The sequence below is a fragment of the Cygnus atratus genome, chromosome 1 (genome assembly GCF_013377495.2).
Source record: "Cygnus atratus isolate AKBS03 ecotype Queensland, Australia chromosome 1, CAtr_DNAZoo_HiC_assembly, whole genome shotgun sequence".
Classification (NCBI taxonomy): Eukaryota; Metazoa; Chordata; class Aves; order Anseriformes; family Anatidae; genus Cygnus; species Cygnus atratus.
This window is the reverse complement of record NC_066362.1, coordinates 40,224,146-40,337,820: the sequence shown is the minus strand read 5'-3', so window position 1 is coordinate 40,337,820 and position 113,675 is coordinate 40,224,146. Positions and strand designations below refer to the sequence as shown.

Genomic DNA, 113,675 nt, shown 5'->3' with positions numbered 1-113,675 from the left:
GACATGTTGTAGAATATGGTGAACATTTTGACTTGACTGAAGGACTATTACATTACCAGAGAGACCACTCTTTTTCTTACCAATCAGAAAAATTATTTTTGTAGCTTTTTCTTCTCCATGGAATAACAATAATATAATAAAAACACTAAAACAAAAAAATCAACAAAACCACCCTGTGTTTAAGAAGTCTGAAGCATAAACTATATACAGGGCTTTTCATGACATATGCATTATGGGGTATGACTGTAAAGTTTTGATTATGAGATGCCATCCTTGCTAGTCTTTGGTTTGTGGTGGTTGGTTGTTTTTTTGTGGAGGGGAGTGCGTGTCCTATAACGTGACCGTGGATGTGGGATTTGGGCAGACAGTGGCAGTTCAGGGGGAAGTCCTGGCACTGTGATGATACAGTTTGCCTGGTGTTTTGGCAGCTACTGCCACCCCATGGTTTTCCATAATGGATGAATGCTGCAGAGCTGTAGTTGGTTGCATTTCTCCAGAAACCTCTTGTAGGTCAGAGAGACAACGATGCATATTCATTTTGCTTTGCTCTCTCCTTCTGCACGTCCCCTTTTCTCCAGAATCCTCTCTGCAAAGAAAAGCAAGTATGGCATGAGCAGTGCTACTTTGGCTCAGGGCGGGTGAGTCCTTTCCACTGGATTTACAGCTATGTAATTGAATATTAATTTTGGCTCCCCGGAGTTTTCACTAACTGATTATATTTGCCTTGGCAGGAAATATTCCAGCTTTTTTTTTTTTTTTTTTTTTTTTTTTCAAGGAACTTCAAAATGTACATCTGGAGCAAGCTTCTGAAACTCATCTCAGAAAGTTGCTGCTGCTTTGGGAGTCTGCATTTACATCATGGATGCCACAGACCGACAGATCTGGGTTAAAGGAAGCTGGTTGAAGCGTGGTGTTGTCCTCTGAGCATTGCTTCCAGGATGGCTCTGACAAGGAAGGGGGTGTTTCCATACCATTATTCCCCTCGTTACCCTGCTTCATGCCAGGGAATACCCTTGGTATGGAGGAAAAATGTTGGTTTTGTTGCTGTTTTTTGAGGAAGGAGCAAGAGGAATCATGTCTCCTCTTGCATATCTTCTGGGGCTGGACACTTCTTTCCCTTTCTAACTCAGCTGAAACCAGACATCAGTAAAATAGGCTGTAGAAAATAACTCAGATGGCTTAGAGTCAGAGATTTCGGCATGGGCGTTTACAGTACCTTGTACGGTATTGGGATCTCTCACCTTTAATCCAGTCTACGGTGGCCAGAGCCTATTGAGGGTGGAGAGCACCCGCTGTCTGTGCTTTCAGGCTGCCCTGCAAGCTGGATCCCCCCTCCTGGAGCCCCCTGCCCACCATCTGCCCATTGTGCCTGAGTACCCTGGTGGCTGCGAGGTGCCAGGACCCTCTGCGGTCATCTCCTCCCTGCCCTCACCTGTAGCTGGGCACCGCTTTTCCTCACGAAAATAAAATAAAATCAGTAAAACAAAATACCGCTCGCAGCCCCCATCCCTTCCCGGCTGATCCCCTCAAGCGAACCACAGTGTGCGGGGGGAGGGGGGGGCTGCCTATTTTTTGGGGCGGCAGGGATTTGTTTGCGCTGCCGCCTCCCCCCGCCCCGGGGAGGAGCCTGGGCACCGCGTGGGGGCTGCGGGAGGGTTGCGGGGGGGCTCCCAGGGCTCGCAGCTCCCGCAGCTCCTGGGGAGGCGCCGCTCGCTGCCCGTGTCCCCGCTGGCCGCCCGCGATGCTCTGCCGGCCGTGCCGGGGCGGCGGCGCCCCGGGGAAGGGACGGAGGCGGGGGCTCGGGGGGGGCCGCTGGTATTCTCCTCGGAGTTGAGCCCGGAGGGAAGGCAGGAGGAAAACAACAAGTAGTTGGCGCCGCGGGAGGAGGAGGGGAGCCGCTTTCTGCCCCCTGGCTCAGGTACCGGAGGCGGCAGGGGCTGGGGGGGGGGGGGGGGTCGGGAAGGATGCCCTGCGTTCCCCGGCTTGTCCCCGAGATGCGTGGTTTCCCTGGGAAAGTGGCAGCCCCGGCTCCACACGAACGGCTTTTCCAAGGGTGTGCCTGCTGCCCGAGCTGCTTCATCCCACAAAGCAATCCCTCCCTCCCTCCCGAAATAGATGGGGAGGGGGGAACAAGCCTCCCACCCCTCTTTATCTCCGTAGGAAGCTGCTCGGCTACCACAAGGCAGGTGCCCGCTCTCTGTTCCCCCAGCCCCGCGTGGAGCCGGGGGTGGTGGTGGTGGTGGTGGTGGTGGGCTGGGCGGCTGATCCTGCTGGGGGGGAGCGCTGCCAGCTCGCAGCCCGCTTTAGGGGGGACCGGGGGGGGACCGCCCGGAGCCGTGCCTGGGGCGGCGGGAGCTGGGCTGGGCGGGGAGCGGCGCGGTGCTGCCGGGGGGGCTTCTCCCTCATGCCTCTCCTTCACCTCTCTCCCTCATCTCTCTCCTCCGTCCGCGCTGAAGGCGCAGAAGCTCTCCCCCCCCCCGGACCCGCCCGTTCTGCCCCCTCCCCAGTCATGTCCCACCCGGAGCGATGGGGAAGCTCGAGGACAACGAGAGGGTGATCCTCAACGTGGGGGGCACGCGGCACGAGACCTACCGCAGCACCCTGAAGACCCTGCCGGGGACCCGCCTGGCCCTGCTCGCCTGCGAGTCCCGCGGCGAGTCCCCCGGCGCCGAGGAGCCGTCGCCGCCGCCCCCCAACCCGCCGCCCCTGGCCGGGGGCTGCCCGGAGCCCGGCAGCGGCTGCGGCCCCCGGGTCGGGGGCGGCGGCGGGGCCAGCGAGTTCTTCTTCGACCGCCACCCGGGGGTCTTCGCCTATGTGCTCAACTACTACCGCACCGGCAAGCTGCACTGCCCCGCCGACGTCTGCGGGCCGCTCTTCGAGGAGGAGCTGGCCTTCTGGGGCATCGACGAGACCGACGTGGAGCCCTGCTGCTGGATGACCTACCGCCAGCACCGCGACGCCGAGGAGGCGCTCGACATCTTCGAGGCGCCCGACCTGCTGACGGGCGAGCCGCCCCCCGACGGCGACGACGACGACCTGGCGGCCAAGAGGCTGGGCATCGAGGACGTGGGGGCTGCCGCCGGGGCCGCCGACGGCAAGGGGGGCCGCTGGAAGCGGCTGCAGCCCCGCGTCTGGGCTCTCTTCGAGGACCCCTACTCCTCGCGGGCCGCCAGGGTAAGCGCCCTCGGACGGCGCTGCCGACCCCGGGGGGCCCAGGGGAGACTGTGCCCCTGCCTCTGTCCATGCCTCGGGGTGCTGGGGTGGATGGTGGGGGGGTGCAGGGTGTCGCGGGGAAACGTGGCCCGCTTGGGGTGGGTGTGTGGAGGTGAGGCTCGGGTGGGTCACCACCATGGGGTGATGCCGGTGGTCCCCCGCCACCACCATGGGGTGATGCTGGTGGCCCCCTTTGCCTCTGCGGACGACGAGGTGCTCCTTTCCGAGGGACCCCAGGGTGGTGTGTGGGGTGTGTGAGAGCCATCAGCCCACCCCAGTGCTCAGGGTGGCCTTGGGTTTGGGGTGAGGTGGTGGCAGCTGTGCAAGGCCACCTTGGCCCTTCAGCATCCCTCCGTCAGTGCTGGGGGAGGGTCCGAGTTACATGGAGCGTGTGTGACGGAGGGTCACCCTGACTGCCTGTGCTGATTTCTCAGGGTCACCCTCACCGATCTGAGGCTGGCGGGTTGGGGAACAGAGGTTCTTAGTAAGTTTTCATCATTTAGATAGGGATTTTAGCTTTTGACGCTACTTTCTGCTCTGGAGCACAATCTGGATTTTAGTTCTGCCTGGTAGCTGCTGCTATCAGTGGTGACGGGGGTTTGCTTTCTTAACCGTGGCTTTGGAGCAAACAAACAGTTGTAACTCCTTTGGGAGAAATACACAGCTGTGCCTTGAACGTAGCTGTGACAAAAGCAACTAGCAACAAATCCTCCCTGCGACACGTGAAAAGAACTTGTAATGGGAAACACGCTCAAATTAAGAATAGCAGTAAGTGTTTTGCAGGGTATTCACTGGGATTCCCTGTGAAGCATTCAGACCTGAGCCTCATCCTGCAAAAAGTGCAGTCACAGCCGGTGCCATCCCCCGATCAGCCATACCGATTTCATGGCAAGCCCATAGATGCGAGCATAAGTGTGTGGCTCACCGACTTCTTGAGTTGCACCTCATGGCCTGATGCAGCTTCTGTGAAACTTGGCAACCCCTGTGAACTTAGTGGGATAAACAAAACAGAAAGCAATGTCCCCGTAGTTATTACTGTCGTTTGCAGAGTGCCAGCACTGTTAATGTTTTCAAAGTGTCCAAAAATTTGTTTTCCTTTGGCAGCTGGCTCCAGCTGATAGTTGAAGTATGTTTTTAATATGGGATTAGTTCTGTAGACGCTTCTGGGAGTTTTTTCTGGTTTTGCTCATTAATACACGCACGCGTTGCTCACATCCTCGCTGCCGGAACTCCACAGCTCCTTTTGCTGTCAGTTACCTGACAAAACAGCAGCGTGCAGCGATCTCGCTGCAGCCTGTCTGTCACCACTGCTTCTGTCAAAGTTGCTGACGGCAGCGAGCCCGCAGCTGTTACACTACGGAGCCTTCCCCGTGGACTTTGCTGGGGCACTGATGAGCCTGAAGTAAACGTTACGTGGAAGGTAGCAGGAGAAATATGAGGGTAGGGTGCTGGTTGCCATTACACCCCAAAATCAGAGCCGTCACTTGTATTTCCAGCACGCTTCGGTCCACTCTGACAGAACCTGCAGGCAAGGTTTGCCCAATTTCCCATCTGTGCTAGACCATCAGTGGGTTGGGTAAAGACATCTCAAATTTGGAAAAAGAGCACTAATTAAGTTAATGTCATAGTGTAAGACTAGCAATACTGATCTCCTAAAAATTGTTTTTAAACGTTGTATTCTGGTTTCTACCATAGGCAGCGTCAGAGCTGTAGCAACAGCGTCTAAATTGGTGTTTTAATTTTCTTCTTCAGTGCTGCTACTCTGTACAGTGATCTTTCCAGTAGGAAGACAACTTGCAGAATCCTGGCAAGTTTTAAAGCATAATGCACCTTTGCACTTAAAGGACTGGCATACACCTGGTGCTCACACCCCAACACGTAGCAGTTGAGGTGATGGGAAGCTCAGCATGGAACTGAGATGTTATTGTCAGTTCAACATTTTCCCACACCTGAGAGAGAGAGAGAGAGAGAGAGACGTTATTTTCTGAGCATTCTGGCAAATGCCAGCATATTGTTGTGTGTCAGCTGAAATGATGACTAACTCTAAAAATATTTGGGTGAAATCCTGGCCTTACTGAAAGCAAGAAAAACTCCGTGCACATCAATCTTGTCTCATAGTGTTAGCTACTGACTCATGCACTGCTGGGATTATGGTGAGACTGCTTAGTGGTAAACTTTCTTAGTAACTGTGGTAATTATTTATTTATTTTTTAAAAGCATTGCTGCCTGATTTAACTTCCACGATATCCATTCTGGGAAATATGATGTTGATTAAAAACTGGATATTTGTTATTAATGAAATGGTACTTAATTTTTCTGATTTTCTTTATCCTAAACTGTGATCTCTAAAAATAGAAATTTATAGAAATTCAAATATAAGTTGCCATGGTAACCTATTGGGGGATAGTGCACGCACAAGATTATTCTAGCAAGACCATCCAATGGTGTTATATAAATAGAGAAACTAGTTTGTTGACAAAAAGGTTTGCTTCATTGGAGATTAAAAAAAGAATCAACTTTAATGTGTGCAGTTTGTTAATCAGTTAGTGACATCTACTAGCTATGTTTTTTGTGAATATAAAATGTATTACACATATATATACAATTGCTGTGAAACCTGCAACTCTTTACTTTGTATCTCAAGTTCAGGAGTTATTTTTGAATATTATTTCTGTTTTCATTTTAGCGTTTTGGGTTTCATAGTCTGTGAATTGTAATTAAAGGGTATAGTGGCACTCCTTTCACTCCAGGCTTAATAGAGCTATCATTCACAAACTTCTGTTTGACAGAACGCTGTTATGTAGGTGCAGAGATGCTGGTGTAAGATACTGTCACAGAAGAAAATGCATTGGGCAAAGAAATCTTCCCATGTGTTGGTTTAAGCAGATCTGAAGCAGATCCTTATCCGATTCGTACCTCAGTCGTGTGAACTGAGTGTGACTAGTTAACACCTGTAGACTGTTTTTGTATCCTTTAGCATCCCTTGCTTCGTAAGTACAAAGTATTCATTATGCTTTAGTGCAAAGGAATGTCTAAATAGTTTGTAAGAAAGTACAAGAGGCATAATTAAGCACCGAGTTTGAAAGAGTGTCTGCAGATGCCCAGAGGGACCTAGAATGTCAGTGCCAGTCTCAGATATCATATTTCAAATTAATTAAGCTTTTAAGGCCTTTTACTGTTGAATAATAGTTGAAATATGGCGCTGCTTAAAGAAATAATTATCATTTGTCATTGATTTTTCCTAAGGATTATGGATTATTCATGTACTTAGCGCAGGAACTCTCAGATGCCCCGGGGAATCTCAATGCTCACAGCTGTCTGTCCGTCCCTCTGAGAAGCCTGTCCGTCTGTGTGTGGAATTGGGACGGGGAAGCCAGGGTGGGTAGGGTGGTGGTGGCCTCTGGCACACGGGCAGGTGCTTCCTGCTTGTCCTGTGTCATGTTTGGTGGCTGAAGGGACCTGACATAACCCCTGCGCTGCACCTTTCTTACCTGTCAAAAAGATCATCATTATTTGGTTTACAAGGGAAGGATAAAAGCTAATTAGCATTCATATTTGTAAAGTTTTCTTGAGTATTCACAGAAATGCAAATAAAACCACGGAGAGCCTTGCAGTTTGGGAGTTATGCTCACACCTTGCAGGTGTTCTTAAAAACACCGATCCTACAGCACTTCGTCGTGGTGCAGGGAGCTGGACAGGAGCAGTAAACAGCATTGCTGGCTGGAAATGCGAAGTTCCTGTGTGCTGCTCTACGTGGTGGAGTCACATCAGCAGAGGCTCATTGTAATATCTCCGCTAGCCTCGAGCATTTGGTGATGAGGTTAGCTGTAGGAAGGGCCAGCTGAGATAAGTCAGGTGGGAGAGTGGAGAGAATATGATTTTATGGATCCCCTCAACAGCCTAAAGCCCCAGAAATCATATTGGAAAGCATTCTTAGTAACGGTAACATATATTTATTTGGTGGCTTGTGCACGTTTTTTCCAGTAAACTAGACACCTGTCATGTACCAGGGTGGCTGAATTGTGTGGGTTGTATTAGGACTTTGGCTATTCATAATGCAAAACAGCTTTTATTTCTGGTGGAAGCAATGCTGCTGGGACAGTCTGACGGAGACACTGTAAATGGAGTGGGGAGAATATGCTTAGCTCAGAATGTACACTTGTAGGTTAATAGTGAAGAGCGGAGTTCATTTGCTTTCTTAAAAATAGAAAAGCCATTTAATTTGTAAGTGCAAGCCTTTACTCTCTATCTTTTATGCAAGAAGGAAAGCAAGTATGCTTTAGATCTTACTCTAGTAATTCTTTAATTATGAAGACTTTTTCTGTCTGAAAATGATTATAGAAGTGTACAGAGAAAATAGTAAAGAACGGCAGAGAAACTGAAAGAGGGATTTCCTCTTGCCATCTTGATAATCAAAGTGTTGAATTTATTTCTAAGGGGGAAAGGAGAGTCCATTATCTTAAATTGGCTAAAACCAGTGGTTCTGCTTAAAGCATTCAGCCTATGGGAACTGTGGTTGCTTTTAAAGCCACAGCAAGATTTGTACCTAGTGACAAACATCATGAGGCATCACTGTTATGGGTATTTGTATGCTCCATAGTGTGCACAGGATGACTAAATCACATTATAAGTCATTTTTATTAATTTATTTCTGGAATGCTGGCTGTTGAAAGACTTAATTGTAAATTGTTGCTTAATGAGTTACCTGTTCAACATGGGCAAGTCTGATCTACATTAAATTTAGTTGGTATCTGATGGCACTGATGTATCGGTGAGGTAAAATCAGAAAGATTTCTGCCTCCCTAACTTCTGCCTTTTTCCTCTACAGCTGTTCTGCCTGCTGCTGCTACTGTTTCCATGGAAACAAGCCAGCTCTTGGCTTCCTTTTTCCATTGAAAACAGCCTTCTCTCTGTCACTTATTAATCTCGGAGAAGCATTTTGTCATGGCTCTGACATGAACGCCACAGAGATGATCTGCCCTATCATTTCAGAAATAGATGCTGTCACAAATGTGCCCATGCACATAGCCAGATTCGTTTTCTGACCGAAATAATTTGGTTAATGGACTTATTCAGAATTTACTTTGGTGTAACTGGAAGTGGAAATTAGCCTAACACACATAGCCCAAGATAATAACAGTGTGAGAATTATTCTTGGTTGAGAAATCTAGCAGACAGCATTCTTTTATGTAGTTCAGACATAACGCTCTGCTCTCTGTCATGTTTTGTTTACAGCAGCGAAATGCTAAAATGATTTACTTTGGGGGTGAGAATGTGTTTTCAAACCTACTAAGATGGTGGAGGAGGAGTAGCTCACCTTCTGGTGAATATAAGGTATCACACGGAATAATGCCATCATGCGATGCAGTCAGGGTAAGAAAAAAGTGGATTAAAAATGATATCTTCAGGGACCCTATATTCATAAAGTGTCTGGTACTTAGCCCATGATAGATGTATCAATGCTCTTTGAAGAAGCCAGCATTTTTTGCCTGTTTTTGTGAATTTGTGTTAAATAATAGTGAAAGGAATTCAGAACTCGGACTAATCTCAAATCCTTGATTAGTTTCCCCCATTGCAGAAACTTAAAGATGTTTTAAAGAAACTCTGTGTAGAACTTACTTTCCCTTTTTGTCTTCGGCAGTCATTGGCAGAAAGTGTCTGTCCCCTTCTATGAAGTTACCTTGCAATCAGAGAAGAAGCATCAGAGAAGAGGAAAGGCATCTCTATACAATTTTAAAATATTTTTATATTCTAATTGCAAGTGGTGTTTCGGCGTTGTTCAACTCCACAGAGACTCCTGCTCTTGGCTGATCTTGGGGAAACGTGGTTTCCTTCAGCCAGAACAGGAAAGAAAGGGTTTATACTTTCCGTATTTAGCACCTGATGGGATGTTCCCTTTTAATTCTCTTTGCTGAATTCTTCTTCAGACATTTCCGCTGGCAGTGTGATTTACATAAACTTACTGATCCCATGTAGGAGCTTGTGGAGATTTCTGCTGTTTACTTTTAACCATGAGTAAAGTATGTAGGCCAATAAAATACAGATAGGGTAATATATGGAATATCAAGCTGTTGGTTATAATTCTGCTAAGGATATTTCTTATAGTAATACTTTCTTATGTGTGCAGTTGCTTCTAAAGAGCCTTCCTCCTGATGCAAGGGCTGAAGCATGAGGATATTTCTTGCACCAGATATACTTTGAAGCGGTGAACGCAATATACACCTATGGAAATGTGTACAGACATACTAATATAAACTTAGCATTGGCAATTATCAAATTTAGCATTATCTACATGCTAAAAGGGATTTAAGTTGTTAGTGCTGACCTGGTATATTTACGTACACGTGTATATGTTTCTATAACACGAGAATGGTAATCTCGTCAAAAAGAGATCCAGAAACAGTTGTAGAGAAAGAACATGAAATCACTTTTTTTTTAGTTCTACAAATGTGTTTAATTAACATCATTGTTAGTACTTTATGATGACTAAAGCACTTTTGAAAGAAAAACTCCACTGCCATCTGTTAATCAGTAATGTTAAAAATAGAATGCCATCTAATCACATAAAGCACATTTTCTTGTGATTTGTGATTTGCTTTACAGAATTTTTGAAGTAGTGACATGAAGCTTAAAAACTGAATTATCCAATTATATATTAGAACTGTGTTTTTTTTTTCCCCGTCTGAAGATTTTGAGATGTTTCTGTGGTTTTGGTCTTTATACCAGTAGGTTAATTATTGCAGGGGTGTAATATTGCGTGTCTTATTACAGACAGCCTTTTGTAGTTTCTTAGCATTTCTAGGTGAACCTTAGGTATCAGGTCTTTGATATGCTCCTGAGAAAACACTGTAAATAGAGGAGAACAGTCTTTTATCCTGGTGCTGAATAATATGGTAAAGTTTACTAATATGTGTTGAATAAATAACACGCTATCATTTAGTCTTATTTCTGAGATAAGTACAGTTTCTTAAATATTTACATTGTCATTAGTATATAGCATACAAATCTTTTTCTTTCAGTTTCTCTACACTCTGAACAAGGTGGAGTATCTTGAAGGTTGTGTTTTTGGTTTTGATAATTTGTAGAGTATACTGCTGTATAGCAATAATCTTCTTCTTAAATGTTTAATCCTTATCCTAAGAGAAATAATTCTTCTTTAGGAATGACTTCACCACACTAAAATGCTTTCTTTCATAAAAGCTTAGGACTACTCTAATGCTAGGGGTCTAGCAGTATGTGGGATTTTGAAGTAACAGAAATCATACACTGAGACTCAGTTTTAATGGCTGAGAAAATTCTCTTTCAGGAAATTGCTTTAGAGAACATGAAGTTCAGTATAGTGACACAAATTGTGACACAGAATGGTGCTGTGAAATGCTACTCACATGTGGTTGCAAAAATAAGGAGCATGAGATGAGATCCTGATGGTTTTGCCTGGGGGGCACCATTGCTGCCCGTCCCGGTGCTGGTTTGGAGTGGTCAGCCTCCCAACAGGCACCCTGCTGCTCAGTGGGTCTTAACCAGGGGGAAGAGTAATGTCTCTAATCATATTTCTGTTGGCTTGCTTAATTTCTCACAACATAAATGCTCACAAAATATATTACGCTTTTACATGCTGTCTATTTTGAGATCAAGGGTAATCAAGTATGTAGTAATTAGTATTTAATATAAAGACTGTGCAACCACAGAAAGATATATTTTTTAAAGTAGTGGTAAAAATTCTTAAGGAATAATGTAAAGGTTGTTTTTAAAGTACACAAACACATAATTATAAAATTTCTTTAGTTCTTAGGCAATACCATAGGAGACATCTTCGTTAGTCCTTATTCTTGAACATGTATTCAAAAATTCTAGGTAATTTTAAAGTGAGGTGTCTGTTTTTATGTTATTCATTGGCACCTAGTAATCTTTTACCCATGTGAATGGCAATTATTCATAATAATTGGATTCAGGATTATATTAATTTTTACAGAATTACGTTGGTTAAGAGGTGGAAAAAGCTATACTAGATTTTTTTTTTCCAATATCATCCCAAGCATTCTGCATCTTTTTTTTTTTTTTTTTAACAGGAACTTTGCAGCATTCTAAATTTAATCCAGTTATGGTTTGGAGAAGAACCTCAATTCTCTTTTTGGTTTCTAATCACACTGGGGAAAGGAATTTTCTTTCCATTGAGATTCTAGGTCTAGTATCTACCTTCACTTTTCCATTTGAATTTTAGGAAATGATTCATCTCCAAGCACATATGGGTTTCATCTTGAACATCCTTGCATTGGTCTGGGAAAATATTTAAACACATTAGATGCTCATTTGATTTCTTGTGTGCTTAAGTTTAATCTTGTGTCAAAATATTCTGTTGGACTGGGAACTGAGTTTGGGCCACTTGCGGTATGCCAAGCCTCTTTTCCCTTACACTGAAAAATGAAGTCCTTTTATGTAATAATTATTTTGTGATTCATATTTTCATAGTATAAAAATAAAGTGTATATACAGTGGCTGTTATAAATGACATCAAAAGTTTTTTTTTTTTTTTTGGTAGAAGTCAAGTCGGGTAGGATTTCAGCCCAAGTATTGAACATAAGCTCTAATGTATAACTCATTGCCTGCTTGTTATCTGGTAATACTTGATGTTAAATTTATTTTAAAACCTTAGATGTCTCCATCCCTTGGTCAGTAAATCTCATTACTGGATATATGCTAGGCTAGGATAAACTTTTGACAGTAGGCTTGAGTTCTTTTCCAGCTTGCCCAGGTGGTATTATACCTGTGTAGCTTGGAGAAAGAAATGGTCGTGTTTGTCAATTGTCTCCAAAAAAGGCACATAAAGCTCATGTTTCAGTGACCCTTGAAAGGTCACCAAAATTGGTTTGATGCATTGCAGCTACAGGGTCTCCTTGGTTAGTCATTGCATGTTCTAAATTGGTGTCTCAGTAGCAGGACAAATGAGCTGGGGAAATTAAAAAGAAGAGAATATTTGATAAAAAGAAGAAATTACATCTTGGTTGAAAATGAACCATTATAGACTGAAACAAGGAATGTAGTTTCATTATTTTACTTCATCACAATACAGCCAGCCAAACCTTAAAACGGAGAAAGGCATTTTGTATTACGTCTATTTTTTATGAATGGCGTTCATAGTTTTAAGGATGAAAGATGTCAGTTGCCTTTTAACTGCAGGTTTATCTACCAGATTGATGCCGTTTATTGCAGTTGCCTCTTCCTTAATCTTAAAATGAGAAGGGAGCTTTGATCTTTTCAGAATGACTTCTGTAATGACTAGGTTTATTCAATTTTGGAAACATCTGTTGTAGCAGGTACAGTTTTGATGCAGGTCTTCACCTTTATCCAGCTTCTGAGACAACTGCAAGTATCTCCCCAAACCATCTTTGGAGGCCGTTGGTTCTTACTTATCTGCTTCCTCAATCTTGAGCCTCACCTCGCTGCGTTCAATACCTTGCACTACCACCGAGCCAATGACTGACTATTCTAATACTTTTTAATCCGTGCTTTTCCAGTGTTTTTGTAGTACAATTAACCATTCTGTTTGAGCTTGAGTTGCAATGATAGTTATATATGCTTCTCTACTCTCAATGCTACCTTTAGTAGCTGTGCTAGCAGCATTTGTTTGAGAGAGTGATGGCATTCATCTTGTATTGAAATGAAAAGCCAGCAAGATTTCAGTAATTTTGTATTCTCAACAATTTAAAGACATTTAAATTCAGTATTTGGTAGCAGAAATGTACCCATTAGTCTTTAGAGAAGTGTAGATTTAGTTCATGTTGGGTTTGTATTTCATTACAGGAACCTATCTTGCACTGGAGTTATGACAGATTCATGAGATGAAGGCAATCCTCTTTGAAACAGTGTCTGGTTTTGTTAAAATATCAATACCTAACTTTCTAAAACAGAGTGAGGAAAATTATTGAACTCCTGTCTTCTAGTGCTACTGTTTGTGTACTCCTTGAAAATATAGATCAGGAGGTATGTATTAGTAATTATAATGAACAAACATTGCAAATCTTGTTTGTTTACTGGCAAAGCTTTTTAAAAATGATGAGGTAATTGTTATGGTTTGTAATTATATGGTGACCATAACCCTTTCTTCATAAACCTAAACCTTCTTTCTGGGTGGGAATGTCTTGGCAATAGCGGGGCCTAAGGGAAAATGCTATATGCTGTAAAAATTTGTGCTATAAATTTTTTCTTGCGATTCCGCTGCTCAGACAAGCACTGTGCCAGTGTGACAACTACATGCCCTGCAAGACCAAGTGTGAAGAGTAAGTCTGACACAGAACAATGTTTATGGTCCTCGTGCTTTCAAATTTCAGGTGGAGTTTTTATCCATATATACATAAATAGGGATGCAAATCATAGAATTACAGAAAGATTTGGGTTGGAAGGGACCTTAGAGATCATCTAACTCCAACACCCCTGCAATGGGCAAGGACACCTCCTACCAGGCCAGGTTGTCCAAAGCCCCATCCAGCCTGGCCTTGAACACCTCCAGGGATGGGGCATCTACAGCTTCTCTGGGCAGCCTGTGCCAGGGTCTCACCGCCCTCTGAGTGAAGAATTTCCTCCTAACATCTAATCTAAATCTACACTCCTTGATTTTAAACCCATTACTCCTTGTCTTATTATTACACCCCCTGACAAAGAGTCCCTCCCCAGCTTTCCTGTAGGACCCCACTGGGTACTGGAAAGCTGCTACAAGGTCTCCCTGGAGCCTCCTCTTCTCCAGGCTGAACAACCTTAACTCCTTCAGCCAGTCTTTGCAGGAGAGGTGCTCCAGCCCTTTGACAATGTTTGTAGCTCTCCTCTGGACTTGCTCCAACAGGTCCACGCCCTTCTTAAATAGGGTGCCCCAGAGCTGAAATCAGGGCTCCAGGTGGGGTCTGACAAGAGGAGAGCAGAGGGGGACAATCCCTTCCCTCGCCCTGCTGGCCACGCTGCTTTTGGTGCAGCCCAGGACACGGTTGGCTTTCTGGGCTGCAAGCTCATCTTGCCAGCTCATGTTGAGCTTCTCATCAACCAGCACCCCCAGGTCCTTCTCCTCAGGGCTGCTCTCAATCCATTCTCCATCCAACCTGTATTTGTGCTTGGGATTGCCCCAGCCCAGGTGCAGGACCTTGCACTTGGCCTTGTTGAACCTCATGAGGTTTGCACAGCCCCACCTCTCAGGCCTGCCCAGGTCCCTTCTGGATTCTATCCCTTCCTCCGTGTTGACTGCACCACACAGCTTGGTGGCATCGGCAATTTTGGTATATATTTACACACACGTGCATTTCTAAACATGTATATAACAGTGTTCCTAACTTGATTATGATAGACAAGAAGATTTTCTCTGTGCATATATATATTTTTCCCCATCTGTTTGTCCTTGAGGACTTTAATGAAGAAGGACGTATCCCAGGTCTCATGACTTAATTCTTTTAATTGCATAATGCAGATTCCACCTGTTAGTTCAAATACTAATTGCAGCATGTCTGAACACCTTGCAGAAGACATCTTTTCTTAAGAAAGCATTTACATTTCCACTTGTTGCAGCATCAGGAAGTGTAACTCTGCTGCAGTACCTGGAGTGGGCTTGGCTAATGTAGGAAAATCCTTCTGAATTTGGGAGCTCTGCCTTTTGTTCAATAAATCATAAATCAAGTTGGAAATTGTTTTAGTGTTTCATACAGTCACTCCTGAATTATTGAATGTGTGACATTAAAAAAATCTTAATTATTCTGAAGCAAACCAATATTCTGTGGTGTTCATTGTTATGTAAAACATCTACAAACTATAAACAAGAAGACTATTCTTTCCACAGATTTGTTTCCAACATCCTTCAACAGTTAAGAGAATTATATTACTTTTATAGAGTTAAACTGAATGGCTCAAAAGCCTATAACAAGTTCTGGTAAATTATACAGTCTTGCATTAGAACCCTACTGATTCTTATATTGTAAAATTCTGTTTATTCTTTATTATTATAAGACATTTTAGGAAAATAATGTCTCCCAGGGATGTAGCTTTCCCTTTTGCAGCTGTTGGTAAAAGGGAAATGCTAAATAACATCAGATTTGGCAATCATCTTCATGGGATGAGATTGATAAACACATAACATGATATTTCATCTTTGAAATAATCCAACCTGTTTTATTATTCATTTATCTTTACCTTTTTTTTTTTTAGTTTAGTTATTTTTTGTAGAAAGAAGTTCAGCTCAAATCAGATTCACGCATCTCTGCTTCTTGTAAGGCAGAATGGGAATGCCAAATAAAGAGAAGCACAAAAATGCAAACCTAATATTCATGTGGAAGATGCAAAAAAATCTTAGTAGAATGCATACTGTGAGTGTTATAAGGATTGTGTTATGACAAATTTGTTTGGTCAGACTCGGTGGGAGAAGGGGAGTAAAGAGGGCTTGGGGACTAATGCACTGGCAGGGAATTCTGGAGATCCAGTTTATGTCTGCTAGGCTGTAACATCTTCCATGGTTCACCACACCACCGTGATTCACCCAGTCTGCAAATTGGGAAGATACAGATGTCCTCCTGCCATAGAAGATCACAAGATAACTTTAAAAAAAAATGCAGTACTAAAATAATACAGTAACATAAAGTATTTTAGTTGGTGACTGTCAAATGTAGTTCAAAGGAGAGCTTAGGAACTTTTTAAAGAAAGTTGGGGATAGTTTGCTGTTTTCTGTCCCCAAAGGTTTAAGCATATATAATCATCTCATGATCTTCTTCTATTTTTATTTTTGTTTTTGTGACCTCTCTCCCATTCATTTTACAACATGGGTATATTCTGGGAATAAACTGGGACTGTGTCATTGGAATATATACAGTAATTAGTAGGAGAGGAAATCCCCTAAATATACTGATAATTTGGTTCGCACAACAGAGACAGAAGAGCATATTCAAATAAGAAGGCACATATCCCACACCTGAACAATCTAGAAAGAAGAAAATTTGGAATTCAGTAAGCAAACTTTATCCATTTTTTGAGCTGACTGAGGCAGGGTCTACATGGGAAGAAACTCTTCAGTCACGTTAATGAAGATTTCTTTGTAGCATATGAATGCAAGGAGATCAAATTAAGGTGGGGCTTGGCTCAGATACACAGATTGTCAAAGTTTTTTTCCTGGAACTGTTAGAACTTATGAAATAAAAGGTTCCTGGAATTTAATACACCTGAAAACAATGTAATTTTTCAATCTTTCTCACCAATTTCTGAATGTTTACAAAGACATTTGGCATTCAGCCTGTGCAGTTAAATTCAGGCACAACAGAGTAGGGAGTCTTAAAATGAGAAATATTGGCCAATCTATACAGTTGGCTCTGCTACCAATTCGATCTGCAGTATATTAGAACAACTGTTCAATATTTTCAATGATCTCGTGTTGATTCTTGGTTGTGTTCTGCTTTTGAAGCGTAGCTACCAGATATGGGGAGGAATGGTTGAGATTGCAGGCTGTGCTCCTAGGGAATATGTTTTATTAGACTCTTCCTAATTAAAAAAAAAAAGAAAAAAAAAAGCAAGATCCCATAAGAGTGCCCAGTGTGAGCAATACTGATGGTACCATTTAATTTTGTACTTCAGGAGTGTTTGCATTGTTTAGTGAAAGCTAGTTCCTATCTTTAATGCTTTTAATATGTTAATTAGTTGTGTTCAACTGTTCGGATGTTCAGTATTGGCTAAGCACACTGCGCTGTTGTGACTGAGTTACTATAAATATTGGTAAATGATTTTCCCAAAGGAGTAGGTCATACCTGCTCCTTAATTCAGAAGTAACACCCATCTTTCTGTCCTGCTTCATGTACAAGACTGATTTATACAAGAACTCTAGCTGTGAGTTCTTCTTATGAGGGAATTCTTCCTGTATAGGTAAATGTATTTTCATGAAGAAGATGTCATTTAATAGTTTATTGAGAATCGAAGTCAAGCATTTTGTTAACTTGATAGCAAGGTGGAAGCCAAGGTGTAAGCCAAGGACAGCAAAAAAGTTGCCACAGAAATGGTTGAAGTGTTTTGAAGATCTATCTTTGCCTGTGGTCACTGATGTTGTTGGTTTGATTTCTCCCTTATCCCCAGAAAAACCCTCTTCCATGTCAACAGAGGTGTTTATATTACTTTTACATATTATGAAAGCCATATCAAATTACTACAGGAAATTCATTAATAGATTAGCTGCTGTGTTTCTGTGCTGGAAATGACATCTAACTTTATTTGACCAAGATCTGGGGATATGTTTGAAGCACATGGCATCGCTGGCTGAATTCAGTCCAGAAGACGGCAGCGTGCAAGTATTAAGTGTGCTCTCATTGCGGAAAGGCAAGCAATTTCTTCACCCTGTTAATAGCTGTGGGACAAGATGCAGGATAAATGAGTGGGCACTGTTCCTTTTTCCACCTGAAAAGGTCACTGCCTATAGTCTTGACAGGAGAAAGCGGCATTTTTGGACTTTCTTCTGAGGCCTTTGAAGTTTGAAAAATTCCCCTCTGGAGTGTTGTTAATAGCTGCATAAAACAGGTCTGGATTTCAGCACGGTTCCTTACGCAGAATAATATCTGATCTTGAAACAATATCCAAGATTTTATATAGAATTGAATGCACATTTCAAAGCAATAAATCAACTGTAAAGTATTTAGCAACAGAAAATATATAGAGTTACAGCTTTATGAGTCTGCCACATATGCTTTCTCTTCTGTGCATGCGTTGTGCTGATTTTGTGCAAGGTTCTGAATTTGCCTAAGTGAATCAGGAGTACAGCACAGATTTGGTTTCATATTCACAGTATAACTTTGAAAAACAAATCTTTCATTACAGGAGTTTAACATGAAAAAATAGTTCTATGTGTTCCTAGTGGCAATGGCAAATTGTTGGCATGGGTCACTAGTTTGGCTCTAAAAAAGCTATGAGCTTGTAGCCATGCTAACAAGCTGCAGTGCTTTTCAAAGCAAATTTGGCACTAGAGGTTAAGGAGGTCTTCCCTCACTGCCACGATATTTATTAGAGTAAAAACCCTTTTTTTTTTTTTTTTTTCTTAAGATTGGAGTGCACTGGACTGTTCTTTCAGTTCCAGGATATTTGTATTTAAAAGAATGACACTGGGCTTCTCACATTAGCCTGGCAATCTCTAAATCAGGAAAGGATCTCCTAGAATATGCAGGGAATCTTGGATAAACTGCGCATTGGCAAACTGATAAGCTAAGTATGCTAGAGGATTTGAGTGCTCCTATAAATACCTATAAATAGGAAACCAATCAAAAAAAAAAAAAAGCACATTAAGGTTTTGAGGAGACAGAATCTTAAAGGAAAAATCTAATCAGGAGGTGCTGAAGAAAAACGATATGTTTGAAATGGCAATTAACAAAAAAGGCTAGGAGAGAGAGAAAAAAAAAAGACCTGATGGGGGTCGGGAGATTTTTTTTTTTTTTTTTGAGGACCACAAAGTGGGCTAGGCTCAGAAAATTAGGGACTGGCATTGCCTTGAAATGGAGGTTGTGTTGGTTATAGTTGCTTCCAGATTTGTTTTATTCTGCAGCCTAGGGAAGGAAAAATACATGTTAACAGTTTTGTAGGGTGAAAATATTTGCATTTATTACAGTCCTTGGGAATTCTTCAGCTGATTAGAATAAAGTATTGGTGGAGGGAAAGGGAAAAAAGAAGGCCAGGGAGAAGCCTCTGTGCCTATCCATGCTAAGCTGTGCATCACATCTTAGGTGTAGTAATACACTTGGTTCTTGAACTTCTGAAAACAATATTTAAAACTTTCAGTTTACTACGAATCTGTCTGAGCTGTATCTGAATGGCAAAAATTCAGTGTACCTCTGTAAGATTTGGAAAATGGTTCTGCCTGTGCACTTATTCTTTATTTTTCTAGTGAGAATCAGTAGTTCACAGTCTTGACACTGCTCATGCATAAACTCTATCAAAACTGGTGCTTATTCTGTAGTATTCGTAGCGGTTTAGATAAGAGATAATAAATAACTGGAAATATGTAACATATGGCATTGAGATGTAACTGTGTTAAACAAAACGCTTTCAGTTGTTAAACATATTTATGTACTAATATTATAAATATTACTATGTGTACTAATATTGTAAATATTATTATATGGTGATTTTTTAAGAAAACAGCACTTTTTTAAGTTCATAGAAAAAAAGAAAAATAGGTCATGATAAAGAGACAGAAGAGGCTAATAAGATAAATTTTTAATATTTGAAATTCACTAAGTAGCAGAAAGATTTTTTTTCCTTCATAGAAACTAATGGGCTAGAAATAATAGACTTGAATAAAATTATCCTAAGTCAGGCTATACTACATCATTCTGAATTGGCCTATTCAAGTCAAGGCTTTTTCTACATCTCAAAACCTTTTTTTTCGGGCTGTTGAAAGAACACTAGTACTGCAATTGTAAGAAAGAATACTAGCAAGTCTTCGTGTAACCTCAAATTCCAGGTGATTCTTCTACTTTTTTAAACAAAGAGCATTTCTGAAGTTATTGGAGACTAAGAAAGATGTGTGATCTGTGGTCCATCATGGGGTACTCTTCTGTAAAAGTTGCATTTATATGGTATGAGCTAGCAGCGGCTTTTATTCTTTTGGGAGAGAATCACCAAAGATAGTGTCAAGAATGGCTACTGTCTTGCTCTGAAGAGAAAATGTGAAACCAACTTTAAATGATGGGACAGAACTGTAAATGAGGATGGCAATTTTTTTTTCCTGCATTTTCCAGCACAGGGATCTCCCCCTCTTATTAACAAGGAAAATTATGAGTGAATTAGAAGGTTAATAAGCATGTTTCCTAAACCCCTAATTATTCTTTGATCTTGTCTCATGCTTTTCATTGATCAAAGGTGAAAGAAGAACTGTAGAAGAAACTGTTCAGCAAACATCTCTTTTTATTATTTATTTATTTATTTAATATTTTTATTTTTCTTTATGGAATGAAAAAGTACTAAATTTTCTCTCAGTCACTGTCTTGAATACAGAAATGTGATGGCCCTTGGAGTTCCAGGGTTAAGCTAACACAAAATCTTTTTGTGTGTGTGTGTGTGTGTGTGTGTATGTGTTTAGTGCCTTAAAAGCTATCTGAAGTTTGTTGGAGAGTATTTTTCCTTAGATTTTTTTTTTCATGGTAAATTTATATTATGGCAATATATTTTTTGTAGGTGGTGGTGATAGGTGGTGTTTTTGATTTGTAATGTACTTTTATGCTCACAGCAATGAAGAATGGATGATTTGCTTCGTCATTGATCAAAGATTGGATCTAAGATTGATGGTTAGACCAGATGACCTTGGAGGTCTTTTCCAACCCTAATGATTCAATGATTCTAAGGTGCCTCTCTGTATCTGATACTGGTTAGACAAGTCATGCATGTGTGTAATCCAGAACTGGAAATCTTTTGCTTGGCTGTAGAGTCTTACCTTATTTTCAAGGGGAGTTTCATCATATGCTGTTTCTGCTATGGGTTAATACCATAAAAAAATAGAATCATTGTCCTTGACTGTGTCATCAATTTTCTGTCTTTAAAGATAACACTGTTAATGCTATTAGCTAATGTTGGATTGATATGAGGAGAGACAACAATGAGCAGAAGACTGAATGACTTGCAATAACATAAAATGCTATGCTGTTTGACCTGTAGGATACATTTTTATTACTGGGTCTAGGAGACTTATTATGCACCTATTCAATTAAGATGAAGGCTCAGAAAAGGAGAGAAAGAGCAGTAAAAATTGAAAATGAAGCCTGAATATTTGCAGTACTGCTTTTCATGAATTATAAATGATGTAAATTAAAGTGTCAGACAGTATTGAAAAACTGCTTTGTCTGTGACTGTAATCAGACCATTTTATGAAAATTGGAATTATTTTGGAACAAACATGAAGAACTGGACCAAACCAACATATGAAAATCAGTATGTGTGAATGATGATTTTGTAACACCTTTTTTATCAGAGGTTTGATTTGGAATGCTTTATTGATAATGGTTTGGAAAGAATAACTCTTCCTAGATATGCACAACCAGAGATAATTCTAGTTCTGCATTAAACTTAGGTTTTTCTTCACCTTCTTTTATTCAAGTATGCAAATGTTACATCATCCTCATTTCATAAATTAGTTAATGTTTGGAACAAATTAATTTTCTTTTGGCCATGTCCTATTTTTTTCTAATTCACTTATTAGATATCTGATCTTGCTAACAAAATATGTGGGGTGAGTCCAAATGTTTATCTTCCCCTTTTAAAGGAGAATAAAATAAAATAAAATATATAAAAAACCAAACTCTGTAGGCTCACAGTTCAGTGCTGTGAAATATAATGAATAATGTTCTCTTTTCAAAAATAGTTAGACTTGCAAACTTAAAACAACAAGGAAAACTACCTTTTTTTTTTTTTTAATCTTATCTGCAGACCCATTTTATTTCTATTACAGAATCCTGTACATAATTTCTGTCTGTAAAGTTCTCAAGTGTTGTGGTATGTATTTTTTCAGCTGGGTGTTTAGAAGGTGCAATTCAGAACACCTAAAATTAGGTGTCTAAGTTCTCTGTCTTCTTTATAGTTAGAGTTACAGGCCTAGATGATCAAAAATAGCCAAGAGAGATGCATACATTCAGAGAGCATAAAAACCCTTTTGAGTGTTTTCAATACAATTCTGCTATATATATAACCAAAGCAGGCATTTATGCTCAGTGTATTTTATTGGGATATGCTCGTTTGCACACAAGTTGTACTGTTGAGAAATAGGCATGTGAAAAGTGGAAAAATAGCAAAATTGTTGTCTTTGTACTCTAAATATAGAATTGGCACTGGCATAACTAAATTGTTTGCTAAAGCTGATTTACCTAAATCAATATAGTAAGCTTGTATGGCCATGGTTCAATCAGGTTAAGAGTGTTTGTACTCATTTAGCTTAGTTTGGGTCCAAACCAATTTTCCCACACTTTCTGTAATGCACCAGAGGGTTGCTCTGATGTAAATAAGACAACTTCCAAAGCAGTTTAACTAAATTAGTGCAATTTCTATGTATACTACTTCATTTATTAGGATATTTATACCCTCATCAGATATTTTAGGAAATCACTAGATTTCAATATGTTGTACCTATCTTGAAATTAAAGTATTTGAGTAAAATCAGATTGAACTGACTCAGCTATTCAAAGACTTACTTCAGAGCCACTCACTGCCTGCCCTTGTGTAGTACTTTTCTGTTCCTGTTCTTTGCCTTGGTCTCTCTCAGCTCTAAATTCCATGTAAGCACAGGCTTATTTCTATATGTGCATACATATTTGACTTGTGCACATTTTGGATTGTGCATCAGGAGCCCTGGTATCATCTAGGAGCTTCCCCGGTGAATGGAGAGAGTATGATGGGTTCTCAATGCAATTTGCTGTGAAGTTTGTGGTGTCAGAGACAAGTGTAGTTTTAGAGAGCTTGGATTTTTATATATATATATATATATATACTTCCTAAACATATATATATATATACATATGTATATATGTATATGTATGTATATATATGTATATGTATGTATGTATGTATATGTATGTACATATGGATATATATGTATGTATATATGTATATATATACATATGTATATATATGTATATACGTATATATATATATGTTTAGGAAGTCAGTAAAATCATCTTGATTCCATTCTAGCATGTCTTATTAGTGTTAATGGGAAGGGACAGTGACAGCTGCTAACATAGCTTATTGCAATTTATGACATCACATAACCACCAAGAGGTGTGGTCTTTACATTTGTGCTGAATTTTCTCCTTGTTTGTAATGCTCCCCAAGTGTACAACAGGGCTGTTGCCTGCTCTTTCGACATGCTGTGACTTCATGAGCGCTGCTGGGGCATGAGGCCCACCTCTAAAGCTGTTATTTCTATGGTAGTGATTTCTATTGTGTTTCTCCCCTTCCCTCCTGAAAAAAGAATAATAAAAGAAAAATCTACCCTTCCAAGCAAGGTAGCAGATGCTCAGATGGCTGCACCACACAGGAGGACTGACGTGCGTTTGGGCTGTGTTCAGAATCAGCAGAGAAATTCTTGTGGTAAGTTGTGCCTTGTGTTTTTGTGGTGGGTCACGTGCAGGAGGATCGATCAAAGGATGAGAACTGTTTGTCCTCTGCCATGCGAGGCAATGAGAACAATAGCGAAGTGGAGAGCTGCCTGGATGGACCCTTGGAGGTCCATGCAGGTGCAGCCTTGTTTTTCTTCCAGGCCTTTTTGGGGGATAGGATAAGAGATGCATCAGAGCATCATTAACTTTCAAAGCTGTTTTTCTACAGAAAACAATGGACAGAAATCAAAATCAAAACAGAAGCCAACCCTAACTCAGGCACGCTTTCATTTTAAAAGGTATGTAAATAGTAAATACTCTATGTTCAAAGGGAAAGCAAAGCAAGGGCTCAGCAGGAAACCTCATGCTAGACTGCAGTAGGCACACACCTGCTCAGCAGTGGTGTTCAAGTGGAAGGCACTGTGTGCCTGTGCAGCAGCGTGGTAGCACTGTTTGGTTTCTTTTTACCTTATGAAGCAGTGCAAACTCCTATTTTGCTATTTTAATTTTTGATAGAAGAAGATATTTGTATTGAATTCTTGTAACTTCGAAAGTTGTTGGGAAGGGTATTATTTTTCATAGTGTGTGTTTTAGAGAAACAGATTCAGAGGTTATACCTTGTTTAATGTGGCAATGCTGTAAAGACCTTCCTGTTTTCATCACTGCATGCTAAGCTACCTTCTCAACACTGCTGTAGGCATCACTGGGATTTGCATCTATCCAAGCTGAATTTTGGTTGTGGATGACATACGTGCACTAGTTTGAATGGAGAGTTTACTGCAGTGTGGTGTGCAGTGATGGCAAAGAGGCCAGAAAACAAATACAGACTTTCTGTCAAAGACCATGAACTCTCCTCCAAATATTACCAGAAATAAAGCATTAGGAAAAGCGGAAAAGCTGTTCTGAAGGGTAGCTGACCATTTTTATTTTGTTTTTTCCAGATTTTCTTTGGAGCTGGAATCCGACTCCATTTGCTTGTCTGAAATTAATGGCTTTACTCATTTCAGAGGAAACTGTCTAGTCGTGATCAGAGGGGGATTGATTGTTTGACTGAGTGTCACTGGAAATGTCATAAACATGAAAACGACTTGCTTTAAATTTCAAGCAACAGGTCTTGCCAGTGGGAATCCAACCCAGTCATGCAGTAGGTGGCTGCTGGATATCACTCCAACGTGTTGTGTTTCGTACTTGTAGTTTCCAGCAAATGGGAAAGGTTGTGAGAAACAAGTTTCTCTGCTGTAGTGGCTGGTGGATACTCTTATAGGGTGTGTTGCCTTGTGCTGATAGATTTCTTTAATTAAGTCTGTTCCAGAATGTAGTAGGATTTATAACATTTTCAAATATTCATAACCACTGTAGGATCTGACTTAGCAGAGAAATTAATGTTTCATGGTTTTGACCTCAGAGGATGTACAGACTTCACAGGTTGACTATTGCAGAGCTTAAGTTTGATTCTGGATCCAAAATAAAATTTTGGCTAGTCTGCAGCCAAGCACGGAAAACAATTTGAGCTCCATTAACTTGGAAAACCCATGGCTTAAAGAACAAAACTAAAACTAAATCTTCAAAGACACATATTACAGATGCTGTTTTCATTAATTAGAATTGTGAGATGTTTGGCAACGTTATGAATACAACATTTCTGAGCTTACTTGATTTCTTTGTTGTGGTTTTTAGGGTTTTGTGGATTTTCTGTGAAACATGGTTTTATTCTTGGGCACAAAAGCTGTATGTCCAACTGCAGTTGAACAGCTGTGTAAATATTCCTCAAGTCAAATCCTCAAGTGTTGCTAAACTGCTCTGAACTGATGACTGATAACTACATGTCTGGGAAAGGAGTAAAAACAGGAGGAAAGGTAGGGCTAGGATTTACCAAGATTGAATCTACTGGCTTCAAAGGTGTACATTTTTTTGTCATAACCCCTTTTCCTGTAAGTGGAAGTTTCTGTTTTCGTTTATTAAAATGCTTATGGAACAACGATAGAAAGATGTGTACTAATGGGAGACAGCCCAGACCACCAAAGTAATCAAAGATTTAGAAATCATGGCACACAGGAAAGGATAAGGGACCTAATGTTTGTGCTACGGATTAGGATGCTGTAGAAAGACACAGGGGAGTTCCAATAGGCTGCTGCAAAGAAAAAAAGTGAGCTTTTCCGGTGTCTGTACCAAAGAGACCAAAATGTAATAGGATTAAATTGGAGATGGAGAGAGTTAGTATAGATTTACACTTCAGTTCAGTGCTTTGGTATGACTAGAACAGATTCTGATGAGACTGAGTTGAAACCATAAGCAAGAAACATCGAGCCTTAATTTGCTCGTCTCCTTACATTTTTCCAAATTCTGTCAGATTGCAAACAGTCTTTAGGATTTAAGTTCAAATTGTACTTGTGTAGCTGAAGAGTTATAAATTAACAAACAATTGCCTTGGATGAAATCATCCATACTTCATTCTCATTCATGCTTATTTTATGTTTTGTTCTTAATTGCAGTTCTACTTTTAAACTTTTTATAAGTGGAGAAATGATTAATATTTAGGAGATGATATAGTCACAGAAATTTAGAAAATGTGTGTTTACCCATAGATTGTGATCATACCCTTGTAGAACAAGAGATTGGCCTCAGATTATAGTTTAAAATTTGGTGTACTCCTTATATTTATTTATTTATTTATTTTCAGACATTTTTACTTTCTTACTCCACATTGTCATTGTGTGTAGCTGTTAAAAGCACCAACTAACAAAACGAGTCCCCTATGACAGAAGCGTTGGGAGCTAAGAGAAGTGTGCAGTGAGGCAATGTAGACTGAAGTTATTTTGCATTTGTATTACAATTGCTTTGTAGCAATAGTGGGATGGGCACAATTCAGATGATAAAGAGAGCAGTGGTCCACCAAGAAGAGCTGACTGGGTAGCTGGAACATTTTTAGTGTGCAGCCTTGATTTACAGTCATGAATTTCTGCTCCGCAGTCTCTAGTCGGAGTCAGGAAGTAAGCTTTACTTTTCTTACAAGTAGACTCTGAAAGGTGATCAAGGGGGTGTCAGATCCTACTGTCCAAATTCAGGGTCATCACTTACAATTTCTGTGACACAAATCAAGATTTACAAGCCTCTCCTACATAACAGAAGATGCCAGCCAATTTCTACCTCAATATCTACACTCCAAATAAATTTACACTTGCTTATAAATAATCCAGTGATAACCCAATGACGTAGTTAAAGAAGTGCAGGGAAAATTTATAGTGTGTGCTTGAGCCAGAAATACTTCATTGTTATTAAGGGGCCTATCTTTTTCTCACAGGAAATGGTAGCAAAATTTTTGCCTGAAACAAGATCTGAAAGCAGGTTTAGAAAGACTTGAAAATAATAACAAAAAACATCTGGAATACCATCCAAAACATTGAATTCGACCAGATTTTATCTTCCATATATTTTTATTCATTCAACAGTCTCTTCTTCCAGCTTTGTCAAGCCTTTGATGTTTTGCCTCTTCTTGTTTGTGCTTATGCAGATAAGTGCCTGTTTAATGTGCTTACATGCGTTCCTGAATCAGAGCTGTAATTTTATTTCCTGTAGTGTGTTTCATACGTGGAAGTGCATTCAAATCTATGAAAAGTAGCTGAAATGCTTGACAGTATTTATTTCTGACCAAGTCCTTGGTCAGTAACGAATTTGTCCAAACTGAAGCTTAAAGGAGACAAACTATTTTTATTTATTTATTTATTTATTTTGATAAAGTAGGTATGGAGAAAGAGTAATAGTAGGAAGGGGCAGTATTTTTAAAATGATGAAATATTTGTATCAGTTTTTAATTCTGGAACATCATTTTCAGTAGCAATCTCATTATAAGTTAGAAAGAAGGATAAAAAAGATTTAAATATTTCAATGTTGAACAGAAAATAATATATATTTTTTTTCCCCTGAAAAACAGAAATATGTCTATTATGGACTCATCCATGTTAACTTCTAGTATTTCTTTGTGTTCCTCAAACTGAGAAGTCCATTATTTTTATTGCTCAAGTGACTGCCCATGGTTAGGCAACATTAAATGGCAAACGGTGGCAGAGCACCCTGGGCATCAAACGCCTGAGGCAAAACTGACAGATAGCTCCAGTCTGAATTGTGTGCCGGTATGTCAAGGCCATGTGCACTTTGCCAGCAGTTTTCTGGTGAAAGTTCACTAATTTTGGAGAAATTGTTGCCCTGTCAGAGTGAAAATGGAGTTTGCAGCTTAGCGTTTCAGCAGAAGTAAGAGGCATGCAAGGTGTTAAAAACAAACACAAAAAATAACTTTGGTACATTTGATGGTCATGATAAGTTTACTAAATCTCAGACTCAAGTATAGATAAGTTAAAAAAATGTTTTTAGAGATTTGATATGTAAACTTGAATATCTTTCAGCAAAAGCATGTGTAATTGGAGGCGGTGAGTCTTTATGAACTGTTATTGGCTTTTTAGCAAAGTTCATTGTGCAGAAATATGTCTGTTCTGCTCATTTTAAAGTTTGGTCATTAGGCTTACTGATTCATAAGAAGGTGATGTGGGTAATAGGCTGTTATTAATGTGCATAACTACTGAGGTGAGCTTTGTTCTGCTGCATTAATAAGTGAATTGTAACAGAGATGGCCCAATTACCAGCAGAAATGGAATAGAATTTCTTTATAGACAAGGTAAAAATAAATATTTTCAATTTTGATTACTTTTATATTTTATTAAAACAAACAAAAAAAGCAAGTGGAGAAGAGTAATTGAAGTTTCAATGTGGGAAATCACCATGGTTAACTTCTCCATAACAGCAATAGTGCTGAGCTAATGGAGTATGACTGCGTGCTGGCTAGGGAAGGGCTTCTCTCTGAAAGGAAGAAAAAAGTAGCATCCTTTGATACACCCCTGGAAAAAAAAAAGCAAAAAGCTTTTTAAAATGTATTTCTGGAAGGGAAATCAGTTGCTTTTGCTCACGTATTTAGAATGCCTACTTAAAATCTCTTCTTATACACTTCTGTAATTTGTGTATGCATGGAAATATTGTTGTTCAGGTGTTTCTGAGCTGTTGTACAAGTGCTTAGGCTTGTCACCGGCACTGTGAATGGAGGCCATGTATCTGCATTGGAATAGGTTGCCCAGGGAGGTGGTGGTGTCACCGTCCCTGGGGGTGTTCAAGGAAAGGTTGGACATGGTGCTTAGGGACGTGGTTTAATGGGTGACATTGGTGGCAGGGGGATGGTTGGACCAGATGATCTTGAAGGTCTCTTCCAACCTTAATGATTCTACGGTTCTATGATTCTATGTTGAGTCCCACCTTTCTGCAGTATCAGCTTGTGGACTTGCAAGAGTATTTCTCCTCTTGTATAGAATATAGCAGAGCTGCTTACCTGCAGAGAGGGGCTTTATTTTCCAGTGCAAGGGAGAGTTGGGCACTGTCTTACATGCTCTCTCTCTGCATGTAATACAAAGCCTTTTACGCAGCACCTGGTTTTGACTTAGCTCAGTTGATGAAGCTAATGAGTTCCATGCCTGTTTTCAAGATTTAAATGACTTTGAAAACTCAAAGCAGTTGAAATGCTATTTCAATGAAATGGAAATTTCTCATCAAGATTGAAAAGTTAGAAACTTGTTAGAAATTTGTACCAGAACTGTTCTTTGAAAGATTAGTTACTGATCACTAGTTGCAGAAATACACACACACATATATATATACACTTTTTTTTTTTTTTTGAGTGAGGGGAAAAAGTTTTGTAAATCTTGTTATCTTGTTGGTTGCCTTATATATAGTAAAGGATTGTTACTGCTGCTGTATGAGTTCCCTGCAGATGTATGAGATTTTGTGTAATTAGGACACAAAGGGTGTGTTGTGTGAAGGAATACCCACCAAACAATCCTTAATTGTCTTGAAATTTTATTCTAGTATTAACAGAAAAAGAATTTGCAGTCTTGTGAGCACTATGCTCAGTGCTGTTTCCCATTCAGTCACCGTTGCACAAGTTGAAATACGAGTTAACTCGGTTCAGCAATCTGTTTGATGTTGTAATGAAGACTGAAAGAGTCTGAGGTGAAGGCCTTTTAGACAGGAGCACCAGCAGACACATATGCCCACAGCACAGGCTGGTTTTGTTAATATTTCTGCTCACAGGACTGTCAAGGTTAACCATGTCTAGCAGATGTTTTACCAGGAGTGCTATGTTACTGATGCTGCTGGAAGATTTTCATCTGAGAGATGCAGCAGTGTGTTTTTCCAGCACTCACAATGTCAGAGAACAATTTCCTTTTACAGCGATGTTGCTGAAGGGAGAAATACGTGCTAAGTTAATGAAAACACATATCTTGAATATTTGAGGTTAAAAAGTTCTTTGAATGATTGAAGCAGCAACTAAAACAGTCAAAACAGAGAAAAAAAAATAACAAAAACAAAACCAGACCCAACCCGCACCTGGGAACTCCAGACACTGCCTAGTAACTGGATGTTCTCCTTTCTCAAATTGGTCCAGAGCTTGAATAGTGGTCTGCCCAGGGACTTAGGGTGCTCCTGAACTGCTTTTCCAGAATATGCGGTGTGAGGGGCTTCTCATGGCAACACAAACCTTAAGGTTGTGCTCTCTATGTCAAGAAGACCTTTTTTTTCAGTGAAATATGGTGAAGAAAGAGGCATGAAAGGTAATTAAAAAATGCATGTATGTGTCTGGAAGGGCAAGAAGGAGCACCTCTACTGTCTCTTCTGTCCCTTGGGAGAAAGAAGCAGTAGTGAACAGGTTTGTTAGGACTGATATACCAACTCTAATTCACAACACTTCTAGTACAGTGAACTAGCTCTGTTTTTGGAAGAGTCTGATTTTGCATCATTGAATAACTGCTGTGGCTACAACCAGCAGCTTTTAGACAATAGACTTTCTGCAGCAGAGCTGGTGTCTTGCTTTCTGTGTAATTTCAACATTTAGCCAACAAGGCCATTATTGTTTGTGACCTTACGGCATTACAACGTTTTTAAAAATACCAAGTAGTAGTCTAATGGGCAAAGGGGAGAAGTGCCCAGGATAATCATGGGAAATGATGGGAAGTGATTTGGAGAAGCCTGCGAAGGTAAAGGTGCCTCCAGCTTCTCTAACTATTTGTGATAGAAAACAGAACTTTAAACTGTATTTTTATGTCCATCTCTCCTACAAACAAAATTTGCTCATCATAAAACACTGGAGACTGAAACAAGCTTTTCATTTTTCTTAATTTACTATTATATCTGGGACAGATAGAGTAAGGTGACAAAAACATGAGAGACTTACAATGTATTTTTTGAATTCAAAATGTGTTTATATATGTTTGGCTTTCTATCAATAAAATGTGTCTATTGATAACAGTTTTCTTACCCGGCTTTTCAGCGACTTCAAAACAAATTGGCTACTAATAATGGGAACAGAATTTGGCAAATGACTACCCCAGCTAGGCAGTAACATTTTTTAAATCTGTCTCTTTTATTTTTGCTGTAATATAATAAAGCTAGTAATCTGAATATATTTGCTATTCAATGGAGAGTGATAACTACTATAATTATTAATGCAATGCCAGTCATTTAAACATGTGGTATTCAGTATGAATAATAGTCTTTCTTTTAAAACAATTTTCACTCCTACGGTAATAATTTCATTACTTACTTCATGTCTTGTTATTATTACATGGAGTATACCTAAATGCACTTTAAAAAAGATATTGCTGACACTTTCAATTTGGTTTTAGGTCTAATTAAACTTCTACCATAACAGATCAGGCATTTGGGGCTTTCCAATTTTTTATTTTTATTTTTTTAATAGCAGGTGAAATGCCACTGGAACAGATAGAAATAGGAAAGCAAGTTGTTGTGGCATGATTTGATCGATAATGCTGAGCTTTCCCTCCTTGTGGAAATACTGAAGGCAGAGGTCCAAGGGTCTCAGGGCACAACTGGACGTCAGAACTGTGACATTGGAATGTGTTGCTGCTCAGATGGGATGCCGCAGATCTTCATGAGGCGAAGTAGGAACATCTGGCATGTTGAAGCGTATGGGAGTATTGGAATCTGCAAGAGAGTAGGAGAAACTCTAACTTGTAATATTAATCATCGTCTTCAAGCCTGTTAAGTTTCCATTAGCAAGCAAGTAGTGAGATTAGATCCAAACACAGGAGTACCAAATGCATCCTGCTGATGGAAAGGCGGATGGTCTGATCCTCCTGATAAGCATTTTAAAAATAGTCTCAGGCCCAAGAAACATGCCAAAGGGGATACCATCCCAGGGAAATTGCAGGAGGGGTCACTGATTCGCATTTTATTTGCTTGTGTTCTGAATGCAGCATGACTTCCTGATTTGTGGTAGTCATATTTTTTAGCTCTGGATCAGAACTATATACTGGAGAGAAATTTGCTTTTTTTAACACTAAAATGTTTGTGGAGAACATTTGAGGAGTGAAATTATGCATCTGGCTGCATCACAGCTTTGGAGTTAACAGAGTAGCAACTGATTGTCTTTATCGTACAAGCAATGAATAAAACTGGTATCATGTGAGACTTCCTTTATTCCAAATGAAGAACTAAATGGTACTTTGGCTCCCTGTTGCTGAAGTTCTCCATGGCTCATAGCTGCCATTTTCAAAGGAGAAAATCTATGTGCCAATTTGAATTGCATACCAATGTTTCAATGCCTAACTCATTAAAACTGCTTTGCAAATCCCTGCTGACAGATGTCAATAGTCAGATATATCACTCATTGTGCAAACTGCTGTAAAACTGGGTTTAAAGCATGCTGGTATAGTTCAGGCAAACAACCCTGGTTTATACCACAATAAAAGCTAACTTTTTTTTTCTTTAATGGATGCACGAGAAAACTATTACTGATATTTCTTGGTTTATTTCAGGATACATATATATATATATTTTAATCAATAACACTGTCCTTTATTAAGTAGGAAAAAAGTCTCAGTTTTGTATGTAAAATTTCCATGGCTTTGCTTTTGATAAGTATTCACTTCCTTAGCTTTCTGCTGTCAGATCAGAAGCTACATTAAAAAAGTAGTTGATTCCTTCAGCTATTCAATGAAAAATTAACTTGGGAGAACAGCTTAATTCTGTGAGGGAAAAGGAAAATATGATTTTATACCAAAATAGGGTGCATAAGAGGCAATTTCTTGACAGTTTGGCATGAGGTACTGATGGGCATATCTGCAAAGCTTTGGAAATGAATTTAATATGGGATGGAAGCCAAAATGCAATATTGTTTTTGGGCCTGCGAACAATTCTAGATTTACTATCAACTTACTGCTAAAAATCATTGTCACAGCTGATGGAAGTATTTCCTAGACCTTATTAAGATACTGATTTCATGCTCTTTCTTTTTAGCTTGATATTTCATTGTATAATCTGGTGATACAATATATCTTTTGTTGCCATACTATTAATTTATTTTTCTCCTAATTTTTACTTAGAAGTGCAAGCCACATTTCTCCCATGTGACACAGCCCTATTTACAATTCTGGCCCAGTTGAAAACATGAAGGTACTTCTAAGTTAGAGTCAAGCCAAAAGGCTTGCCTCTTTATTAGCTCCGTTATTTAGGCTAGAAAAGAGCTGAACACATACAGAACACATACAGAAGATAATAACATGGTATATTAGATCATTAGTGCTTCCAAGAAGTTGTGGAAGATTCAGAGAATGACTGAGGTAGGAAAGGGCCCCTGGAGATCATCTAGTTCAACTGCCTGCTCAGAGTAGGTCACCCAGAGCAGGTTGCTCAGGGTTTTGAATATCTCCAAGGATGGAAGGTCCTCAGCCTCTCTGGGCAGACTGTGCCAACATTTGACCATCCTCACAGTAAATTATGTTTTTCTTATGTTTAAAGTTCATTTCTTGCGCCTGTTCCTCTTGCTTGTCTCTGGGCTCATCTGAGAAGAGTCTGGCTCTGCCTTCTCTGAGAAGAGTCAGGTTAGGAGGTTCTTTCATTTCCACTGATGCACAGCTGAGCTGGGTCAGGCCTAAACTTGAATCACCATGATGTACCTGCACCACTTTGCATGGAGAGGCTCAAAGCCTCTCCATACAGATCTTATAGATTTTTCTAAGGCCATATGAGAAAACAGTATTCTTAGTATTCTATTCGATGTCATTTATTAGTGTTACATTTTGATGTGGTTTTGGTGTTTAAAGTAAATGATCACTCATTTGATTAAAAGAAAGCTTTGATTTTACTGGAAGAAGAGTAATTCTGCTTAAAATTTGTTTCTGAGAAAACAACACCTTCTTATTGCACATTCTTTTCTGCTGCCTATTAGAAGTCTTTAAAGCAGTGAATAAAATGAATATTAATTTTAAAAAAATATTTTTTAAATTAATTTTTAAAACAATGTACTTTTACAGTGTCACTTCTGCTGGCAGAAAAATTGATAAAAGAGAATGACCCCTTAGTAATGAAGGTCTAAATGATTGTACTGTCATTCACATGAAAATTTACTGGAAATTTAAAATTTTCAAGGCAAGCATCTGTTTTTAATTTTCAGGCAGTGCGGAAGCTTTTGTTTGGGAGAATGGAGTATCTTGCTTTTCAGTAAGGCAAAAATACAGCATGGAAAACATCCAGATACTTGCTTCACAACATGAGGAAGAATCCTATTAACTTAGCCTTCCGTGACAAAGGGCAAGATAGTTTTTCTCAGTTAAAATTTGTGTAGTCTTCCTGGGTTTGTAATTGCATAGTCCCTGAGAAGTGCATGTGAAATCTCTTGTTTAACAGCATCAAACATTTCAGTAAACTTCCATGAACAACGGACACAGCACACTAGCAATAGAAACCTGACTTGGATTAACAAGAAGTATCTGTATTTCTTCAGTGTTGAGACATTTCTTTAGTGTATAGAAAATTTAAGCAAGGTTCTGGCGGGTAGTATACTCAGAGACTGCACGTGGTTGTTGCCAAAGCTCATGTCATGGAATCAAAGAATGGTTTGGTTTGGAAGGGACATTAAAGACCATCTAATTCCACCCCCCCATGGTTACGGACACCTCCCACCAGACCAGGTTGCCCAAAGCTCCATCCAGCCCGGCCTTAAACACTTACAGAGATGGGGCATCCACGGCTTCTCTGGGCAGCCTGTTCCAGTGCCTCACCACCCTTCGAGTAAAGAATTTCTTCCTTATATCCATTCTAAATCTACCCTCTTCTAGTTTAAAACTGTTACTCCTTGTCCTATCACTACACTGCCTGATAAAGAGTCCCCCTCCTGCTTTCTTATAGGCCCTGATGTCTCTTGTTTGGTGTAGTCTGTCACCTTCAGAAAATAGTGTTGTCTGGCTAGCTCTTTCTGTATATCATTATTAGCTCATAATCACCACTCTTCATGATCATTCCTGAACTACTAAAATGTGCTTGCAAGCATGCTTCTTAAGTATCACAGTATTGTCCCTCAATTTAGAATGCACTTCTGTTCTAAGTCATGTTTTTCAGAATTTAACTACACTATTTTTTTTTTCTGCTCTGAAATATGATAGAAAAGGGGTGTTAGCAACAACATTTGACTGTAACTAATTAATTTTAGTGGAAAGCTCTTGAGAGTCAGGGAAATTGTCTTTGGCTTGGGTACCAAACATGCGTGCTTCCCATGGGCTGCTGCGTTGCCTTGCCCCAGCCTTCCCAGCATGGTCTCTTGTGGAAGGCTCTGTACTGTGGTGGAAGGATAAAAGGTTGCCATCAGGCCTTTTCTCCTCTGGATGCTATGGGTAAGAGCAACAGCTTTAGTCTCATCCTTGCTAAATGTCAAATTTGAATCCAGTTTTGTGGAAAATAAACAGATCTGTCATTAAGACAGGTAAACACAAGGTTTGCCGATTTGGCCAATTTATGTTCTCTGTTAAAAAAAAAATATTTACTCAGGAGATGGCTCTTCTATACCTCCAACAGCATTATGAATAAAATTCCCGTATTTATGTTTTTATTTTTAAATAAGTAAAAAGCATGGTTTGATTTTTATTTAAAGAGGAAAAAGGAAGACTAGATAGATCAGTTTCCAGTATCATTATTTGCTCATTTGAAGCCTGCAGGTTTGTGTAGGGGCATCAGTCTTCGTATAAATAATTTTTTGCTGCTGTAATGAGACATACATGCCTTGAAATGATTACTACTTGAGATGAATACATATACTCAGACTGTCTAAGATTGACTTTGGCAGTTGTTGGCCTACAAGAAGTCTGCAGACTTTGCCTATGGAGGATAATTACAGTTCTCTTGGGAAGTAAAAATCCCCTCTTTTCAGCAGCCACAGAATATGTGCTTAGACATCATGGAGCATTGCCTTGGATTATAAGCAGCCTGATTGCTGAGCCTGAAAATCTGCCTGCCATTTGATTATACATCTCTATCAGGACTTCATATTCCAGCAAATAAAGGCAGAAGGACCAGAAAGAAATTGAAAGGTATCCTGGGACTTCCAAATATACTCGCCTGTGGCTGGTCAGGACTGTATTTGCATGTGGGTATGTGTATGAAGGGAGAACAAAAATCTTCCCTTTACAAAGAAATGTGAAAAAACTAGGCACTCCTTGAGCATCTACCCATCCAGGAGTAGTTGGGGATATTCCGTGAAGAGGACAACCATGGGCATGAGTGCTCAGGAAGTGTGGGTGCAAGGCAAAAATATATCTCACAGCCTTCTTTCATTTGACCAGTGTTTTTATGCACTTCAGCTTTTTTTGTGGGCTCTACTGGCAAATCAAATGTTCATGTAGAACAATTTAGGCTTTCCAGGAACTAGGAAAACTCATGCCATCTAACAACAAAGAGGAAAAACTCATTTCATGTAGAGCTTGGTAAATTCATGGATGAAACTGGGTGACAAGGGTTTTAGAAATTGAAACAACAGTCCATGGTGTGTCCAGCTTGCTAGTATCCTCAAGGTATGACTGGTGTTGACAGCATCCATTTGTACCATTTTATATTAATCCCAGCCATCAGGTCTTTTGCTGTTTGCGTACTGGGATTATTCCTGACCTTCCATTGTACATCCTCTCTTCTCAGGAGTTTTTCGTTTTTATTTGTAGCAATACAAGAGAGGCTGCAAGTAGGTAGCCAGGAAAAACCGGTGGGATCTGCTGATGCTATGAGAAGTACCAGAGCATCTTCAGTCCCTGGGGTGGTTTGTCATGCTGACATGCTTAGATCTGGTACCAGGTTTGTGGCTGCAGCAGGATTTCCCACCCAGGTTTGAAAAGCAGGGTCTGGTTGGGTCATTAGTTATCATTTTAATTCCATTGCAGAATGGGGTCTGGTCCACTTTCTCTGAGATTTAGGTCTTTTGTATGACAGAAATGTAAGATGTATTGTGGTTTTGTTTGTTTGTTTGTTTAATGGGTTTGTTTAATGGGTGTAGTAAAGTGCTTGTTGCTTGCAATGTGGGGGCACTTCTTTAAAAAAAAAGAAAAAGCTATTCCCTAGTTGCCTTCAGTTACTAGGGATTAGGGTTCATGACGCTGGCAACATGTTCTGTTCCTGTGAATGAGGGCTGAATGAGTAAGCCTGGCATTTCCAGCTTCTGAGTGTTTGAATTTTATGACCTAATTAACATTTTTAATGTAATTCCTTATGAGTGGAGTGTGTAGTACAGAATATTGCTTTATGCAAATTGGTTTTTGAAAAATACTGAAGAGAAAATGAAAATATTCTTTTCAGAATGACAAAAACAAAACAAAAACAACAACAAAAAAAACCAACAAAAAACACAACAACCTTCTCATGTAGGAAATATCTACAAACCTGATATAAAAGGTACTTTTTCCTATCACCGGGAAAGATTTGTATTTTTCCTCTTGCAGTTTTACTTTTTTATTCAACAGGCAGTAATAATTTTGAAAGACAAAGCATTTACAGGTACTACATTTAAATACAACAAAACAGAAAAGCAACAGGTGCCTGCTTTCAGTAGTTGTTCCATTAGAGTTCCAGTGGGTCATGAAATTTACCCCCCCCGCAAGTATTTTTAGTTTTGAGGTGGATGAATCTCTCTCAAAAAAGGTAAATCTCTATAAACTAAATCGATTTAATGTTCAGTCCTTTTTAAACATTTGCAAATTTGCTTTGTGCCAAGATAGTGCACAAATATTTCACCTTATCACGCAATAGGTCTCCTTCAAACAACAGATTTCTGTGTTTATTAAGAAATTTTGAACTTCTGTTGTCACTGAATAGCCTGCAGCTGTTATGAAACATTGACTAATGATTGCTCTTTCATGTACATCAGCGAAAGAATTGCTTACCTGAATGGTATTATCAATTATTTGTGAGCTATGGGAGTGTTTAGCATTAAAAACTGCTTCAAAATCTTCTGAATGGAGCATCGGTCCAGGCTTTGTCATAGGAAATAAAACTGCTGTGTTTGCTTGGACTATTATCTAATTGTTCGGAACGTTATCTAATTATCTAGCACACTGTCTAATTTTTAGCTATAAAACTCCTGGATACCAACATTTCTGAAACTGTCAGATATATAGGAGGCAGCATCGCGTAGCTCTGGGGCTGAAAAAGAAGCGCACTGTGATCTGACCTGAATTCACATGGGCTGTAGATGTGAATACCTTGAGAAGGGTCTAGAGGCTGGTCCTTCCCTGGGGCAGAGATTGGTCTGGACAGTGCTAGGATGACCAGTTTATTAAAAATATGTACCATGGTATTTTTATATGGGTAGATACAGATGGTAAATTGAGAATTACAGTTTTCTCCTATATATTACTTGTACAATTTAAATTCTCATCAGAGGTGAGATGAAGATATTTAATTCTGCAAGTTTTGCGATCTAAAGAGTTGCTAAACTACTTCTCAGCTAAAATTTCTAAATGACTTTTTTTTCTTTAAAATATTTATTCTCTTTTAAAGAGATGCTTTCTTTAGTTGCATTTTTCTCTGCTGTCTGACACAAATTCTACCTTTTTAGTACTGTTCCTGGCTGAATGGAAAAAAAAAAGAAAATTCTCCAACCTTCTTTGCCTGTTTTCCATGTGATATAATGCCTTTTGTGAGAGGCACTAGCAAGGAACTTAGGTGCATAAAGCTGTGAAATACATGAAAATCCTAAAAGCATCATATAAAAAATTGAATGTCTAAATGTATAAAGCTCACACAGCATATCATCCTACTACATATTTAACAGTTTTTCCTGAGCAGTAGGCAGCTAGTGTTGGAAAGATCATGAATATTTTATTCTGTGAGATGAAAAATAACCATGTAGCAAACGTGCAAGACCTGCATTTTTTATTTTGTTTATTCCTTTTGGGGAGCTTTGTTTTCAAATGTGTGAATCAGCCTTTCATCTCCCACAAACCTAAAATTATTCCCATTGATTTTGTAGTCCTTACTGCTGAGGGCAGACCTCATCTGCTGGAGGTTCCCTTAGTGAAAAACTGAGCTAAGCAGCAGATCATGACAGTTTCTTTAGTCTTGGGGCAGTTTATGGAAAAAAAAAAAGGAAAGAAAAAAAAGAAAAAAAAAGAAAAAAGAAGAAAAAAAGGAAGTTCTGAAATGATAATGCTGGATATCAGAATTAAGATACAGTTTGAGCCCTTTTTGGTGCTGTGAATGATAATGTTCTGTAGCCTTCTAAATTGAGGATAGAAGCAGAAACCTGGGATGCTGGCAAATGGTTGTGTTTGGTTGTTGTTTATTTTTTATTTATTTATTTATTTATTTATTTTTTGACAGAGCAACTAGCTGAAGAGAAACTGGCCATCCTCCGTGGAGATGCTCAGCCTAGTTCTCACAGTCATGTTGTTGTAGTTCTGCTATACTAAAGATGGAAGGTAAATATAAGTTACAGGTAGAAATAATACCTTTTCTTGGATTAAAAGGCATAAATGGAGGAAATAAACAAGGCTTTGGCTGTGTAAGCCTTTGTTCACCGAAGAAACAAAGAAAGCAGAGCTTATAGATTTAGAAGACAGTCCCTTTGAATTTAAATTAATTATGTAGATCATCTAGGCAATTGAGAGAAAAGGGTTCCTGCCTGTGGAGCAGAGAGAGCTGTTGTGATGGATCATATTTTTTGATCAGGAGGTGGCAAGACTTAGGCTGGTGAGATTTGCTGTCATCCAGATTTTCCTTCGAGGCTACAGGTATGTTAGGGGAACGCATGACCTTTTCTGTCTGGGCAATTATTTTGTCACCACACTGGAATTTCTTTTACTACCTGTTGACAGGCATCTGTTCAAATTATCCTAATGCAATTTTAAAATACTGTTTTATGACTTTCATTTTTTTTTTCCTGGGGACTCTTGAGAGCTTCTTTTACCCTCTGCCCTTGTTCTTGTTCTTTTTCTTTTTCTAAAGGATGTTTTCTTTCTTTCCTATCATAAATCTGCTTAGTTTACATGTTACTGTTATTTTTTATGTTAATCAGAGAGTTCTCTTTTCTGTGGCAAGACTGAACATGCCAGTACAAGTTCCCCAGATGTCATGTCACATGCATGGTATCTAGAACAGAAGTAAAGGAGTGATGTGCTTGTATTGTAGTTGGAGGTGGTGGACAGGAAAGCCTTCAGCAGCTGCCAAGTTATTTATTACAGATGCTGAAACCAGGCAATCATTCTGCAGCTGTAGTTCAGAGGTGGCCAGGAGATCTTCTGAAGAAGAGCCAGCAGCTGAATAATTGTCCTTTTTTTTTTTTTTTTTTTTTTTAATGGAAATATCAGTAACTGGTAATCAAATTCCAAAAGGGACCCTCGAAACAGAGCATAGATGCACTAAGACAGCAAGAACACCTGAGCAGCTCGTGGCTAGGGGAAGGGGGCAGAAATCCATGGAAAATAGACAGTTCAGATCTTCAGCTGAAGATCTGCCATAAATCTTTGTTTTATATCTATAAATCCTAAAATGGACGATAATATTCTAAGTATGTTTACCCTGTAAATCAGAAGAAGGGATAAGCCAAAATCCATACAAAACATGTATGGCATCCATAGCTCCTCTTTTGAAACTGAGGATTGAAAAACACTGTTGTGTACCTGAAAAGAAAATCAGGATAGTTTGTGAATTGTTTAATGAAATGTGCACATCTGCGCATACAGCAGTTGGAGGAGGGAACAGAAGGTTTTGTCACAACCTGATGAAGGGATAATGTGTTGTTGAACCTCACGAGAAGCAGAAAAAGCACTGGGCATGCTGCTTTTCTTCCAATTCACACGGCCTAAAGAGAAGACTGTATAAATGGGTCTGGGCTTGTCTCCCATTTAGGGACTTTTGCTTGGCAGATCTATCAACAAAAATGAAGATAGAACTTCTAAACAGTAAAAAATACTATATATTCCCATTTGCACTGTTTTTTTGTTTTGTTTTTGTGCATACCTTTCTTGAAAGGGTGGACAGGTGGATGTGAGGATTAACTGCTGGAGTGTTGGAATTCCCTGAATCCTTCAGGTTTTCAAGTCCTGATCACGTTTCTTTTTGCATGTGAGCTTGAAAATACTGCAAGTCTTTGAAGCCTTTAGGCTTTCTCTCTCCATTTATTTATACCAGTAGAGTACCGCTCCTTCAATACATTCATGCCCCCTAATCAGCACTGACTCTGAAGGTAAAACAGATGGAATTTGTTTGCTTATGAATTATGCAAAATTATAGTTTATTAAGTTTCTGCATTTTAATGGGCAAATGAGCTAATGGCTATGTGGGTGGGCTGGGTACTCTGCAGTGTGTATCTGCGTAGATGGACTCCAATTGCTTCAATTCACTAACTGTGCTTTCAAGTACACCTGTTCTCCATTGTGATTTTCAGCTGGAAAATCTGCCATCTGGATTCAGATCACTCTTTGAACAAAGAAAGAAAGGCTATAAATTTAGGTCAAAATGTTTTTTTTTTTTTTTTTTTTTTTTCCTTCAGCTAAAAAGAATGCACTTTTTCATTGAACTTGGTAACAGAAACAACTATTTGTTGAGAAATATAAAGATTATTAGTAAAGATTTTCATATTGCATGCTAATGAGTGATGAAAGCTGAAAATGAGGGGACCATGTGAAGTGTATTGGCACCACTTTCAATTTTGCAGACTGCATTTAATCAGAAACTGATTTGGCTTAAAATGAATGTTTGTTGAAATTCCTTCTTTTTTCTGTGTTCTGAGAGATAAAGCTCCACTGACTCTTTTTTGATTTAAGGGGAATGAACTGGAAAATATAAGCAGCAGTAGATGACAGGTATGCTATTTGGTCATTGCCTAACTTTATTTACATTATTCACAGACAGGAGATGGGATGCTCATCTTACTTTATTTTATAGCTGGACAAAGTTTGATGGAACATTTAAAAAAAATCAAGTTCCCATATTGGTTTTGAAAGACACTATGGCAACCCAATTTCATAATAGTAGCCCCAAAACACACACACAAAATATATTACAAGATATCTGGTAGTATAAAAAAATGAAATAATTAAGGTAGGAAAATTAATATTTTATATTACTTTGAGTATTCTTGTAAGCACGGAGAGTTCATGGCTATATAGTTGACATTAAAATGAATCAATATCTAAAGAAAAATAGGAATTGTAACTATTATCAAATTAATGTTTAGTGGTTAATTAAGTTTATAGCTTCTCTTTTTATTGGCATGGGAGAGTCAGAATCTAAAAAGATGAACTGTAGGATGCCTTTACGTACCCCGGTGCCAGTGCATTGACTTATGCATGATTGCACAGCTCTAACCAATGCTGAAATGTGGCCATTAAATGAAAGCCTGAATGACAAACAATCACCTCCTCTGCTAAGGTCAAAGAGAGATTCCCCTTTACTGTAGATGTCAAAGATGTTGCTACAGCTGCTGGTGGGTTATCACCAGGATGGAGGTTATGATGACCAAAAGATGAAGAAAGAATTATTTATCCATTTGTCATTTGGGTCTTTCAAAATGCTTTAGGAAGGTATGTTAGCATTGAGATGAAAAGCTTTGCTTTGAAATGAAATGTACTTACACATTTATTTTCCTCAGGGACTGGTAAGCTGTAGGAGAGGACAACGAACAAGCAGCTTGGGAAAGACTGGTACCACCGAGTCACTCTAGTATCTTCCAAAATAGTCAAGGATATCTTTTTGCTACCTCTCCAGTCAGTACTTTGTGGTGATTATTGCTTCCCCTTGCTATTTTTATGCCACGGAGAGTGATTTTAGGTGTTGATGTCGGTGGTTTGAAAACACTCTTTCCCCTCCAGAAGGGAAACGCCAGGCTGCCAATACCGCACGATGCACACACGACGAGCGCTGCTGACAGCTGCTCACTCACATTTGTCATCGTTATGTAAATTGTCATCTGTCAGAGATGGGCACTGTCTGACCAAGAAGCAAGGGGGTTTGCTGAGCACATGGACCACTGGGAAGAGCTGTGGGGTCGGGGCTGAAGGGGGGATCTGCTGCTGGACTCAGCGCCTTCCTGCTGAGTTGTTAGGGTGGTTGGCTTTGGACTGGTCACTGTGCCTTCACTGGGTGATGTGCAGTCCCTGTTTCTGGTAACTGCAATCACAAATAAATATTCAGCAGTAAAGAACTAAGCTAATGATGTAAATTTATTTCAGTATTGCCACTGACTGGGGTAGCTTTTGTATCATGCACACGGTGAACTGCAGTGCTGTGTCTGGGAGAAAGGTCAGGCTACTTAGCTATTGCCTTCCTGAGAAAACAGCTCTAAAACTAAAACAGCTGACAGGCTTGGAAAGAAGTAGTGGAAGACTACCGTAGGCAGAATAAAGGGAAAGAATAATTACTAATCTGAAATGGGACAATAGAACAGTTTTCATCTCTACAATATAGAATACTTTGGAAAAGCCTTTCTGAAGACTGTATTTTGGTCCAGTTAGTTCGAGATGATGTTTGAGAAAGTTCTAGCTGAATATATTTAAAAACTAGTGTTAATAGCAAATTGCCCTACAACCTCCTTGCTGTTCAGGTACTTCTTTTGCAAGTTTATCTCCTTGTTTTTATGTTATAGGTAAGACAGCACTAGTTTTAGTCCAGCAGAGTAATATTCCACGTTGGCCAGTATACGCTAGTATTTTAGTGATCTCTAGCTGCGACAGCTCCTACATCACAAGGGATTTTTTGTTCACAGGCCTTATGTTGTTGTAATGCTCAAAATTTTCAGTCAGAGTTCTTGATAGACTGATTAAAAATAATTAAAAATCCTACTATTTTAATCAAAAGAGATGAGAGCACTTCTGTGATTCTGTTAGAGGTAATATATATACTTGTATAAATATTTACTTCTAAATGAAGGTAATACTACAAGCAACCACAAAACATGCAATAAAAACTGAAAACTTTTTGAAGGTAGTTAAGCTGGCCTTTAAAGTGGACCTTCCTCCTCAGAACTGTGTTTCTTGGCTGCTGTGAGGTTGTGGATTCTATGGCTGGGATCTCCTGCACCGGTGGGCAGGATGGCAAGGGGCAGTGGCACAGAGAAAAAAGAAAAATCAGGAGGCAGGAAGAGGTGGGCGACTGAGCTGCATGGTGACTTCTGAAACATGATGCAGAGGGTGCTTGTTTGTTGGTCCGTGGAGGCTGCAGCTCCACCAGTCCTTGCGTGCTGCACGTCAGAGCCATGCAGCACGATGGTGCTTGCCTGACCCTGCTGCAGTGCCCTGCCCGAACAGGGCAGGAGACGACCGGGGACTGAGCCCCGTGTGCTCCGGGGGTTCACTTCTCCATGATGTCAGTGACACAATATGATGCAGACTGCTCTTGGTCACAGACCATTTACAATGTAATGAGTGCATTTAGCCAAAGTTTAAATAGAAAATAACCATCCATACAAAAGTATTTGTTGTGTATGAATTTTTCCCCTGGAGTAATAAATTAGCTAGTAAGAGATTTCATGTGATTTTCTGATGTTTATTAGCTATTGTGCCACACCATACTTTAGGAAAAAAAAAAACTCTCTGCAATTTTATGTAGCTGTAGAAAAACTTTAAATGAACAGTTTGTAGCCAGATATCCCAAATGACAGGTCCAGGAAACAGTAATCTTAGTTTTTGAAGTGTTTTTTAACTTTACTTCATCAACCGCTCAACTCACTGGAACAAAATATATATTTTTTTGTTTTTATTGCAGCTTGCCTTTGGTCTCAGTTACCATGTTCTGCATTAAGGAGTTTGGAAGTTGGAGGACAGGAGTGCACTGAGCACGCTTGCCCTTATGGTGCCCCCACTCAAGCCATTCCCTCTTCTGCATATTTCCATTTTGCATATTTCCAGTGGCTGTAGTCCTCTTACATTGGCAGAAAATGGGGGGGGGGGGGGGAATAAAAAAACAACTCCTGTTTTTTTTTTTCTTTTTTCTTGGCTGGCACTTTGTCTGCTTCATGGAAAACCATCTACAAGCACGATGATTCAGACCGTATAAGATCTTCATAAAGTATCCATAGACTTTCTGTCCCATTCTATCCCCTTTTCACTTGCTTTTTGCAAGGGATTTAGGACAAAAAGGTGGAAGAAACAGCTGAAATAGACGTGTGAACAACTTGTGAACTGCTCATGCAGTTATCTGTCCTTTTGTGCCAAATGTGCAAGTACCTTCACTCCAAGTGATTTTGTCACATGCATAGTTAGAAAGAAATGATATTTCTGCTACTCTTCCAGTATTTAAAAGAGGGCAAGAATATATATATATTTACAACACTCACAGCAGAACAGCTTCTTCTTTTGTGACGATTTCACGTGTTCTGTATTTATTCTTTTCCTTCTTAATTTTCACCTGCAAACTGATTCATAGGATTTGTTAAATCTTTCTGTAATGTCACATTTGGTTTGATTCTAAGAAATGTTTAATCTTGCACTCATGGCTGAGATAAAATAAGTAAGGGGAAAAATGAAAAACTGCTTTGAGGAAATGAACCTTATTGCAACTTTGAGAAAATGGCAATGTAATAAAAGCTGAGACATTTTATTCAAATCCCTTTTCTTCAGCTCTTCATAGCATATTGAAAATAATGTGATGATTTATATTTTACTTAATGGACAGTTGGTGGAGATAATTTGTACTTAATTCTGAGAGAGAAAAGGGAGTATTATTTTTAGATAGGAAAAGTAACAAATGCTATATTCAGTGTCCTTTAAGGTCAGGGTTCCCACCTGTGGAAAGCGCATAGCTAGTGGTATGAAAACATTTTTAAAGAAGATTGTAAAAGCTACCTGAGCAGCCAAATGATACTTGACGTTATGTTTGAAAACCTGTGATAGAAGCCATGTAGGCTGAACTCAAATCCAGTGAAGAGAGAAGGGTCTTTCCACCCTGACTTCTGAATCTATACAGACAGTCTAACTAAGCTTTTGACTGTGAATTTTTCTGGTATATGTGGCAAATAATATAGGTAAAATAAGGATATTATGTTTTTTCTTGTGGCAAACTTTTATTTATTTATTTATTTATTTATTTATTTATTTTGTCGACAGCAGCAGGAAAAAAGGCTAAACAATTACTACAAAATACCATATAACTAAAATATCAACTAGGAGGAACGGTTTCCTAATAAATCTGCCCTCTGCTTCAGCTTTATGCTCCTCTTGCAAAAATATTTTCATAGATGTTTTTCAAAGAGAACTTTCGCAGTCTGGGTGCTAAGCTGGAAAGGATGTCTGACAGCAAACCTGCCTGTCAGCTCTTGATATTCCTTATTATTATCACTCAGGTTAGTGAAAGGGTGAACTCCTATTATCACCTTGATCGGTATAATTAAATTCACTGGAGCTCAACAAGTTGTTCTAAAAAAGTCTGTGCATAGCAGTAGATAACTTATTTTTAATTCTCTGTGCTGGAGATGCGCTGAGATTTCTGAGATTGTTCTGAGATAACTATTAATACCACCATGCACAAAGAAGGTCTGTAATGCTTCAAAGGGCCATGCAAAGCCTCTGGGGATGCTCAGGCTTACTGCTGTGTGAGACTGCAGAAGAAAGTCATGAGACTTGCACACTTTAGAAGTCAGGACATGGAAAAGTTCAAATACTGCATGCAACTTCACCTCCCCTCTTCTGCTTGTGCAGTACAGTGTATGCAGTTGCTCAATCAGTTTCATGTTTTCAGACTATTTTCATTTAGCAATTAAGAGATTTGATGATAAAAGTATGAATTAAGTTCTTAAATAGTGTTTATTGCTATTGAGCTTTTGAGCTAAATAGAAATGCAGGCATTTTGCTCTATTGCTGCTGCTTTGCCTTAACAATCCATTTCTTTTTTGACCATGACCTTGTCTATTAAATATCTCTTTCCTATCTAAACAAGACTCTGTTCTCAAATGCCTATATGGTACATAATTCACCAGTGTTTTGGTCTGTGGTTAGCATCTTTATGTGCTGCTGGAGTTGAAAGAAAGATTACACGTGAACAGTACTGTCTGCCAATATTTGAATATATTAAATGTATTAGGTTTCCATACAGAGAAAAAATAAGTAATTCTTTATACATATAGGGCTGTACTGTGTGTGTTGAATCTTAGCTCCACGTGTCATGGAGCTCCAGTGCAACAAAATGACTCTGGGGTGTTACAGACACATATGGATTTAAACCCTCCTAGGAGAATAGGAGATGGTAAAAAACAAACAAACAAACAAACAAAACTATTAATGTAAAGGTAAAAAAGTATTAATATAAAGGTTTTTTATGATCAGATTAAATAGTCTAAACAAATTTATGGTGTCTGAGTAGCTTTTAGGCATAAGTGGTAGGTGATATCTGATAGATTTGATGTGTACTAACTGCCTCCAGCATTAGCATTGCTGACTAGTTAGTAAAGATATACAGTAATGTCAAATCTGTGAATAGAAGCTATACTAAAATACTTGTATTTATGTTTGTGAACTGTTCTTTTCCCCTGCATACTGAACCAATTTACTTCCAATTCCTTTACTGCTGAATTGTCATGTTTTGATGAAACTACTGCACTTTAAGGCTGATTTTTTTTGATTGCATAGTTCAGTCTTTTTTCTTCCCTGTCTCCCAAAACAGAGGAGTTCTAAAGCTAGTGGCAAACTGGAATGTTAGCAGGGAATGACAGATAAGGCAGGACTTCTGTAGACAATATTTATGAAAAAGTATTTTAGAGGAAAAAGGAAATGGCTCATAATTACAGCAAAGAAATAAGTCAGACATGGTCTTTATTTCCAGCCCTGGCAGAAACTTTAGGAAGCTGTTTAATCTTTTTACATGTCTTTGTTTCCGTGTCTGTAAAGTGACACAGTAAAGGTATATGGGAAGCCTAAGCTAATGCAGTGCTGCAAATTATGTGGAGTCCTGTGGATGTGTTAGATGGGAATAGCTGCAATTTATTTCAGTATGAAAATTTACCTTATTTAAATTAACTTGATTACCACACTAATTATTTTTAATCTAGAGCATAAAGCACACTATTGAATAGCTCATGTATCACAGTAATAACTTACAGAAAACTTTGGAAGAGCTAGAAATAAATTTCATTTTTGGGTCACACAAGAAAGTCCAAATTGATAGTTGGTTTATTCCAATTGAGATAATTTTCAATTTCTACTATGTATATGCAGCAAGAAAACCCCTTGAACAAACAAGAAAATGGGAAAAACCCTGAGTTAACTAACTTGCACAGGATTTTGGATGGTCTGCCCTGTCGCTTTATGCCCATCCTGATTATTTGATTTTGGAATTGCTGTTAGAGTTCCCCAGAGGTCCTGTCATCTGGGGGAGCAGAGAACAGAAATTCTTTGGAGGCATCCTGGTTGAAAAAAGTGTTTGTTTTTGACATTCGAATTAGTTTTAATTTCACATCAGTGTGTGAAGTATTTTTCTACTGCCAAACAGCTTCATGTTTTAAAATATCCCTCCCATTAAGACTGAACATACTACTGTTTTTGATTTACTCTGAATTAGAGCGTTTATTGTCCTGTGGTGAAATACTTAAGAGCCAGTCTGTGCAAATGAAACAAACAGCTAAAAATAAGTGAATAATAAATTAATGAGATGCATATTACTTGCTAAAGTGTCTCTAAGGGTTTATTGCCTTAGTGAAAAGAAAATGAAATATTCTGTATATATTCCTGGTGATGATGTGGAAAGTCAGCCAGTCAGAAGGTACTGTCTTCGCCATGACTAACCTCACAGGGAGCAAATACAAAAGGAGAAAAATCTAAAGCCAGAACTGTTCATCTAGAAAAAAACACTGAAAGTACTACAATAAACTTTATTCTAAATGATAAGATTTTATTGAGCTAGGCAAGTATTATCTAATATTAGGCAAAAATATTTGAATGTTTTATCCCTAACGTGGTTTATCATAGCAAGTGAAAAATAGGAAGCAGGTAAAAGGAAGAAGTCATTCAGGATCCAGAAGGAAGCTCTTTTGATATATATATATATTTTTCATGTCTGCAAGCATCCAAAGTACTTGATTGCAAGGTAATAAATAAAAAAGAGAAATTGGCAACCTTTTGAAAATGCAGGCCTTCTGAATGCAAAATCCAGGTGTTGAATTCAAAAAGAGGTAGTAACCTGTATAAGTGGTAATACCTTTTGATAATCTGCCTTTGTATGAAAATGGAAGCCTCTACCATCCCTGACATGAATTTTAAATGAGTCTTAGGTTATATGATCCTATTCTGTACATTGTGAGGAATCTGTACAGTGAATTAGCCCAGCCACTAATCTGCTGATAAGCACGACGAACTGTGCCAACCTTTTTCTTTTTATATTAGATGTGGTTTTCAATGTCACACACAGGATTTTGAGCCAGTAACATCAGTTCTTCACAGGGCATTCCTACACGTGTATGGTTTACTGTGTTGTCGGTACAGTGTAAGTGATAGACTAAAAATGATGGTTTGTGTACTCTCTAGCTCAAGAAATGTACAACATTTCATCATCTCTGTTTCTCCAGCTCAGTGTAGACATTTGTTTTGGTTATGTAAAGAAGTTACTACTAACTGGGCTAAATGTTTTACTCTGTTCTTTTTCTTACATATTTAAAGCTAACTGTGCACAAAAGAGAAATGAGTTAAAAAATTGCATTTGATGAATTTTAACTGTGTAAACCCTAGCTTTAAAAATATTTCTGTCCTGTTTAGCACTGACTTGAAAATCATGGGTATTTAATTTGGAGCAGAATCCAAACAAACGAATTTCAAGTGGGCTTTTCAAAACGAATTTGAAAAGCTGTAGTTCCTTAAAGAAAAATAGTACTATTTGCAGATGAACGTCTTTATCTGACTATGACAGTTTCTATCAGCTAGGAATATATGGTTTCTTATACTGACCTTCTTTTGAAAGCAATGACTTAAGGGGAAAAATATGAAAGTTGAAAGGCTTTGCAAAAGCCCTGTCTTTAAAAATCTGGACTGTAGGTGAAACCACAGTGATTTTATACTGTGCAGCATCAAACTGTAGAAGACTCTCCAGACAGGAAGATTTTAAACATCACGTGCCCCGTCTGCTATGAATATGCACTGAAAGTTTGCTGAATAGATAATCTGAACTCACAGGCAGTTGCCTATAGCCACATTTTTGGATGGATCTAGAGAAATTCAGAAGAAATCCATCAAGAGAAGATTATCAACCTTCTTAGAAAGTGTTCCCATCCCCCCCCATTTAAACATAAAAGTTAAAAGAGGCAGATATCTGTGTAACAGCTGTTGGACCTGGATTTTTTTTATTTTATTTTTTTTTCCTAATGAATAGGGGTAGAATTATTCTTAGCAATTTATGTCAGGCTTGTAAAACATCTTTTGGCTACTCATCCAGACTATAATAATAGATTCACACTGAGCCTGAAAGACAGCTGGACTTTAAATTATCTTTCTTCCTTTTTGTTCCTAATGGATTGAACAACACCTTCTCCCTAACTCAATAAACAAAGTAATTGCCTGTGTAGTAGAACCCAGTGATTTGGCCATATTCCTATTAACTTCATGGGAAAAACATGATTTGTTCTAGTTTTTAAAATTCCAGCAACCTGGCCTCTAGCAGGAATTACCATCTGCCCTGGCTTCTCTGGGGTGAAGAGAGATTCATCTTGGCAAATAAAGTGAAATACATACTCAGTTTTTTAGGGTAACAATGCATCTGTCAATGATTGGAGCTTGCAAACAGGACTTCATGAAACCTTTCAGTGTGAACTTGCCTGAGAAAGCCTTCTGCTTACATTGGATAAGGGGGTCCCAGTGAGGTCCCATAAAGGACCTGATTTTGTTCTGCCTTACCAATAGGCCAAGAATGAACAGGCTTGGTATTAGGGTCTATTTCTGTTATTTTTCACTGCCAGAGCAGGTATGTCTTGATTTGTTGTTGTTGTTGTTTTTGTTTAATTATTATTATTATTCATTTATTTTAGTTTTTTAATTGAAAATAAGGTTTTCATCATCTCCCCCTGCAAAACAACAACAGAAACCTATTGATTTCAGTTTCAGCTAGCTCTTTATGTATACGCCAACACAGTATTAAGCATAGGAAGTCTTTTCAGGAGTTCATAATCAGGTAGATGAAAGTCTGAAGTACTTTACTGATTTTAATCTACTTGCCCCAAAACAAGTAAGCTGACTTTTGTCCTTAAGACCTGTTAGTAGTTCACATTTACCCTCATCACAGCTTCCAACAACAATCCCTGAAATTTTAAATGTGTTTATTTGGCAGAGCTAGGTATGTTCATTGGAATATTATATACATAAACCTCTTGTAAATCTCTTTGTGATAGTAGTAGTTTGTTCTAATTGTGATGATTGGATGCCAGAACGTTTTCTGCAAAGCTCTGGTGTTCCTTTGTTACCTGCAATTCATCAATCTAGATATTCACAAAACCTCTGATAGGACTTTCTAGCTCCACCTTACACTTAGTGAAGAAAATGTAAGGGTAACAATCATCTCTTCCCCAGAAGATGATTTGCCTGTATTGATAAACAGCTCTCTAAGAAGCCCTGTGACTCAACACAGTATTTCTGGCTGTGAAGCAATTGTTTTTTATCCCTTCCCCTACTGGAGACATACCTTTCCATTGTCCCATCGAGAACAGGCCCAGCCAGAGGATGTTAGTGTAGTCAAATGTTTCTATAGTATAAACAGAAAGACCCGCTCCTTGTTTCTTTGAGATGCATTTTTTTAGTAAGTTGTGTTTGTCCCAGTCACCCGTGTTACAACTTTTCTAGAGGAAAGAACTCAATGTTTTCCTAAAGCCTATCCCTGAGTGACTGCATAATGCACAAAATATGTATGGACAGTGAGCAGTTTCTAACCCTAGTTAGTCACAGGTTATTATGCTTGTATAATTCCCAGGCAATATATGCATAGATTAGAATCATAATTAAGAAAAGACAAAATTTTTGTGGTAGACTTTCAACTTCTAATTTCTTGCTTTACATGGCTTGTGGTTGGGGACCATGTTTCCTATAGTGCTGTAAATTGTCTGACATTCTGCATTCAGGTCACTGCTATATATAACTGCATGTAACAACATTTGTACTTAGCCTGGCGAAATGCTGATCCCAGCCAACAATGTGTGGGAAAGAGGGGACAGTACAGATTTAGAATAACTAGAGGTAGAAACAGTCAATTAGTATATGATTCTTTTTGTCTAATCTAATCTATTTATTATATTATATGTCTACATCTAGCTAGTGTCTGCACTCTCACTGTAATCAGTGAGGAGTTACCACAGCATAAGATGGATTGCTCTCCTGAGATATCCATCTCTCTCCATAGAAAAGTAATTCTGTTCTTGGTTCCTCATCTAGCATATTGCTTTCCTGAAGGCATCTGTGGTTAAGAATGGTTAAGAATGATGCTTGGCAAAAGTATTTTTGTTTGTCTCAACTTACAGATTTCTTTTTGCTATACTGTGTGCAACTTTTTGCTGTATTGTGTGCAACCAGATCTATATTCAAACAGCCAAGGGGATATATTATCCCTACCTGGATTTATACTATGAAAAAATATAAAACCTAGTATATTTCCTTTCCTACTTTTGTTGTGAATTGATCTTGGTTGTTACGGCACTTCAGGCTCTTCTACCCAAATCCATCCCGTCCCCCAGCATGCCCCTACCTGCGGGCACAGGTTAGAAGGTCAGTCATTGGCTTTGCTGAGCTTGCTATCTTTGCTTTGATTTCCATCTTCTCCAGCCTTCTCAGAAGGATTTTGCAGATCTCCCAGAGTCTCCAGGAGCCTGTAAACCACAAGCTCAATACTAATACCTCTGGGTTGGTGGGAGATGCAAACGCTTTTGGGGAGGTTCTTCCACCATAGGCAGGCTGGACCAGGGTTACCTCTCCTTTTCCATTGCCTGTACAGAAAATTGAGAAACCTTTGTTCCTTAACTAGGTACTTAAATGAAGATGTTCAGTGGCACTGAAGTGAAGCTAAGCTGCCTGCAGCTACCTGCCTCTGTGGTATACAGACACTTCCATTGTCATCTGCACTATTATTCCCCATCGATATGTTTTTCCAGTTGCTTCTCAGCTGCCTGTTCTCCACACTAGGCAATGCTTAGTTGTCTGCTAGTCAGCTCAGCCTCTGCTAACCTCCTCTTCAGGCATTTCTGTTCATGTAACTGTCTCTTCTCCTCTTAGTAACCCCTTTGTTCACATAACATATAATATTACAAACATTTCACAGCTCATGTATACTCCTAAGGTAACTACTGCTATTGCATTTCTGCTGTTTGGTATTGCAAAAAATTACCACAATCCTCAATTTTCTTCCCATTTGCTTTTAGTGTCCTTTCTTATTGCAAGCCTTTCAGCAGGTTTATTTATTTATTTATTTTTCTTGATAGCTATGAGAGCAAAAACTCTTTCAAAATACATGTACATTAGGAACGTGGAAGAGCTGAAATTACTGCTCCAGAGGAAAAAGTTTCAGCATGCTGGGAGTGTGATAATTACAGCTGTGGGCAATATTTAAATCATTCTTCCTGGGGAGCTGGGTGGCTGCCTCAGGTTGTATGAAGGCTGAACAGTTTTTGCCTGAAGAGATCTGGGATCTGCCAGATCCTCCCAGGACTCCCAGCTTTGCATGCCTCACTTTTCTTGCTGGGGAAAACTTCTGGAGGAGGGGAGAGAGGGAACTGTTCCAGGGGGACCTGGGTCTTGACCACAGCACAGTGTCAGGGCGAGTCAAAACAAATTTCTGGACCCATGAGCTCAGAAAAACTCCCAGGTCCAAGTTCAGCCACAGCTTGGATATACAGAAGACTTGTAATCAGATGGAAAATTCTTCTTTAATACGCCATTGTTATCAAACAATTATTTTTTAATTCTGATAAAATTTTAATTAGGATTTACTTTTATGAAACTTCTCTTAGAGCTGATATTTAGCTGAACTGCAGTTGGCTGAGAAAGGGGACAACTGAGTGCTCTCTTGAAGTCCCTTAAGCAAATGTTAATTGTCTGCAGTTGATAAGGACAATAAGTGCTGGAGGGGAGATGCTGCCTGCAACTCTTGTGGTTACAAACCTAAGATTGACTAGAACATAAGGAAGGTAACCCTTGGCTAAAGTTAGACTCAAAGTGAGATGTTGCCTGTGAAAATCTGAGCTTAAAGCAAAAACACATGATGGCTGGGGGTTTCTGCTAGCTAGAAAATATTCCTAATAAGAAAACAAGGACTGGCAGGATAGTGCTACATTTAGCAGGGATTCTGCTCCAAGGCTCAGGCTTGGGCTAAACATGGAAGCTGTGACTTTCACTGTCTTCTGTAGGTTTTATTTAATTTAACTGCAGATGTTATGTGTGAATAACCAGTTTAATGCTTCTGAGGCTGTCTGCCATTCCTGTGTTTAGTTCACCCTCAGATAATCCTACAGAATGTGTGAGTTCCAGGACACAGATCTCTTGCATCTCAATATCTAAACATTGCCACTGAATTGAGAGTACCTGTTAAAAATGTATGAATCCAGGCTTTATAATTTGCAATTCAGCTGCTTTTGTTCCTAAGAAAGCACTTTAAAGTTGGAGATATTTTTCTAGGAATTATATCGCTAAGGATTTATTAGAATCTGTGCTCTTCTTTTCAGGCTCATCCAGTCTCAGGCCTTTTGACTAATAGGTGTTTTGGAGTGAAGTGCCAATGCAAAACCAAATACTAGTCAGCCTGAAGAAAATGTGGAAGTTGATGCGATAAATATATACAACCAATTTGGGAAAATACTTTAATGATAGTTTGACTCCCAGGCCATGCGCACCTGCTTAGGTTGTGTTGATGTTCCTAGTCAGAAGAGCATTAACAAGATGGGATTTCCACAGGTCCAACTATTCTTTGGCCAGGGAAAAAAAGCATGAAGAAAATGCACAGGATGTGACTGGTTGATTTAGTGAGACTTTTCCCACCCTCTAGACAAAATCCTGCAGGAATTCGCAAAGAATTTCCTTCCCTTGCCCCAGGCTAGAACATACAGTCAGGAAAAGACAGGGCTACGAGCACTTCCATGTGTTAACAAATATTTTCTGTTTCTTTTGAAACAGACATGCAGTATACCCACCGAGAAAGTAACTGGGTCTTTGAGCTCCCATGTGTACTTCCCTTCTTCAGTAAGACATGAGAAAAAAATAAATAGTCTTCAGTTACTTATTTGTAAACTAAATTAATAAATGCATGTGGAAACCATACCTTGCTTACTTCCTGATTTTGAGTATTTCACTCTGAATTGTAATGTGCAATATCTGCACATAATCTTCTCTGCATGGGTCACGTTAAATGAACAAAGAAGCTTCAGTAAATTAATTCTTAAAACTGCTGTGGTTATGAAATTCATATATATATATATATATATATATTCTTTTTTTTTTTCTGTAAAGTTGCATGAAACATAAAAGCTTCCAGACAAAGGCTGGTAACATCATGGGCTTTGGAGAAGTTCAGGGTCAGCACTGAACTTTCTGATATGGGCCCCAAGACAAGTGAGAACTTGAAGAAAATTCATATGATGGAAGAAAAGGTGATAACCTTAGAGTGAAAGTTGCACGTAGACATCTCTTAGCAACACAGTCCATGAAAGTAAGGAAGCTGATGTTAATATCAACACCACAAATGCCTATCACTCAGATGTCACGGCTATACAGAGTGGTCTCAAGGGTGAACTAAAAGACAAAATAGTTCCTGTCTTTATTACTTGGTGGCAGGAGAGTTGTGGAATTACCTCCTTGTTGTGCTTGTCTGATCCTGTCTGGAACACAGCAAGCCCCAGAAGGTCCATCTGCTAGAAAATGAAAGGAAATGCTAATGTGTTCATTTTCTTTATCATTTGTATAATCCTTGGTTGCTTCTAGCTGTTGTCTGGTGGTTGTATTTGTATCGCATTTTCCTTTGAGAAGACAGAGAACAGCCCCTGCCACTGATAAAGTCAAACCACCCTGGACCTCGATCGTGCTTTGCCCTTTCCAGCGTTTCTGTGCGTATGAGTCTATCTGTGAGCTTTTACACTGGGGCCACTTTGGTTTCTTCCCTCATGTCTGCTTCTTTTTGTTCTTGTCTTTGTGTACCTTTCACTCCCAGAAGAGGATGTCTCCAGCAAAACTTCCTACTTCTCCCAGCTTTTTCTCCATAGAGCTGATTATGTCAAACTGTTTACTTGTCCTATGACCATTGTCTCATCATCCATCTGGGCTCCAATGGCAGGAGAAAATCTTCATCTTGGGCTACGGTGCAATGCCTATTAAGAATGCCTATTTCTCTGCACTGTCTGTGATGGAAACCTGGATTTAGGCGTGTATCGCACAGGCATCTACATTTGGTTATTAGTGTCTGCATAATGTTACATGTGATGTCTTTTTTGTTGTTTGTTTTTTGTTTTTTGATTTCCATATAAAATAACCCAGAGATCTGGAGAAACTGGGGAATCAGCCACAAGGAGAGCGTAGTTTATCCAGATTCACTATTCTAATACTATGTGGTGAGGTCTAAGGATGAAAAGGAAGTAAGTGGTTGACAGGACCTGTTGCTGAACTGTTGTGCTCGAGCACTGCGCCAAGTCTTGCTTTATCTGACCACAGAGAAAGCTGTCTTTAAGGAGCTGGGAGGAAGGCAAATGTCTGTAGTGCCAGCTACAGTGCAGACAGACTGTAGGCATGTGCTTTCAGAATAAGCATGGAGAACCCAAATTCTTATTTTGAGAATCAGCGTGTTAGCTGATTGAAACTGAGGCACATTGTCCTTATGCTTGTGTATGCGTATATGTACACTCTATATAATTCTTATATTCATATTTAAAACACATGAATTATAATGTATATACACTTACATATGTATATATATATATATATATAATTTTAATATATATATCTTAGAGAAAGGGTGAGTTCCTGTGTAAATGTTTTATTTTTACATAATCCATGCACTCTACTTCAATTCCGCATGAGTAATAAATATTATGTACCTTTTAAGCATACAGCTACAGGGCTTAACAGATTAGCTGCTGTAATGTAAAATGACTCTACAGTCCCTGAAGATCATACTCTGTCAAAATTGCAACTAATTAAGGCTCATTGGCTATCCAAGTTGATACAATTGGAAATAACTATACACACTATATTTTATAATGAAGTAATCAAATAGAATTTGCAATAATCTTACTCAAAAATTTCATTCTTGCTTTCATCAAACAGATAGTTATATTCATCCTCAAAAAAATGTGAACCAATTAAGCCATTACTGATTTCATAAATTCAAATTATGCTCAAAACTCTCTGGGGCAGAGGATTGTCACTTAGTGTTTGCAAAGTTCTGCTCTAATTGCAATTGAAGGTTCTGGTACTACCACAGTTGAATTAATAGCAGAAGATAGGAATCTTGTAATGTCATATATTTGGGAGGTACATTAAATAATTTATGCAGGGCTCTACTTTGCTTCTTCTGAATCTGACAAATGTTATCAGCACTTTCTTAAAAATTGGACATGTTTTTCTTTTTTATTTCCATATGCGCTTCACTAACTTGCCTTGTTAATGTGCATTTTCCTTTATGATAGAAGGGATTGTAAAGCTGTAAAATTCATAAATTGGCTCATTTTTGAATGCATGCCACTTTCACATAGGCTTACTGTTTTTCTCTATATTATATACTTCATAATTCTCTAGGAAATAAAAAACAACAAAAACAAAAAAACCTTTTAAATCCAAGGGCAATGTTAAAAAAAAAAAAAAAAGTTAAAGACTAGAAATCATTTAGGTTACAATCTAGCTTTACATATCTTTATATTTGAATTAGTCATGGTAATTATGGCGAGAAAGAACTTGATGTTTAGGTGGTTGAATAGTCAGTTCTGAACTTTTTCAAATTTACTTGATAGCAATTCATAGCTGTATTTAAAGGAACTGACAACTGCAGTATTTACGAGTATCTACAAGCTCTTATTGTCTGCTTAGCAGCAGTCAAATAACAAAATGAACAGATGTCTCTCCTAAGCTTCTTAAAAAGAGCTCAAGAAGAGGGGGAAATGACTTATTAAGCATAACTAACGCTGCAGAAACTACTTTTCTCTTTGACATAGATTCATATTTGCATGGTGAGGTGATGTGGTTCCTGTTATGAATAAAGCAAACCTGTTCCTGATTACATCCTGACTGCGGTACATTTATAGCGCTAGTCTTTGCTCTAATCTGTGGTGTATGCACTTTGAGAGCTGCATGTATCTCTTTCATTTTCAGGCTTCCAGGTAACCTTTTCAGGTTGTTTGGGGATACAAAGAAGGGTGGCAAAACCAACTCCAGGCCAATTGTTGTGGAGCTGCAGAACATCAGGAAACCTGCAGAAATTAATTGCTGCTGGCCTCAGCAAAAAGCACATTTTTAAGGGTCTCAGTCTCAGGGAAGTTTTTCCCACTCTCAGCCTCTGCGGTCCAGGAGGCAAGGTGACTTTGGGGGACCAAGTCTCCTGGCACGTACCCCCGTCATTTTCATCAGCTGAGTGACTTTCCTACTTGCTGATGCAGGTCTGTGATTAAAAGGCATTAGCTCAGGACGTATAGTTTGTTCTAGAGGTTTGTCTAACGCAATTTGTATAATGCATAATCATCTCTGCTTCGCTTATCTAATAGGGGTGGAAAATAACTCAGGTTATGAAACTTGCAAGAGAGACTTGTGGTCACAACATTTTAGAAGTAAAAAAAATCTTGATGATTGTTTATGTTTTTGTTCTCCTTTATGCAAATTGGCTGATGATAAATGAATGCAGTGATTTTTTTCTGTAAGCAAACTGAAAACATATAAGACACAAAATCCTCTACCCTGCATAACTCTAGCTGATCAGGAAACCTGACTGAATGTTTATGTCTTTGGTTTCTTTTCTGCAGATTAGCATGGAGAACGGCAGTAATTGTTACTGCTGAAATAAATCTGTCACTACTTAATCATACTGCGTCAAATATACTGTTGAAGTGATTTTAGAAGTTCTTTGGATGTGGGTGCTTATGTAGAAATTCCCACCTCTATTTTTCAGCACGTTTCACATCCAAAGGACTCTGTCTCTGCGCTCCCTCTCTGAATAATGCTGTGACAGTGTCTTCCTCTGTTTGTTGAGTTTTTTCTGCATTTATTTATTTATTTATCTATCTGATGCATCATGCCCTCCTCCCTAGCTGAACAAGTCTTTAAATTTTGTACAGGGAATTGGGAAATTCTCTAGCTTACACGTGACCAAGTTCACAGAACCACAGAATCGTCTAGGTTGGAAGAGACCTCCAAGATCACCGAGTCCAACCTCTGACCTAACACTAACTAGTCCTTCACTAAACCATATCACTAAGCTCAACATCTAAACGTCTTTTAAAGACCTCCAGGGATGGTGACTCAACCACTTCCCTGGACAGCCCACTCCAATGCCTAACAACCCTTTCAGTAAAGAAGTTCTTCCTAATATCTAACCTAAACCTCCCCTGGTGCAACTTTAGCCCATTTCCCCTTGTCCTGTCACCAGGCATGTGGGAGAATAGGCCAACCCCCACCTCGCTACAGCCTCCTTTAAGGTACCTATCGGGAGTGATAAGGTCGCCCCTGAGCCTCCTCTTCTCCAGGCTAAACAACCCCAGCTCCCTCAGCCGCTCCTCGTAAGACTTGTTCTCCAGACCCCTCACCAGCTTCGTTGCCCTTCTCTTGACTCTCTCGAGCACCTCCATGTCCTTCTTGTAGCGAGGGGCCCAAAACTGAACACAGTACTCGAGGTGCGGCCTCACCAGAGCCGAGTACAGGGGGACAATCACCTCCCTAGACCTGCTAGCCACGCTGCTTCTTATACAAGCCAGGATGCTGTTGGCCTTCTTGGCTACCTGAGCACTGCTGGCTCATATTCAGCTGACTATCAACCAATACTCCCAGGTCCTTCTCTGCCAGGCAGCTTTCCAACCACTCATCTCCCAGCCTGTAGCTCTGCTCGGGGTTGTTGTGCCCCAGGTGCAGGACCCGGCACTTGGCCTTGTTGAACCTCGTACAGTTGGCCTCAGCCCATCGGTCCAGCCTATCCAGATCCTCCTGCAGAGCCTTCCTACCCTCGAGCAGATCGACACATGCACCTAACTTGGTGTCGTCTGCAAACTTACTGAGGGTGCACTTGATCCCCTCATCCAGATCACTGATAAAGATATTAAAGAGAAGTTACACTCTGTGCTGTGGTATTTACCTTCGGCACTCTGTCATTGGCACCTGGACTATAGCTTCTCATCTGTCTACCTACCTCACTTCATAAAGAGGCACTACTGCTCCTTTCCTTTGATTCAGACACACACTTAATACATGCAGCTTCTTTCACCAGATTTGCTGTTATGTGTTGATTAGGGACTCCTTTTATGACAGTTTTTGATGCTGCCAAGTAAACAACAGCAACAGTTTGCTGGTGTATTTGGCACAATGCAGGGAGATCATCAATAGGAATCCCAAATGCATCCTGTTTAAAAATGCTGTGTGGTATCAAGTACTGAACATTTCTATTCATCTAGATTAATGCCTAGGTCAAAATGTGGTCAATGCCATGTCATTTTCTGAGTCTGTATATAACCTATCATCCTTTCCCTTGACAGTAATAAGAAGATCAGTAAAAACAAAGCTGTTTAATACAGTCATCATCTATGCCATTCAGTGATACTTATAGATGTGTTTCATACAGACCTAGCTTATCTGAGTGTGGTAAGATCTAATACATCTTCTGAAATATTCTCTGCATCTGGTTGCCATAATGGCATCCCTTCCCTTTTCAACTCATATTCTTTCAGTGGATAGGTAGTCTTGCTTCATAGTGTTTTTGTTAATTTTTCCAAAAGCTTACCAGGCCATAGTTGAAGCTCATTGAAGCTCTTCTGTTCGCTCATTGAAGCACTTCCAAAGTCATCTGGGAACCTTGTAAGAAGTTATGCTTTTTCAAATTTTCAGTAAGTACAGAAATATCATGAGAGACAAGATTGTGTCATTAAGGGTTCTGGAGGGGAGGTGAAAGAAGGTACTAAGTAGTAAGAAGAGAGTAGTCTTGTGAGGAGAAGAGGACAGTATCTTTGTGATTTGCATAAATGGGTAGATTACCCATCTAACTATTTTGAAATAATATCTTGGTTATACAGAAGTAAAACAATCACACTGCAAAACTTGGACACTATTGAGACAGAAGGTTATATCAGAAAACATCTACAGAAAGTGACAAGAAAAGATATCAATCATTTTTTGAGTTTGCAATGTGTTTTTGAAATCAAAATACTGATAATATTTGCAGTAAATTTTAAACATTTTATCTGCTTATGTGTGTGTTAATGTAAATTAGAAGCAAAGTATTTTTAAACAGCTTCCTCCAATTTTTCAACCACTGAGAAAAATCCCGCATTTCTTTTAAGAGGACTACCTAATTTGTTTCAAATGACATGAGATAAGGTGAGCGAAAGAAGCTATGGATGTGTTTTCCACCAACGTTTTGGTGATTCCATTGAAGAAATCAGGCAGTGACACATGGAAAGAGAGCACTGTATACAAATAAATCATTCTTGACATATCCCTTGGGCAGTTGGCTTTCTCATGCTATGCAGTGCACTAAGATGTACTATTATTATTTCCCATGTGATTATATGTGTGCATATGCTGTCACTTTCCATTGCTGGAATAAGCTACTTGAGCTGGATTGTTCCTGTGTTTAAATATTGCCTCTTTATTCATCAATGAGAAGTTGTTTTCATGCAAATTAAGGGCTTGCTGAATTTGATCAGCAAGAAAAAATATAGTCCTTTCCTCTGTCCAGCTAAGAGATAACAACAGTGGTTGATACCTTAGATGCTTGAAGTGGCATGAAGTGAACAAGGTGCAACTTTATCTGTCTACTTCCAATTTGAAAGCCTCCAATTTGAATGTGTTGAGTGTTGGCAGCTAGCACAGAAGCCCAAAGGAGCTATGTGTGTTCATTATCTCCCCACATCTAGACCTAAAGAAAGACATATGAAGCAGTGGGAAAGATAATTGTCTTTTATAAATCACCATGTGATGCCCTGTGTGGCTTTCAAAGCAATTTTGTTGTGACTTTGTGTCCCTTTATTTTATCCCTTTAGAGGACTAAGACCTCTGTGACTCCTGATCACAATCACATTTGGTTTGTCCTGGAGGGAAGAAGAGTCTTGTTATGTTTGTTTGTTCATGTGCCCTCCTCCCTCCTATTCCTTTTGACAGTTATTATTTCTCACTGTCTGTAGCTGCTTGTTGGAGGGGTAAACACTGTGTTTAGCATTTCTGCCAGTATAAGGAATGTAACGTGCTCAGTATTTTGCACAAGAAGTGCTAATCATTTTGTGGCAGATTGATTATTCCAGTAAATATCACTGAAATATGACTGTTCAGTTTTTTGTTGTTTGCTGGGTGTGCACGTGTGTCTCTGTGGAAAGTCACAGGGTTCGTATGGGGTAGGTTCCTAATTCAGCAATTGCTGTTTGACCTTACGCTTGCTGTGTTTGCCACCCCTTAGCACTAAAGGGTGGCATGAGAGAAGACAGGAGATTTCATTACCCAAATTCAGGCATTTCCTTAGCTAACTGCAGTCAAGGTTCTGTAAGAGAAAGACGATAGTGTAGGGGCAACATTGGCCTGTGGTATTCCTGCTTTGCCACCAGCGAGTATTTCCCTTCCTGCTTCACCATTGCTCCCTTTGCTGTTTTGCCACAAAGCTTTGTGCAGCTGTGCTGTGAATTGGATTCAGAAGTGGATGACATAAAAAGCATATGAGCTGGGAAAATTTAAGTCAGAACAGTGATGCTTCTTGTGAAACCACAGCCAAATTCAGCGGACAGTCTTTTGAGGAGCCTTATGTAGTAAGTGGAGAGAGTGTGATTCCTAGACAATGCTGCCTTCACTACGGAGGGAACTGGCTGGAAGTTGGCTAGTGTGAAATTTTTTATTTTACTATTATTATTCTTTATAAAGCCTTCTTATGCTCACAGAATATGTAGTGTCATGTATTTTGTACAAACCAAGTTGTTATCAGGAGCTTCCCAGGCCTGAAACTTCCGAGAATTTCCACTTTCCCTGGCTTTTTCCAGCCATGAGTACCAGTCACTGTGCTTTGGCTGCAGCTCCTTCAGCACCTGCTTGCAGCTGGTGGTTTGGGCAGGGGAGCAGTGAGAAGCCACAGCCCGAGGGGGCTGCCTTCAAAGCACACCTGGTGCTTGGCTCTCGTACTTCAATCACATTCACTTCAGAGCATCTCTGACTGGTAGGAGCTGCACAGGCAGAGTTAGCTCTCAGGCTGTCAGATGTGCACACTGGATCCATCCCACATAAAGCTCAGGAGGTTATTTCAGCCTTCTATTATTAAAGCATTTAAAAATAAACTGTGGCTTTGAGCTGCTTTCCAAGGTTAGGGGATTGTGAATATGCCCTTCCTGGCTTGGAGCACAGTGGAGAGTCCACAGATTCAGCTCTTCCAAGGTTGTCAGAGGCAGGTGAAGAAAACTGCTCTTTCATATCTCTTTTCTTCCCCATAATCGATTTTCAGACTTTGATGTGTTTTGACATCAGTTGCTAGGAAGGAAAACAGCTTCCAACTCTATGCATTGCAGAGGGTGTGCAGGATCTCCCTCGTATGTGAAATTATGGGTCCATCCTATTCAGTGTTCTTCAATGACTTCAAATCAGCCAGCAACATTTCTTTTGCTTTGCTTTCCCTCCTTTCAAACATGGTATCTGTCCTAATACAGTAGAGTCAGAGAGACAAAATTGTTTCATGTAGAAAGGGAAACTTGTTTAGGATTTCAAATATTGTTATACCAGAAAGCATATAACAACTTTTCTTAGAACTGTGAAATAATGCACGTATATGTGCCTATATGCATATAGTAATATGAAACCATTTATTATATTATGGTATACATGCTGTCACTTAAAATACATGTAGAATTTTCTGCAGAGAGGATATGGGGAAAGAACAGAGACATACCAGTACTTCTAAATGTTTACAGTGGTATGCCTTATTCCCATTTTAACCCTTGTGGTTCTGTGTGTATCAGTGCACTAACATACAATGCATTCATATTTTTAGAAGAAATTATTCAACTTGAAATATAATTCCGCCAAAATCTTCTAAACACAAAGATGCTTTTTATTTTATTTTTAGCCCCAAGCATGCGTCTTAAGGGATGGTTGCAGAAATGTATGTTTTGTATAACTCCTTACTTCACAGTTTTATAAATTTATTATTTTATATTTCAGAATGAGTTTCATAATGAGTCAACCAATGCATGAAATTATAAAAAACCAACCATTTCAATACCAAACAGAAAATGCTCAGTCAAAGCAAGTATCTAAACTTCTTCCTTTATTCTTTGTTTATATGGCAAATGGAGCAATAGATAAGCAATATATCCATAAAAGAGTCAAGTAGGATTGAAATCATGTAAACACCATCTGTTGTCATTTGAAGCTCTCTCTAAATGGTATCTTGTATGTAACCTTCATAGTCAATGGCAGAAACATTTCCCTGTCTCGTCTTAAAACATGATTTTGTGTAGTCTGCTCCTGGCCAGCTCTGGCAGCGATCAGCTCAAAAGGATTTCATAGAGTCATAGAATGGTTTGGGTTGGAAAGGACCTTAAAGAGCATCTAATTGTCCTTGGATTATGTATGCAAAGCGTTTGATGAATACTATTTACTGAAAAAACTTTCTTCAACTGTGAGACACCAAATGGAAATGTATTTGATCATTGTGGTTCTTGAATCATGTGACGATATGTTTTTCACCTATGTCACTTAGGAGATAAAATGGTTATAAAATAGTTCAGCTAATCAGAAACAAAGTACACACACATTTGAAATGGGGGCAGTGCAACAAAACAGCAGGATCTTTTTGCTGTTCATTATAATTTTTCTTTCATTTATGTTGTACTTCCAAATTCTGCAGTTTCAGCCCCTTACTGAAGTGTAAGCTTCCAGAAAGGTGGCCTCCCTGCTTGCACGGTCTCCTCTGCAAGGGATTACAGTTGTTGTCATGATATCACACCTGTGTCACGTCTATTCTGTGAAGCACCTACTGTGGAGTATAAACCTTCCTGCAGAATTATTTTATTCACCTGTAGTAATGTACTCTGAATGCCATACGGTAGCATGTCATGGGCATTCATGCAGGCATTTCAGGGGCTGAAGCGTGCCCCATACCCTGTGTACTTGCTTCATGAGACATGCTTTTCACTCTCCTTGCCTCCAGACTGCTCATCACTTGCACTTTCTACATGAGAGTCATTCACGAATGGCTTGTACTGTCTTCTAAACCCTGCTGCTCCATGACAGTGCCCCCTTTTGTTACAGTTTTCCTGGCTCCCCTGGCCATTGCAGCATCCTGACTTACCAATCTTGACTGCTTCACTGAGAAGATCTGCACTGAGAGTGTGGTTCTGGAGAGAATTGCATAGAAAGCATAGAGTTGCTGAATGTCAGGGAAACAGTTGCTTAGTTGCTTTCCTTTTTTTTTTTTTTTTTTTTTTCCCATATTTTAAGAAGAAGGTGCCTTAAGGTGAGGAGAAGTAAATGGTCTGACAACAAATGAATTTGCTGTCTGCCTTGTAGAGGACTGAGAATGTTTAGATAAGACTTTCTCTTGATCATCTTCTTAACTTTGAACAATACAGAGACTCTTCAGCCATCTTATTGAGTGGTGGCAGATGAAACAAGGGGAGGAATGCTGTTTTAGCATTATGTGATGAGTGGAAGAGCCTTCATGGAATCTTTCCTTTCCATTGGCTATTTGCTGGTTTCATTGGTCAGTCAAAAATGCCACCTTCAACCCCACAAGCCCCTGAGAAGGGTGTGAGTACAATAATAATGTGAGTTGCAAATGAAATAGTGCTTCATGGGGAATTTTAGAGTTGAACGTGCCTGACATTCTTAGTTCATTTGGGATGATCAAAAAGCCTTCTTGGAGTATAGTGTCTCAGAGGGCAAGAACATGTTTTGCATACTTTCTGTTCTGCAGATAGAAAGGCGGTCAGTTTCTACTGTCTGTTGATTACTGTTACATATTTGTAAGCACATGAGGACGCTATGCAAGAGAGGTAAAGAAAAACCTCCCTGGAAAGAGAAAGAAAATTCACAGAATTGTGATGTGATTATTGGAATATTGCTTCACAGGTAAAATGAAAATGAGTACCACTGAATGTAAGATATTTTCAATATTTGAAAGCAAATTAAAAAATTAAACCAAACAGTGTTGCACCACTGCAAAAATCTGTCCCCAAAATAAAGTCCCTTCTAGGTCACTACAGCAAGCATTTTTATGTGCAAAAGAAAAAACACGGAATAGCAGAATTCTAGCTGTTATCTTCTGTCTGATTTTTCAAATATCAATTTTAAGCACAACATTAAAGACATGGAGAATTAATATTAATTTGCCATGAGAAAAGCAATAAATGAAAGTCATAGCAGTTTAACTCACACATAAACCTGCCTGTCAAGACTCAGGTTGTTTTTTAACATTATTATGTGAAGCTCAGGGATGAAGGATAAGGAGAGTAAAGCAACTAAATACTTCAGGAATTTTGAGAGCTCCTGAGGTGGCAGTTTGTAAGTCAGGCATTGTTTTCCCTTGGGAGGCTTACCGACTGAATTAAATCAGAAAACAAAGTGCTTTCTTCCATGGTGTACTCTTACTTTTGAAACAATAGAGAGGGGATTTCATCAGGAACTGAATTTTGCTTTGATTTTCCTCTTTCAAGGCAAGCAGTATTTATTGTGTTTTTCATTTTGCTTTGCTTTGCTTTGGCTTGTATTGATAAGTCCATGGGAAGATGCAGTCTGTGCATGTGTAGAGCAAGGATGTAAAACTGAATGGGAAAGTGTCTCATGTCCCTTTAAATTGTATGAATAATACATTTAAATCTTAGAGAAGGAAATTGTATAATGTCTTCAAAGACCGTCAAAAATATATGATTTCTGCATGTATTTTATTATTTAAATCATATTGTGTTGATTTCTAATTGCTAATAATTTCTTAGCCTTGAAGATTTAAGAGCTATCTGGAATGCCATCTTTTCTTCTCTTGAACTTTCTTTATTATTGTTTTCTTTTATTTATTCCAGGAAAACAAAAACAAAACACAAAACAGTAAGAGAATATAGAGTCTGAAGTTGTATGTGAAAGACAGCAAGTCAAAATACTCTTTGATACACTGCAAACCTAGAGGTATAAATAGGAGTAGTTACCAAAAAATCTGTAGGTCAGCAATTTGAAAAAATTTTTTACTCCATAGGGACAGTATTTCACATAACGCCTACACTCAGTGGTTATTAATCTGTTCATGTTAGTTTATACTGGTCTGCTATTTCTTTCACAGGAAGAGTTTACCAAGCAACACAGTAATCATCCATCTGTTGTGTGTGTATTAAAAAGGTTGCAATCTTCCACCCATGATTTTTTTTCTGCTATTATTCGATCCATTTAAATACCTACTTAACTGAAACAAGAAATGCAAAATACGTCACAGTAAAATATATGTAGCTTAAAAAAATGTAACAGTGGTAGAACATCAAAGAAATATGATGTTCATTGTGAATATTATTGACTTGTTTATCAAATATTATGAAATGGAGTAGTAATGTACTGCTTTAGTTGCCCTCTGTTTATCACAGTTATATGTATGTAGTTTGTGAAACTCGTTCATAAAAACATTCAAGAGTGTTCTTGTGTTTTTTATACGACTCGAGTATTGTGTTTTAGTTTTTTTTTTTTTTTTCCTCCTCCTGAATGAGTATTTCTATGAAAACCCAGGTAACACTTTTGTTTAGATACAGTACTTGTAATAGCAACTATTTAGCACTGTATATTTCCAAGGCATTGATATGATAGAGAATGATTGATATGATTTTTTCTTCTTTCACATAAAATAAATTGCAGGGTCTAGAGTTCATTTCCTTATATTGGAATGCAGTTGTGTTTTACCTGCAAGCACACAGGAAGATTAGACTTTCATGGAATCATAGAACGGCTTGGGTTGGAAGGGACCTTAAAGACCACCCAGTCCCGACACCCTGCCATAGGCAGGAATGCCACCCACTGGATCAGTTTGCACAGGACCTCATCCAGCCTGGCCTTGAACACCTCCAGGGAGGGAGCATCCACAACATCTCTGGGCAACCTGTTCCAGTGCCTCACCACCCTCTGAGTGAAGAATTTCCTCCTAACCTCTAATCTAAATCTCCCTGCTTTCAGTTTAAAACTATTCCCCCTTGTCCTGTCATTGTCTGCCTGAGCAAAAAGTTGCTTTCTATCTTTTTTATAAGCCCCCTTTAAGTACTGATAAGCTGCAATGACATCACTCCTGAGCCTTTTCTTCTTCAGGTTGAACATCCACCACTCTCTCAGCCTTTCTTCACAGGAGAGGTGCTCCAGTCTTTGGATAATCTTCATGGCCCTTCTTGGGACCTGCTCTAACAGGTTTACATTCTTCTTGTGCTGGGGACCCCAGTCCTAGACACTATTGGTAGCTCAAGTAGTCAGCCAAAGTGGAAAGCAGCAAGATTAAACTCATTTGGGGTAAATTAGAAAATGTGACAGCAGTATCAGCAATTTAGTGACATTCTTTGTATAAATGATGTTAACAGCTAGTGAGGATACTACACCTAGCTGTGGAGCTACAGCATAGGAAGGGGCTAAAAATACTACTCTGACTCATTGAGTCTCAGTTTCTTGATTCTTAAAACATGTAAAAATGAAGAGGTGTTAATATTTGTCAAAAATGCATTGCGCCCCAGGAAAAAAGTTTGTTATGGTGCTGTCACATTCACACTCAGCAGCTGTTGTCCCTGTGAAAATCCCAGTCTGAGCCCTGAAGTCTTCTGAAAGGATCCACAAATGAATGTGTACATTAGGACACCTTCCAAGTTGGAGGAAGGGATTATTCCCTGAAAAAACAGTCTTGTTGTAAGTCTTTGGGGAGACCTTCAAAACTCACGTTCTCTGAATCACGATGTCTAGCTTGAACAGCAGCAAGCAAATCCACTTTTGCTTCCACTAAATAAAAATGTGCCAGTGTAAAAGAAAATATCACTTGTCCCTGTGGTAATAAGTGCTCTTTAAATCAAACTATGGAAAAGATGTTTTTCCTCTCAAACTTTTCTGTGCACTGTTTCTTTAGAACATAATATTTCTTAGTTTGTATTCAAAATAAGAAGCTTTGTTTATTAACAATACTTTGTCACTCACATAGAAGTTCATTTATAGGCTTTTTTTTTTTTTTTTTCCTCTGGTTGTTTTTTTTTTTTCTACCCCAGGTTGTATATCCGTGTTTTAAATAGAAAGGAGTAAATGGCCAGTCATTCAACCAATAGAGTGTATTTGAAGGTCAAATTAAGACTGCACATTTGTTTCATGACCTGATAAAATTGCAGTGTTATTCTTTTGATAGAAATATATTCTGATCTGGCTTTTAAAATACACTGGAAAAAAATCTTTTAAAACCTGCCCTTATATTACAGTTCCCTTTACTGCCTCACTTAGCAGAAATCTGTCTTTGGGCATAATTTTACAGATACAAATAGCCTGCAATGCAACAAGCAGAAATTCTGTTCTATTGCGTTTTGGGGTCTGAGACAGACATTTTGATTTGAAAGTAAAAAAAACAACAAACAAACCAACAAAAAAAAACATTAAAGGATATTCAGGAGTACCTAAAGAATTTAATGCAGTCTAGCCCTAATAAAATGTTTTTCTGGGGGGGAAATAATTCTGTCAATTTGATATTTTAAGGTGAAATTTTTAGAATTCCATAAATATTGAAGAATTTTGAATTTTCTCTGCAAAGTAGAATCTCATATTCAATATATCAGACTTTCCTGATATGGTCTGAGTTTTACATCTGCACCTCTTTCTCTCTCCTCAAAGTTAGTGTAACTCAAGTCTAACAGCTCTAACGAGACTTGCTGTCATTATCAAACTCATTGTCAGAAGACTCTACTCTCTCTGTGTAGGAAGTTTCTACAAGTCGTCCCATGGTATTAGTATTCCAAGTGCATTAGCTATGAAGATAAGAGTCATCTGCTGAAAGGTTGGTCTCCGCATGGTAGTTCAGACACTGGGCTCCTTTCATGATCAGCGGAGGCAAGTGCACACTTTTGTATCCTGTGGTTCAGTTCTACAGGAGGTATCTTTACGGTTCAGATAAGTTGTACCTTAAAATTGCCTGACTCGCTCCACTGACTGTAAAAAGAGGCTAGAAGGCAGGAATTTTGTGAGGAGGTGCTATAAATGTGAGAGAACATCTACTGTCTGGAGTCTCAATCAGCTTAAACTTAACAGAGCCCTTGAAATCTACGGTGAAATTCTCCAAATGGTGATGTTGTGGGTAAGGAGGATATGCAGATCTCCTGACGCTCAGAAAATTATAAGGACACAGCAGGGAGCTGGTAATTCAGGGCACGTCCATACTAGGAGGCTTCTTTAGACACTAGTGTTGGTGTTTGGGGGGACTGTAAGTCATATGCAGTGTCTAAGACTTCTGGATCTGACCTCATGAACCTGTGGACCCAAGAACATTTTCCTTTATTAGCTAAGGAGAAATAGAAAATGTAGGTATCAATTCAGGAAAACGAGAGCAAGTGCTAGACTTTCAGCCTAGGCTTATTTTCCACTAACTTGAATGAGATTTATTAGTCCTACAATAACACGAACTTACAAGATGTAAGAAAACATCCTTTAGTAAGACCTCTTTGAGATAACTTCCAGCCTGGTCAAGGATTCTCTAACACTTTCCATTCAAATAAATTGTGTGCATGACATTTACATTAAAGGGTACATTTTCATAGTATTATATGTGGTTTCAACTGCTGTATCTCAGCACTTAAGAAACATACATCAAAGAGCTTTAAGTCCTACCAATCTTACCAGCTCTGTTTCTCCCTTTTAACATAATTAACTTAATCTTTCAAGGCAAGTTTACACAAATATCCAATTGGTTACAGGGATTTTAAAAATCATATTTCAAATTCTTCCAACAGGCTAGTAACTGAGGTGAAATCTAACTTGGGATATTTTCTACCTGTGCTGACAGTTCTTTATTACTAAATTCAACGTGCATATATGCTGGTTGATTTCTGATCAAATCCTTTTCTTCTGGAATGCTCCAACTGAATTATCTAGATAGTTTCTTTTGCAGTGAAGTATTATGAGGGAATAATTCCCTGTGTTATGTGCAATTATTTGCAATAATAGTGATTTGATCAGTAATATTTCCAGGATTCCAGACACTGGCAACATAAATTGCAATAAAAAGCTATTATAGTTCAGTTTGTTGTAATTTTCCTCACATTTAACTGCTCTCAGTGCATTATTAGTTGAACTGTGAAATTTAAAGGCAGCTTGAGAAACTAACAGCTACCTAGTATGGAGCATGAAGCCTGCTCGTAGTGACTGCTGTCATCTTGACCAATATGCTATTATGCTAAAGAAGGGGTATATAAGCTGTTTACTGATGAAGAGAGAATCTTTAATTGGGACTTCCATCAAGGCCAACTAGATATTAAGAAGAAGGTCATTGTGCATAAAATTGGTTCACTGATAAATGGCATGATCATCTGCAGAATGAAATCATGTCTTCGCATGACTAATTGTCACAAGAGTGACTGCAGTAGGGTCTACAAGATCGTGATTTATACCGGCGCGGTGAGATGGTGGTGTGTCAGGTGCTGCTCTTGACACACTGCTTTGAATCTGGACAAACTTCTGAAATTGCTGAACCAGCTTGGGTTTCTGTTCCCTCTATTTTCCCTGTTGCAGAGCTATTTCTGCATGCTGTCTGGAGAGCATAGAGCTATCTGTGTGTTTAATGACACTTGTTCCTGCATCCCTGTAGGAGAAGCATCCAAGGGAAATGTGCCAGAGGAGGTGGGAGGGATTGTGACTAGGATTGTTTGCTGACCCTTGGCTCACAGAACCACCACAAACGAGCCTTTCCAGCTGGCACCAAGGGGACATCTAGGATGAAGGACAGATGTAGAACTGTTATGTTTGGTGGAATTAGTCCAGGCTCAGAGTAACTCAAGTGGCCCACTGTTGACGATGGCACGGCTGTTGTTGCTATGAGAAACCAACCACATATGAGTAAGAGGGAATTAGTGCAGATTAAATATTTATGTCATGTTTGTTTACCTTTTCATTTGGAAAGCAAACAAATTAATTGCTTATGGCATGGTCAGGTTAAAGATAAGATTTTTTTTTTTGATTTTTTTTGGTTCCTAGTTAAAATATGTCTCTCTTCAGATGTACTCTTAAAGCATCCTAAGCAGAGGAACTAGCACACTGTAGAAGTTGCAGAGGAACCAGCAGCAAGGACATATTTTCAGCTACGTGTATTTATCAGAGAGGGATCCTATCTGCTAAACAGTAGCATTTTTCTCCATCCTGTGCTGCTGAGAGTACAAGAGCAATTCCTAAAGCTGTTGCACTGAGAGAAGGAAACATTTGTTTCATTTCATGTTTTCCAGTTATTGTAATGGTAAGCTGTGGTGATTGTGCTAAGCTCCTTCCTCACAAATTTTCAGTATCGACTCATCACTTGTGCACACACATGTGCACTGGAAGAAGCCTCTGATCTGATATATGTATGGCTAGTTGTCTGAGTCAAAGCTACATGTCACCACGTGTTTTTTTTTTTTTTTTTCTCGTTTTTTTTTTTTTCCTGTGGGAGATGGTAGAAATTCATGGAAAACTTGTTTTTGACTGTGGCATGTGTGACTACCAAGAAGCCTGTGAATGGCTGTTATGTTAAATGGGTACTAATGAGCAAAGCAAAACTCAGCCCAACCAGGCTGCCTACTTGAGGAATCAGGATGCTCCTCCCAGGGGAAACACCATAAATAACTCTCTGACTGAAGATCATCTCTTAGAAAATAAATTACATTTACTTGTGTTGCATTTCTGCACTGCAGTGCTAAGAGAAGTTCAGTGTGACTTGAGGGCTGGAGCTCATGGATTGCTTGTAACACCCGAGCTAGCCCATTTAACGGTGGACTGCACTTGTATGTGAGCTTTCCTCTTCCTCCTTTCTAACGTGGGAATTCCTCCTGTCTCCTCTGTGAGCTCCTTACCATACATCAAATAAGCAGCTCTCAGGTCTAACCTGAGGTTTAAAGTAAGTTCATGCTAAAGACCAAAATAAAGCTTCTGATCAGATGAATGCAATTAATTCAAAACATTTCTTCTGGCATTTCATCATTGCATCTGAGATAAGAATAATACCAAGATAGTGAATAAGGCAATGTTTACTTTTTTCTCTTGTACTCAGCTATATTATTTGGCATAATTAGTAGTACTATTCTTAGAAATTAGGAATCCATTTATAAGACTAGTTTGGAAATAGAAACAATGGCTTACTGTTTCCTGTAAGTCATTCTAGCTGATAATCTTGAAAATGGCAGTATCATGGCTGTCTTAGGACTGCCTTATAGAGAACTGGGTAAGTTTATTTTAGTGACCTTCTCCATTACCCCAGCCTATCCACACACGCCTAGTTTGCAGTGACAACTGAGTACTTTCAGTTTGGCTGGTGTGGCATATGAAGAATTTCCAATAACTCGATGTGTATATACCAGCCAGACTTAGTTTAATGAACATGTTTATCATGCCAATAGCATCAAGAGAAATTTAGCATGGTTGTGGGAAAAGTAGAGCTTTCTCTCTTATATTCTCACTGCTTTGAACTCTAGTTGAAGCTTACTTCTGAGGTAAGCCTGTAAGAGAATTTTAACTGATGATTCAAGACCACCACCTCACTGCATATTTGCATATCTTAACAAGCCTGCACTGAATTCTTTTGTTGGGCACTTCCAAATTGCATTCACTTCTCCAGATTTACTTTAAATAAAAGAAAGATCTTAAGGTCCCTAGCATAAGCTGAATCTTGGACCATGTAACAATGGATTTCAGAGTTTATTTTACTGTCTGTCTATAAATTTGTTACACCTACTAGCTGTTGAGCAGTACGGCAGAAGCTGTGCACATTGAGTGAGCTTACATACATGCACGAGGCACAGAGTCAGCATCACATTACCAAAATCGATGTGTTTATTCCTGGGTCAGCAAAATTCTTAAACATGTGCCCTATTCAAACCTCTGTGTCCTCACATTGACTTCAAGAGAACCGCACAGTCACTGTCTTTGCTAGTCTGACATTGCCAGGCATTGTCTAGGTTACTTTTTTTTGGCTTATTTTCCCATTTCTCCAGTCCTTTGATACTGGGTGTGTTTTTCATCTCAGTTCTAACAGCATGAAACTCCACAGAGTCGTACTAAATTATTCTGATATTATACCACTGCAGCTGCATTCATAATCAGGTCTTGTATGGTGATGATCAGCCACTGGAGGAATTCAAGCCTGAATCAGCTTATATTTTTTGCAGAATGTCATTGATACCAGCTAGCAGTGCAGGCAGTCTAGATCTGAATGAAGTGAGGAAAAGAAGCCTTTGCTTGTGCAGGCCTTTGCTGATCTATCACATAGTTGGGTGTATGTCTACCACTCCAAGTCTTACCTAATGGCCCACTGCCTCCCTAGTATGCTCTATAAACACACATCTGACTGATGGATGTTCTTCTTTTGCTCTTGAATGTTGCTTGCCTTAATGCCTTCTATTATCTTTCATGGGCCCAAATGTTCATTTGGGCTGCCTCTGATCTCCATGTGTATCCATTTATATATGTAAATTTTATATTACCATATCTTGCATGAGACAAATTTATGCATTACCATTTCTGCAGCCAAAAACCACCCAATTTTAATACCGAGCTCCCTTTTCACATAATTTTATCTCATTTTGCTTTTATAAGGGAAGTTTTTCACCCACCCTGTATACTTTCCTTGGAAAGTGCAAGAATCTCATGTTCCAGACCAGTTACGGCAATGTCACATCGTGGCCTTTCAGCCTCTTGCAATGTGGATATCTCAATAACACAGAACTTCAGAAAACAAATGTAGTAATATTTTCACATATTACTGTTATGACTAGATGGTCTTTGAGGTCTTTTCCAACATGAATGACTCTGTGATTCTGTGATTATCAGATAAATAAAACAAAATAAAGAAAGCACTTTAGCTTATGTAGTACAGGTAGTGGCTTTTTAGTTTGCTGTTCTGGTTATCTGATATGGTCGTGGATTTATGGCAGTAAGCAATGTTGTAATATAACAGCAGTCTGTCCTTCTGGGGTGGGCACAGGTCTATTAATAAACATATCAAAACCTTCTCAGACCAGCTTTCTTCACCCCGTTTCTAACATCAGAGCACTTGGATCATTAGCCATCAGTAGATAAAAAGGGATTTAATAACAGTCTTTTATGTCTTTTTTCTGGTCATAAACAGCATAATTTTTCATACATTTGAAATAAACTGATAATGAATATGAAGCTGTGAAACAGATTTTTTACAGTGTTGCTCGTCACTTCATATCTAAAGCATTATATCAGTTGATAGCCTGCTAATGGTCATAATGTTTAATGAAATCCCTACAAGCAACATGCAGAATACAACTTTTTTATCTTTTAAACATTGGCCTCTACCCGGTAAGCAAAACTCCATCTCAGCTGGCCTGAAAAAATATTTCAGCTGGGGATAAAAACCCATAACCCATTTTTTTACAGAAGTATTTTCAAAAGCTTTATAGGATATAAGTAGTGTTTAAGAGAAGCAATAACTGGCTGTACAGAACAACTTCTTGTTGCCCATATTTTCAGAAGCTAGCTTTTAGAATATATTCCCAAACTATAATATGTATCTATAGCCCAGGATGCCTGTTGACATTCAGCTGAACTGAAAAAAAGTAATACATAAATAATGATTGTTTATTTTAGAAAACCTTTCATCCTGGTACTGCAGTTATCTGTACCTAAAGGTTTATCTATTTCCTACTCATTTACCTTATGAATAACCTACTGTGAACTTACAAACAAGAAAGGCCCCAGGGTAAGGATTCTTACATAATGGCAGCTGTTCCAAGAGCCTGCTTAATCTTCATACTAATTTAACCCCATATGACATAGAGAATTTTCTGATTCCTATGTAATTTATAAGGTCAGACCAAGAAAATAAAGTTGGAACTGTTAGTGTAGGTAATTTTAAGAACTGCACTAAGACATTATATACTTTAAGAGACAGTAGATGAAACATTAACAAAGTGGAAAAAAAATCCAGAAAGCTGACAGCAAGACATAAATTCTGGAAGCACTATCATAAAGTTTACTATAAATGCTACACAGAAATTGAGATAAAAGCTCAAGAGAGTCAGATGAAACAGTGTATACAAACTGAGATTTCTACTGTTTTTATTTTCCATAAAGCTAAAGTGCTTTGTCAGATTCCCACATTCATATGTTTCCTACAGGGAGCCTGGGCAAACAGCCCTCACCAGACTATTCCTATGTTCTGCTCATCTCTCCCTGTATCAAGTGTCCTCAGATTTCTCTGCAGGAGAGGCTCACTATTTCACAGGTCTGAGCCTTTAAAGCTCTATATATTTGGCTCTGGTTGAGCTCCAACTACTCTTTATGTTATAATTTTATTTTATTTTATTTTATTTTCTGATAGTATTGGTGCCAGCTTTGCAAAATGGAAATAAATCTTTGCTTTGTCTCGTTCTGTGTCTGATTTCTTCTGGGGAGAAGCTCTTTTATTCAATGAGTGCATGGCCAGGCCATTTGTCTGAAGGCCAGGTTTTGTTCTGGGTTGGCAGTGTAGTATTTTTGTAAGCTTCCCCCCTGCTATCACTGCAGCTGCACCTGGCAAGAGGAAGCAACCCACAATCTAAAAAGCTCATCAGAACAATAATGTCTGCTTCTCTCTTGACAGGTTAATTAATTGCATGCCATTATATTTTGTGTGTTTTTTTGGATGGTTTTGATGCTTTTCTTTCTAGTGTGTTTCCCAGTAGAGTTTGAAAAGGCATATGCATTGTCTGCCTGTCTGTTACTTCAGATGGTGCTTGATGCAGAAGGAAGAAATGGAGAGGAAAAGCAAGAGGCAGAGTATGTTTGGGGTGCTGCAGCTGGAAAATCTTGCCCACTAGGAACTGGCATAAAATCATGATTACGGATGACTGGAAAACAAGAATTTTGTTTCATGAAACTGCGGTTTTGAAGCCTGTTGTAATTCTGCATAGAAAAATTGGAAGGCAAAGGAAGGTGGACTCCACATCAGTCCAAGGCTGGAGTTTGGGGTGTGCTTTGATTCAGTAGAGGCTTGGATGGGGTCTTTCACCTCCCCTTTAAGCACTGCAACCCCTAGGTACTGACTATTTTGCTGGGAAACAGCTTTTGTGGAAGGGAGGAAGGGGAGCTCAGAAATTGAATTCTGCCCTGTAGAAACTGGAATTCCAAATGAAACCCTTGTCAACAATTTTTCTCTGAATAGCTGGAGCTTTTCATATCTTGGATCACATTATTTTAGGAATTAAAGTAGCAGCATGTGCATACTAAGAGAGTTGACCAGACATTTTGATTTTTCAAACTGGAACATTTCCAGAAGTTGTATAACACCTCTATGTCTTCCCACCTAAAAATATATTAACACTTATGGGCTGAAGAAGCTTGGCAGTTTTCAGTGTGCTTGGAAGATGCACTGCCACAGGAAGTTTTAAAAGGCAGAAGTGCCATGTTCATGTATTAAGACTATCACTATTAAGACAAATAGAGTGACATATCAGTGCCCACATACAGCATAAAAGAATTATTAGAAATGAGCTATTCGTATGCAAGTGTGCAGGTTTGAAGAGCTTACGTCTGTGGCCTGAGGGCTTTGTCTCCACACAACAGTTTGCCATTGAATGATCCTGCATGCCATGCTCTATGCAGTCCTTCCTAATACTTTCATCATGTGCAGATGTGTAGGAAATGCTGACCGCTATTACCAGTTGCTGTTTTTGTGTACTGCTGCATGCGGTACCAGTGCAGAAAGCATGCTCTGGCATCCAGGGTTCAGCTTCATATGAATGAAACAGAAGCATGTGGGCGTATGTGTATCTAGAGAAAACACAAACCAAAGCAGAATCCTACCTTATAACTGGATGTCATTTGCTATATAGGAATTTTTCATTGTACTTACCTATGACTGGTAAATGGGGTTGTTTGCTTCCCAGATCTTCAGGTTCCTGAGAGATATGGGAGCCTGAGATATGTGGGAGAGAGGTTAATTCTATCCAAAGTTCAATGATTGTCATCTCCATTGTATATGAGGAAGCTAGAAGCAGCCTTTTATGACACTGGGGCACCCAGAACAATGCTGTGCCTGGGAAATGCCTGCCCTTGCCATAGTAAGAAGGAACTGAGCTCAGGATCAGGAAGCACTGGAGTCACCTGGGGCCCAGAATCCCAGCCCACACAGAACAGTTGGTATCACAGATCATTCTGAAGGACTTGAACTGAGAATACAAAAAAATATTCTGAACAGGTCGGTTTCTTTGCTGTTAATTTTTATTTAGCAAGTAAAGCCTTTTTTCATTGTTTTCCTCTGGAGAATAGGGGGAGTGGGTTTCCAGTCACTAGTTACTACAGCTGCTATGAAATAAGGCCATCACAGTTTCTTGCAATGCTAAAAATCCCTTCTGTAGGAAGATTCTTCCACTTGTTGAGTGGACGTGCTGCTCTGGACTTTGGCTCCTCCTGTGAGTCCTGTAGCACACTCAACTGACAGCAGCCACTCCTTGTCTTTCCCTAGGGACCAAACTCCTAGTTGCACTGAGGCGTGCACCAAAGATTCCTGTAACAAATCTGGAAGTCAAACACAATGTAGTAAAAGCAGTCTGTATTTGAATATGAACTTGCAAAAGTAAATATGACATAGCATACATTATTGACATAACGCATATGGTAAACATGGCATACACGGAAAACCCTGCTCATGAGTGGTATTTCTGAGCTGTTCAGGTGTTGAGGCCGGGGAAGTACCTAACCAGCTGACATAATATTTACATTGTAGCATATCCTTTAGTAAAGGAAGGAGCAGTCTTTTATTCCTAAAAGGGAGAGGAAGGACAACATCTCCCTGCTGTGTGCTGCAAACCGTAAAGAATTCCTAGGTGCATTTAAGTCAGCTTCTGTTTTCCCCTAGTCTTCCAGGGCTGTCGCACAATGTGTCTCTGCTTGGCAAGTTCATCCTGCACACTGCAAGTGGTAACTCTATATTGGACTATTTTAGTGACATCATGTTTTATAGGTGCTTCAGTCACACCCCCCCCCCCCAAAAAAAAAAGCAAACAAACAAACAACATACAAACAAATAAACCCACCAAAAAGATATATAAATAAAGGGTGATGTTTTAATGCTCTTATCATATTTAACATATTAGGATACAGAAAGTCTTAATATTTAAGAATCCTCTGTGAATAATAATGCTTTTGTTAGAAATTAAGCTGCAAAGAATGAGGTTGCCACTAGCATCCTGCCAATGTTTTGATTTTGTTTTCAGTTTCCCCAAGAGTTAACAGGGCAAATCTCATTAGACACCAGGGAAATAGTCTCTCATTCAAATCCTGAGGAAGCAAATCATCTGGAAAATTCGTAATGAAGTGGCTTATCTTTATTTTCTACATCTTGAACAGCAGAATGGTAAGAGAAGAGTGAGTAGGTGAACTGATGAGAAAGAGCTGAAGAAATAAGATGAACATGAAGGCTGAACCTGCCAGTAGACTTCTCTGCTTGTATGCTGCTAAATAAAGCTGTTTTTCTTGGCATGTATCATTTTGCCAAGATGTTGCATGACTGCTAGGGATATGTAAACAAAGAGAATTTATTACCCTTCAAATCAGAGCTGCAGAGCCCTACACAGCATTCCCCAAAGCCCAGTTTGCTTCTCCATAAACAGCACCAGTGACCAGCCTCTGCTGGTGTCTCATATGCATATTTTAACAGCAACAACACTTGTAAATCCATGTACAAGCAACCTGTTCCTTATTTAAGAATATACAGACATATGTAACTGCTCCTGAAAGGAATGTTCCAGCAGTAAGTATCCCACGTAGACCTTAAACTGCAAAGCGTGCCTCTGTGCAGCACTGTGTGCCACTCCTTCTGCAGATTACATTTGCAAACAGCTCCTAATGAGCACAGTCTGCCTGGTAGTGGCAGCAGTGGCACTTCTTCTCCCAGACTTCCCACTATGTGCATGATCAGTGAAAGACCTCAAGTCATGTCAAGGAACCCGTTCACTGAGTGACTGCGTGGCTCTGGTCTTTGCCACAGAAACTCTCTCTAGAGAAATACATTCCCTCAGTGCAGAGTTTACATTACGTGCTACAAGCATTGCTGTTCATTGCTGTGAGGATCATTTTAAAGATACCAGCACAAACTGTAAGCAGTGCAGAGGTATTATCCTTCAGGTAGCCTTAAATGCTAGTTACACGGAGTAAGAACTACCCCAGCTGACTCAATGGCATATTGACTCTGACACATGAATGATAAGTATTCACATTGCTGGCTGCTTTGCTGCAGATGAATTTTAGTCATCTAAGGCATCCAAATGTTTATACTAAGTTTATATTTCTCCCCACACCCCTTTGTGTGAAGAATTTAATTAAAAAAAGATCCTGGAATGGATGCACTACTACTGTTTTTTCTACAAGTAAGCTATTAATGTAAGTTAGAAAAAAAAAAGTGGGGTTTAGAATCACAAGAAAATCACTCTTGGATAAAGAAATCTTCAGCAGGATGATGGCCTGTGCACATCACTGGTATTTGTCGTTGCGCTAATTAGTCCAACCCTGAGCATAAGGATTAGTGTCAGCCCTAGGGCAAACTGGTGATAAAGCTCTAAGAGAATGTTTAAGGTAAATAATGTTGGCAATGCAGATGCCTTTTAATAACAGGAATACATTTGAAATGGTGCTGCATGCAGCTTCAGTGCTAATGCTTGCAAAGGAAATGGCTTAGAAGATAATCTATGTATCAAATAAACGTGTAAATTGGATTTGGACATATTCATGTGGTCAGAGTGCTATAGGAGCCTCTTGGGTCATTCAGTCCAATTCTCCGTTATTGCAGACCCAATGTCATGAAATCTGTCTTACAGACTTCTATAATCTTCTTCATACACTTAAGCATGCTTGTCCCAGGATCAAGAGGAAAGACTTGAACTATTGTTCATCTGAGTTCAAGTGTCTCCTCTGAACAGGGCTTTGAATGTCACAGTTGTCTGAGTATCCTAATAACTGTTGTACTGGTGGCTTGGCTCTTTCTTGTTCCCTTCCTCAGTTCAGTTGAACTGTCACTTCTGCATCCTTGGAGATAGGGGTAAATGGAATTTTAATGTATTGAAAACTACAAATAAACCAACTATAGTTTTTAACTTATCTTTAGGAAAACCTTCAACAAGATTCTGGGTGACTTGTTGACCAACATATTTTTTATGCACCATAAAGTCTAAAGTTAAATCTGAAAAAGAATGTGTATGTATGAACTAACATTGTCTGGGATGATGGGCTGAGTTCTTGAGAGTCTGGATAAGCCTAGCTGACTACTGTTACAGTGAATAATTTACTATCTCTAAATTTAGCTTGGGTCTATATGATTGTGTTGTGAGCTTGGAACATATTCACATGCATCATGCACAGGAGCTTTAACAGCCTTGCCCTTCCCCCTCTCACAAAAATGCCCTTCTGACCTCAAACTGTTCTCCAAGTGCATCACTCTTTTATCTGTACCAGTGTTAGGGCACAGTTCATTAATTTAGGCATCTCAAAGATTTTTTTCAAAACCTTGAAAGACTTTTTAGAGGCTTCTGTGAGATTGAAGAGGAAGTCCAAAGACACTGGCCTAGTCTGGCCTAGTAAAACGTTAAAGCTGAGATACAGTTTTTAATTTATAGACTATCCAGTAACTTGACTATAGAAAGGCATAAATCTTCATCTGTAAAGGTACTGTTTTAATTTTATTAGATGGTAGATTTGTTTAATTAAGGTCAGCATTTATCCTGTGCTCCCTTCCGCTTTCCTGGCATCTCGCTGATGTGGGGGAGGAAGCCTGCAGGCTCAAAATGAGGCCACGTTTGTAGGAAGAAATGATACCTTTCATTAGACCAGTAATACTGCTGGAAAAAGCAGTTGAGTTTGCAGGCATGTGTCCCCTGCAGATTCAAATACAGAAGTCACAGAAACCGTATAGGGAGACTACACTGCCACAAAAAAACAACCAGGGACAAAGAGGGCAGCAAGTGGAGTAAGGGCTGAGGCTGGAGGGAGACCCAGGAAGAGGAGAGACACATCAGCTCTTGAGTGAGGGTGGCGTTATGAAAATGCAGTGGTTAGAGATACAGGGAATGGATATAGAAATAAAGGTAAGAACAAGTTACTCAGAAAGGAGGAAAGTCTGGGATATAACTGTAAACCTGAGCAGTAGAGCTGGGGTTGAGACAAGAAGTGAAGGACAGGGTAATGGCACACTGAAATGTAGAAGGCGGAAAGGAGCAAGCTATGGACAAGTGGGGGGAAAAACAAAAACAAAAAAACTAACAAAAAAACCCAACCAACCAAACAAAAAAACACCACCATCTGTGCTCTCTGGAGGTTTTTCATGTCAGAAACAGGGAACTTGATCTGCCTGAGTATCAACACTGTGCACTCTACCATGATTCAGTCCAACCAACTCCTGCTAGTGCAAATGGCAGAGTGGTTTTGTCTACTGGGTTGCAACTGTGACAGTTCCCTTAAGAGGCCATACAGTAAATCATCTGGGCTCATCATTTGCTTTTATCAAACCAAGGTTATACCATGAAATCTGCTACACTGGAAGCTCATTTTTAACACTGCCATACCAATCAGTTAAGATTTAGGCAATGCCATAGTCTAGGCATAAGTGGTTTACTCGCTGTGCTTATGCTTTTGTGTAACTAGTTGGACTCATGAAATAAGGGTGGTGTCCTAAACCATGCATGGGGAGCTGAGTAAAGGTTGCTCATGTAACCCTGCTTTTGGCATTTCCTTACTTTAAGGTGTTTCACTTTGCAATTTTTGTAACGTTCTTCTAATGAAACCTTGCTGTATGTATTTAATTAAATATAGATTGCATTAATCTCTATTAAAAGAAAACTCTTTAGTCCCTTGATGTTTTGACATGGGACTCTTAAGGATCTCACTTTTCTGACTCCAGACTGGTCTTTGGCAGAGTAGAGAGTTGGATTTTAACCTCCATGTCCATTCAGTCTATTATTCTCTTTTACCTGTCAACAAGGGTACCAGTTAATATCAACTGAATTGCGTTTACTGTGGTGGAGGTATGAAGAATTAAACCAATTAGTATAAGGAACAGCTTCCAGTCAAATGAGACCTAGTAATCAGGTGTTTGAAGTCTCTGTGTAAACTTTTGAACATCTTGGCAACGATTCCATCCCTTCAATTTTTAGGAGGTTGTTTGGTAATTTCTATTTCAATGCTTGAAGTAGAAGTCAAAAGACACATGCCTGGTAAACTTGTAAATAGTCCTAATATATTTTGATTGGAGTGGGGTTGTCAAAAAAGGGCTAAATGGCTTGGTTATATGGCTTCTGTGGTAAAAGCTAAGACAGTCTTAGCTAGTAAGTAGCTGTAATAGAAAAATATTAATGGATGTCAAGCCTTAAAATCTTAAAGTTTTCTAAATTTGTTTAAGTGTAATTTTAAACTAGACTGTCAAAATTGTTTTGAGTGAGAGAAGAAGTAGACATAAGTGAGCCTGTGTGCTTAAATGAGACAGAGATGATGAGGCTCAAAATATTTCTGTAATTTTAATGGACATGAGATTTATGTTGTAGGCAAACTACAGCATAATAGAATTTTCATCAATTTGTCTTAAGAATTTCTCTCTTTTCTCCATTTGTCTTCATGGGTGTGAAAGTCTATTAATAATAAATAATATAATATTGAGGAATTTTTCTAGTTTTGACCCATTGAGCCAAATAAAACCTTTTCATAATAAATCACACAGGAAAGAAAGATACTGTTTGTGTAGTATTTCAAGTTGCCAGGTCCCAGAGCCTAATCTATGCTGTAATGGTGCAGACTGTGGGTAGTCTAGGGAAGGAAAACAAAGCATGCAGAGAGGCTAATTCGACTCAGCACGTAAATTTGGGATTGGCTGAAACAGGTTGTTCAAAATCTGCCTTCCTCAGCCGTCAGCGAATTTAAGATTCTTTCTGTAAGATGCTCTCTTAACTATAAGAAGCCTCTGATACCAGATACAGAATATGGACAGAGAATTCTTTTTGTCGCTTTTGCCTTGACCCCAGGAAAAACATCTATTGCATTTTTGTAGCTGCTGGAATATTCTTCCCGTTTTAGTGCACAGATTTATAACAAAGTTTAATGAATGAGTGGCAGTAGTTTGCTTATCAGTCCATGTAACCACGTAGACCGACCTTTTCAATAAAAGCAAGGTCAAAGTGAGCCTTGATGGTGCTTTTTTTTTTTTTTTTTTTTTTTTTTTTAATATGATTGCTAGATTATAAATACTAAGTGTAGTTTAAAAGTAAGCACAGATGGCTGTAAGACCTGGTGTATTGCTGGGGTAGTCATAGCTCAGAAAAAAAAGTAAGTGAAACAAGCCTGATAAATTCAAGTGGATGGGGAAAGGAAGATTCTGGAGGCAGCATAATTGCTTTTTGATGAGTTCTGCTGAATCTTCAGGAGCAAAAAACAGGTGGTGGGTTGTTTGCTGTTTGTTGGTGTGAAATGTTTGACTTAGCTGCTCAACGTAACAACAAAATCAGATCATTTTTGATTTACATAGTGCAAAACTGCTCTGGTCTTTTAAGAAACTGGTAATTCTCTGGATCATAAGCTGACTAGGAATGTCCTGTCCCGGGACTCCCACCACACAAAGCGTGGCCCAACCACTGAAATGTACTGTCATATCTCCTTTTCAGTTGCTCAGCAGAGGCAAAATATTCTGTGCTGAGCGGGAGAACATGTGTATATATCAGGGTAGGTTCATAAATCAGTTTTGAATCCTTTGGATTATATATGTCACTTAAAATGCAATTTAAATGAAGAATAATTTGTAACTCTGGTTTTCTTTGTGATCTGCTTTAAAATGTAGATGTGTCTAAGGTTTGTTGAGTCAGATATGTATCTGAGTGTCAAACTGCTGATTTACCTGACAGCTGAGTTAGAGTGACTTAATTGTGGGACTGGGTTTCTGAATAGGAAAAGAGGCATTCATAACCTTTCTATTTGTGCTCCAGCTGGTAATAAAAGAGCTGCTTTGTAAGACTATAACAAATGGGGAAAGAAAGAGCAAGAAAGAGCACGTTTGTGTTTCCACTACTACATACAGATGGTAGCCAGTCTGAACTGTAAATATTCCTGTACTATAAATCTACTCATAGCATATTACTGTCTATCTTACTCTCTGTTCTTAAACAGTATATTAATAAAAGTGCACTGATGTATAGAATTTTTCATTTAAATATGTCCGTATGTCGAATTGTAGCAGCAGAGCGTTAACTGTTAAATTGAATGCCAAACAATGTTAGCAGTAGAGTACAAATGAGGAAGAACTGCAGCAGGGATTTGAAAACAGGAGACTCAGCTTTCCCAGAATGAAAACTATAATATTGGCAAGGACTCTACCAACTGTGGCTTGATGTTGGTTGAGAAATTATTCTCAATGAGGAGTTTCCCAATGAGGTTTGGACTGTTAAATCTTTATGTATATATTCAAAACTATTTTAGTGCTGATATTCCACCCTATCACCCCAAAGGAGGATGAGTTGCAGATTTTTAGAGACATTAAATTAGTCTTTTCTTAGTGCCTGACACTTCATGCATTGAGTTTTTGTTTTTCCCTTGAAGATTTATTTAACATGCCGATGCCTGTATCCATTCTGTAATCTTTGGAGAGTGATAATGTGAGAGATTATGATTTATGAGTGATAATACAAAATGATAATATATTTGCCTTGAGTTTATATTTTAAATGCTAGTAGCTTGATAAGTAGCTGCAGATGGTATTTGGTTTCTTACTCAGTATACCCAGATGTAATGCACTGAACATGCATCACACCATAAAAAAATCTGTGACTTTTTTTTTTTTTTTTTAAATTTTGAATGGAATAGTAATTTTCCTATGGAAGCTTGTAGTAAAGGAAGAATAACAACTTTGAGGAACAGAGTTGTGAAGAGATTGATGATCTCTTTCATGAGATGTTGGAATAGCTGCTATCTTTGATTGGTGTTAGTGTGAACTGAACTTCAATATTTAAATTTCACTCCACAGAACATTAAACCAAACAAGGAGGTAAGGTCATCACAAGAGCTCATTCTGAAATCACATTATGATTTTAGCAGTATCCTGATACCAAAATGAATTTAAACAGAAGAAAAAAAGCTATTGTGTTAAAGACAGAAATGAGAACAATCTGTGCAATCTAAATCCAGAGACAACTCTCTTTAAAGCTGGAAGTGATATCTAATTCTGTGATTTCTTTCCAGCATTAATTACTTCTCATTAGAGTGAAGCATGTCATATCCTTTACAAATACAGTTTCTTTTTCTGCTTCTCTATTATCCATAGTTGAGTCATAGCTTCCTTGAGCATCCAAATTACTCGAAATTACTGGAATTTTTATGGGATTTTTTTCAAGGCTGGTTTTATATGACTGAGCAGCTATAAAACTGGATTAAAAAGTCAGCAGTGCAAATTATTTGTAACTGATTGGAAATAATTTGTGGCTTTGTTCACTGTTTGACTGGGTCCTGCTCCTATAGCACTAGGAGGATTCCAAAAAGGAATTGGAGGTTTGAGTTCCTGGAAGAATAAAAGAGGCTGATTGAGAATATTACATGACAAATATATGGAAGATTTACAGGAACAAAGACTTTTCTGTCCTGGACCTTGAGAGAAAAAAAAAAAGTCAATATCTGATTATAAAGTTTATGATGGGAATAAATAACTTTGATATAACCACTTATAAATGTCTTATTCTAAGTTTATTTTAATCAAGACATAGCATTGATCAATTAGCGTTGGAGTACATATCAAAAAAAATGTAAAATACAGTTTCATATATATATATCTGACCGATATATCTGACTGACTTGTTGCAGTTAGTGACGTTGGATGCATTTAATGTGTAGATTACCTTCTGTGGTCAGACAGTTAGTGGGAGGAAGAAGCCAGACAAGCTATTTTTTCCAAATAACTTGCATTATTTTCTGAAATATAAAAAGATGAGGTTTAAAGTAACAGATGTTAACAGACATCACTGGAAATAATTATTGTATCTCCCAAGTATGGGAATTTATTTGTGATTTTTCAAAATTAATATGATATTAAGAAAAAAAATATATACTGCTTTCCTTTTAGGTATCTTCTTACCCAATGGAAAAGTTGCTTTGTTTTGAGGGTTCTGTTTAATATGAAAGCTCTGGTAGGAAAGTGAAGAACTCCTAACTGTGGAAACTCCCCCATTCTTGTTTTGCTCAGGAAAAGTTAAGACTCATTTAGTGAACTCTTATCATTTGTAATGAAAGCATAATTTGGGTTTCAATAGCAAGCAAGTATTCAAAACTGGCTTCTTTAAGAAATAAAATGCAAACTCTTGTCCTTGCCTGTCTCCCTGTGGTTGTATTTTTAGCTTAATTGTGAAAGGGAGGATTATGGGGTTTTATTTATTTGTTTGTTTGTTTGTTTTTTAGCAAAATGTATATATCGTCTCATAATATGATATTTAACAAGAAGATACTTATCACTTTTTTTTTTTACTTATTTATTTTTATTTTCTTTAAGACAGTTCTGTACCTGCATTAGAGAATATTAAATGTTGTATTTCCAAGGGCTTATTAAATATTCAGTAGTTTTCTTTTTCTGTAGTCAAGTGTGTCAAGGGCAACCCTCGTAAGTCCTGGAATGAAACAAATAAACTAACCAAACCTTAAAAGCTGTTATTGAATACTCATGCTAGAACATACACATTGCACAGTGATGGGAGTTGAAGGAAGAGGTGTTGAGATCCAGCCCCAGTAAAGTTTGGATCCAGATAGCATAGACTCTTTCTGGGAAAATACTGAAATGTTGTGAAAGATTTTATTCAAAACCTACAAAACAGGAAGTAAGGGCAACTGTGACTTCCAGCAATTACCTATGCATTAACCTCATCACTGACTGTGACCCATCCATTGTGGAATACTTAAACAATGTGTAGAAACAGCTTGTTTTATGGGTTGAAGGGGATGGACAAAGTGTATCTTGAATATGGGGTAGTGAATATGTGTCAGATTTTATGAATATGAATAACATACCTGAGTACAAGGACCAATTTCTACATCTGCCGATGGTTTATTTAGGCATTGTCTAAGCTGATAAACCTTAGAATGACTGATACCAGGTGCTGACTCCATCACAGGGTGGTACTGAGATGTGCAACAGTCCTATACCTGGGTTTGCATTGGAAAGGAAACTTAGGCAGGTGACCTGGGCCACAACATCCTCTGACCGGGTACCTTTTCCTATCATGAAATCCAGACATAGCCTACAGGACTGTTGTCAGACCATTTGCAGCCAAGGTTTTAAGGTGACTCTACTTTCTTTGAAGAACTTTAGGAGTTATGTGCAAGATTAAACATGTAACTGAATGCACAAAAGTTCTCATAATCCACAGACTGCATTCCTAGAAATGGTTGTCATTTATGAAATTGTTTTAAACTCTGAGCAGCTCAATTCCCCATGGGACACTCAAGACAAAACAGGAATTGTAGTTATCTACCTTCAACATGTTATCCACAGGTATCTGCCACTTGCTTTGGATTTATATGCTTCATCAAAAAACAAACTGTAGATGATTAATCCAGCTACTGTGAACAGTAGTAGGACTCAGTAGCAGAGCTTGACTTGTGATCCTATCAATTAGATAAGCTGGGATCCAGAATCTGCACCAGGCTTGTCTGAAATGTGATGCAAACACACATTAACAAAATTGGGTGCACATTGCCTTCAAAACTTGAGCAGAGGGAATCAGCAACCTACTGAGAGCTTTAACTGCTTAATGAAGAATGTTCTGCTTGTTTTGTATTACATACTGAACATTTTCATTTTGCTTTTAACTGCTCTCTTCTGGCCTACATACATTGAACATTTTGTTAATTCAAATAATTTAGAAAAAGACTGTTTTTGGTGGCCGTGAAGTGTCTTTACCACCATTATCTCATCTACAAAGTTGTTGTTCCTCAGGGGAAAAAAAAGTTGTGTGGTACCCTGTAATTGTTTTGGACATTAGGAGGACTTAGGAACAGAACCTGTTTGGTCCCATCCACCAGAGAAACTGGAAGTTTGAAGGTGTACCAGCTTTGTCTGGAATGTCACGCTTATCCACATGAACAAAAATGGATGTGTTTTTAGTCTCGGTGCCTTCAAAATGAGAGAACACGGAACTAGGAAGACGCAGAAGAATAACTGAAAGTGGGAATACTGCATGACTTTTCATTTCTGTCATTAAAACTGTTTGCAGAAAACATGACAGACTCTTTTCAACATTTTGCCTAATGTTACATAATACAATATGAAGAAAATATCTTTAATCAATGTAAAGTAAATGCCCAAGATCTTTTCTTTCACTGAGTAAAGGTTCCTCCTTACATTGGTCACCATTTTCATTTTCGCTGAGCCCTTTTGACTATTGCAATAATAGTGTAGAAGTGTCTTCTTGTGTATGTGGTTTTATTGTGCTAGGTGCTCTGCAAGATCTGCCCAAAATGTCCTGATCCAAGGCATTTATATTTCAAAACAAACCACAGAAAGAGATACAATATATAGCAAAAAGAAATTAGCGTCTTTGCTCAAAATCAGATGTATATGCTCTTGAGTATATGGCTAAATGTGTACGTGGTTAAATTGTTTTACATTGCTATGAATGGAAGGTGTGAGATTATCAAGAAATCTGCCACTAGATTAAGACATGTAATAGTTTGTTCTTGCCTTTGTTATAACTTCAGAAAGATGGTTGCCTCTAGGAAAACAGGATAGACTACTCAGCTGATCCTGAAAATGACTGAAAGTATTTTTCTTTTAGGGCTAATAAAGCATCACTGAATGTAATTTTACAGTTAAAGATTCACAGCTGCCTTGCCAAGTGCCAAGTGTGCTGTGGCCTTTCACAGTGTCAATGTTGTTCAAACCAGGAATAAATAGGTTGTCAGGCAGTTCTACCTGTAGTTAATCCCTTGCTTTTTGGAACTTTTTAGAAAGAATCTGAACCAGAGCAGACTCTTTTTCTGAAATATAGCCTAGAAATAGATGCTAATTATTTACCTACTTCTAGATTCAGTGTACTGCTGAATGCACATTTAATATTTATTATATCTGATTTGTTAATAAATTTGCATTTGGCTAGGCTGAATGCAATTTTCTGTTCTTTCTAGACAAAAAACATAGCTTCCTGAAGTCACCAAAGTGTTGCTGCTACAAGAGGTTGCCCAGTATTTTATCTATTCAAACTCCCCACCCAAACTGCAAACTGCAACACTGACTTAGCTTCAGTGACCTTCAAACTCCACAGGTTCATTTGCTTTGTATCCTGCTGCTGGGTAGAAAGATGCTGGAGGATGCTGAAGTAGCATCCCAAGGGAATAACCCTGTGGATCTTAGCTCTCCACTGGCTTAGAGTCTGATAAATTCTCTGTCCCTGTTATGGAGAGGTTTTGCAAATAACTGCTGAGATTAATTCACTTAAGTTACTTGGTTGTATTAAGTCACTTGGTTGTATTTGCTGACTTTAGCTGTCTCACACAAGACGCTTGCGTGTGTGTGTGTGCGTGTCAGGTGCCAGGAAGAAATGAGCTATGAATGTACAGAAATTTTGTAGTTCAGGCAAAGGCAGAAATGTCTGCTTGGTAAAAAACAGCCAGACAGTGTAAGATTGTTTGCTTAGTTTGTGACTAGAAGTTGAGACCGGATGATAAGTGTTCAGTTCAGTCCCTGAGTCAGACCTTTTTGAGAGAGAACAGATTTAGAGTGTTTGTAATTGAGGGGCTTGGTATAATAATTTTGTTTCATTGATTGAGGAAGGGAAGCCATAAACAAGCTGCAAATCTCTGATATAGATGCATTAAGTCTGTGGGGTTGGGGTAGATATATCTTGTCACTCTGAATATAATAAATTTACCAGGCCTGCATTGCAAATTTGAACTTGTTTCTCAGAATCAAAGCAATTCTATCTACCTGTTGTAGAGACATTTTGATGTCTAACTAGTATTCTGTGTTAGAAAAATGTAGCCATTCAGTGTTGTACCAGCCTAAAGGAATTCCTCTAGCACACAGTGAAAAATGTGTGTGCTAAAGCTAAATTCAGTGATTGATATCCAAACACACAAAAGCAGTTTTACTGCAATGTTGTGGACTGGATTAAAGTGCCAGAATGGAGGCACTCTTGCTTGTGGCTGTTGTTCTGACTCCACCATAACACTTTATTTATTCATTAAATGGGATTCATGATACAGGTGTGGTAACATGCCAGCATCCGGCTGCCACAGTTTCTTTTGCCACCACAATTGAACTCAGGCTCTAAGCTGCTCTGTCCTGTAGGCTGATAGTAGAGAGCATGATATTTGTTTCTACTTGCTGGACTATTCTTCGGTACTCAGTATCAGGTTGGGGATTAACATTAAAAAAGTGATACCCTGAGTGATTGTAAGTAGTGTTAAGGGAAACATAAAATACATTACATTTAAGCCCATAGGGATTAGATATTTTCGAAAACCTGTTTAGGCATCATTTTGTCTCTAAAAATATTGAAATCTTCAATACTTTTTTCAATACTTTTTTTTTTTTTTTTTTTTCCCTGGCTATGAACTATCTGTTAAGTGGAAAATCCAGAATAGCAAGCATTTTGACAACAGAGAGGAGACATTTAAACACATTGCCTATTCAAGTACCATGCCATTGCTGCTGGAGTACAAACACGGTGGTAAAGTGTTGTTACTTAAAAGAACATAGCTATTGTAGCAGAGGAGCAACCTCTCTAGAAACACATTTTCATTCAGCACATTTTACTGTGTAAAAGAAAGTTTATCTCACCTTCCAGCTGTTTTCCTATGAAATCCTGTCCTGGAAATAGTTTTCTTCAATGCCTGACTGTGATGATTGGGTAGTACCTGTTTTTTTAAGTCATTAACAATCCTGTGTGAGAGCAGTCTTCAGGTTATTTATCTGCATTTTATGTTCATGTGCTGCTACTAAAACTGAATTTCTGTTTCCCTATTTGTTCAGCTTGTCCTGGATTTGTAATTTCGATATCAGGATTTAGGTAGAGGACTGATAATACACTGCCATAGCAATGAGAGATGCTCTGCTTATTTCTGAAACAGCTGTGCATGCTGTGCTCACCAAGCGCCCATTGAGGCAATGTGGCAAGACCCCATCCAGACTGCTTTAGTCTTTGTGTTCCCCAAAGCTTTGCTTTTGATAAACCAGGCAGTGGGTGAAGGTTGATTGGGGCACTGGACTTGATTTCACAGAATTTGTTAAAAGTAGATATATTGTTGTTTTGCTAAGAAAGTTTTGTTGGAAGTGTAGACAGCTATGTTAGGCTTACTCTTAGTCCTGCCTGAGAGAAGGTGATGGATTACTGTGAACTAAACAGGCTGTGAAACCTGCTCTACCTGTAATGCAGGAGGCATCTTCTATCAGTATCAGTTATTTTTCAAAGGTCTTGGGAATCTGGAGGTCCCAGTTAAATGGAAGCCAGCAAATGTTGTCCCAGATTTTAAGAAAAGGAAGGAAGAAGATCTTGGTAATTACAGATCTGTCAGTCTCACTTCATAGCTTGATAAAATTATGGAGAAGATTATTCTGGGAGTTACTGAAAAATACCTGAAAGACAACACAGTCATTGGTGACAGCCAACACAGGTTCATGAAGGAAAAGTCCTGTTTAACAAACTTAATTTACTTTTATGACAAGGTCACCCACCTAGTCGACCAAGGGAAACCAGTTGATGTAATCTTTTTGGATATCAGCAAAACCTTTGACATTGTTTCTCACAGTATCCTTCTGGACAAAATGTTCAGCATATAGCTAGATAAATGCATAATACAATGGATGAACAGTTGGCTGATGGGTAAAGTTCAAAGGTTTAGAGTAAGTGGGGTCATGTCGGGAATTAGCGGCAATCCCCAGGGTTCCATTTTGGGGCCAGTTCTCTTCAATGTTTTCAACAATGACTTGGATGTAAGACTTGAATACCCTACGTAAGTTTGCAGATGACACTAAACTGGGAGGAGCTGTTGACTCCCTCGAGGGCAGAGAGGCCTTGCAGAGAGATCCTGACAAATTAGAGGACAGGGCAATCACCAATGATATGAAGTTTAACAAGAGCAAGTGCTGGATTCTGCACCTGGGATGGCACAACCCTGGCTTGGGGTACAGACTCGGGGGTGAGAGGCTGGAGGGCAGCCCCACAGAAAGGAGTCTGGGGGTTCTGGTCGACAGCAAGCTGAACACGAGCCAGCAGCGTGCCCTGGCAGCCAGGAGGGCCACCCACACCCTGGGGTGCATCAGGCCCAGCACTGCCAGCTGGGTGAGGGAAGGGATTGTCCTGCTCTGCTCTGCGTTGGGCGGCCTCACCTCAGCACTGCATGTGGTTTGGGTGCCACAACATGAGAAGGACATAAAACTGTTAGAGAGTGTCCAAAGGAGGGCTACAAAGATGGTGCAGGGTCTAGAGGGGAAAATGTATGAGGAGCAGCTGAGGTCCCTTGGTTTGTTCAGCCCAGAGCAGAGCAGGCTGAGGGGAGGCCTCATGGCGGCCTGCAGCTCCCTCCCGAGGGGAGCGGAGGGGCAGGCACTGAGCTCTGCTCTCTGGAGACAGCGACAGGACCCGAGGGAACGGCATGGAGCTGGGACAGGGGAGGGTCAGGCTGGGTGTTAGGGAAAGGTTCTGCACCCAGAGGGCAGTCGGGCACTGGGACAGGCTCCCCAGGGCAGTGATGAGAAGAGATGTTAATTCCTGAACCATTATCTCAAGACTATTAAGGTTGGCCCAGTTTTCCCCTCTTATCCTTGTGAGAGGTGGACAGCCTTAAATATTGCTGCAGTTGGTCTGTCTGAGGGCTGTTCATAAGGTGCCATGACAACTGGTAGAATTCAGATGATTTAGCATTTTTTACCACTTTTTGGAAGAGTTTCACCCTGGCATACTGTCCATAACCAAGACTTTCCTTGCTCCCAGACTCCTGAGCTGCATGTGAGAGCTGTCCTGGATGCAAAGTTTTATGCCTATGAATTTGTGAATCATTTGGGGATGAATCAGTAAAAGATTTACAATGACCACTGATCTATTGATATTATTAATGTGAAGCGCTGTGTGGTTCTGACGTCTCTTTTTTTCTCTTTTTCTTTCAGTTCATTGCCTTTGCCTCTTTGTTCTTCATCCTAGTTTCAATCACAACCTTTTGCCTGGAAACACATGAGGCTTTCAATACTATTATAAATAAAACTGAGCAGGTTGTCAATGGAACAGAAACTGTACTACAATATGAAATTGAGACAGATCCTGCCCTGACATACGTGGAAGGAGTCTGCGTGGTATGGTTTACATTTGAATTTTTAGTGCGTGTTGTTTTTTCCCCCAACAAACTTGAATTCATCAAAAACCTCTTGAATATCATTGACTTTGTGGCCATCCTGCCCTTTTACCTAGAAGTGGGCCTGAGTGGGCTCTCCTCCAAAGCTGCTAAGGATGTACTTGGTTTCCTCAGGGTGGTAAGGTTTGTGAGGATCCTGCGAATCTTCAAGCTCACACGGCACTTTGTGGGCCTCAGGGTACTGGGCCACACTCTGCGAGCCAGCACCAATGAATTTTTGCTGCTGATAATATTCTTGGCACTTGGTGTTTTGATATTTGCCACCATGATCTACTACGCAGAGCGGGTGGGAGCTCAGCCCAATGACCCATCAGCAAGTGAGCACACACAGTTCAAAAATATCCCTATTGGCTTCTGGTGGGCTGTAGTTACCATGACCACCCTGGGGTATGGGGACATGTATCCACGGACTTGGTCAGGCATGCTGGTGGGAGCCCTATGTGCGTTGGCAGGGGTGCTTACCATAGCCATGCCTGTGCCTGTGATTGTTAACAATTTTGGGATGTACTACTCCCTGGCCATGGCAAAGCAGAAACTGCCGAGGAAGAGGAAGAAGCACATCCCTCCAGCTCCTCAAGCTAGCTCTCCTACCTTCTGCAAGACGGACTTGAACATGGCCTGTAATAGCACACAAGGGGACATCTGCCTTGGCAAGGACAACCAGTTGATGGAGCACAACAGATCATCAGGTAGGACCCCACTGGAGATGCATGTTCTCTGGAAACACTTTATAGACCAGTATGTTTGGTAGGGGTCAGAAAGCTGCCAGCCTTTCTGCCAGGAGAAAACATAGCTCCCACCCTTCTCCCCTCCAGTGTTTGCGTGTGTCAGTCTCATAGTAGACAAAATAGTTATAGCAACATTCCCAAACCTCTATGTAGCTGGTCTATACAGTTTTGCTTGCTCTGTTGAGAATGCTTTCCTGCTGATGATATCAACCTTTTCTTTTGCCTGTTGTTTGTTGCGTTGTATGGATGTTTCTTGTTTTTCTGCATGACTGTGACTATTTGAGCAGCCACCGTGTCCCACCCTGTTGGACTCCATGGTGTTTTGCCTCAGTGTCTGTCTCTTGTGTCAGCTTTGCCTGTGCCACATCGTGGCCTGTTAAGCAAGATCCTACAAAGAAGCAGTCATTTAAAAGGAGCAGGTGCTTTACATCAAAAGCCCAGCACTCAAAGGAAATAAGGAGAAATTCTCTTTCTAGCTTTCTTTCCATTTGGCATTCTGCTTTCCTGGCTAGAAGAAACTCCTTCATCTGAATTAGATGAGATATTGCATGATATTTACTATTAATTGGATGATAATTGTAAAGCTGATGTAGAGTTTGTTTGGAAAAATGAAAATGGCAGCCCCTCACAACACCAATATTATTAGTGTTGATTTTTATGATCTATATTACCTTATCTCTCAGAGTTCCAAATGCTGGATGAGGAGTATTTTGTGCTAATTGCTGTGAAAACAAATATCAAAAGGCAGCCTCTGCCCCTCTAAGCTACTGCCCCACATTCCATCTTTCTTCAAACTAAAGAGGAAACTTTATCTCTCAGTATAATTAAAAGTCTTTTTTTTTTTTTTTCAGTAGCAGGGATTTTTGTTTGTTTATTTCTTGAGTGTATTTATTCTTAAGCAAAACATAATCTGATTATAAAACTCACATACCAGTCATTAAGCTCCTGTTGGAAAGTTGCTAAATGTTAATAAGAGAGAAGAAAAAAAAACACACAAAACTATGACTGGTGTCATTCAGTAACTGAAATTTATTTTTTAGAAAGAAGAGCCTGGAAAATCGGTCTCTGAACAATATCCTTCTTTGTTCTGTTGCTCTGTTACTGAATAGCATTTATCTTCAAAGAAGCTCGGTTTCATTCTCCGAGTGAGTGTTCACAAAGTTAACATGCCTTTTAAGTGTCCTAAATATATTTAGGAGGTTGGAAACCCTTGAAAGGTCTCACATCGAGGGTGGAATGTAGTTAGTTTTACAGTGCTTTGACTGATACACACTTTCAGACAACATCTTTAAAGTGATAATGGTAACAGGTTTTTCATGCCATCAGGTCCTGCCAAAGGTATTCCAGAATGGAGGAGGCTCGGTGTGATCAGAGCAAAGAGACACTTTTGTGTGTCTGCAGCTTTATTTACAAGGTGTTATAATCCTTAAAGTTAGACAGAAAGCAGATATGCAAAAAAGGAGGAATTTTAAAGTGTTAACTTTTTTCTTGGTAGTGCCAGCACTCACACTAGATGCTCTAACTTTGTTTCTGATAGAGAATGCTATTAGAATCATCAGGAACTTTGTACAAAACTTCAAGGCTGAATGGCATCACCCTTGGCATTGCCAGTTCAGAAAAGCACATGCTCAGGTTTAAATGCAAAGGTAAAGCTGAAGTAAAAAACATGCCATTACCAGTTTTTTTTTTTTTCTTGAAGTGTGGCCTGAATCTGAAATAGTAGATAATTTTTGAAAATAGTCCTTTGGGAATCTCAAATCAGAAGAGGTAAGAGTTTCAGTGTTTGACAAAATACACAGACCAAAACCAGCATTTAATGTTGGGTACAAATGATGACAAGCTGTGCAAGTATGATAGCAAATGCAGAAATGAAAGCTAAGTGTGTGTGATTAAACAGGTTTTTAGTGTAAAATGTGGATAATTTAACCCTTCTGGGGGAGGGGTTGTCTTTAAAATATGCTAAACAACATATTCTAAGCAAAAATGACTAGCATGACCTCTAATTTAATAAAGAGGGTAGCCAAAATAGTAAAACCATTTAAAAATATCCAAGACTGACTATACTTACAGTCTTTATCAGGCAACTAATTGAGCCTTGTGTTGCTTATTTCTTATTTCATGGTTTAGTAAAATCTTATATGAGACTTAAAAGAACAGGAAAGTCAAAAGATCACTTGCTCTTGAATAAAAAAAAAAATTGTTGCCATTTTGTACTGATGAATGATGAACTGCAATCTTGTTTTCTAATGATTTACCTTATAACTACTTTTTGAGTGATGGGAATATCTGGCATTCAACATAAGCTCTTTGTGATGTCTCATTTCCTCATTCATTATTGTCTGTAAATGGGCATGGTGCTTTAACCAGTGTTATCAGGTGAAGACAGTGCAGGAAGTGAGCAGCCACTCTCACCTGGTGAAAGGCTCCCTCCCATCAGACGCTCTAGTACCAGAGACAAAAACAGAAGAGGGGGAACATGTTTCCTACTGACAACAGGTGATTACACGTGTGCTACTGATGGAGGGATCAGGAAAGGTATGGACTTCTTTCATTAGATCATAAAGATCACTCAGCAATGTGCTTGTGAAAAGCAAGCTTAGAGTAAAATGATGTGCACAATGCTCTTAGAGAAAAGATTGTACCACAATGTATTTTTTTTTCTTTACCCCTAGCCATTCTTTCCTTGCTTTCCTTTTAAAAACACTAATTTCCTTTAGTCTTCACAAAAAGTGCCTGATGTTGGATCCTCATTTCACTTATGTCTTCATTTGTCTGTTACCTTTTATAGAAAAGCCTGCAATTCAGACTTTGCTCATTCAACCATTCATCACTTGATACCATTTCTCATTCTAAAAGACAAAATAATTATTTTAATAACTTTGGTCCACACTTAATAACCTAGTAAAAATTACACCTGAACAAATTACATTTAAAAGATTAAGATAATAGAAGTAAACAATGTTCTTGTTCTGAACACAACAAAGCATATCAATGAGATGCTATTTAGATTTCTATCAAAGAAGAGTTAGCACCACTAATGCTAAACTAAAGAAGAGTTAGCACCACTAAAGAAGAGTTAGCACCGCTAATGCTAAAACGTGACTGTCTACCCCAACCAGAATTCAACTACAGTAAACAAGTCTTGACCTTACAAGGTGATAAAAACGTCTTACAAGTTATTCAGCCTCCTCAACCCTATTCTGGGGTTGGGTTCCCCTGGTGGAGACTGCAAAACCTTCCAGAATTATGTATCACCATGTGACCAGTGGCATGGCCATCTGATCAGGACATAACTGTCTGTGGCTGGAAAGCTAACCTCAGGGTATAACCCCCAAATCAGCAATGCTAGTGGTGTTTTTGCTTTTCTTTGGTGAAGAATTGCTTTGTTTTCTTGGCAAACTGTAATATTCTAACAGTTCTCTCATTCTTGATCCTTGGTGTGCAATCGTTCATGTCAGAGTTCACCATCTGCAGTAGCCATGTGGCACTGAACAAACATCTTTGGCTGAGACTTTTTTTTTTAATTAGCTTTGTCTATAGCAATTGTAGTTGTTCCAGCCAGCCGAATCGAAGACCCTAAAGCAATTCCCTTGGTTATTCTGCAAATGCTCTTTTTATGTTTCAAAAGCATGAGCTCAGTAGGTTAAACTTGTGAAGGCAGATATGCAGCTAGAATGTGATATGTGTAGAATTTGTAAAGAAAATGATTGTCTCTATGCTCCTACATTTTACAAATTCCTGTAAATAACATTCAGATTAAATAGGACTTGGTAGTAAAAATTTTTCTGCACACAGATTTAGGACTTTGCATGGTCTTCTTCACAACTAGGATTATTTACAATATCTCTAACAGTAAGGGTCCTGTCTTTTGGGGAGGTCAGAAAAACCCTTATAATGCAGAATGCCATGGCATCTTGCAAGATAAGGTTCTGGACTTCTTTTAGAAATGTTAGTATAAGCATTGGAGTGCTGTTAACTTGGCTGTAACTGTACTTAGAATGGAACAGAAGTAATGGAAGAAATTGCCCGTTAGTACTAATGACGTATCTGTATAACAATAAAACATATTTTATATGGGGAATACGTGAATATTTTCATTGCAAAATCTAGATTCAAGAGAAAATTAATTGTTTCAGAGTTTCTACCAGAAAAAGAGGGCTTGAGTTCAGAAATTACGTATTCTCAATGAGAAGTGTGCTTTTTGACTGGCTCTAATGATAACTATAGAGTAGGGAAGCTAGCTTATAAGTAGCATCTTTGAATTTTTGAATTTGAATTCTTGAATTTAATCACACATTAAGTCTACTAGTTTTTCATTTTATTTTTTGCTTTCTTTCTTTTTGTATATCTTTCTTGTTTGGTTTGTTCCTTGGCTGGTTCTTGGTTGTGTTGAATCATCATTTATTCTGAGCTTTTCTGCATTGGCGCTTATCTCCATCTCTAAGATGATACTGATTCAGAGCTGATCCAAACCCCACTGATCTACCTGGAAGTCACTGATTTTGGCTTATGCCTCTATGTCTATTCATCTTGTATTTCTGGTTTTGATTTTTTAGGAGTTCCTGTTTTCTTTGTCATCTTTACCACCTTCCTCTATCAGTTCATTTCTATTATCATTAGAGAAGTATCCAGAACAATATATACATATATAAAATGAATCCTAGTTTCTGTGTAAAAAAGCTACCTTATTCTTTTGAATTGTTTTGTAAGCATTAAATTTAAATGGGAGGTTACATATATATATTAGCATTGTGTGTTCCTTCTGTTCCGCTTTCAAACATGATTCTTTCTAATCTGTGTAAATACTCAGAAACAGGAGGCTGGATTTGAAATGTATCAGAAGTCTATCAAGCAGCACAGTTCAGCCTGCCCTTGCAATCTGGAGATAACACTGCATAACGTTTTAGCAGACATGAGGTTATACATGTGTTTTAAGTTCAGTTTTACAGTATGCAATTTTCAGTAGGTAAGAAATATTTTTATTATTATTATTGCTACATATTTTTTTCACCATGGCTCTCAATAGCTTGGGACCTGTACAAACAAAAATAGAGGTACAATGCTTCCGTAAAGAGTATCTATTCTGGGGAGAACCTAAGATATGATTTTTCCTGAAGATGTTAATTGCTTGTGGTCTGTTATATGGAGATTTGGAATTTGAACTAGTAACTTTCAATTAGAAAAAAAAAAATCTGTTGACATCCCACGTAATGCTTAGATGCACTGTTACTGACATTGTATAATTTCTGTGGGAAAGGTCTCAATATTTCACAGCAGTTCACAGCAGACAATTACACTTGAATGTTTTATCCTGGCAAATGCTTAGGTGCATACTAATTTTTAAGGAAATAGGTTGTGCCACTGAAATCAATGGGACTTCTCCTGCTTGCAGTGAAACTGTATGCGTACTTTAGGAGCAGCATTCCATCCAGCTTGATCTTCATTTTATTCTTCTTTCTGGTATCTCTTTCCAGACCAATGGGCTGATCCTTTTCTTCATAAGCAGAATTATTCAGGCACTGTTGAAAATATTTGAGTATGAAGATAGTGAGACAGAGCAAAGCAATGCTTTTACAGTATTTTGCATAGACTCTACAAGGTGAGAACAATGTATATGTAGCAAGAACTAGGTAGCTACAGCTCACAGTGTGTATTAACAGAAATGTCTGCAAGTGCAATGTTCTCTCCAAATTGTGAAGCATCATGTTGTTGCCTTATTTAAAAATTAATTCTTCACTAGTTGCTTATGTGGATTAACACCATTTATTTTATATCAGTTGGCTTGAGAAGGAACACAAATACGGTAACTTAAATTTACCAATCAGAAAGCATTTGCAAATATGTCAAACTCTGCTATCTTATAGTTTAATTGTAGACAAAAAGTCTTAGGGTTAACATTTATGAATATGGAGCTTCTTTCCCATCATATCATTCAATGCTCTGCAGAAATGACTTACAATTAATTTATGCATTTTTTCTTTTTTTTTTTTAATATTTTATTTTTAGAGAAAAATCTTCCTTTATTAGGAATTGAATTTAACAGAGGTTATATCATTCTAACAGTTTTTATAGTCTGTCTGTCTTAACGGGTTTTTGATTATGCTTAGTCAGATAGCTCACCCAAAAACTCTGTTGGGATCTTTTATCTTACGCTCTGTGCAACCCTGATGACGCCAATAGAGTGGCACAAAGTGCACATGGGGATGGGAAAGAAAAGGCCAAACCTCTTACATGGTGTTCTGTTTAATTTCCTGGGAAAGAATAGCTGCATTAATTCATAAATTATTTTATTTGTTAATATCTTTTGGCAGTACTGTTTCTCTGCACTGAGTTCTTTTGCAGGCAGATTCCCTCTGAGTCCCAGATAGCTCCTTGGATTACACTACATTGTATTGTTTGTCTTTGTCTATTTTTTTTTTTTTGGCTGAATTCAACTGATGTCTGTGCATTTTCTCATACAAGGCTACGAAAAATCTCGAAGCTTAAACAACATAGCTGGCTTGACAGGCAATGCTCTGCGACTGTCTCCAGTAACATCACCTTACAGCTCACCTTGTCCTCTAAGGCGCTCTCGGTCTCCCATCCCTTCTATCTTGTAAACCAGATGGCATCAATCGGCTATATAGTATTAATTCAAATACTGTTTACCACATATTGGAAATAAATGTAGCATTAACCATAGGCTCCACAAATATGGTATAACTCCTGCATGATATAACTGTCAGTAGTAAGAAATGCCACTTGGGTAGCTGAAGATTTTTATCTTGGCTTTTAAAGATATCTAAAGTAGCGCTTCTTCTTTCGTCTACTATATTGTCCTACTTTCCTGTGGCAATAAAAGGACAGTTAGTGGATGCCATTGGCCAGTATATTCAATAAATAAGCAGTTTTTCAGGGAAATTTACTTAAAATAATGTGCTTCCAACTAATTATCTGTCACTCCATTGAACCTTCATTTCTTGTGACTCTAATCCATTCTGAAGATGTCTGGAATCGTGTCTTGGTTGCACCCAATGTGACTTGGGTCTGCTCATTTGCATGGACCATCCTGTCTCCATTACCTGACAAGCAGTGTTGCCGATCGCGGAGACCACAGAGGGCTCTGGATGTGTGTACTCTCCATGTACCATCCTGCTGAAATGAAAGCACTGATAAACTGGTCTGCATGTGGGATTGTTTTTCTTTGTTTAACCTTCTCTTTTATTTTTTAATGATCTACTTGTTTATAAATGGTCTTATTTTGTGATTAACTTACTTTGGTACTGGATTACTGTATCAGAGTTCTGAATGTCTCCGGTTGTTTGCACACAGATAACTGCAAAGAGGTTGTCATTACTGGTTACACGCAAGCAGAAGCCAGATCTCTTTCTTAATGGCTTGGGGAAGGCACAAAACATGCAAGAAAGGTAAACGCCATCCAGACTTGCAATTTTAAGCTAGCAAGTGCTGCTTGGTACTATAGTCATTTCTCTACTCCAGGGTTCTTCAACATTTTCAGAGGCTGAGTACCAAGTAAAATCGAGAAGATAACTGGGGGTTTTTTTGTTCCACTGTAAGAGTAGCTCTCAAGTGGGGTTTTTGACCAGACTCATACCTCTGGCTCATGAGCATTTAAAAATTCTTCAGTCAATGTTTTTTGAGGTGCTTTGTCCTATGTGTTGTTTGTCTGTCTGTTTTGCAACTTGTCTACTGTATTCTCCATCCGTCTCCATAAAGCACAGATACTGTTAAAATGCCCCCTCTCTTAAGGCTAAGGACACTTTTCTCCTTTTCTCTATTTTATTTTTTATTTTTTTTCACATCAACTATACGTATGTGTATAAAGACATAAATATATTTTTCAAGTGCAAGTTAGTATTATATAGACTAACTAACTCAGAGTGAGCACTCTGAAGATTTTTTGAGTGGGATTTAGTAATGATTTTACAATGCTGACCGGTTGCCTATTGCATCAATCCTCCTCCTAGCAACCAGCATGCATTACAGTTCTGAAACTGTATCTTCTCTAGTGGCTTTTTCATTCAATATAAACCTGTATTTATGCAACGGAACAAATGCAATAGCAGATTTGATTTTCTGGGCTGGTGAGGAACAATTACCCTAAAATGCAGAATTTTAGAATTACATAGGGAAGTCTGTAACTACTGAGATCTTAAGAGATCCTTGAGATTGTTGAATAATCCCTGATTGTCATGTTTTATTTTTTGTTAGGACAAGAATTATAACTTATTGTTGACCATGTAACATGTTCTTCTGTATATAGCCTAGCCCAATAGCATGACTTGCATGTCAGAATTCTTGTACAATAATGTATTTATCAAAGTATACATTTCTGATATTTAGAGATGTACATTGATTTAGTTTTGGTAAAATATTGTCAATAGAGAGATAATTGAAAAAAACTTTTAGCAAAGGAATTAATATAATATTTGGTGCTGCTGTTATATTAACTACAGTGTTGTACAGAATTTATCATGGATTTTTGACTGCTGAAAAAGGGACAATGGAATTTAGCCATACCAAGGACTGTACTGGAAAGAGACTGCTGCTGCTGAATGGGCCCTGATAAACAGCTCACACCCTGAGGAGGTCACTGAGACTTTATTTGGGAAGTAGAGTTTGTTAAAGAAGATTAACGACTGCTCATAATTACTGCTGCCAGAGGAAGGGGTGACTAGTCACTGTTGATGAGTCAGCTGTAAATAAAACGTGTGTGCATGGAATATCAGTTTTTATCTATATCAAAGAAAGCTGAATTCAAGTCATCATTGCTAAGACTCCATGCAAAGACCCACACCCTGATGCATATTATTGCTGGTTCCTGCAGTAAGTTGTGCTGTGGATCATACAAAGACACACACTTAATAATGATAGTGGTGTAAACTACATCTGTCTTGACTTCTGTCATAACAATGGTATATTTTGCAAAGGTCACAAAAATGAACAGAGTAGGTTTGCCTAAGTCCTTGCTTTCTCAGTTTGCCATGATCTATATTTGTATGAATTCTAGTGTACATGCTAAATCCTACGTTTACTTTTCACTTTGATAAGAGAAATGTGACTGCAGACAAACATCACTGACTTTGTTCACAGCACACAGTCTTCTTTCATTGTTACCTCAGACTATAAGTATTATGAGAAATAAAATTCTGGCAGCAAGACTATTTTTTTTCCTTTTTTTTTTTCTTTTTTAATTCAAAGTGTTGCAAACCCAACATCAATAAATATAAAAGATGTATTAAAATTATATCTTAAAAATGTATATTTTACATAAAAGAGATATTCATTGATCAGCTACTTTCTGTGATTTTTGTGGTAAATGGATCTAGTCTATTCTATGTTTATGAGGCATTGTAGTGGTATGATGTGGTAATTATGTTCTCTCCATCTTATTCAGTGAGAAATTCTCCAAAATCTGTTTTGTCACCCTGGTGTCCCAATTGTAGGGACCTGTCCCAGTTGTGAAACTCTGTACTGTGGAACTTCTGTGAACATGTCAAGGTGCATGCGCAATCCTGGTGGAAACCAGTGGCAATGTAATACCTGAATTGGAGAATAAAAGGCAAAAGACCTGGGGAGGAACTTGGAACATATCATCTGAAGTGGCTCATGCGCTTTCTTTAGCAGTATCGGTCCCTTGCCTGCCACTGGCCATACTAATTCTCAAACCAATTTCCTGGGGCACATAAGGAGCTAATTCAATGACTAGCATGAGCTGGCTTCTAAACCAATATAAAATCTTCCTTCTTTTTAATGAGCCCACGCCTTCTGTGGAAGTTGTAATTGGTCTAGATATTATTGGTCTCAAAACAGTTCTATTGCATTCTGGTATGAAGTGAACCTAAAAAAAGTGACAAATGATTGCTTAAAACTTCTAATCAAAGGGCATCAAAGGGTATTTGGGGCAATCAGTGAAATCCATGAATACACAAGCAGAATATCAGAGGGGGTGAGGGTACTTGTACATCTGCATGCATGATCTGAGAGGCTGTTACTACAAAGGTGTTGGAACATAAGGAAGATTCCAGAAAGCAAGCCCCAAAAGCGTTCAAGTTTTGGAAAATGTGTTAAGTGACATGATATCAAAGCTCAATGTTCTGAGTTTGCCCAAAAGGTTAAAAATTGCCTGGACTGTGCCCTGTAAGCATTACATACATGAAGAAGAGGTATAGCAGTCAACCAGGACAGGGCTTACAGCCAGCTCCAGTCGTGCATGTCTGATGCCTGCCCCAAGCACAGAGAGAGAGATGTCTGCCTTTCCTCAGTGCTACCCGGGGACAGTGAGAAGCCCTAAATAGGATGCAGACCAGGTCGTGCATTGTTTTGGGCAAGACAGTAGAATACACTAATGAAATACAGGATCTTGCGACCAGAACATCCTGATTGCAGCTATTTATCCCCTCCTCTTCCCCCCCCCAAGAACTAAGCCTATGTGCAGATGTTTTCTTTCAAAACTGACCAGAAGGCCAAGGGAATGGTGAGTCCATTAACAGTTCCTGTGTCTTGGGACTATAATCCAAATCTGACTTTTCTAAGAGGGAGTGTTTGCTTAACCACTACCACTCAAACACCAGCCCCCTTCTGGCTTCAGGGCCCCGGAAGGGGAGGCAGGGCATTGTTACGGGCAGTCGACCAGCAAGGTTTAACTTGCTCAGACTGAGGAAGGCTATGAACCTAGGTTTTCCTCTTCAGGGTAATGCACTTCTTATGTCTCAGATACTACATAAAGGATGGGCAGCACATTTGCATCCATTTCCTCTCTTGGCCATCCTTTAAAATAAGTAAAATGATCTTTTGTAAAAGGGGGTTTGCTCACCCAGCCACTGTGATGCGCTTACACAGAGCAAATCTACACGAATCCCCAGGGACATTCAGCCCTGCAGCAGAACTGCGCTTGGAGAAAAGAGCTTTGGGTCAAGAAGGAAGAGGCTGTATGAATGTAGGTATCCTGTAGATCAAATAGTCATCAAGCGGTGGTGATGGGAGCTTATGGACCTGCTTGAAGGGCCCAAAGATCATTTAAGCCTTTAATAAATAAGACTTAAGGATTAGAAGTCAGAAGTGGATAAATTTAAACTGGAAATAAGGTTAGAAACAATGCATCCACTAAAGCAACTTACCAAAGGCTGATGATGTTTGGCTTTTGAAACTGTAACCTTCTAATGTCGAAAGTTAGCATCTTTTTGAAAGATAAACTTGTGCAATAGCAGGACTGATGCAGAGATCAAAATCTGTGACATATTGTGGAGATGAGCAGCTTACGGTACCTTTGGACCTTGAACATAGTTACTGTTCTTATGAGGTTCTATTCAGCACTGCGAAAACTTTGCTGGCCCGCCTAACTTTGAGACACTGTATTAAGTCTTACAGGTATCTACTACAAACTGCCACAGGAACTGCTAAGAAGCATGCAGTTTACGATAATTAAGATCACGCTGTGTGTTGGAGGCATTTTCAAGTGTGGAAAAAAATTATTGTTCCTAAACATTCTCTTACAAAAGGTTTGGATTAAATTAAAACTGCTAAAAGAGAAGGAATTGTAAAGAAGCCTCTGTTCAGACTGGTTCCTGAAAACCAGAGGGGGAAGGGACCAATGTGACATGAGCAAACTTGCCAGAATATTTAATATGAAGATATGAATTTTAAAAGTCATAAATGAATTAGACTATATGAAAGAGGAGGGCATTTTATCATCAGAATAAATCATGCAGGAGTCAGATTAAGGAAATTGGAATGGAAAACTGCTACTAGAAAGAGAAAATGAATATATTAATATGCTGTATTACAAGCAGTGGTTTGAACGATTCTATAATAGAGCCTTTGAATACTAACTGAGCGAGAAGAAATTACAAAAAAAGCAAAGGTTTCTATCAAGTTAAAGTTATCAGAAATATTAATATTTTTATGATACATTCTTTCTCCCTTGTTATTTAATTAATAAAGAGACAAGTTATTTTAAAAATGATGGTTTCTACAGCAGAGAAATGGCTCATGAGCAAATACTGAGATCTTGGTGTACATGTCCTTGTGTTGGGGACCTAACTGGTGTGCCGACACCAGCATTTCCCTCCTCCTTAACTGGATATCCCTGGGACACTTTGAAATTGCTGAGGTATCTGATTCCTGGTCCCAGAGATGCAGGTCTGGCACACTCCATCTCTGTGGGAAGGAAATCTGTGCCTGGTGGCTACTTAGCACTGGGGTGTGCTCCAGCCCCTGATGTGGAAGCACCCCAATGCAGGAGCACCCAAGTCACTCCCTGTGGCTTCTCGTTGCTTGCTAGCAACAAGTGCATACCTCCCCCTGCCCAGCAACCTCCTCCGCAAAAGCCAGCTTTCTGGTGCTTGCATTTTTTTCTCACCAGCATCTTGTTGAACAGCTGACAGGTTTCAGATTCCTGTTTTCCCATCTTCACACTCAGAGTTGGCAATAATCTAGCAGGTTTAAAACAAAACAGAAAAAGGTACGAGATGGACACTTTTTGAAAATTTGACACCAACACTTAAACATTTCATTTAATATCTCCTGTATTATCTGCAGGTGGAAATATTGAGGTCAGTTTAAAACAAGGACAACAGCCAGGCTGTCCTGAAACTTCCAGGCTGAGTTCATTTTATCCTCTGCACCTGGTTAGAGCATTGCTGCATGGTGCTATTATATGAAGCTCTCAGGCTTTCTTCTAAAACAGGATTTGGGGATAAACTGCTAGGGCAAGTCAGACAGTACTGTTTGAAAGTGAGTGTTCTCACTACAGCATGGCTGTGACCTCTACAGGACTGAAAACATAACACTCTTTAAAGCAAAGAAAGTAGAGAATCCCCTATCAGCCTCCTCAGAGCAGCATTAGACCTGCGTAAGGTAATGAATTACTAAAAGATGAAAGTGGAAGCTGTTTTCCTTGACCTTAAGACAGCTTATTTGCAAAAGCAGCAAGATCAGACTTATTTAAGAATCTTAGCCTTTGCAGGGAAACAATGCAAAACTCCATCAATCTGAAGAATAGTAAACCATAGCCACATTATCCTATTAGGCTGATTCTAAATATAGAACAGATTTTCAGTTTCTTACAGGGATTTCCTTGCTTTGTGACTAAATTCAGCACCAGGGTTTTATGAAAATCTAATTTCCTTCGTGGCTATAAATACTGTTGGTACAATGCAGTGTTTGGCACTCTGAAAGCCTTAGAACTATCCCATTGTTTGCCAGTGCTTTTTCATGTTTTGCCAGCATGAAAAATCAGGCTTCTTCTGAACTGGAACACCAGAGAGGAGGGGAAAGGGAGCACTGAGGGACATCGTATTCTTGATTTGTTGTGAAACCCGCTGCATGTAACTGAAACTACACATAAGTAAAAATACACAGCTTTCCTTATGTCAGTGCCTTGACATTGACTGTAACTTTTCCAGTTCTGGAACTCTGTGTTGGTTGGAAATCATGACGACAAGATTTATTTAGCTACTGCTGTTTATAACCTCAACTTAACCCTTGGTAATTTTGCTTTAAATCTGTGAATAGAACAATAGAGCGCTTAACAACACTAAGTCTGAGCTCAGAAAAGAACTTACACACAAACTTAATAGGTCCATCTGTAATTATTTAAGGGTGTTCTCAGCAAAGGACATTATCTAGGTAAGTTTCCAGGGTGAAACAACCTCACTGAAATGAATGGCAAAACTCTCCTTGGCTTACTTAAGAGAAACTAGGTTTTGGTAAGCAACTTGCCTATATCATGGGCATTTCCAGAATATTTATCACCAACAATTTAGTATTGAAACATATTTCAGCTGGAAAGATAATGATAAATATTGCCTGTGAATTATCACAGAGGTCACCATTTCTGCTTTGAGTACAATAGCCATGAGGATATGCAGCCCCAGCTTTCGTCTGTGCCCTGTTCCCCTTTCTCCATCCTCCACTATTTACTGTGGTTAAAGCAGAATGGCTTGGGCAAGTGCTGCATTTGGGGTGCTGAACTTTGCCATAGTGCAGGAGTCGGGAGGAGAAGGGCATTGTCACCTTCGCACCCAGGTTACCCAAAGAGTGTGCTGCAGCACCTCTGTCTTGTGTGTGCCTGGTGCCCACTCCAGTCAAGCCACCTGGCGTTCCCTAGATCTAAGCAAGAAAGAAGAAAGGTCAAGATCCTCCAGGAAGTGATTTTACCCATGGCTTAGATATCTGTTTCAGTATGGGACAAACTGATCTCTGTGAATACCTATTAACAAAAAAAAAAGAAAAAAAAAAAAAGGAATCAAAGAATCACAGAATATCTTGAGCTGGAAGGGACCCACAAGGATCATCGAGTCCAACTCCTGGCCCCACACTGGACCACCCAAAAAATCAGACCCTGTGTCTGAGAGCATTGTCCAAATGCTGCTTGAACTCCAGCAGGCTCAGTGCTGTGACCACTGCCCTGGGGAGCCTGTCCCAGTGCCCGACTGCCCTCTGGGTGCAGAACCTTTCCCTAACACCCAGCCTGACCCTCCCCTGTCCCAGCACCATGCCGTTCCCTCGGGTCCTGTCGCTGTCTCCAGAGAGCAGAGCTCAGTGCCTGCCCCTCCGCTCCCCTCGGGAGGGAGCTGCAGGCCGCCATGAGGCCTCCCCTCAGCCTGCTCTGCTCTGGGCTGAACAAACCAAGGGACCTCAGCTGCTCCTCATGTGTCACGTCCTCTAGACCCTGCACCATCTTTGTAGCCCTCCTTTGGACACTCTCTAACAGTTTTATGTCCTTCTCATGTTGTGGCACCCAAACCGCATGCAGTGCTGGAGGTGAGGCCGCCCAACGCAGAGCAGAGCAGGACAATCCCTTCCCTCGCCCGGCTGGCAGTGCTGGGCCTGATGCACCCCAGGGTGCGGTTGGCCCTCCTGGCTGCCAGGGCACGCTGCTGGCTCGTGTTCAGCTTGCTGTCGACCAGAACCCCCAGACTCCTTTCTGTGGGGCTGCCCTCCAGCCTCTCACGCCCCAGTTTGTATATACAGCCAGGGTTGTTGATTGCCATATACTTGTTGATTGCCCAGTCCTCTAATTTGTCAAGATCTCTCTGCAAGGCTTCTCTACCCTCGAGGGAGTCAACAGCTTCTCTCAGTTTAGTGTCATCTGCAAGCTTACATAGTATATTCAAGTCCAACATCCAAGTCATTGATGAAAACATTGAAGAGAATTGGCCCCAAAGTGGAGCCCAGGGGAATGCTACTAGTGACTGGCTACCAGCCTGATGTAACCTCAGCAGCTGAAGCTGGGCTGTTAACTGGAAGATGGCAAATCATAATGTGTTGAATTGCAGTTCCGGAATTTTCCTAAATGATAGTATCAAGGAAATTGAAATCACATCAATTAAAACTGCTGGAGAAAATCCTAATGCAAAGATACAAAATGAAGTGGCTGTCTGGGTGACCTAGCTCCTGAAAAACAAACACACAATCAAACAAACAAGTGTTAAACTTACTTCAGTGAATTTATTTCCTACTCTCCTCTTTTTAGGAGTACTGAAAAAGGTGTCCTTGCTTCCTCTGTTTAATATTTTGCTGGTAACTTTTTAGTTCTAGTGGTGAAGCACGGGGCAGGATTCTCTCAGGCCCTGTGGGAGGGGCAGCATCTCCCTGTCTGACTCCATCCTCGTGGGGGCACAGAGGCTCAGCACATAGGCATCGTGCCCCTACTCCACCACCTGCCCTTCCCCATGCTTTATCCCTGTGGCACCAAGACTGCTTCATAATCATTTCCCTCCATTCTCCTCAGAAATAGCCTCTTTTTCATCTCCTGTACTCTTCTCAGAAGAGGAAGGCCATGTGCAATCTCAGCCTGCTCAGGAAGCAGCTCATGCAGGGTGTGTGTGGGATTGACACGTCTCCTCTGACTCCCAAGCTTTTTTCTCTTTCATCAATGTAAGAAATAAATCCCTGACTGGAACCAGCCTACCATGTGAGCTCCAGATGTACCTCAGAAACACTTTGTGGAAGATCATTTATCTATCCACAAAGTTTTAAGCAGACTTCATGTCCATTGCTTGCTTTTTTTCCTTTTCCAGTCTCCTGAGACCACGATGTAGACCTGGACATTATTTATTTATTTATTGCATGTATCATTACTGCTCTCCACCTTCTGCAGCTTCCCTAGCTTCAATCAGTCCACCCTGTATTCAGGATTTATCCCCATACCTCCTTTCCCTCCCTACTTGCTGCAGTGCAGCTGTGGTCTGCATGGGAGCTGCTGGAAGGGGATGTTGATGAAAAAGGTAAGTGAATTCAAGCCATAAGCACAAGCATAGGGGAATGCAGGACTGAGTCTCCTGTAAAGCTGACTAAAACTTGCTGTACATGTCACCCTTGCCTAGCTGGCTCCAACCCAGCTTGGAATGAATTTGCAGTTCTCTGCAGCTCCTTTTGAATGGCTGCCACAGTTGGAAACATTAAATTTTGGAACCACAAAGTGTTGTCTAAAAGCAGCACAGCAGTCAATGAAGAGCAGTTTGCAACTGGAATATGGCCAGTGCCAGGGACACTGCTGAGGTCCATGCCAAAAACGGATAGAAAAGATTGCTTAGAAACCAAATGCATAAATTAGATTTTCCAACCATATATTCACTGAACTATTGATTTGCCAATCAATATGATAGTACTGAGCAGACTGATTGGAGTGCTGAATGTATCATAATTTATCAAAAATAATGGCAAATACTGACATGATTCTTTCTACATTTGTTTAAGGCTTACTGTAATACTGAATTTCATTTAGACCAGAAAATAAACACAATGAAAATAAGTGCTTCAGCTAAATAAATATCAGGTAATAAACATCCCCCAAGAGTAACTACTAGAATTTACTTTAGGAATGTTTTCGTATGCTAGTCCTAGATGTAAGCAATTCTTAGGCGGAAGCAAGTTTTATTCATGGTCCTCACTACCCTTCAAATAGGGCCTGATTTTAGACTTCTACTGCCCATTGTACTGGGGAGCATTTCACTTATCTATATTTGAATCTTTAGGCTGTTACAGGTCAGTTTTTGATTCAGACATTCCTGCATTGCCTGTGTCCATTGGGGGAAAAAAAAAAAAAAAGAAAAAAAAAAACAGATCAAGTTTGGAAAGAGGCATGACTTCTGTTTGTGCATCCTTAGGCACCTGGAACAGGCTTCCCACTCTTGCATTATGTGCTTTCAGGTGAGCCTGAAAACACTCCTGGGGATGTGTTGTACATGACTGCTAGGCAGGCAGAGCAGGGACATATGCTCTAGTACCAGGTTAATGATCTGTATCTTGCAGCTGGTCCCAGGGGTGGTCTGTGGAGCTGGCTGGTTCCTCGGTGGAACAATGTCATGGGGAAAGAAAAGGTCTGGGACTGCAGCCATCTGCCTCCCCATAAAGGTTTCAGCACGTAGAGCTGAGATGCCAGCATCAGTACAGCCAGTACTGGGATTTAACACCCTGACTCCCTAAAAAAGCCCTTCCCAGCCCACCATGCAGAGTGGACAACCTCCAGGGCACAGCTCTGGTGTTACACCTGCATTTCCAGCACCCTTTCGTGGCCTGGATCTGATCTCCCATCTGCAGCCAGACACCTGGTTTGGGACCCAGTGGAGGCGTGCATGGTAAGTGCAAGAGAACCCAAACTTTAATGCTACTCTGCAATCCCTAACAGAAGTTTTAGCAAACCAGCTAAAACATGCTGTCTGTCCAAGAAGCAGGCACCAAAGCTACTATAGCAGGGGTCTGTTTCCTCATATCTGGAGACATTAATGAGCATGTTTTCTTCTGCACAGTGGGCTTCACTCATGGAGCTCCTTGCAGGGCAGCAGAGCTGTGCTGCAAGCACCGAATGCGTTAGAACCCTATCATCCTTCCCCTTCGCCTCTGCAAGAAAGTTGCAACATCATGAAAAGATTTGAATAACACAACACCTTGGTGCTTTATGCTGCTTGGCATAAACTGCAAATCGGATGGCATGGCACAAAGCAGTGAGGGGTGGGGAGTCTTCAAATTTCTTGGCAGGAGTGTGCCTCTGGGAGCTCAGCTGTAATAGATGACACAGATTTTTTGTCTGTTGGGCATGTGGGTGGATTTGGACTGTCAGGCTAGGGAGGGGCCTGAGATAAGAGACAAATGTGCACTGTATGGCCCCTGTGTCCATCTGCTGGCCCGCTGGCACCAAGACCTGAGGAACCTGCCAGTTGCAGACAACAGTGTGAGGGGCCCTCTCCCAGACCTCATGCAGCCACCAGCTCCTCTCCTTCCTGCCCCATCCTGCACCCTGTGCAAGCTCAGTGGCTGCAAAATGAGAAGCCAGTGTGTGTTTCTGATTCTGGTGAGGTTTCTTCTTCTGTCTCTGACACTCCATATAATGCAGTGTCACCGTGAAAGTTGGAAACATGCATTTTGTCATCACAACCAGCCCAAAACAATGTGGTCAAGCATAAGGCTTATTATCAGTGAGTGGCTCTGTGCACTGGATGTGGGCTCCAGGTCCCTATAAATATGGTTGCTCGTGTGCATTTTGAATACAGGATGAACATATTCTCCCAGAGCCTGCTTCGGGTTGTGTTTGAAGTGACAACAGGGCTTGTTTGCTTGCTTGGATATTTCTTCTTTCAGTCATTCAAACTTAAATTTCTAATTAAGCTTTAACATAGGAAATTCCTTCTTTTCCTTTATGCAACATCATTTTCTCTTTCAAG

The 113,675-nt window shown here is 39.3% G+C and overlaps 1 protein-coding gene across 1 annotated transcript; it reads left to right on the top strand.

The window, feature by feature from the left end:
- Positions 1 to 1,751: 1,751 nt before the first annotated feature.
- KCNC2 (potassium voltage-gated channel subfamily C member 2) lies at positions 1,752 to 103,602 on the top strand. Its single transcript, XM_050714801.1, has 6 exons — positions 1,752 to 1,918; positions 2,457 to 3,174; positions 94,038 to 94,968; positions 97,375 to 97,542; positions 102,319 to 102,413; positions 103,464 to 103,602. The coding sequence occupies exons 2-5, from the start codon at positions 2,527 to 2,529 to the stop codon at positions 102,378 to 102,380; spliced, it is 1,809 nt and encodes a 602-aa protein (XP_050570758.1). The 5' UTR covers positions 1,752 to 1,918; positions 2,457 to 2,526; the 3' UTR covers positions 102,381 to 102,413; positions 103,464 to 103,602.
- Positions 103,603 to 113,675: the final 10,073 nt, after the last annotated feature.

What these genes read in the sequence shown, in the direction of transcription:
- KCNC2 (XM_050714801.1), top strand. Translation starts at nt 2,527, where the DNA reads ATGGGGAAGCTCGAGGACAACGAGAGGGTGATCCTCAACGTGGGGGGC. An exon ending in ACTCCTCGCGGGCCGCCAGG is followed by an intron (nt 3,175 to 94,037) that starts GTAAGCGCCCTC and finishes TTTTTCTTTCAG; the next exon opens with TTCATTGCCTTTGCCTCTTT. An exon ending in TGATGGAGGGATCAGGAAAG is followed by an intron (nt 97,543 to 102,318) that starts GTATGGACTTCT and finishes GTTTGCACACAG; the next exon opens with ATAACTGCAAAGAGGTTGTC.